Source organism: Lichenostomus cassidix, chromosome 20 (genome assembly GCF_008360975.1).
Source record: "Lichenostomus cassidix isolate B80296 chromosome 20, HeHo_3.0, whole genome shotgun sequence".
Taxonomy (NCBI): domain Eukaryota; kingdom Metazoa; phylum Chordata; class Aves; order Passeriformes; family Meliphagidae; genus Lichenostomus; species Lichenostomus cassidix.
Window position 1 is genome coordinate 11,853,175 of NC_139500.1, and position 123,518 is coordinate 11,976,692.

The following is a 123,518-nucleotide window of genomic DNA, read 5'->3' on the forward strand; positions in this document are numbered from 1 at the left end:
CTGAATGTTGGATTTTAAGCTTGAGGCTGAACTTGCTTGGGAGATTTGGCAGACATCTAGGGAGGGCTGGAGACAGCACTGCCTGTTGGCCTCTCTTCCTTTGCTGGACCCAGCTGAAGCTGAAATAAGAGCAGATCCACAGAGGCTCTCTCCAGCAGGGATCTCAGCCTGCAAAGATCTCAGGCTCTGATTGTCCTACATCAAACTTGAACCATAAGATGAGATCCTAGTTTAAAATAGGTGTTGAGGATTCCCTAATGGTGGAAGATCCCACACCCAGGAGGTGTTGCCCCTGACAGCTCCTCCTCTCTATTGATGGTGCAGGTACCTCACCAGGCTGGGTCTCCAGCCTGGACTGAGATCCCAACCCTGCCAAGCTCCTCACCTGCCTAATTTCAGGACAGATGGATTTGAGGGAAGTGTTTAACAGGCCAAGAAACCAGTAAATCCTTCCCCTCTACCAGGTTTTTCACAGGCACTTTATTTACACACCTGACTCAGAATTCATTTAGAAGTTCTACCTCAAATGAAATCCTTCCTTGTTTCTGTGAGTGCTGACAGTCTCCACTGCTGTTACTGGTTTTTTCATCACAGGAGTCCCTTGGAAGCTGTGGCTCCTGGAGCTGGGCACCAGCAGGGTCAGGCACCAATCAAAAAAAAAAAAAAAAAAAAAATCTTAACATTGAAGGGAAATGATTTAAAATATGGTCTTCAAAACTCAGGAAGAAAATCTTTTATTCACATTGAGATACAGATAAATATTCATGGATTGTTTCCATAAGGCAGAGACCCAGTTTGGGGAGATACAACTCCCAGTTTGAACCCTCAGGCTTGCAGTGGAAGGGAATTTTGCAGCAGCCTTTCCCTAACATTCACAGCGTGCTGGATTTATTATTTGGTTCTCATATTTCATTTTCTCCTCCTTGCCTCCTGCAGCAGGTCCAATGGGAGGCAGAGCAGTTCTGCAAGGGTGTGATCTTCAAACACACCTCTCTGATGGAGCTTTTATGGCAAACTGCTCTCAGGGATGGGGCTGAACATCAATGGAATCCCATGGAAGCTGTTCTCAGGGGGCAAAAAGGATCCCAGCTCCCAAGCTGGAATCTACCCTGGCCTGGAGAAGCTCCTCTTCTGCAGACAGCTCCTGCCCTGCCACTGCCTGTCTCTGCTTTCCATCAGAAATTCCTCACGTGCTGCAGCTGAACAGCCCGGTAGGCTCCTGTGGAAAAACCTTGATTTTGCCTAATCAGAATTTTCTGACATTTGCTGGAAGATTCCCAAAGAGCACTCAAACACTTGAGGAGCCTGGATTCTGGATATGATTCCTGTCCATAAATAGCCAGGCTGAAGTTCAGTTAAATAATTATGGCATTCCTGCCAGAGCCTGGCACGGGTTTGTCACCCTGGGCCAAGCACAGCAGGGTTGTGCTGGGGTGTCTCAGCCTTCCCTTGCCCCCTCTCACCACCATTTCTGCCCAGCTCCTCTTCCTCACTGTATCATTTGTCTCCTCTCTTGCTGGGCATGCTGTTGCCCCAGGAGGAGCTAAGGGAGGGCAGCCTGGCTTCCCACAGAGCTCCAGGGCTTGGTGAGGAGCTGTGGGGCTGCAGAGGAGGCTGGGGGGCACCAAGGTCTCCAGGGAGGTGGATGAAACATGGACAAGTGCCATGAAAGGCTGGTTCATCTTGCTGCAGGGCAGGAAGGAGATGCTGCTGGTGCACATCAGGCAGGATGGTATCTTGGCTCACAGGCTCTGCAGGAACCTTATGGCCTTTTCTCCAGTGCAGGTGAACACTCAGCAAAGCCCATCTCCCACAGACCCCCAAACCTTTTCCATGCAGTCCTTGGCAATGGATTTGCCCATGGTGAGTCCAGGTGAAGCTGCAGAACCACACAGAGAGACCTTGTCCATGAAAGCCTCTTTCAAATTCAGGTGTAACTTCTCCCCTCCTCATTTCAGGCTTCCCTTGCTCCCTGCCTTGGCACAGGTTGCACAGATTTCTGAGGGACCTGCTGGTGTCCCCAGGGCTCCGGGCACCTGTCCCAGCCTGGAGGCCACTTGCAGGAGCACCAGGAGCTCTCTGGAAGGACCACCCAGAAATGAGCCCAGGGACACTGCAGGGCACTTCTCATCCTCCCTCCTTGCTCCAACCCAAAGAGTGCAGAGGTCCTACTGACACTTCCCAAGGGATTGAGCTGCTCTCCCTCAGCTGTGGGAGACTCTTCCAGGTCCTCTTTAAGCACCTCCTCTCCCATCTGTCTCCTACTTATTCTGGATTAGGCAGAAGCTGAAAATCATAAGCAAACAAACAACACTTTAGAAGCATCATTCCTCCTCTTTCCCAGCTTCCAACAGCTGATTTTCCCAAGGAATCAGTCCAGCTCCATCACGGTGCTAAGGCATGGAGCACGAGGGATAAATCTGGAATGTTCCCTTCCCTGTACTGAGATGGATCAACCCAGCAAGACTTTATCTCTGTTTGTCACTGTTTTCTTCTGTGGCATCAGATTTTGGGACTCTTCCAGCAGTTCACTAATGGAAAAGATATAAATGCAAGGGAACATGGATAATTTACAGCTGTCTCTGCTTTCACCTGCCTCCCTAAACCCCTCCTGGGAGGGAGCTCATCAGAAACAGGGGATGCAGGTTCTTCTTCAGGCATTTTAGCAACAACATCCTCCTCTTCTGTAAGGACAGAGGTGTCTGATCTTGCAAAATGCTGAGAAGCCTCAATTCCTGCTGCACCAGGCAGGATGGGGAGCAACTTCTGCTGCCCAAGACAGGGCCCTGCATGAAGCCAAGTGCCTGTCATCACTTCACCTCTGATTTTTTTCAACAAGAGGGATGAGTGTTATCAGACAAGTTTTGCGTGAGCAGTTTGCCCAGTTCTGCCTGTGTCTGGCAGAGGTGGGGAGATCTTAGAGACACATGATGAGTTCTTCTTTCCATCTTCCTGATGCAGACCTGGCTTGAATCTGTACCCCATCCTTGGCTTCAGGGATTGCAGAGTGAAGGAAGGGTCACCTGTGTTTAAAAAGAAATAATTCTCTGCAAGTCTGGATGATGTGACATCTCCTTGTGGGCAGGGTTGGGTCCATGCACTTCTCCTTACATCCCTATGGAATTATTTTAACCTCGGTTTAATCTGAGGGTAGCAGGTTGGAAGGAGAAAACTTTGGTGCATGCAGTTATTGTTTCACAGAATCAGGAAATAATAACTGGAATCATAGAATAATAACTAGAATCATGGAATAATAATAATGGAATATCCTGAGTTGGAAGGGACCAACAAGAATCATCAAATCCAACTCCCAGCCCTGCACAGACACCCCAACAATCCCACCCTGTGCATCCCTGGCAGTGCTGTCCAAACGCTTCTGGAGCTCTGGCAGCCTCAGGCTGTGCCCATTCCCAGGGGAGGCTGTTCCAGGGCTCAAACACCCTCTTTTCCTTATATCCAATCTAAACCTGTGATACTTATCAATATGATAAATTGATAATTATCAAACCACTGTAGGAAAAGCTGTCAGGGCAATCAGGGCATGAGAAGCTGCTGCTCATTCCTGGGGGGCTGGAAAGAGCCTACAAAAGTATTTTATAGAGATTGGCTTTGCCAGTTCTCCCTATTCCCTGGGATGAAGCTTACAATGAGCTTCCCAACATCTGGGTTTGGCCCTGCTGCTGGAGTCCTACAAAAAGGCTGGACACATCTTCAGACTGCGCAGATGTGGTGGAAAGCCAGGGGAGGAATGTTTTTGGCAAAACCTGAGGCGTATCAGACAATCCATTTCTGAGACATGGGTCTTAGGGAAAAGAAGTGTAATTCAGAGTGTTTGAAGCATCTCCTAATGCTTTTTCATGTCATATCTCAGAAATGGCTTGGCCTAGAAACTTCAGATTTGTTTAATTCAAGAGCCCTTGACGTAATCTAGCACAGATGAGGGCTTCTGAGAGGCTGCAGTGCTTATTTGGAGTTATTCTCTTCTGAATTACAAATATATTAGTGTTTCACCAGCAGCTGTGACAGTGAAAAGTTAAGACAGGCTTTCCAGATTTTGTAAAGCAACCTTGGAGCCCTTTTCCAGGATGCCTGTGTCAGACCTGTTTCACCCACAACAATGCTGCAACAAGGACTGCTGAGATGCAGTGGAAAGCAAAGCCAGTCTGTCGCTGTTGAGCCGCTAGCAGAGAAGGAAACCCGGATTCTCAGCGTGGCATAGAAAAGGTGCTTTATTATTTTGAATCCAACATATATATAGACTTTTCAGAGGTCGCCCAGATTGGTCAGTCAGAAATCTCCCCCTAGGCCTGATTGGCCAGGCCTGAACTGTCCAAATCTCAAGACAGTGTTTCAAAAACATCCAAACTTTATCTTTGTTTATAAAACACAAAAGAATGTTCCCTTGGGAAAGACCTGTGCTAGCCACACCCGTCCTGGTGTCTACATCTGCCAGACCTCCTCAAACCTGCTTTTTTCCTCAACTCACAGGGAATTCCTTCCTTCTGACTTCAGTGCCTTGCTCTGGGGTCACTGCTCCCTTGCCAGGTGTATTCAGATCATGGTCCCAGAATGGTTTGGGTTGGAAGGGACCTTAAAAAATCATCCAGTGCCATCCCCTGCCATGGGCAGGGACACCTTCCACTAGCCCAGGTTGCTCCAAGCCCTGTCCAACCTGGCCTTGGACACTTACAGGGATCCAGGGGCAGCCACAGCTTCTCTGGGCACTCTGTGCCAGGGCCTCCCCACCCTCACAGGGAAGGATTTCTCCCCAATATCCCTTCTAACTCTGCCCTCTGGCAGTGGGAAGCCATTCCCCCTTATTCTGTCCCTGCTGGCCCTTGTCCAGGGAATGCTGTAATAGGTTTGATGCTCAGGCAGAACTTAATTTCCCTCCTCCGAAATGTCCTCAGGAGCTCTTCCCTGGGATCACCCACCAGCAGAACCACCTCTACTGTCCTGCCATGCCTGTGCCACCTTCTTTTTGTGGCCCAAGGGTGGGCTGAGCTTTCCACTCATCACCCACATCCCATTCCAGCCAAACCTAAATAAAACTAAAAAGTGTCAGACAACTCCTGGCAACAATTCATCTTAGAGAAGGAGGAGTGAGCCAGCATGAAGTTTGGGAAGAGATCTATTTGCAGTAATAAAACTGGGGGGAAAAAAAACCTACTGAAATTAATTTCCTCTCTAATGGCCAGGGTGACTGGGGAAGTGTGGATTTTTTTTTTTTTAAATAATTATGGGAGCTAAGGAGGGATGTTGCGGACAGGGTGTTAATTAGACCTGATATACTCGGGTATATTGCATTTCATTAGGAGAGTAAATAACCCCAGCAGATTCTAATCCTGCTGGCAATTGGCCAAGTGCTGCAGAGGGATTATCTCTGAGGGTTAAAAGTAGGCCAAAGAGCTGAAAGCAGCCTTTCACCAAAGAAGAAGGCCAAGGATCCAGGTTAGGAGTGGTAGGCCAAAGCTGAGGCATAATCAGATTGAATTCCTCAGCAGAAAGTACACTAAAAAAGGAGATAAATCCCAATTGCCTCATTTCTGTGGGTGAACAGGAGGGAGGCGAATCTGGGCACTTTCTCCAGCTGGAAGGGAAACGTAGCCTGATGCTGTTTGTCTTATCAGCCCCAGGGCTGCCAAGGAGTCCTGAGGCCACCAGAGAGCCCTTGGCTCAGCCACAGCAGAGGGGACAATGGTCTTGGGGTGCCACAATACCTCTGTGTAGAGAGGACAGATGTCCCCCCATGGAGAGATCACCCCAAAAGCTTTCTGGTGCCCCACAGCTCTCTCACCCACAACCTCCTCAGGGTGACAGTCGTTCACTGAGGAGGAGACTCTCAAGGGAGAGGAGCAGAGTGACCCTGGTCTGCTTTGGGTGGCATTTGGGGACAGCCTCAGCCACCAGCATTCGCTGTGCAGGGATTTAGTTACTGCTGGGATGAGCTTCTCTTGTGAAGGCACTCATGGAAAGGAAACCCAGAGGTGAGGTTTGAAACTGCTAGGAGATAGGGAACAGCTCCTATCAGTTTGCTGCCCTACCTGGTATCCTTGGTGCAATTGCTCAGAAATTGGGGGAGCTGGCCCTGTGCTCCCCCAGGATTTATCATGGAATCACGGAATGGTTTGGTGTGAAGGGACCTTAAAGGCCATCTAATTCCAACTTTCCACTAGACCAGCTTGCTCCAAGCCCCTTCCAGCCTGGCCTTGTTTACTGCAACTCCTGCTTCAGAGCTTCTTCTCAGTCAGATGTAAAGAAAATCAGTGTAGAAGGTGCAAATAAAAAGGTAAAGATAGGCTTGAGCTGTGACCTTCTCAGAGCCATCAGGAAGCAAAAAGAGTTGGAGGAAGAAGGTTTCCAATCCAAATGAATGGCCATGTCCCACCCTTCATCTGCCTCTTTACTGCTGGCAAGATTTGAGTATAGAAAATCGCTGCTGAAAAATTCAAGTTTCAAAACTTTTCAGCCTGGAAATGAGGGAGAAATTAATATTTGTCCTTTTAACTTGGGAGCACAAGTTGTAAATCACTCGGAGAGCTATTTCAGGGCAGGACTGGAGTTCGGTGATAGGATGGCTGGATGGCTGTGACAGAGCTAAATTCAATTAAAATGCGGTTGTATGCTGAGAGGGGACCCAGATTGCCTCCCCAGTGACTGCAGAGAATTGCACAGCAGTAGCCCAGGAGGGAATGACACCATTTTATGATCTCAGCTGTGAATAAAGCTGGTCTAACCCTGCTGCACCCACAAGTCATGACATCAGTGCTGGTCCTACAAGGATGCCTTGCAATCAGGGGATGTGTTTGGTTGGAGAAACCATGGGAAAACCAGTTTGCTGAACAAATCACAGAACTGGAGAAGAACATCAACATCTAAACATCTCCATCCGCTGCAGTGGGGACAAGAAGAGCTCACTGGAGAATGAGGCTCAGTGGCATCTTTGGTGTCTGTGATTCTTGCTGCCCTTAACTGGGCTGGAAATCCTGCTCTGGAAATCCTAGACTTTAATATGAAATAAATACTTCCAGTTTGGATCTCCTCCTACATCTCTGATGTAGTGATCCTTTGGAAATGAGAGGGGAATGAAGCCAACCCAAAGGGAGGAGTAGATACCAGCGATGAGTTTTGCATTTATTGAGGGATCAAGCCTAGGAAATTGTTTCCTTCCCACATGGCTGCTCATAATTCCCCTTTGGAGATGGTGCTCATTAATGCCTAAGAGGCTTCAGGGCTGTAGGTGGATGGGAAATAACGGCAGAGCATCTGTTAGGAGGTCTTAAAATACCTTATGCTTCCACATAATCATTACTTCTAAAGCTGAGCAGGGATTTGGAATGTTAAAATTTGGGAAAATAAATTAAATCTAGCTTCAGCTATGGGAAAGGCCAAACTTCAGTGGGAAAGGACTCCTACACTGTGCCTAAGGGCATGGCTGGATCAATTCAAGAGGTATTTGGTATTTAAACATAGGAAAGGTTTATTCTCAGAGTATTGCCAGAAACAAATTATTATTATTTATATATATTAATAGAATTTATTCTATATATTTATTTTACATTTATTCACATATATAGCTATTCGAACATATATTTATTTATAATATTGCTGGAAACAAAATCTCCTGTGTCATGCCTGTTACATCTCTTATTCAGGATAACAATCCTATACTTCGCCTGATTTTCACGATAGTTTTCTGAAATCACCACAATTTAATCTCAACCTTAAAATTAAGAATATTGAAGTGCTTTCCTGTGCCTGACTTTGATGCTGCCCCTGCCCAGCACTGCTCCCTCCAGCCAAAGGGAGCACCTGTTGGTGCTAAGTGGGGCTAAAAATGAGAAAGCAATACAATTAAATGACAACATCTCTTTAATTAGGTGCAAAGGACTAAACTATTCATCACTTAGAGCTGTTCCTAAAAGCCCCAAACTGAGGTGAAGAAGTGATGGAAGATGAAGCACAGAAAAGGATAGGAAGCAAACAGCAAGAAAGGGGTTCAGTGTTTTTTATCACTGAATTACTCAGAACTTTCTCCTGTGATCTCTGACTTATCTACTGCTGGGGAGCACTGGGTGGGTGTTTAACAGCCAGCCCTGGGCAGATTCTGGAAACAAGGATTTTAGCACAGTGCCAGCGTGGTGGTATAAGGTGTTTTATTGCCAGTGTTTTAAAAGACTCCATCCTCTAAAATATAAAGGAAGAATACAAAGGAAAATATATAAAGTATTAAAGGGATTAGTTCTCCAGCTTTGTCAGGTGTGATTCCCTCTCTTGGATATCAAGTGGGTGTAAACTACTGAATATCTGTTGTTTTGGGACTATTTTACATCTTCTGGGTTCAAGGTCAGGTGATACTGCCTGGTACAGAGAAGGGAAAATCAGGCTGCCATGTGCTTTTTAAAAAAGAAGAAGTTAGGAGATGGAAAAGTAAGTTTGGGAGCAGGGAGCTGAGGGGATAACTTTTTAAGTGGAAAGGCCAAACCCTTCCCTCGTGGAAGGGAAGAAGTCTCTGAAGACTATCAGGAATTTTTATTCCCTCAAGTGTATAGGTTGGAAGAATTCCTAGAGCCAGCATGCAAAGCTCTCTCTGCTATTACTATTAGTCATACAATTGGCTAATACTGAACAATTAGCATTGTTTGCGGGTAATCCAAGGGTGGAAAAAGTCCTTCTGATTAATTTGGGGCATCTAATTAGAGAGAAAAGTTCATGTGATTGAGGTGTCCAGTCATAAAGCTCTTAAAAATAGTCAGAAAAATACTACAGCTGAGGCTGGCTGTCTCTCCAGCCAAACCCTCCAGTTTGGTTCATGTCCAAATGGCTTCTGGCCACACCATGGTGACAGAAGTGACTTCAGACTCAGTGCCCACCTGATACCAACCAGGTTTGAAACTTTGCTCAGTGGCAGAAAACTCTTCTTCCCATGGTCTGGCTTGGGTTGGTACTTGGGGTACCCTGTGGCAGTTGGGGCTAAAATCAGGTTTTCCCACAATATTCTATTTGAAAAGGATGCTCAGGAGGAGATGCTCTGGGTGCAGGAGATGTGACAGGAATGGGATGGGACAGGAGCACAGGTACCAGGTCATTTAGAGCCCAGCTTTGCTTAGCAGGAAGCAATCCCACTTTGCCTCCATTAGTTTTAGGATGCAAATGAAGGAGAATGAAATCAGCTTTCAGGTTCCTGGGGATAGATGACGTTCATTCAAGCTTGCAGTCAGCTATTTCTGTTGTTTACATTTGATGCTTCTTATAAATACACTGTTTCTGATTAAGGAGAAATATTTTTTCTAAAGGTTTGCTTAATTTTTCACTTCAAAGTCAATCTTTAAAAACCTCTCTGCCATTATCAAGCCTGCAATGGTTTCATCCTAATCCCTCTTACTCTCTCCATTCTTATCCTTTGCTGAGGGGAAATGATAAAAATTTTTCTGACACAGAACTCGGATCCAGTGCTGAAAGATAAGCTGTTTCAAAATAAAATCATGGATTTCAATTTCAAGCATTGGTTAATATTGCCATTTTTATAGATCCTTTCCTACTGCAGATTGAACAAAGCATATTAGCTAAAAGGCCTTCTCCTGAAATAGGAGCTCATACTTTTCTAACCCTCCTCTTCATTCTAAGTTTCTACTTTTAAGAATTGTCTTTCTAAAGTAATGAACATCCAGAAATCAAACCCGGCTTTATAATTAAAAATTCAATCAAAAGTAGGTCTGGGAAACTTCCAGTGGGTGAGAAAGCTGTAGGTGAACTTGGTAGCTGGTTTTGTTAGAAGACTATTTTAAGATGCTTAAAACTTCACTGTTTTAAAAACTGGCATTTTGTCAGATATGCCGAGAAGAAGAGATTGAATTCACAAGGATTCACGAGTGGCCTTGAGCTCTTGTCTTTGTAAATTCCATGGTTTTTCAGTGCAGTTTGTGTTGGAGTAAAGGCTGTGAGTGCTTCCAGGTAACATCCAAAAAGGTCTGCCCAAGGGTTTGGAAGAAATTGCCTTGTCTAATGGAATGAACTGGCCTAGTGTGGTTTTGGGTCTTTTTCTTTTGGTTTTTTTTTTTGGTTTTTTTTTTTTTATGGGCAAGACCTGGAATAGTTTCACAAGAGTCAATAGCATCACCAGCTGGGGAATGCTGAACCAAAAATCACAGGAAAATGTAGGTTCATAACATGGATTTGGTTAAATATGCATGTTCTGATGGAAGCAGAAGGTGGAAGGTCTGCTCTGTTTATGCTCTGGCTGTTTCACTTAATTTTGGGGATGAAGCAAAGCCTCCCTGACAGTGTGTACACACACCAGCCATGAGCTGTGCCTACAGGCTAGGATACATGGATTAATATCAAATACTGAGTTTGCTGCATCCTTAATATCATCAGGGGAGTGTTAACCCGAGGAGAGAGTGATGATTCTGTGGGTTCAGCTTGCCCTCACCCTGTCACAAATGGACACTAATATGGAATTAGAGCCTGCAAACAGCCACCAGACAAACCCAGTGCCTTTGGGCTGCTTGTTCCTCAATCAACAGCCAAAAAACCACAGGAGCAGCTGGAGTTGTCCCTGGATTGCAGCAGGACCATGGCAAACCAGTGCCTGCCAATAATAGCTCCACTGATCACTGCCCAGCTAGAATCGGGGAATATCCTGACTTGGCAAGGACATAATTTTGAGCTCAACTCTTGGCTCTGCACAGGACAGTCCCAAGATTCTCACCCTGTGCCTGAGAGCATTTTCCAAACGCTTCTTGAGCTCTGGAACGCTCAAGACCACTTGCCTTGGCCACACCCATGGAAGCATTTAGTGGTTACTCTCCAGCTAAAAATTACAATTAGCAGCACCATATTCCAGACACTAGTGGTAAATAATCCTGGAACCTCTTTTCTTTAAATCAAAGCACAGCTGTGACCAAGACCAGGTGTGTAAAAAGCTGGCAAAGTTTTGCGTTTTTGGATCTTGTCCTGATGAACACTGTGCACCGAGAATATGGTGTAGCTCTGAGGAGCATCTCTGTCCCACAAAACCTTCTGACTTCCCCAAAATGTTCCTGCAGTGGGACAAGAGTGCCCATGCGGGTGTAATCAAACAGTGCATTCTACTCCCCTTTACACCATTTTCTAACGCACACCCCCGACCCCTCAGGCTACAGTCTGGGTGTTAACTGAGATAATGAAGAAGAGGCAAACCCTGCCGGCACCCTAATGTTTCTTTTTCTTCACACCAAGGACTCAGCTGTGATAATTCCCCTCTGGGGAAGCACCAACACAGTCCCACCCTAATGTGCCATGGCATCAGCAGGAGGGGCAGCTGTAGCACTTAAACCATCAAGGACTCCCAAAAATATCCTTTGACTCATAGGATTACATCATTCCACTGGGAACCCCCCACCCTCGGGCTCTAGGGGAGGTACTGAGCATTCCTGCCTGAATTTGAGTGTATATAATCTGGAGCTTTGGGAGTTGGGGACACCACCAGCACCACCGGATGGATGCAGAGGAGGACCAGAAATTCCACAGGATCACTGCTTTCAACTCGAACCGCCATTTCAACAGGACTGCAATCACCACCCTGACCAACAGGATAGTGCTCTGGATTTGTGGGTTCAAGCTAGTTTTTCTGTATCCTTGCATTTATTGTAATCTTTCTAGTATGTTGTAACTCTGAGCTGAAATCTCTCTCAGGGTAACTGTGTGGGGTTCATTTCTCCTGCTGGTTTACTTTCAAACCAGCACAGAGGGCTTTACCAGCATTTTGGGGTTTAGCAATGCTGAGGTAGGTAGAGACTAACCTTCAGACCCCAGAAAAATCATATATTCCCTTACAAACTATGGGACACCTTAGGTCAGATGTGTGACCAGGAACATGGACCCATGTGATGGACAGAGCAGATGCATGAAGAGCTGTGGGGTTGCTGGTGTAGGACCTGTGGCTGCAGCTTTTCCCATAGAATTTAATATTCAGGAGAGGTAAATCAATGAGGGTGGAATGCCAGGACTTTCAGCCACTGGTGTGAAAAATGAAGTGTAAATTCAGAGAGTCAATGAAGGGCTTATTTACCATTTGGAGGTGATTCCACAGGAGCTATGGGTGGAACTGTACATGCAGAGCCTCCATGTCCCATATTCCAATGCCTGTCTTTACCCAATGTAGTTTGTGCTGTACATTCCCAGTTTTTATCTGAATTTTCGCTGCTGATCAGAGCTACTTGTTCTCAAGTAAACTTTGTCAGAATCAATACATCCCCAACATTCAGATGTTTCCTGGTTTTTAGGAAGTGTCATCAAAACCCCCAAATCCAGGCCCAGCCTGATGTTAATGAGATCTGAATTGTTGCTTTCAAAGCGTGAAATTGGTGGTGGTATCTCAAGACGGAAAACAATACACAGGCAGCAAGCCCTGTTTATTTTGAGAGGGGGGTTTTGCGTCACAGCATTGACAGGTCTTATTTGTGGTGTTTATACATAAAACCTCTGTGCCCATTAATGACACCAGGAGGGGATTGTCCACATTGGTGACTTTTGGGTTTTTGGGTTTTAACCATCAGTTCATCTCTGCTTACGCCACGCTCCGTGTTTTCCAGTAACCTTTGGAAATTGTTCACTTCAATTTTATTCACCAGAGACAAAATGCTAATCTGCTGGCACTTCACATGGTGAGGGAGAGAAGGAGGGGAAGGAAGGAAGACCTACGTGATCTATTCATTCATTATTCCACGGCGCATGGGAAGTCATCTCTTTACATGATTGACCTGCCTGGATTTGATTACAACACACACAGCTAACCTTTTCCAAATCTGGTTGTGTCATACAAGAGAAGGGTTGAAGGCTGTTGCCATGGCATTAAGGTATCTCTTGAGAAAGAGGAAGGAAAAAAAAGAGAGAGAGAGAGAGGAAATGATGCTTCTTTACTTCCTAGCCAAGTATAAACAAGAAACACACGCACATGTTTTTGTTTTGGAAGAGCTTTCAGCTTCTTATCGAGTCTCATCTATCACTGCCTTTCCTTGGGAAGGGAAGGAGGAATTGTCTGCTTTGCAGATCAGTGTCTCTTCAGCGGCTGGGGAGGGGGGTGACAATTGGAGGGAGGGAAAAAAAAAGAATAAATCAGTCTTGCCACCATTCATGATTTATTCATGAGACACGTGAGTTTTGCATTTAAATGTGACATTCTCATGATCTCAATATTGTATATGCAAATCTAAAGATTTCTGCATCTCTCCACATGCCCAGCTTAAGTCTCGCCTCAGATCCACAGCTCTGCAAATGTAAAACCAGAGAGGTTCACGCAGCTTCTGCTTCTCTCCCTGTTTATTGCATGACTCAAAGACTCTGAAAAAACTCTGAAAAAACACTGAACTGCTCTTCAGAGCAGAGCTATAATTTAGATGTCATTTTATTTTAATTTTTTTTACTGATAGTGAACTTGCAGTCAGGAAATTACCTGTAGGTTCATGAATGGTTTAACTTTCTGAGGTCTTGCCTTGACTGAGCTTTCCAAGCCCTTTTCTCCTAAGGCAGATCACTTGGGATTAGCACAGAGCAGTCTGAGCAGCCCTGAACAAAGAACTTACACCTTGAGCAGTGCCTGCTTCAATGCTCCAACACAAACATGTCAGTTGTCACTCAATAAATAAGGGGGAGTGACCTTGTTTGCAGGTTTTTGGTTAAGATATGATTGACAGAGTAAAACAAAAGTATCAGCTCAAGGCCATGTTGGACGAGGCTTTGAGCAACCTGGAAGGTGTCTGTGGCAGGGGCTGGGAAGGAGATGAGCTTTGAGGTTCCTTCCAACCCAACCCAATCTGGGGCTCTGTGAAATGTGCTCAGTTTGGGACATAACCTTGGTGGCATCTGTCACTCTCTGTCCCTGGCCACTCAACAGCAGGAGAGCTGTGAAGGCAGGACCCTGCAAAGTCACACAAACCCTGCTTCCAGCTAGACCATGATGTCCCAACTCCCAGGAGAGACCTTTGTCTGGGGTTTGCAGGAGTGATTTGTGCAGTGAAAACCCTGCTCTGGGGGCTTTGCCTGATCTGTGTGGCTGGAATGCTGCTTTGTCATCTTGTTACCTAGTGAACCAACCAGAGCATAAATATTTTTATATGTTTTGGGATCAGCTCTGATGCAAATATTTCACAAATAGTTATTAATTAACAGCCACAACACTCACTGAAAACAATAAAATCTGTAGTTTTTATAGCACTTACCCACATTCCTGTTTTCTTGTCATGTTGAAGCCAGAGGTTGCTGAAGTTGATCATATATTCCTTCACTTTGTGTTCACTTTGAGGTCAGGGCCCATATCAGCAAAATTCTTCCTATTGGTTTCATTATTTTAAAGCCATAAATGTTTTCCAGTTATCCATATAGCCTAATATCCTATCTCCACCAATGACTGCTTAAGGAAAATGGAAAAGAGACAGAGCTTGTATTGAACGACATTTCACAAGGGTGTTATCTCAGCCTTAGGAAAATCTGAATATAGACACTTCCTGTTGTCATATCTAACCAATTGCTTTCAAGAACTTGTCCCTTTTAAACCCACCTGCACATTTGCTCCCCCAGCATGGCAGTGAATTCCACAATTTAATTTCCTATGGGGTGAACAACTACTTACTTTTGGACAATTTGATGCTGGTGATGGCTGTTTTTTCCACTACAAGAGTTAATAAAACAGTTGTTCCTGAGCATTTTCCTCTATGCTGCTTGTGGTTTTAGGACCATGTGTCAGAACTCCCTCAGCAGTCTCCTCTCCAAGCAAAAATTCTTACATATCTACCTATCCTATTAGGATACAACTCTGATGCTTCAAACCTGTCTTGATAAATTTTCCGGCTCTCCAATATCCTTTCTGAAAGGGGAACATTAGGGCTGCCTGCAATATTTACAAAGATGGTACAGCAGGAATTTAGGCACTGGCAAAATGACTTTTTTCTGCTCAGTGTCTCATCCCATGAACTCCAGCGTTCTTTTTCCAAATGTGACCATCCCTGACTGCTGAGCTGCTGATGGGTTTGGAGCACTGAGATCTGTCCCAAGCAGTGTCTGTGACATAACCAGCCATAGCCTGACTCAGGGCTGGTGCTGCTGTGCTCTCATTGCATTTCTTGCCTCTGAGTTCTCTCTGCTGCTGCATCTTCCCTGTTTTTTTGGGTGGCTGTCCCACAGCACTTCTCCTCCAGCAGAAAACTGGTCTAGGAAAATACCTGAATTCTCTGAATTGTGTGCAAACATCTTTGTTGTGTTAATTGCTCTCCTTTCCAGACTGGTGATGACCACACAGACCCCAGCCCAGGTCCCCATGGGGCTCCACTGGCCACCTCCTGCTCAGGTGAGACCATCCCTTTTTCCTGTCATTGTTTCCTATCTCCAAACAAATTATTTATCTCCTCAAGGCAACCTGCTTTTAGCCCATGACACTGGCCCAGAGCCCACAGTGTGACTGTGCTTTCCTCTCCCAGTGATCTCAAACTTGCATTCAGCTGAAAGACAGGGAAAGATTAGTAGGGGGGGAAAAATCTCTGGGATTAAATATTAGAAAAATAATGTATAGAGGGTTTTTTCCATCATTCTCACATCCTCTTAAGCCATGTCTTCAGTACTGATACAAGCACCTGAAATAGCACAATTCATAGCTGGTCAGACAGGGAGCTCTGTTTTACCAGGCAGGGAAAAGAAACTCGTGCAGGGATTCCATTGTTATTTAAAGATATGTTATCAGTTTTAGCCCCTATTTAAAAACTGAGAGAAAAACTGCAATGAAAAAGCCCCAAATGTTGTCCTAAATTCTGAGTTTCTTCATTTACTAGTGCTTAGCCTGGATTTAGTGCCCAGGGTCTGCAGTTATGCTCAGCCTTGCTGAAACAAAGTGGTTTATCCCTGCAAATGCCCCAGTGATGCATTTTCTCCTGCCCAGGGCTCTCTGGCCCTGAGGAATGTGAGGCCCTGCGTGCTGAGGGTAGTGCTGGAACACCTCTGGACATCATTTGGGGCTGCATTTGGGAAGAATCATGAAATCCCAGGATGCTTTGGGTTGGAAGGGATATTAGAGACCATCTCATTGCAATCCTCTGCCATGGGCAGGGACACCTTAAACTCCACCAGAACAAGGGTGAAAGGGACAGGGGGAATAAGCAGAGCTGTTGCACAGCCTCAGACTTGATTTAATCCATGCAGGTGGGATTCACCTTGCCAAATCTGCTCATGCTTGCATTCACAGGGAGCAGGGCTGTGTTCTTCCCACAAGTGAAGAATGCACTGCCTTGCAGACCTTGGTTTCTGCAAACGTGGCCCCTGTGAATGTAATCAATGTTGTGCAGAGCTGCTGAAAGCGAAAACAAAGCCAGAATGATCATTGTGCTAAGTTTGGGTTCCTCATTGTTCATTGAATTACATCAGTGTTTTCTTTAGTTGCACAGTCAGCTGGCAAAGGTTTGTTTGAAATCTCGAGACTCTCCCCTTTCAGGGGAAAACATGAATTTCCAGAGATGTGGGCTCTGCTCTGCATCACCGTGCTGGGGCTGCTGTGGCTCAGGACATGACAGGACAGCCTACAGCCCCTCAGCCAGGGCTGGAAATGCAGCCACAGGAAAAAGTGTCCTTTTTTTTCTTTTTTCTTTTTATTTAACTCCCAGGAACTATTTAATCTGCCTGAAAATAAATAAATAAATCCTTCAAACTTACTTTGTGGAGGATAACTCTCCCCATCTCACAACCAATGTTTTGTTAAGGTGATCCCATGGGGTAAAAATCTTGCTTTCTTCAGACTCCATGGGATGGAGTGAGCAGGGGCTGCACAGCTTCTGCTCCCAGGGCACTTCCCCCTGGAGCCTTGATGCCCTGCCTGGTGACATGGTGAGTGGCAGTTGTGTCAGTGTAATGTGGAAAGCCCTGAAGTTCCCCCAGGAATATCAGAATGGGAATCAGAGAGTGGTTTGGGTTGAAAGAGACCTCAAAGATTATTCAGTTTCACCCCCTGCCATGGCAGGGACACCTTCCACTAGCCCAGGTTGCTCCAATCCCTATCCAGCCTGGCCTTGGACACATCCAGGGATCCAGGGGCAGCCACAGCTTCTCTGGACACCCTGTGCCAGGGCCTCCCCACCCTCATAGCCAGGAATTTCTTCCCAAAATCCCACATATCCCTGCCCTCTGGCAGTGGGAAGCCATTCCCTGTGTCCTGTCCCTCCATCCCTTGTCCCAAATCCCTCTCCAGCTGGAAGCTGAAGTGGTCAGAGCAGGAGCTATGGAGTGATGGGGTTTGGCTTTCTGAAAGTTATATTTTTGTTTGATCCAAAGGATGTGCTGAGGGGCTCAACCTGCACAGCCCAGCTGATTCCAGGCTGTTTGCCTTGCTCAGGGACTGGTTTTTGCCTTTTTTAACTGTGTAAAGGAAGCTAGTGATAAAATGGCAGAATTTGGAATGAAGTTTATTAAGACTCAAAGCAAAAAGCCAGCTTGGAGGAATCTGTATAACATCCATGTTATATAGTTTCCTAACAAGCCTGGAGAATTTAGGAAACGAAGAAAGAAACTTTGTGAGGTGTTGTGATGCTGCATGTATTTCGGGAGGAGATCCAGAGAAGCTGGACAAGGTGGAATTCCAGCCCAGAAGATCAAGGAGGGGAGGCAGGAGTAAAAGGTAGGATGGTGAACAGAGCACTTAGAGCATCAACAGCAAGTAGGGGAGGAAGAAGAGGGGCAGAGACTAAAAGGAGGAAGAGTGTTGGTTGTATTTCACCAGGGTGCTCAGAGCTGTCTCTTCAGCTGGGCCTGAACAAGACAAAGCTCATCCTGCAACACTGATGAGAGGAGGAACCTTCTTAGTGAAAAATGAACTTATTAAGGTTAACCAGCTTGTGATTTGTATTAATTTTGCGACTTCTTTCTGCAGAGAAAGTGAGGTGGGGGAGACAAATTGAAAAGATTCAAAATATCTCATTTCACATTTTAAAAATGAGCCATTTTCAGTTTTCACTCGGAAAGAAGGCCTCTGGCTCCTCACAAATGTAATTATCTCATGATAGAGAGGCCAGGAAGTAACCTGACACTGAGCTGAAAGTTTTATTTCAGACAGAGAACATTTGGGGTTAACTTGTGATAATTCCCTGCACCCTCCCTGGCATTGCTGGAGTCTTTAGTTCTGCCATTGAAATGAAAATCCATTATTTGTCCGGCTCAGCTAATAACACCAACCAGCATTTCCACGGGCAGCAGAAGCCCTGGAGGAAGGCTGCCAAAAGCCCGGGGAGTCAGAGTTCCTTTTCATGTTCAAAGCTTCAGCCTCTGAAACGCTTTAGCAATGCCATTACAAATGGCTAATGTCAGACCTGTGTCGAGCCTCTCCTCTCCCTCACTCCATTAGCCCTGCAAGGATGATGACAAACCATCTGAGGAAGCAGGAGTCATCCCAGGTCAGGCTGAAAGAGCTAAAAACCTCTGATCATCTCCAGGTTCATTACCATTTTTGTTTTTAAAAAGGTAACTTTCTGTCACTGGGGATGTATAATATGTATATATAGCAAGTGGAAGCTGGGATGTAATTTTTAGCCTTGATTCTTGAGGAGATGTATTTTGGGTTGTCAAGCAGAGGTGCTGCCTGCCTTCATGTGTGGGAATACATGCAAAAACATTTTTAAAGTGTAGTACATATGCTGCACCTCAGCTCAGAGGCTACCCTGGGAAATTCCCACCCTGCCCCTAAATGCCCAGCAATGATTTGTTGGGTGAAAGCAAAAGTGGAGACTTGGAAATGCAAGAAAAAACCACAGCGATGAAACTAAACTAAAATGAATTTTGACATTTAATCCTAGATCAATTGGCAAATCTCACAATAGATATTTTTTTTCTTGTCACCTTGGCAAAGCAGAGCCATGGGAAACTAGCCTAAAAAAAAAAAAAGGAATTAATTTTGAAGATCAGCTGCCAATCTTCTCCCTGGGCTGAGGGTTAGCACAGGAGCTCCCCTGCACTGTCAAAATATTGAATAAGTTTCGAGAAAACCCAACTATTGCAAGCTCAGGAGATAATTTATAAAACAAAAGTCACTCTTTTCTGCATTGAGGAGCCTGAGAGCTGCTCTGAGAAAGATTAATTTTCTGGGTAGAGGAGGGGAGCATTGGCTTCACCCCTCCAAATGAACTGACGAGATGATTCAATTGCTTCACTTTGCAAGCATGAGCCCCAGACACTCACTCACAGCGTGGTTATAAGGAATGACTCCTTTACTTTAGGAGGAAGAAACTGAAGAAACTGTTAAACTTGGTCACAGTATGTGACATCCTTGAAATCAAAAGCAATACTTCTTCTTGGCGACTGCACAGTAAAATTAAAGATACGAAGCCAAATTCATCTCTGGTGTAATTCTCTTGCCAGCGGCTGGGGAGGCACCTGGGATTAATTTCCTCTATTCTACAAGTGGCACGAGACCCTGACAAATTGTTTCGAGGGTTTTTTGGAACACTCAGTGAATAAGGATTCTGTTAACTAAGTGTCCCACACCTGGGAAATGCAGTGGCTCCGAATTTGCCTGGCTGAGGATGAGATTTGGGGCTGACCAGCTGGGGCTCACTCTCTCTTCTCATGGGCTAAAAGTGGGAAGCCCATGTGAATTTACTGATTTCTCATGGTGAAAAAATGCCTCCACTGGGGAGCAGGTGGCTAAGGAGGGAATGTGGACCTTGGCATGTTGTTCTTGGTGAAGGGAGAGGTTTTTGACTGGATCTGCAGGGCTGGATTGTTGCCCTTGCCCCAAACTCCTGGGTTATCCCATGACTCCTTCCCCTAAGGGCGACAGAGCTCACTCACCTCTATTCGTGAGTCGTGGGTTTGAGACAGGACCCTTGCCAGGAGGACGCACGAAAAAGGGCAAACAGGCTTCAAGCTTAAAGTTGCAAAAAGTGTTTAATTACCTAACAGAATTGGAGGATAAATGCAAGGCAAAAATATACTTTTCATACATGATTTTGTTCACTCCCCCCCCTCCCTCTTACGAATCTATAGTATTCACCCCCTTTCCTCCTTTACAATCCACAAGCCAGGTGGGGGGGGCAGGGTGTGGGGTCTCTTTTCAGTCCACAGAGCAGATTCTCAAATTTACTCATCACCACAATTCTTCTACTACAAATACTCTTTATCTCTACTTGTTTCTCTCTCTCTTCAGACAGTTTTCTGCTCTCACCCCCACCCTCTTAAGAAGCAGTCTCTGCACTCACCCCCCCCCCTTTTTCCCTCTTTGCAAACTAGCAACACAGACAGGGGGCAGGTTGAGGGTCTTCTGGTCAGTCCAATCAGGAAAAGAGGTTCTCTACTTAGCCAGGGGTCCTTCCCACGAGAGACAGTCCTCTAGGAACTTCTTTGGCGTGGGTCCAATCTCATGAGCAACATCCCGCCCAAATTCTGCTGCAACATGAGTTCTCTTGTCCATAAGGTGCTGTGCAGACTCTCCCGAGCTGAGGCCAGGCTGCTTCCATGCCAGGAGCAAGGCCTATCTCTCTCAGTCAAGGCCTTTTGCAGTTTTAACTCTTAGATGAGACTCCCACTGGTTCACAGTCTTTTCCAGGCATCCACCTCCTCCTCTGGAGAGAGCTGTGGGTGTATTTCTGCATCCTTATGGACTCCATGGGCTGCAGGAGGAATTTCTGGCTCCCCCATAGCTTCCACCACGGCTAGCAGAAAGTTTCAGCTCTGGTGCGGAAGCACTGAAGCACCTCTTTCTCCCCCCTTCTTCACTGACCTTGGCACTCTCCATGCTGTTCTCCCTCACATATTTTCACCTGCACCTCCTCCTCCTCCAACTACAAAGTGAAAGAAGTGCGCGCCTGCTTTGTTTTGACTTTTTCTTAAATATGTTTTCACAGAGGCGTAACCAGCACCTCCAATTGGCCCAAACTTGGCCGGCAGCATGTCCATCACCTTCAGAGCCATCAGAGATTGGCTCTGCTGGACTTGATGTAAAAACTTCCAGAACTTGCACTCAGGACACACAGGAGCCATCTTTGTGCCACACCCCACCCTTCAGACACCTCCCTAGGCCTACTAGAACAGCTTCTGAGGGGCCCAAATTTCTCCTAGATGTTAAAAACACTTCGCTGATGTTTTGGGCCAATCAAAACCACCACACTGCAAGCCTCCTGTTTGGCTTTGGGGCAAAGTTTGCAAACTCTGTGTGAAATATATTTCTGCTCCTGGATGTACACTCCCATTCTTTGCTTACAGTTTACCTGTGGAAAGCTTACATTTTCCTGGAGGAATTCTAAATGGCAGCGCTGTTCCAAACTCCCCCAGACAGATCCAGCCTTCATCTACAAACAGCACTGCGTCCTCCTTCCTCCTCCCCAGAGCACAAGCTCCTCTCCTGTGCAGCCACCCTTACCTTGCTGCCCCAAATTTGCAGGAACATCCTCGGCTAGGTCAGGTTTAAGCAAGCACAAAACATTCGGAGTGTTTTCTTCCCACGGAGCAGCAGGAGGAAAGGGGATCCCAGAGCAAACAGGCAAATAACAACCAAAGTCAAATGCAAACTCAGGACAGATGTGAGTACAGAGCCCATGGTGAGGATTCCCAAGGAAGCCACCTACAGCTGCCTCTTAAGTCTGCTGCTGTCAAGCAAATTCATTTTCCACCCATCCTGGAGGATAGGATCTGCTTTGATGCTTTATAAAATCAGAAGTGGCTTTGGGTATGGCTTTAAGGAGGTGAGGTTAAGGACAAGGTTCTTCTTGCCTTAATTAGTGAAATTATTTCTCCTCAAGTGCTGAAACCTTTGGCCAACAGAAACAAATATGTGTGGCCTTTGAAAGAATCCTGCAGATTAGCAGGAAAAAGCCCAGAGAAGCTGTGGCTGCCCCTGGATCCCTGGCAGTGTCCAAGGTCAGGATGGACAGGGCTTGGAGCAACCTGGGACAGTGGAAGGTGTCCCTGCCATGGGACAAACCAGGTGATTTTTAAGGTCTTTTCCAGCCCAAACCATTCCATGATTCTCTGAAGAACAGCTCCAAGGTTCAAGGCATCAAAGTATCCAAGCACTTTCACCATCTTGAACATGAAAAGAAACTTGCTGATATATTTTACAGTATTGGGACCTTTTGTCTTTAGCATATTCATATTAATGGAGATTTTTTTTTTGAAAATTATTTGCTTGTATGCCTCAGCCAGGTTGGTATTTGACCAAAGGTGAGATGTTTTCACTCGGGCAGAAGAAAATTATAAGTCGATGTTGTGAGCATCCTGTGTCATGTTTGAGCTTGTTTTGTTTTGTTATATTTGGGTTTCTGGAATGTTTTATCCTATCAATGACATTAATTATGGAGTAATTGCCTTAGTAGCAAGTAACAACTCTCTTCTTTTTTTTAAAGAGATTTTCACACAATGTGTAAACTTTGCTGTATATGTGCTACGTTTCTTGTGTCATGCAATAACGTGTAGACAAAATAATGTTTTTCCTGTCAGAAATTCAATGGGCATCTAAAGCAAAGTGACAGGTGGTTAAATAGCTGCATTTAAAGGATGTCAAGAAGATTTTTTGGACAGGTACCAAAACCCAATGCCAAAAAGAAGGCCTAATACCATCTGTTTTGTTAGCAGAGAGATGCGATTTTACATTAGATTTTAAATGACATGAAATGCCAAATTCATAACCTTGATTTGTGGGTCAAATCTAGCTTATGTAGATGGGCAATGTTTCTATTTACCAGCACAGTTCCTGACCCAGAGTTCACACAGGTAAACGAAGATGTTTTCAATCAGCCCCATTTTAAAGTCACAGGAAGCTCTTGAGCTGCATTTAATTTTGTTTTGTATTACATGTAAATCCAGATGCAATGTGGATTTAATTAATCCAATTTCACTGCATTTAAATGTACACATTTGCATTGTGTTTATTGGCAATTGGCTTTATCCATTTGTTCAGCATTTTTTATGACCACTGAAACTACTGAATATTTAGAGATCCCTCTACTTCCAAGTGGGAACGAGCAGAGAAGCTCTGAATTAAATCATTCTCAGACATAAACTGGGGATAAGACTAAAATGTCAAAATATAGCTGCATAATACAGTGGGGGAAATTATATCAGTATTTTAAAGCAATAAACTGCACTGTGCTAAATTATCTTAAAAATCATTTCAGCAGGCTGTTTAGATGGTTTGTTGAGAGGAGGAGGACTACTTTGAAACAAATAATGAAACTGATAGATTCGGAGACTTTTCCCTGCTTCTGAAAGGTGCCTTTGAAATGATGATTGTTCAGGTTTAGCCTAATATTTAGAAATACTCACTGCAGAGTTTTCCCTTCTTTGTGAGGAGTCTGTGTGGCTTAAATGGGATTGCTGAGATAATCACACTCTGCTGTTTCTGTTCCAGGGCTAACGTTAGGCATGAAATGTGAGTTGTCATGTTGGGAGCTCCTCTTTCAGCCGCTCGGCCAAAGCAGCTGCAGACCTTCTGGGGTTTGGGGGGACTCAGCTGGGAAAAGGAAGGAAAGGATCTGGTGTTTGCAGTCTTTATGGCTGCTGGGGATGCTGCAGCTCCAGTGGTATTGCTGGTTCCCTTCAGCCATCCCAGACCATTCCTGTCACCTGTGCACACTGGGGAAAAACCCAAAGCCTTGACTTTTTGTCAGATCACAACAAGCTCTGACAACAAGTCTGTCCCATCTTTCCTATAGGGTTCATTCAGCACTGCAAGAGGCTCTGAGGTCTCTCTGGAGCCTTCTCTTCCCCCAGTTGGACACCCCCAGCTCTCCCAGGGGGGCTCCAGCCCTGGGACCATTTACATGGTGCACTGTTGATCCTACATGGAGAAGTGCTAGAGGAGAGCAGCAGTTCAGACAAATCTGCAGCTCCTGTGAGAACCCCATTTGCTCAACAACAAAGTGCCACAGGGGCAAAACACATCGAAACACAGTGAGAAACAGGCTGGAGGAGGATTTAGAAGCAGGTTTAGGAGCAGGTTGGAGTCTTCCTGGGCACATGGAGAGGCTGGGCAGGGGCAGGAGCTGCTGGTGCATGGGCAGAGAACTGTGGGTGGAGGCTGGAGGCACCTGTGGCTCCCCAGGCCCTGGCCAGGGGTGATGTTCAGCTCCTCTGGGTTGTCTTCTTCTTGACAATCTGAGGAGAAGCACTGGAGACACGAGGTGAGCTGTGAGAACATTCCATTGATGAGGAGCATTCCCTCTGCCAGCTTCCCTTGGCGCATATGTATATATATATATATATATATATATATATATATTTATATATATATAAAAGCATTCTGGCTATTAATAGCAATATCACTTTGTGACGCCGGGTGTTTCAGATCACTCTCTGTTCGAGGTCTGACGGAGGCAGATGAACGTGCAAAGTTTGACAGGGCTGAGCATTGTCAATCAGAGTAAAAGGGGTTTCATTGGGAAAAAAAAGCTTTGAAATGGTCTGAAAGGGACTGCTGGGGTGTCTGGGGCACGGCAAATAAATTGGGTTGTACCTGCTGGGGAGATGCTGCACGTTTGGTGACGAAATGTGTTCATTTTTGTAGGAAACAACAGAATTAAATCCTGGTTTTAGTGGGAAAGTCAATTCTGCCTTAACTGCAAAGCTGCTAGCAATGACTCCACAATATAAGAAATATAATAATTATGATAATTAATAAAGATAATAATACAGTCAAACCCTACTAATGACTCAGAGGCTGCTTACTAATTACTGAATTTTGTGTATAAACAAGCCAGAATAATGCATCATAAAATACACTTTGTTCCATTATTTTGACATCTCTCGTTTAGTTTTAATTATTTATACTTCGTAATATACCAGTCACTCTACTTGGGAAGGTTTTACAAAAATAATGAAGCTCTAATAATGTGACATGTCAGTTCAGTATTTGCTGAAACAGGGAGAGAGGAAAACCAGTCCTTTCGGGGGGGGTGTAAATCAGGAAAGGCACAGAGCGGTGGAGCTCAGATACTAAAAGTTTTAATGCAAAATATTAGACATCTCTATTATGCCTTTGACTGGGAGCCCTCGGAGCAGCTTCCCTGGTGGAGAACTCCTGAAACCAACCTGCTTCACTGCTAAATGCAGAAGGATCAATGCTGATTCTCCAGAAAAATCACACCGTTTGGAAAATAATAATAAATGTGAAGAAGATTTTGTGCCCAAGTCAATTTTTATCCTTAAATCAATTTTTTCCACCTTCACGAGGGCTGAAAGCTTGTTTTTAATTTAAATGAGAGCTACGAATTTTACATAATCACTTGATTCCTGGAGCTGGCATTCCCTCGAAACCACAGCCCGCCTTCCTCCTCCCTGAATTTGGCAGGAATTGGCTCTGCTCTTGCAATGAAAGACGCTGGAGGAAGAACTCAGCATTTATTTAGCTCAGTTTTCCAGCTCCAGAGAGTCCTGAAGGGTGCATGTTGGAAATGAGCCTTCGGAGTCATGAGGGTTTTTTCTTAAAAAAAAAAAAAAAAAAAAGGCAATTTCTCTTGGAGATTTGCCAGCAAACTGACTCTACCAGCCCTGTCCCAGCGCTCTGCCAGCATATGGATCGGTTGTTGCAACTTTCAAGCGTTTCCCTCTATCTGGGGATGGGATAACGTGCCGCAAAAACACTCTGTATATAATATTCTCTCCCACCGGGCCGATTTTCCAGAGGGATCTGTTGTGAGCCGCTGGCAGGGAGCGGGAGAGCGTGGAGCCTGCGGCAGGGGGCAGGAAGGGGGAATCCTGCACGGCCAGCCTGCTCACCTCCGAGCATCCTCCCTCCCCACAGGCACATTTGGGTTTTCCATGCTGCTGTGCCCTCAAAGTCCCGTGCGAGTCGGAGGGGGATGGCAGGGAGGGTGGCCATGGATGGAGCTGCCTTCCCGCAGCGGGATCTGTAAACACAGCGAGGTGCGGAGAGCCAGGGAGGGGGAGAATGGGGCTCTGTGTGCCCTGGGGAGCAGCAAGCCAACGCCAGGTGCAGGGCTTGAGCCCGGCTGTTCTCTCCAGGCTGGGAGAGAGGGGAGGCGCAGGCCTTCCAGAGATAGGGTTTACTTAGGGGCTCTACATGGGGGACCTCTTTGAGGTACCTACTGGGGTCCTACTTGGGGTGGATCAGCGCGATGGAGAGCATCCCTCACCGGCGGGCGGGCACCAGGTGCAGAGGGAAAGAAGCCGCTGGGCACCGTCCCGTGTCGGGAGAGGGCACACCGGGCACGGTGCGGGCCGTGGGGCACGGAAGATGCGACAGGCTCCCCACCAGGCAGCGGGACCCGCCGGGGATGGGGGCCGGGGAGCGCTCGGGGCTGCTCCGAGGGGCTCCGGCGGCGCTGCCCGCGGTGCCCGAGCCCCCGGCGGGAGGAGCCGCCCGGCCCCGCCGCGAACAATAGCGGCCCCGGCGCGGGGCGGTGCGGAGCGGGGCGGGCCGGGGGCCACCGCCCGCCCCCCCGCGCCGCCGCCCGCCCTCTCCCCGCCCTCTCCCCGCGCCAGAGGCACCGCCGCCGCCGCAGCCGGGTCCATGCCCGCTGGAGCCCCCGCCTGCCGCCGCCCGCAGCCCCGGCATGGACGTTCGGTTCTACCCCTCCGCCCCCCCCGCCGTGGGCTCGCTGCCCGGCGCGGACCCCACTTGCCTCGGGCCGCTGGATTATTATCACTGCAACAAGGTACGGGGGCGCGGGGGTTCTCGGGCGGGTGCGCTCGGCGCGTCTGTCCCGCGCGGCTCCGCGGGCGGCGGGCAGGGAAAGTGCCGGCGGCGCCCGGCCGCTGCGGGAGGGAATTTTGAAAGTGCTCTGGAAGCGGAGCGGGGGGAGCCGTCGGGTGCCCCGCAGCGGGCGGGGGGAGCCCGAGGCGGGCGCTGCTCGGCGGGGCGAGCGCGGTGTGGTGTGTCCGTGCCGAGCTGCTTTCACCTGCTCGGCCCGGGCCGGTGCGCGGGGCGGGCGGGCTGTTGCCGCGGTTGTTGTCGGGCACTTTTTCTTGTTGTTCTTCGCCGTGCCGTTGTTTTGCACCTTCTTCCCGAGCTGCGGAGCTGCCAGGCCGGGTGGCGGCTCCTCCCGAGCGGGTCCGGCGCCGTCCCTCGCCTCCGTCCCCACCTGCCTGCGCACCCCGGCGCTGCGCTCCCGCGGAGGGGTGCCGAGCTCCGGGCTGGGGGTGTCCGTGTGCCCCCAGACCCCCAGCGCTCAGGGGAGACCTCCCTCACCCACATTGTCCCCGCTCGCTGCAGCTGCGGGGCGAAGCACCCTGCTCCTGTAACGGGAGAGGGATGCGCAGGGGATATTTGAGAGCGCGGAGTGCTGTAGGAAATTTCCTTCATCCTAGAGGAGGCGAAGCGAAGGGGAAGGATGCTACTTCAGGGCTAAGGAGTTCTCTGCGAGTATCGCTGTGGGTAAACAGCGCTGATGTTTCAGCTACGAAGCCGTGGGGTACAGATCCCTTTGGAGGGAGTGGGATCATCCCAGACGTAATCCTGGCTGCCTTCCGGGCCAAATTCGGGTAATTGCTTTGAAAAACAAGTTAATAAAGGGAGAAAATGCTCTCCTGCTTCGGTACAGCAGCTCAGGATGCTCTCGGCTCACCTCACTGTTGTGATACTTTGTGATCAAACTCTTAAGACACGAGAGGAGGGAACGTGTGAGGTTTCCCAGACGCGGCAAATTAATCTTTATGTATCAAGACATGTATTTAACTGTTCTCTGTCATTTGGGTTATCTATCTTTTTTAAAGTTGTTGCAAACCTAATAGTTCTCGTTTATTCTGAGATGCCGGATTACACTGAAAGGAAACAACTTTCGTTGTTTTCGCCTGTGTCTGCGTGCTGCGGGCTTCAAAGCGTTTTATTATCATTGCCGTTGCTCTTAAAACGCTAAATACGCTCTTAAAACACTACCGACAGCTGGGTCACCTGGGAGCAGGACATTTGTCCTGCCGAAACATCAGCCCACAGTGCGTGCAAGCAGAAATCTGGGATCACGTCAGCGTGTGCCACTGGCAACTGCGGCTGCCCCCAAATCCTGACAGCTTCGGGAACTCGGTTTTACCAAGAAGTTGTCGGATGCCAGCACGACTGACTTCGCCTTCCAGCGTTTGGTGCGGGACTGGGGCCGTGCTGGCCGTGTCTCGGGGGGCTGCGCGGTCCCCTGTCCCCCCGGCAGTGCCCGCCCGAGCCCTGGGGCGCGGGGCCCCTCGTCGGCAGCTCATCCGTGGCCTGAATCCCTGAGATTAGTCCCGGATTAGGCGCTCGCAATTGATCCGCGGGTCCTCGCTGCCGGCAGGCTGCGGGAAATCGCCTCCTGTGGGTGCGCAGCGAGCTGAGCCCCGGCGGCGAGCGGAGCGATGGTGCCCGTGCTGGCCGGGGTGATGGGACACCCGAGAGGAGCACCCCAGGTACTGACCACTGCCACCAGATGCTGCTGTTGTCACTGCTACGGAGGAGCTGAAAGCAGCGGCAGAAGAAAGGAAGTGACTTACCCTTTGCTGATATTCAGGGCGCTTCCCCCCCTTCTTTTCTTTTCTGAGTTATCAAGTGACATTTGCTGGTGCACAGCCGTGCACGTTTGTCTGTGGCATGAGGCCGCTGCAATGAAGCCAGGGATGCAATGGGCTGACTCTGTTTCCCTGGCAGACTGCAGGTATAATGGTTGTAACTTCAGCATCAAACCGTGGCCCGGAGCGGAGCGAGCAGAGGTGTCTCATGCTGCTTTTCCTTCGGATAACTCCGGCAGGTGTGGGGTGGGAGCCAGCCGAGGATCACCAGCAGTTCTCGTGTGCCTGCCATGGAGAGCACTGCCTGAGCACTTCTGGAACCACATGGGATTCTCTGAAACTCCAGAACCTCACACCCATCTCAGCCCCATTGCTCCTGCCGGGTGCTGGCGGCACAGCTCAGGGCTGGGCTGAGACAGTGTTTGCCTCAAAGCGTTTCCACTTAAAAAAGCTACAGAGGAGGATAGGGTGGACTGGAAAAATCAGAATTCTCCCACTATCGTGTGCAGATATCCCGGATAAAATCCATCTCTAGGAAGGACCTGGGCAAGGAACACTTACAGCTCTTTGCCGTCCTCTTGCTTTGCCGAGTTTATGGAGCTCTAAAGCCCTTTGATTTAAAAGGCTTGTTTTGTACAGGGTTTTTTTTTTTGTTTTGTTTTGTTTTTCCCCTTTGTTTATTTCTTTCTTTCAGGGGAGGCAGCAAAGCTGGGCTGTGCAGTGTCACTGTGCATAAATAACTCGCTGGGAGCACGGCGCAGCTCTGCCATTGCCGTGAGCTGCCTTAGCCCAAAGCAGCCTGAAATGTTAATGGAATTGTTTTGTGCACTTACTGGACATGATATTGTTACCGGGAGGTCTCCACTCTCGCCTGCATGCTGCAGTCAGCCGCAATTGCTCTTTGCAGCTACGCAGGGGCCTAGTGCATAGCAGCATTTCCATTTCTGAAAGGACAAGGCACGTTTCAAGGGACAATGAAATGGGAGTGTGTGTTCAGCCGAGGCCTCCCCAGAAGGCAGGCATTTGTACCCTTTCTTTCACTGCTTCCACAGTGTCCCTGTTTCCCCTGGAAAGGCTTCCCGCTGGGAGGGATGGAGAAGGTAGTGAGGGGCTGGACACCCACAAGTGGATAGTGAGAGCCCTCCTGGCACATCAGACAGGGTGAGACGAGCCCTCCCTGCTGCTGGCTGTGCTTGGTAAGGAGTTCTCTTCATCAGGAATATTGGTGGCATTGAGGCAGGGGAAAAGAGCTCCCCAGGTAAAGCAGTCCCTGTCACCGGTGATGCTGCACAGGGCAGCCTGCCATGGCAGCTGGGACACTGACCCCAAACTTCCCAGTGCCCAGGGAGCTGCTGCTTGCAGCCTGCTGCTCCTCGGCAGGATTTTTAGGGCTGCAGAGTGCTCAGCCCAAGGTGTGGGGCTGATAAGAAGCCACCTGAAAGGACACGCTGCAAGGAGCATTTCCCACACCAGAGTGCCAACTCCCCACCTCCATCCTGTGGGCTGGATCCAGGAGCTGCTCCATCCCTGGGACTGCACTGCAGAAACACCTCTGGTGTCTACACAGTGGCCACGAGGGACTGGGGAGGTTCAGCTGAAAGTGGTGCCATCTCTGCGAGGAACCCCTGTCCAAACTGGGACACCGTCCCTGTCATCAGTCACCTGAGCCCTGCTGAAGGAAAAACCTACCTCTGTTTTGGATTCCTCCTATAAATTTGAGTCAAAACCTGCTTCTTCTGTCCCCTCTGGCCTTTTTCTTGGAGCACTGGTACCTGCTGCTGACCCTTTCCTGCTCCTTTGCCGGGAAAGCTTTCACAGGGTTTTGAGCTGCTTGTGCATGGTGCTGGTGTTTGCAGTGAGAGCAGCGTGTTCCTGCACCACCTAGGGGGGTTGTTAGTCCCTGCTGGGGCATTTTCTCATCCCTCCAATTGCTTGGAGAAAATGTGGGGATTTTGCCCACTTGAGCTCTAGGGGAAATTCTGCAGCTGTATAAGTAAACCACAGGAAAAACTGTGCATTTTACTAACACCGAGGCTCGTTCTGCTCTTAGCAGAGCTTTAGTGACAAGATCTGGTGTGCTGGCTGCTGCACCAGCACGGAAGGATTTTTCCTATATCCTAAATTGTGTATGGGGGTCCACGAAGTTCAGGAGGGAGTTTTTCCTTCTCAGCCCAGGCAAAATTGCCTTGGCAAGGGAGGCCTGTGACAGGAAACCTGCCCAATTCTGTGCTTTCTCACAGGGTGTGCAGGGATGCTGTGATGCAGGAGGAGTGATCCTGCTCCCTGCTCCCCAGGGGCATCTTTGGGGAGTGAATTATCATCTCTCTATTCTTCCTGCAGAACTAAATTGCAATAGAAATTCTTTCTGGTTGCTGTTGGTGTTACAACGATCAGACCAGGTTAGCATGATGCCCAATTCCCAGCCACTGGAATTGATGGGGATCAATGGGGAGGAGGAGGAGAAGGACCCAGCCTGGGAACACCAAATCCACACTGCTGTGACCCTGGGAGCGCCTGTGCTCCTTGGGAACACCCTGTGATTAACCCTGCAGCATTTCTGTAGGATTCATCAGCACCATCAGACCTTTTCCCGAATTTTCCTAGTGGGATCCTGCAGCTTTGCCTCTCCAAACACACCCTCTGTCTTGCCTTTTAGGCTGATAAATTGACAGGAACTATTTTGCCAATACACCATCATAAATTATGGATAATTAAAATCTCCTAGTCATGTGGTGTGTATTAATCTCCAACCAATGCTCTTTTCTTCTTTTAAGAACCCTTCAGAAATGGGATCTGAGCTGGAACGAGCCTGAGTCGATGTAGCAAATGCATTTCTGTGAAATGTTCTGTTTTGACTTTTACAATAAATTGTACACTGCAGTGATAAACATGGTCCCTTTTTCCTTGTTCCAGAACTGCTTTGCCATTCTGGAAGATAAAATATATTCTTCCCCTTCCTACTTTCGAAGCCAACTCTGTTTTGAAGTAGCATAAATCTTTCTTTGGAGATGGAGGATTTTGGATGGAGAACAAAGTCCAGCAGATTTTTAATTTGAGGCCCATTTCATTCTCATTTGGCAGGCAGCTCCTGTTGATTTGCAAATGCAGGTTTTTTTTTTAAAATTTATTTCTTTTCTTTTAGGCCCTGAATATGGGCAAGGGCTTCCTCTGAAAAGTGGTTGAGCTACTCAGTGGGACAATCCTACATTCTCTGGAGTGGTCTTTGATGGGTTGCACAGCAAAAACTGTATGAAGCTCCACTTTTTTTTTGCCTTGGGCTTTAAGTCAGGGATTGGGAGCTAAATAATAAATGTCCATCCATTCAAGGAAATTGTTGTTCTCTCTGCGTGCACAGAGGGAAGGCTTTAATCTGGTTGTTTTGGGAACAATGGGAGATGTTTTGAAGGCCAGGCTGACTTGTGTATAACAACATGTTTGTTTGGTCTGCTTCTGAATAACCTTGTCAAGGGCCTGATCCATGCAAGTCCTTGTAGCAGAGGAGGCAGCGAGAGACAAAAAAATCGGGATCAAAACGGTACAAGTTTCTCTGATTTATTTATGGGTCTTTGAATCAATGATAAACACTGTCTCCTGAATCAGTGGTCCAAAGCCTGAGGGTGTTACACCATCATAACCGCGGGGTAAATCCATGAACAGCTCTGGACTTGGACCTCACAGCCTGCAGCAGGCACCAGGATCAGTCTGTGCATCCATAATAGAGAAAATGTTCTGTAAATAAATTGTATTTTGCCTGTAACAGACCAGAGCATCCTATAGCTTGGAGAGTGCCTGACTGATCCTCATGCCAGGGCAGTGGGAAAGCACCTGGACCCTTGCAAAGCTCTTTGGCTTTTCTCTGTTGTTAGGATGAGCACTGCCAGCTCCTTCCCTGGGGGTTGTTGTCACCATCATGATATTTCTGCAGCATTTGCAGAAAAATCTCTATTTTCACTCTGCCTTCCCTTTGCATCCCTTTCCTGCTGGATACAAGGAGAGGGAGGTGAGGATGCTCCACCACCATGGACTGGCCCCACTGGGAGGGGGGAGGTGTCATCCCCTCGAGGTGCAATTTTTCCCTATTACCTTTGTACTCCTCTGGTTTTTCTACAAAACGAGCTCTAAATGCTTTTACCATAAGTTGGGTTATATCTTGCAGTATAAATGAAGCATATAATTGTGTTTTCCTAACAGCTCTGCATTAAAAAGAAGTTATTGTGTTGCTAACGTGTTTTTCCTGACAATTTTCCATCCGGTGAGTGTGAGGCTTCTGTCTGAACTGTCGTGTAGCAGCACCTCTGCCTCCTCTTGAGATCTTATTCAGTATTCCTCGAGTCAGGCTGAAGTGTTAGTGTGATTAGAGCTTTCATACTATTAATTCCTAATTGGAGGCTTGAGCTTTAATGTTCCACCTTTGTGATTTTACACTCGTTTTAATATAATTAAATAATGCATAATGTATGTTCTGTAGTATTACACATACATTATATATGACATATACTATGTTATATGGTGTATAGAAATGATCTATTATATCATATAATGTATTATAAATTATATATAATATAGAATTGTAGTGTATATTTGGGGATCCATAGCTCATCTTCAGCAGGGAGAACTCTCCCAGCAAAACTTACTGGAACAAGCACTGATCAAACCACTCTTAAAAAAAATAACAAGTGATAAAAACCAGCATTGCCTTGCCTGATTTTGCACCTATACGGCCAGATTTAAACATATTAATTATCTGCCTCCCCCCACACCTTTTCCTATTGTTTCCCTCCGGAGGTTTTGTTCTGACAGATGCCATTTCTTCTCTGAAAAATGGCCCTGACTGCCGCCGTGCTGCAGGCGAAATCCTCGTGTTGCGCCACAGAATCTCTCTCCGCCGCCGTCATCTTTTGCATGGATTGCTTGACCTCTGCAGATATAATTAAATCTCCTCCTGACGACTGTGAGATTGCAGCTCGGCTCGGTGGCGAAGGGAGCCGGGAGGGAAGTGTTAAAGGAGGGCTCTGGGCCAGGAATTGTTCTGATGGAGAGATGGATGGAGCGCTGGTTTGTGTTGGTCGCTGCACGTGGCTTTGGAGGAACCTGATCTGCAGGAATCAGGCCAGCCTTGCTCCAAGGCAGCTTCCTGACCTCTAACTCCAGCCTGGACTTGGACACAGGAGCTGGAGTGCATCAGTGTTTAAAGTGTAGCTGGTTTAATTTTTTCTGTTGGTTTGAGGATGCAGCCCATTGCTCTCATGCTGCCTTTTTTTCCTGTGTTTCTAAGGATCTCATGACTTAGCTGGAGCCAGAAGAGGGGGGTGACAGTGGGGGACCTGTGGGGTGGTTGGCACAACTTGCTGCAGTTCAGCCCTGAGCCTCTTCACCCCATTCCCAATGAGCATCTTCCCAAGGCAGCAGAGACCCCCAGCCTGGAGGAGAAGGTCTGGGACAGCCCTGTGGTGCTCAGGGGAGCTGGAGGATGAGCCTGGCATGTGCCACCCTGCCCTCTGGTGACACAGTGCCACCATCCTCACTGTCACCAGAGGGGCACAGTGACATCCTCACTGTCACCAGGCTGTGTTTTCCCCAGGACCCCACGGATCCTGTTCCACCCTGGTGGCGGCAGAGAGCACTTTTTTATCGGATTAGCTGGATCACATTAGCAGGTTTCTCTTCCCACAAAACCTCCCGATGAGTCAGAGTTTCCATCCCCGTCAGGGAGGCTCCATCCCAATTTTTCCCGGCTGTCTGCCTGTGCACAATGCTTCTCCTCTCCTCTTTAGAAAAAACAGTCCTCTTCATCTTCCTCTCCATCTCTGTTCCTGCCAGTGGCCCAGGTTAGGAGGTAAGAATTGTGTCATGGTTCTGCCTTATATCCTCTCCATGGACTGGCAGGTCTCCCTTTCCAGAAGCAGCAGCTCAGTTCAGGGCTCCCCAGACATTTTGGGGGTTATTTTAGGAATAATTTGAGCCACCCCAAGCACTGAGCATCCATTGCAGGGCCATGGAGAAGAGCCCAGGGCATCTGAAAGACTTCTCTCTTCCAAAGATGTGAATCTCCACATTCATACCCATGGAAGAGTTTCACCTTTCCAGCCAGGCTTACCCAGATCCATTCCCTATTTCTTATTTTTCACGGGTGTTTCTTTGAACAGAGGGGTTTTATACACTGAGCCATCTCAGAACATTGTGCCTGCAATGGAAGAATGATGTATTTTTAGGGAATTAGATCTCTTGTGCCTACTGTCAGAAGAGGGGGCATTGTGCCCTGGAGTCCTCAACAAAAAGAAAAGAAACTTTTGACAACATGGAAATAAAATGTATGAAAACTTTAGTGAATTCTAACTGAATTATCTTGGTTTGTTCTCAGCTTATGCAATGGCCAAAAAAAGCATTAGGATATTATGTGAGGAAGAAAAAGCAGAAATCCTGGGAGAGGGGAAACATAAAGCACAGCAACTGGGGCTTGTAGCCCTGGAAAATATTCCCCCCCAACAGGATCCTGCTCTGTTTGTCCATGTTCAGCCCAGGGAGGCAACTTTTCCCCTGCTGCATTATCTTGTCTCTAAATAGCATTCAAAGGAGAAGAAGAATGTGCTGTTAAAAATATCAAACTTTTGGGAATGGCTGGCAGACTGTAGCACTGATAAGCATTGTTGATTGAAGATCAAACAGCCCTTGAAGAAAAACCTTCCAGCGTGGGTCCAGCCCTGCAGCCAGACAGTGAGGTCAGCCTTCAATCCAGGGATATTTAGGGACCAACACTGGAATTATGGTCTGGGCTCCTCCATCCCAGAAGGATGTTGGCGACACGGTGGTTTCACCTTGATAAATCTGTTAAAGCTGAGAACAGCATTTATTACGTGCCAAGAGTTTGCATTAGTAGGTGGTAGTTTTATATATATCTATTTTTCCTACTTAAGATAAAGAGAAAAGGCTGCAGGTCAGAATGTGAACTGAAGACTGCTGGCATTTGTTTTTTAATTAATTGACAACCTGCATTTCTGTGTCAAGGTGGCAAATTAATAGGGGGTGGCCATCTGTTTGCAAAGCAGATAGTTCTGGCTGTGCCAAACATGTGGAGTATTTAACCATTCGATTTAAATCGGACCAGAGTGTCGCTGTTGAGCAGCTAGCAGAGTAATGAATGCATCAGTTCTCAGTGGCAAGAAGGAATGACCTTTATTGTTTTGATTTCATCACATATATAGAGTTCTCAAAAGTCACCCAGATTGGTCAGTCAGAAGCCTTCCCCCAGGCCTGATTGGCCAGGCCTGCACTGCCCAAGTTCTGGGACACTGTTCCAACAACATCCAAACTTTATCTTTATTTACAAAAACACAAGAAAACTTCTCATGGGAAAAACCTGTGCTAGCCACACCAGAGTGGTGGGATTTTGAACACTGTATTAAGCTGGTTTTTCAGTTTTAGAGTTGGGCTTTGAAAAGATGAAAAATACTGAAATGGTCTTTTTAGCTTCATAAAGTTGCTGCCCTTTAAGTGAGTTGGTTGGCATATTTGGCCTTCTTTTTGGGAGAGGCCAAATCTTGGTGGGAATAACAATATGGAGCTTCAGTCACCTGTGGAAGTGCTGTACCAAGTTTGCGTGAGAGCACCAAAGAAACAAATGGTAAAAATCATAAAGTAGCTCGGGCTGGAAAGGACCTCTGGAAGTGCATTTAAACTAATTTCAATAGCACCTTCTGGGATTGAGATGGCAGGAAAGAAAAATATCAATAGATTTTCTGCTCTAATACAGTGAGAGTCTCGGTGGTGGCTGCAATCAAATGCTAAATAGAAAGTTTGCAATAAAAAGGGCTTTAGTTAGAATTAATAAAATGTGAAATGCCTCGTTCCTTGGAAAACATGTGGTATTGACTGAGATTTAGAAATACGTCCTGGGAGCAGGGATCTGGATTGCAGGCTCCAGAGCTGGCTCTGGCTTCCTTTCCCTGCATGCATTACTATCATTTATTTATTTATATATTTATTTATTCTATTTTTTAAATTTTATTTTGTGCCTGGAAAGGTCATAAATGTGCACGTTTGAGTGGAAATTAATGAAGAACTGGAAACAAGGGGAGCCTCACACAAAATTCTCATCCTCTTTTCCCACTCCTGCACCTCCCTGTGCTGTGCATGGCAGGGTGATGATCTTTAAGGTCCCTTTCCACCCAAACTGGGTTCTAAAATAGGATCCTTGTGTTGCAGGCAAATCCAATTTTTTCATGGGAACTTTTCGGATTGAGTTTGATTTTAAGTCCTGTGAACACAGTTGTCCTCCACAAACAGCACGTGAAGCCACAGATACAGTTCCCATTTTCAGGAAAGCTCCTGAAGGCTTGAATTCCCTGGAAAATGTAGATTTCAACATCCTCTTCTTTTGAGGAATTGTCTAACAATGTTCTTAAGCTCAACTGGAGCTTCTCATTGGCTGCCAGAGCTGGAAATCTTGTCTAGCTGGGAGGCAGGAAGAGCCTGCTGCTGGATCTGGGGCTTTAGCTTGTGTCACTGTCACCGTGCCATCAGCGTGGGGACAGTGCCAGCTTGGAAGGGATGCTCTGCTTGGCACTGAAAGGTCTCGAGCACAGGCTGCCTCACTGCTCAGCACAGGCAGGATCCAGAGGCTCCTGGAGAGCTGCTGGGGCTCTTCCCATCACTGGGACACTGGGCTGGAGTGCCGAGGGACCAGATGGCCTCAGGAGCTGTGAAATAGGGCTGGTGGCTGCTGTCCTGCTCCCTGGGTGTGGGCATGAGCTCCCAAAAATGTGGAGATGTGGTGCTTGGGGACATGGTTTAGCGCTGGCCTGGGCAGTGCTGAGTTGATGATCTTGGAGGTCTTTTCCCACCTTTGTGATTCTCTGGTGGCAGTGTGGGACATGCAGCAGGACAGGGGCCAGCTGGGCCACTTGAAAGTGGTGGCTTCATCCCTTTGGCCATTGTGGAGCCGCTAATGAGGCCAGTGAGGCCATCCTGCCTTCTTTGGGGCTTTTTCTGGGTTGGGTTTGGGATCCTTGGGGCTGTCCTGTGCTGGGTCAGGCGTTGCACTTTGATGATCCTCATGGGTCATTTCCAACTCAGAATATTGTGTGATAAATGTAACCTGCTAGAGTGAAACCTCAGCAACAGCAGGCTGAGCTGAGTTCAAAATGAAGAAGTTTGTGTTGCTGAAGGTTTGTGAGCGTGGTGCTTTGCTGGGTGACAGAACCTGGCTCTGCAGGGCTGGCTGGCCGGTGAGCTCCATGCCAGGAAGGAATAGGATGGATGAATTTTTCAGCTTTGATGATTTTGGTAAAACCAAAGCCACGTGCCTCAGAATGCTTCAGGAACTCGCTCCACAAATTAATCGACCACAGTGCCCAGGGAATTCAGAGGTGGAGTTGATTCTTTGATGTCTGAAGTCACAATTTTTTGCAACCCACCAGGGATGTCTGACCAATGTCTGATCAGGGTCCTGTTCAGGCTCTGCTGAGCCCCACAATTAGTGAGGATTGCTCATCCCTGCCAGCCCTGGAGCCCCGCGGGGCTCAGCTTTCCCTCGGTCCTGTGTGAGTGTGGCTGGAGCGCTTTGGTGAAGCGCAAAGCTCAGTCCGACAGGGGTGGGAAGGAGGTGACAACGGGAAGTTTAATTCCCTGCTCATCTCAGCCACGATCTAGGCTGGTTTGATTCAGCTTTGCCTTCCCTCTGCGGAGGCTTCCCCTCTCCCTCTCTGCTGTCCAAGTGTTGCTTCTGTTGCGTTTGTTATTTATTTTCTCCCTAGCCCGGGGGCTGCTGCGAGAGGTGTCTCTTTGCTCTGCCGGCTGTTCCTGATGCTTCCTTTCGCTCGCTAATACCGATTGTCTGTGCCAAAAGCGCTCGCTGGTGTGATGTAAACCTCGAATCTCACGCTATCGCTGCGATCCGGGGCTCCCGAAGGCGCCGCAGCCCCCGCGCCAGCTCCGCTGCCACCAGCACGCCGTGCCAGGGTCCCCTGGGTGCTGAGCCAACGCTGCGGTGGCACTGGCCACGACAACCCCGGCCATCTGAGCCAGCATCGCTGCTGTCACCGCCAGTTTCAGTGGGAGGCAGGGGAAACAGCCCGGGAGGCGCTCAGGCTGGGATTGGAGCTGTTTACAGAGCGGGAAGCTGTGATTTTGTAGCGGTGTTGGTGGGGCTGTGGGAGGGCTCTGCCACCCCTCGGTGCCTCTGCACCCCATCCCTGCCCTCATCCCACCTCGGACTGACAGTGCCTGAGCAGTCCCTGCGCTCCCTGATGGAATTGGAGCTCCTGGAGCATCTTCATGGAGATACCACGTTCCTCCAAGACACCTCTTCTCCTCAGCCAGCCAGTGTTCTAGCCGACCCAGGAGTTTACCTGGAAAGTGATATTGGCAAAATCCGAATGAATTTCCAAGCGCTGCTTCATGTTGTTTGGCAGCCAGAAGTATCTAAAAAAAAGAAAAAAAGAGAGATCCACCATTGCTGTGTGCCCAACCTCTTCCCCATCCACTCCACTGCTTTTGAGAGATTAAAAAGAGATTAAATCCTGCTGAGCTGGCAGGTGATGTTGATGAATGTTTGGAGGGGATTAGGGTAAATCCATTCCTCCTTCTGATTTAGCTCGATTTGAACTCATTGATAAAATTTGTCCAGGTTTTACCTCTGAAACCTCTTTGAGCCGGTGAAGGTGTAAGTGAAGGCAGAGCTTGTTTGTGGAGCAGAAAGGATAATAAATTAGCCTTTGTAAGGCTGATGAAGGCTTAAGATTGCTGTGCATCTACAACTATTGCAGTGTCCAGTTAATCCTGACTGCCACAGAATTAAAGGATGCCCAGGCTGGTTCCTTGGCTGGGGGAATGTAGCCTGATGCTCCTGCTGCAATGCAGCACAGCTGGGAGATGCTCTGCAGCAACCAGCCTGCCTGTGCAGGACACTGTTCCCATGTGGCACTCCAGTTTTCCACTAAAAAATGCCATTTCTCAGACTAGGGATGACGTGGAATGGGCACTGCTGTGAATTTGGGCTCAGGGGTTGCATCCAGGCTGTGTCCTGGCTGCTGTTTGGGTTCTGGGGTGGCACTGCAGTGGGACTGGAGGTTAAAGAGGATGTTCTGCCAGCTTCCAGCAGCTGTTGGACCTTCTGATCCTCCATGCATCCTACAGCATGGGAACAGGGATGGTGGGACTCCAGAGGGTGTTCCTATAAGGTGTCCCCATCCCCAAAACTTGTCCTCAGAGGAGCATGGGAACCTGCAGTGTTGCCATTTGGACTGAGAACCAGTGCTGGGACTGGCAGGGGCAGCATGTGCTGGATGTGGTGCTGGGGCTGCAGGAATGGATTCTGATCCCAAGGATATGTTAGGAACAAGGCTCAGTATCAGCACGGAGCAAATGTCCTGCTGGTGGCAGAAATAATCTTCACTTCTCTGTGTTGCTCATGGTCAAATGATGTCCTTGAGGAGCAAGAGGACCTGCTGGGAGGGCAGAGGTGCAGTGGTGGAGCCTCCACCCTGGAAGAGCTTTATAAACCAGGGCAGGGCACTGCTGCCAGGGCTCTGCACTGCCCGTGGCATCCATGGCAAGGCAGAGAGGGGAAAAAGCTCAGTGCAAAGCCACTTGGGTGGTTTTGGTGAAGAGATCCCACCTGCTGCCCTGCTTGGAGTCCTTCCCTTGGGACTGCTCTTGCAGAGGGCTGCAGCATGGCTTGGCCATCTCAGCATTTCATCCCACCTGTGCCCACCTCAGCTCTCAGTGTCCCTGAATGAAACAGGGTGACAGTGACAGCTTTGGGACAGCAGCTTTGCAGGGATCTCAGCAAAGCTGACATTTAGCAATCACCTGGATCCAGGTAAAGCTGCCCAGAGGCTGATGCTGAGGGTGAGCTGGAGTTCCTGGCTCTGTAAAGCAGGCCTCAATTCAGAGATGCTCTGAACAAGCAGTATTGTGGTGTGGAGGATGCCAGGATCAGGCTTGTTCCCTGGGCAGCAAATCTGCTTCTTCTGAGCTGCTTTGGATTTATCCAGCGATAGCAGCAAACACAGCACCCCACCCCCAGTCCTTATAGATGCTGGTGGGGTGGGTAGGAAGCCTGAAAATGTCACAGACAACTGGGAATACTTTCAAGAACATAACTGGGAACAATTTAGAAATCATTTGGAAAGAAAGAATAATTTTTTTTCAGTGTGTCATTGGAATATATGCTTTTCTAGAAAGTAGGAGGAAAGAGAGCTTGAAATTAAATATATTAATAAGCAGACCTTTCTTAACTCTCATTAACGGAGAGGATTTGGAGGGAAGTGTTTTCCAGTTTCTTTATCATCTTGCTGCACAAACTGGTGTTTGCCAAGCTGGTGTTCTTGTTTCCTTCAAGAAGAGCAAAAATGAAAGTTAAATTCCCTGTATATTGGAAAAGAATATTTGGTATCCATTTTTTGTGATGATGGTAGTTTGTTTAAAATAAAGTTACCTCTGTATTTGCTTAGTTTGACTCTAAACAGGAAAATAATGGCTTTTATAATGTCTCTATTAGAGGAATATTGTTTGAAAGCACTTTGGGCTTACATTAGTTGAGTGCAAAATGAATTCCTGCTCTGGAGCAAATAAACCCCAGTGGGGCTGGATTCTGGGAGCTGCCAGTGTGATGTGGGGATGTGCATCACACAGGTCTCTGGGGACCAGTTCTTGATGTAATTCTTCATGCCTCTCATCCTCCCTCCTCCCTTCACTCGCCTCAGTGATGCATCATCTCCCCCCAGCAAATTGGTTTCACATTTGCATGTGAACTGGGGGGCTTTGGGCAGCGTGAGGAGGGAGCCCAAGAAGCTTTTCAATGCTTTAAATCAAGCACACGACCAAATAGACTTTGCTGAAATATCTTTTATTTTCTCACCTGAACACCAACAAGCATTTGCAGGTTGGGGGTGTTTCTTGTTTTCCTCTTTTCCTAACTGCGATGGGAAGATGGGAAGCAGTGGGAAAGGGCTGGGTGTGTCAGGAATTGCACAAGCAGCTCTGGGGTGTGTGAGGTGCCCTGCATGAGCACCTGAGGCTCCTGTGCATGCAGAGCTGCAGATGCACACGTGGAGTGTGAGCTGAGGCTGCTGAAAACTCAGGGCAAGTTGTTTTTCCAGCAGGATCCAATGGTGTGGCTGCCCCTGGATCCCTGGAAGTGTTCCAGGAAAGGTTGGATGGGACTTGGAGCAATCTGGCATAGGGGAAGGTGTCCCTGCCCATGGCAGGGGGTGGAATGAGATGAGCTTTAAAGTCCTTTCCAACCCAAACTGTTCCATAATTCTATGTAACACACAGAATTCCAGGCAGTGGGAGAACAGCACCTGAGGGCTCTGCTGTCCCCATGCCCACTGCAGACCTGTGTAAATGCTCAATTTAGTCACATAGCAGCCTGGCAGGGGACACATGACACATGCAGTGCAGGCAGGACCACCTGCTTGCCTCTTTTCCTTTCACATAAAGTAATGAGGACGTTTTCTTAAAAAGCAGCTAAAAGCATTCAACAGAGAAGTCAAGATCTCTTTGTGCAAAGGTGTCAATGCTTTTATTTTAAACTAAATGTTGCAGTTAGTTGTCTACAAATTATAAAACCTGGGTGGGGATGACTTGGGTATCCTGCTGGAGGGATTAGTCCCCCAGTGTGAGCAGGAGGTGTTTCTGTGCAGGGCTGGGTGGGCTGTGCTGCTGGGGCAGGGCTGGAGCTCTGGAGCTCTGTTCCACAGCTTCCCCCAGCATTCAGCATTCTGCATTCCCGTGTTGGTTGTGGCAATGTCCCTTTTCTGTCCCAGAGTGAAACAGGGCTCATAGCTGCTGTGAAACCATGAAATTATGGGTGGTAAAATGCTGTACAAGCTCCAGGTCTTGTGTATTCAGTACTTAAAGAGCGCTGCTAAAGATGGGGACAAACCTTTTAGGCAGGGCCTATTGCTACAGAACAAGGGGTGATGTGTGGCTAGCACAGGTTTTTCCCATGAGAATTTTTCTTGTGTTTTATAAATAAAGATAACGTTTGGATGTTATTGGAACAGTGTCCTAGAACTTGGGCAGTGCAGGCCTGGCCAATCAGGCCTGGGGGAAGGCTTCTGACTGACCAATCTGGGTGACTTTTGAAAACTCTATATATGTGATGAAATCAAAACAATAAAGGTCATTCCTTCTTGCCACTGAGAACTGGTGCCTTCGTTACTCTGCTAGCTGCTCAACAGCGACAGTGATGGTTTTAAATAGAGGGTCAATTTAAACCGGATCAAAAGAAGGAATTTTTTTCTTTTTACAATGACAGTGATAAAACACTGGCACAGAGTGCCCAGAGAAGCTGTGGCTGCTCCATCCCTGGATGTGTTCAAGGCCAGGCTGGGGTTTGGAGCAACCTGGGATAGTGGAAGGTGTCCCTGCCCATGGCAGAGGGTGAAACTGGTTGGGCTTTAAGGTCCCTTGCAACCCAAACCCTTTTTTCTGGCAAGGATGTGTCCATAGGATGCAAACCTCCCTGGCTGCTTTGCAGGCAGATGTGCAGAGGTGGCTGTGGAGACTCCCAGCTGTGCATGAGCAGAGGATACAGATGAGCTCTGCTGGCTTCCTTTGTGGCTGCTGTGGGCACAAAGCTCTGTCTAAACTTGTTGGGTATTACTGCAATGACGTGTGGCCCAGCAGAGTTTTGGGGCTGCAGCTGAAAAAAGACCTGCTGGGCACTTAAGAAAGGATGGTTGCTAAAAGAAATAGCTAGGATGGGCAAAGGGTGGATATGTGGGTGTATAAGGGAGAGAGAAATCATACTGCTACCAGGGAATTTCTTTCCAGGGTTATTTCTTAGAAGAATCTCAGTGCTGTGAGTGTGTGTGGCACTGGTGCTCAGAGCAGAGCAGGGTCCTGCCCTGTGTGACACCAGACTGCTCCTCCCTGTCCTTCTGCCAGGGAAATCTGTGTTCCTGTAAGCCATGGGCTCAGTGAGATTGCAGCTGGGCTGTGGCCTCTGTCTGCTCCATGGGGAGTTTGCACTCAAGGCAATCCTTAGGTGATGTGAAGAAAGCACAGGTGTGATGCAAGTGAGAAAGTGTGGTTTAAGCTGAGCTTTGGTTGCAGAAGACCTCAGAAAGCATTGATGCCATCAGCATCCTACAGCTCTGTTCCACAGGGGCTGATGCTCACAGCAGGCTGCTGCATCAGCAGCACTGAGCTTGGAAGAGGCTCTGCAACAAATGGGATTGGTCAGACATCCCTGGTGGGTTGCAAAAAATTGTGACTTCAGACATCAAAGAATCAACTCCACCTCTGAATTCCCTGGGCACTGTGGTTGATTAATTTGTGGAGCGAGTTCCTGAAGCATTCTGAGGCACGTGGCTTTGGTTTTACCAAAATCATCAAAGCTGAAAAATTAATCCATCCTATTCCTTCCTCCCAGTGACCACACTATTGGCGAAATTCCCACATTCTTCCTTCCTCATTCTCTGAGTGTGAAGTGTCCCACCTTCTCCTGTGAAAGGCTGCAGGGAATTTGTGCTGTGGGAGCTCTGGACACTGCTCTGAGCCACGGTGGAATGCACCTCCAGCTCTCCAGGCTTGCAGGATGCTCCCTGTTTAGCATGTTGACAGATTCTTTTCCTTTTGGAAAACTGGGGGAAAAAAATAGTAAAGAGGAGCTTACCCATTTTCAGGCTCCTTGCCTTGCTCCAGGGTGGGAGAGGTGGCCTCTAGACTGGTGACCACTGTCCCCATGGGTTTTGCTGAGTTGCTAAGCAATGAACTTCAGAGCTGGAAGAATATCGTGGATCCCATGTCTGCCCTGTGGTTCTTCAGGGAAGGATGGTGCTGATAGAGAGAATTTCCCCAGTGAGTGGCCAAGTGACTGCTGAGCAGTGGCATCACAGGAGGGTCCCTGGAGCCCCCACAGGGTGGGTGTTGGCTTGGACTGGTGTGTCTGCATCTGCCTGGGGATGAGGGAGCTGTGGAGGGGAGGAAGGGGTTAAAATCACTGCAGGTTGTCCAACAGGAGTGAATGCCTGGCTGTGCAGAAAGACTTTTCTGCTGCATTCTGCTCTTTCCTTGCAAAGAATTGCAAAGATCAACCATGGACCAGAGCAGAGACCCCATTCCTGTGCCCCTGGGATGGCTGAGGTGCCCAGATCCACCCCAGGGCTGTGTTTTGTCCATAAAGCCTTCTCTGATGCTTCATGGCTCCAGCTTGTGTTAGCACCTTCATTGATCCTGAGCCCCAAGGAATGTGTGAATGGGAAAGGAAGCAGTTCCAGTTTACCCACATTTGTTACATTTGATATGAGCAGATTTTAATAGCGAAAAAAAAAAGAAAGGAAATCTTCTAGCATGAAGCCCAGGAGAGAGGTGGATTTAAGTGCTATTAAGAGATTACTGGTAATGCCCAGCTGTGTGTGTTGGTTCAGCTGCAAGGCAGCAGAAGCACAGTCTCATTCCTCCTGCAAGTGCAGCTCATCCCTGAGCTGTGGAGCCCCAGCTCTTCTTGGCAAGAGCTCTCTGGTGTTCATCTCCTCAACTTTCACCTCTCTGCTTGCCCCACCAGGCTCCATGAGCCCTGCCAGCAGCATCCATGGGGATGGGAGAGAAGGTTTTCCCAGGATGTCCATTCTTTCGTCAGGATGCCTCTTGCTGTTGGACAGGGACCTGGAGCCCCAAAGCTCCTGGTTTGGAGGGGTGAAGCAGCTCCTGGCACCTCCTGCCAGGGTGAGGTGCCTCAGCTGGAGTCTTTGTGTTCAATCCCTTCACATTTCCTACCACAGCTCCATGATAATGATGATGATGATGAGTGCTTCTCTCCACCAAGTCACTTTTGCTGGTGAATTAAATCATTGCATTTTCCCCCCCTTTTCCAGTATTCAGCGCTCTGAGCTAAATTAGAATAGGAACCTTTTCAAACCATTCCCTTAATAAAAGTATTTAGTTAATAGATGATGCATAGCTCACAAAGCTTGCAAGAATCTGACATGGGGTATCATAATATTGTGATATTTAACAGCAAAACCTACTGCATTATCAACTTACCTCTCTAGCATGGAGGAGGCAACAGCTGAGGCATAAAAACTAATGCTTCAGTGTGACAGAGCTAAAATTGAACTTGGCAATTACCGCGTGCCTGATTCGCAGTATTGTGAAGTGAAGCTACTATATAAATCAGCTCCAGTAATCACAGGGTTTAAAATTAGTCAGTTACTATTAACTCTGCCAGTGTTAGCATATGCTGAAGAATTATAAAAGTGAAAGGTATGGAATATCTAAAGTACAGGTTTAAAGTAAACCACTTGAACAAGCTCCCAGTGGGAGGATTTGAAGTTCATGCAGAAGTAAGGTTTTGGATACTCTGACAAAGGGTTGTGGAACACATTTAATTGCACATTGCTGTCTAATCTTTTGAATGCTTAACATCCTTTCGAAAGCACCTTTTCATGTTCCCAAGACTTTCACAGTTCACAGAGGGTAGAGTGATGATTGAATTTAATTTTTCCTCCCCTACAGGATTTTTTTTTCAGAGCAGCGCAATTCAAATAGTTTGCAGAGCTCTTCAATGCCAGCCATAGAAAAAAGGAAACAGCAGGATAATGTTTTAAAATCATTATGGGGAAGTGAAAGGCTGCTCTGAGCACAGCACAGAAATTAGCAACTGCTATGATTGCTAAATTTTTATTCCATGCAAAATTCATGGAATTTGCTGCTGTGAAAAATAAGGGAGTCAAGTTATTTAATAGGATTCTAAATTATGTAGGATGCACAAATATTTTATATGGGGCAGGGAGCTGTGTGTTCCTGTAGGAGAGCCTGAGCTGGGAGCAGCTCTGCTGCCCTGTCCAGTCCTATTCCCTCATTCCTCTGCTTCATCCCAACGTTTTCAACTCCATTTTGAAGTGAGCACTGTTTTGGTCTCGGTGACACCTGACTGTGATGACTGTGCTCGAGTTGTGACCTCTGACAGCTCTCCAGGAGGGGTGAGGACAGGCAGCTGCCTTGCAGCAGGGTCTGTGCCCCTTGCTCTGGGCTCGCTGTGTCACCACGTGGGACCTTTCTGATCACAGGCACCTCGTGCTCCTCGTGGCTTTTGTTGTGCTGTCCCTGGGTGATTCTGAACGAGCTGCATGCAGTGTCAGGGTGATGGAGGGGATGGCACAGTCCCCTCAGGTCTGTCAGCCTGCCCTGGGCTGCTCCCAAAGGATGCTATGGCACTTGGTCTCATTGCAAACACTTCAGTCCCTGGTTTCTCCCTCGTCCATCCCCTCCGGGGAAGGTGAGCTGGTGGAATTTCCTAGCTGGATGCTTTTCCTGCCAGGGGATCTAACCTCATGTTTCCTTACCCTCCCCACAGCTCAGGTAGGGCTCCCACACCCCACAGGATTCCTGGTGCTCCTGCAAGGCAGCTCCACCCCTAGCTTTGCTATTTCCATTCTGACCTTCAGATTCTAACATAAGTCACAATGACTTTTGTGGGTTTTCTTTCCCTGCCTGCCTCCTGTCCATACTGTTTTGTTCAGTCACAGCCACATCTGGTTTTCCAGAATAGGCACCTTGTGTCTTGTTTCTGACTCCAGTGAAGTGGAAACGTTGCAGCAAATCTGTGCTTTAGTCTTTCTTTACTTTTAGTCCCCCCATGTGTCCTAATTATTTAGTGCAACTTGTTCAGCCAGTGGTTTTGAAGATGCTCCTGCTCTGGAAGGGATAAGGATCAGATAAGACTATTTTTTCTCTCTTTCCCTCTTTTTTTTCCCCTTTCTTGCTTTTTAAAATAGAGAAACCAGAGGAGTGGCAGCAGCTGGACCATGCCATGCTCCTGGCAAAGAGCACACAGAAAATGTTTTGTTCATCAAAGTGCAGCCTGATCAGATGGAATCACAGAATCTCGGGATGGTTCGGGTTGGAAAGGACATTAAGACTCCTGTCATTCCACCCCCTGCCATGGGCAGGGACACCTTCCTCTATCCCATGTTTTGGAAGGTCCAGCATGGCCTTGGACACTTGCAGGGATCCAGGGGCAGCCACAGCTTCTCTGGGCACCCTGTGCCAGGGCCTCCCCACCCTCACAGGGAGGAATTCCTTCCCAATATCCCATCCATCCCTGCCCTCTGGCAGTGGGAATCCATTCCCTGTGTCCTGTCACTCCATCCCTTGTCCCAAATCCCTCTCCAGCTCTCCTGGAGCCCCTTTAGGTGGGATATCACAAGAGAGGAATAAACAGGCAGAATCCCCATTCCCTCCCTCTCACTGCTCTCCCGCTGTGGGATGAACACCAAGGGCTGTTTGGGTGCTGCTCTGCACGTGATCACTGAGCTTGTGCTCTGTGATAAAGACTGAGGACTGTGAAGGTCACTGTGCACTGATGAGCCTGTTTGCCATCACGCTGGGGACTTTGCATTTTGGAAATAGGTTCTGTTATTTGCTTCATCCTCAGGAAGGCGTTACTTTATCAGTCAGAGTTAAACCTTGCTGCGTTCCATTAGAGGATTCTGAAATATATAATTTTCAATTGACTGGTACAGGGTAAATTGCCCCCATTCTCTCTGCCAATAACTTTGAGATTCATGAAGAATTTATCAGTACATTTAACACTTCCACTGAAACTCTATTTCGGAGGTTATGGAAATGAGCTACAAATGAAAGTCACAATTCAGAAAGCAGGAAACATGCCTCTGAGTGAGGAAAAAGCTGTCACTGGCATTGTGAAGAAAGAGAGGTATAAATAGGGCACTGGGTTAGAAAGCAGGAAATCTGTGTGCTGTGGGTTTTACTTGGAATTTCTTCTGGTGACCCCAGATAAGATTGTTAACCCTTGTCTCTGCAGGCAGTTGTACGTGCTCACTCTGGGCTCGGGTCTGCCTTTTGGGATTGTCTGCATGAGCTGCCTGTTTGGAAGGGGAGCCACTCCATCAATCATGGCAGTGTGGTTTTCCGGCTTAGGAAGGATCACTTTACCAAAGAGACTGGATTTCTCAATATTTCCTGTGGAGTAATATTGAGTTTTGTCCTCACGCTGCACAGCCTGGGAGAGTGAGCTCAGGGAGAAGGGTCTGTCCTTGCAAGCAGCCAGGGGAGGGTGGGTGTCACAGATTTGGGGACAATTCCTGCTGTGGGTGAACTTGGTACAGCCAATGACCACAGCCTCATGGTTGGTTTTATTTTGATAGAGAAGGTGACATAAACAGTGTAAATCAGGAGGGACTTTCCTTATCTCCATGATGGAGCCAAGAAGAGCCTCTGGTGTGAGCCAGGGGTGTCCCTGTGTGTCATTCCTGCTGCAGCCTCCTCAGAACCCAGCAGAAATGGCTCCAGGTACAAGGCTGTGTCCTGGGAGATACACAATTCCAATTTCCAGGAAAGGACAGCCCAAAACATTTTGTGGTCTTGCAGCCCCCTGCAGCACTGCTGAGTGTGTAGTGTACCCACAGAACGTGATCTGGTGTTTGTCACATCCTTTGATACAACTTGGCCACCTTCCACTAGACCAGACTGCTCAGAGCTCCATCCAGCCTGGCCTTGAACACTTCCAAAGGTTGGGGCATCTTCCTCTTCTCTAGCTAACCTGTGCCAGTGTTTCACCACCCTTATTGTAAAAAACTTTTCTAATATCTCATCTAAATTGACCCTCTGGCAGTTTGAAGCCATTCCCTTGTCCTGTCCCTCCATCCCTTGTCCCAGGTCCCTCTCCAGCTCTTCTGGAGCCCCTTTAGGCACTGGCAGGAGCTCTGAGGTATCCCTGGATCTTCTCCTCTCCAGGCGAGCACTCTCAGCTCTCCCAGCCTGGCTCCAGAGCAGAGGAGCTCCATCCTGGGAGCATCTTTGTGTTCCCTTCATGGGAGATGTGACTGTGAGAAGAGCCATTCCACTGTGTTGTTTAATGCCTTAAAATCCATACTGAGCCCAAACTAATCCTGTGAGAAGAGACCTGGCCTCTGACAGTGCTGCTTTCAGTTCCTGGGCTGGCAGCTCCAGAGCCTGTGCAGGTCAGGGGGTCACACAGGCCTTTAATAAAATGACAAGTGACTGTGATAGTTCTGCCTGTTACCAGTTGTAAATTTGGCCTAGGGAGTTATTTCAGGCTTGTGCAGCCTAAAATTTTCTCACAGCCTGAAATCACATCTCCAATGGAAATAATAACCTCCAATTTCTCCATCCCTGCATGCTCTGTAATAAACAAATGATGCTTCCCTGGAGGTGTCATCCCAGCAGCACTGGCATCAAGGAGTGCCTGTGTCATGGATGGAATTCAGGAGGCAGGATGTTTCCCATGCAGCTCCTGACTCTGTAGAAGTTGGTAGCAGTAGGTGTATTTTGGACTTGGCTCTGTTCTCTGAAGGTTAAAGCAAAAAGAAAAGGTGATGATTGCTTTGTACCTGGGCAGGGGGCCTGATCAGCTCTTGCAAGCTGAGTCTGAATCCTTCAGAGGCAAACATGAAGGTTTGCCTGTGTTTCTCATTCTTTGATGTCCCTTGTCCCCGTGCACCATCCTGCTCTGAGTCCCAGTGCTTTCACAGGGACACTCCTAGTGCCAAGCCTCTGAGCTGGTGACTCCATGCAGGGAATCACTTTCCTGCCTTTGACTACAGTGAAACTCCCCAAACTGAGCATATTTGGAAAAGGTTTTGCATTGCCTGCATGGCCCTTTGCAGAAGCTGTAGCTGAAAGTGATGGGGACAGAGCAGTCCCACCCCCGTGTCAGCAAAAGCAGAATTTGTCCTGTCCCTGGAGCACACAAACATTTGCTCTGTGGGCTCTGCTCTTCTCTGTGCACAGGTTGTTTTGTTTCCTGTGGTGTCTGTGCTGCTGTTGAGGCAGTTCCACGAACCTCCTGTTTCTCCCAGGGCTTGTTTTGGTGGCAGGTGTTTGCTGTGATAAAACATTGATGGGGAGGAGGAAGGAAGGCTCTGCTCTGGCTGGCCCTGCCTCTCGTTCTTTTTCAGGTGGGAGGTGCAAAAAGGGCCACATGGTGATTTTGAAATCAACCAAGGCCACGATGGAGAATCTGAATTTGTGGAATTTGAATATAGCTGGGTTTTGGTGCAGCTCAGGATAACTCTGTTAAATTCCTGCCTTTGCCAGAGGTTGGAGTTGGATGCTGGCAGGTTTGATTAGACGAGGATAGAGGGGCAGGGAGGAAGATGCAGCAATGTGTCCTGGGATGATTTGGGGTGTTCAGCAGCATCTGCCAACCTGTGCCACCACACTGGATGTCCCAGCAGCTGAGGTCACCATCCAGGACTTCAAATGCCCCAAAATGCAGCGTGTTCCAGCTCTTGATGTCTTTGTTGATGTCATCAAACTGTAAGAAAAACTGAAAAAGCATCCTGAAAACCAATGGGCTCTTTGAGCAGAGCAGCTCACTGACCTCAGGCCTGCCTGGATCCTTCCAGGAGGAGACCCCAGTGTGATGCCAGCCCCTGGCACGTGGTGGGCACAGGCTGAGCCCCAGTGTGGGCACCTCCCGTGGCAGAGGGGTTGGCACAGGTGGCTGGTGTTGGAGATCACCTGTTTGGCAGCTGGGCTGGGGGAATGAGCTGCTTTGCACCCCTGCAGGACCCACTGCTGATGCTGAAGGGAGACTTGTGGGGCTGGAAGCTGCATTAATTTCCTTTCTCACTCACTACATTGCTGCCTTTGTGCTCTTGCCCAGCCCTCTCCTGCCTTTTCTTCCTGCCTGCTCTTCCTGCCAGTTCTGATTTTCTGCCCCAGCAGGCTGAGGCTTCCCCAGCTGTAACTGAAGGTGCAGCACAATGAATGTAAAGTGATTCTTTACTGGACAGAGATGCTGAGTGTTTAATGACCAACTTCTAATCTGCACACAGGAGTTTCTCCCCTACCTGGTGTGTCACATGTTGGGCATGTAGGACTTTGCTCCATCACATTTCTCTGTTTCTTCCTGTAAATAAATATGTTGGATTATCCTTCTTCCTTCCCAAGAAAGAATAAACCCTGATGCCTCTGCACCTGCCTTGTGGGGTATTGAGAAACATCAATGTGAACATGGTGAAATCAGGAATGAAGGGAAGAAAACCAGAGGAGACAAGCGTGAAGGTGGAGAGTTTCCTCTCGCAGTGGAAATGGGACTTTGCTGCAACAAACGTAGGATTGAATGGGGGATTGAGGAGCTGTGGAAGAGTTGCACACAGCAGGGTGGCCTCCAGTGAGACCAGTAAAGCTCACTGGTGGCTGCTCCCTGCAGGCTCCTGCTCCCTGCTGGCTTCCCACCCAGTGCAGGGCTCAGCAGCTTGGCCTTTGGTATTTTATTTTTATTACAGATCTGAAAATAAACCCTGCTTTTGTCTTAATTGAAACAAAACCAGGAGGTGAGTGCCCCAGAACTTCACTGTGCACAAGCTTTAAGTGGCTGTGGTTTTTGTTTCTAGCTACTTATAACTATCTGATGAACCATTTCTGGTCTTTTCTCTTTTCTTTTCTTTTCTTTTCTTTTCTTTTCTTTTCTTTTCTTTTCTTTTCTTTTCTTTTCTTTTCTTTTCTTTTTTTTTCTTTTTTCTTTTCTTTTTTCTTCTTCCCTTCCCTTCCCTTCCCCTCCCCTTCCCTCTTCTCTTCTCTTCTCTTCTCTTCTCTTCTCTTCTCTTCTCTTCTCTTCTCTTCTCTTCTCTTCTCTTCTCTTCTCTTCTCTTCTCTTCTCTTCTCTTCTCTTCTCTTCTCTCTTTCCCCTTTTCATGAAGAAACACTGAAATCCTTTCTGGCCAGCTTGTAACTTCATCATTCCCAGCGTTAGCCATTGGCAGCTGTGTTCATGCTGGCTGTGAGTGAGTGTGCCCCAAATCCGTGTGCACGTGCCAGGTGTGAATGTGACCTCCAGGCAGGATATGAAATGACTGTAAAGCCTTCCTGCAGCAGTGCAGGTGTGACTCACTGTGGGTTTGCTGTTAGCATTGCCTGATGGCAGCAGCATGAGTGCAGTGAGGGCTGCAGGTCGCAGTGCCTGCTCAGCTGGGCTGGAATTTCCAAGTGCCAGTGCGAGTCAAGGACCTCCATATGGGCATAAGGTACTGTGCACTCCTCTGGTTTTGCCTGGGACAGGGGTGATTTTCTTCCTAGTAGCACAAAACAGTGCTGTGTTTTGGGTTTAGTGTGCCTGTAATGTTGATAACACACTGATGTTTGGGTTGTTGCTAAGCAGTGCTTACTGTAAATCAAGGACTTTGCAGTTTCCCAATCTCTGCCAGCCAGCAGGAGAAGCCAGGAGGGAGCATGGCCAGGATGAGTGACCCAAACTGGCCAGGGGGATATTCCATACCATAGACCATCATGTCCAGTATAGAAACTGGGAGGGAGTTGGCCAGGAGGGACCAGTTCCTCCTGGGCAATTGACTGCAGGGGACAAGTGACTGTATTGGGCATCACTTGTCTTTCTTGGGCTTCATTCCTTTCTCTCTCTCTCTCTCACTCCCCCATTCACTAAAATTATTTTTATTATTGCTATTAATTTTTGCTTTATTTCGGTGTTAAACTGTTCTTATCTCACCCCATGGGTTTTCTTTCTTTCTAATTCTCCTCCCCCTCCCCCTGGGAAGGTACAGGGAGCAGGTGGCTTCATGGTGCTGAGTTCTTCTCTGGGGTTAAACCACCCCATACCTGCCAAGGGTTGAGTAATCTGCTAAGAGTTAAATAAATGTTCACTCTTAATATAAAGTCAAACATACCTGTGCTCAACTCAAAAGGACAACCAGTAACTGACACATGGGTTTGGGAGTTATTTTTTTCATACATCTTTTTATCCCTCATTTCTGTGTTCCTTTGGACTTGTTGTTCCTGTTCCTTGTCACTCATGGGCTCTGCTGCACTGCTAAAACCCAGCAAGGGCTTGTCAGAGCTGATCCCCGGAGTTGTTTCAGCCCTTTGCAGTTCTAGGCAATATGTGGATTTAATTTGTCATTATCCATACATCTTCTCCGATACAATGCTTTGGTTTTTTTGAAGCTTCCCAATCATTATTTCCAAAGAAAAGCTGTTGAACTAATTGGCCTGACCAGCTGCAGCAGATCCTACAGTGCAGGATTACTTGGAACTAGAATGATGTGACTGCTTGATTAAGTTGGCATGTGGGTATTGAGAGTAAATCCTGGAGCAGGGAGGAAGATGGAATTCAAAGTCTGCTCTGGTTGGAAGATGGGAGATGCTCTCTTCAACATTCTGCTATTAAATTATGGTAACAAGATGATGCCCTTTCCTGGAAGCAAAGGAAATGCAACAAATGTTTGCCTGTTTGCAAACCTAGGTCTGGTTGAGAAAGGAGATTAGCAGCTTTTTTGGGGAGTGATATCCCAGCTGGGGTTGTCCTGGTTTTTATTTCTCTCTTCCTGGCACAGTCTTAAAGCCACAATACCCAACTACCAGCTTAATAAACCATAGATTAAAATCACCTAAGTCCTGTCTAAACCTTTTGAATCTGGTAATCAGAGAATCACAGAATGGCTTGGGCTGCAAGCAACCTGAAAGACCATCTGGTGGCACCCACACTGTCATGGCAGGGACACCTTCCTCTATCCCAGGTTGCTCCAAGCCCTGTCCAGCCTGGCCTTGGGCATTGCCCGGGATCCAGGGGCAGCCACAGCTTCTCTGGGCACCTTGTGCCAGGGCCTCCCCACCCTCTGAGTACAGAATTTCTTCCTTTTATCTAATCTAAATCTCTCCTCTTTTAATTTAAAACCATATTTCCTGCAACTGATGGAGCACTGATGCTTAGTTTAATATTTCTACCGCTTGGTTGTGGTTTCTGCATTGTTCTGCTGGCGACACGCTCAGTGTTGATCATTATTCGTGGCTGGCATTGAAACAGGCTCAGGGAGGAGCTGCTGGTTGCCTTGGTGGCAGTGAGCAGAGCCAGGGAGCCACCTCTGCAGGTGGCCATGTATGTCCCCACAGCACGGGGACCTCTCTGTCCTGCCCTCTGCCCAAGGCCAGGTCACCCCTGGGGCAGCGAGCTGTGCTCTGCTCTTGCCCAAAGAAATGCCAGCCCCTGCCGTCATTGGCATCTCCTTACAGCTCCGCCTTATCAGATAAGCAGGAGAACATTTCTGATAAAGATACAAAGACAAAGTCCTTTAGATAAGATTCGTGAGAATTACGAGGCCTCTGAAAATAGCTTGTTCTTAGAGGTTTGCACCCACTCGGTGATGCAAGGCAGAGTCCTTGTGCGTCAGCCCGGTGGCAGATGTCAGCTGAAGGACGTGCTGAGTGACACCTGGTCCGTGTGCCAGCAGGGCTGGCCAAGCCTGTGATCCCGAGTGAGGTTCCTGTGATTCTCCTGTCTGTTCCCAAACTGGGTGTCGATGCCATTGTGTTCTACTGAACGCGACGCCCTGCAGGTAACTGTTGACAGAGCTGCTCTGCTGGCTGACTCGCAGCCTGGTGGATGTTTGCAGGAGTTTGGTGAGGTTATTTATTGGTTTTTGTGGGGTTTGTGCACAGCTGAGCAAACGAACCCTCGTTCCTTCGAGGGTTTGCACGGAGCACCTCCAGCCAGCTTGAATGAGCAGCCTCAGGCTTGCTCTGCATCCTCTCAGCTGTCCTGGGCTGCAGCAGGAGAGGGAAAGAAAAGTCCTTCCTGCAAACGAGAGTGGAGAAAAAATAGTTATCTCGTTAATAAGTCAATTGGTAATTGCATGTAATTTTTAAACTTTATTTGAAGGCTCCTGACACTTGTAGTCCAGCCTGTAGTGGTCAGAAGTATGTTCATGGCTATTCCCCCTGGCCAGATCAGGGTGTGGGGACAGCCCTGACAGCTGTGGCAGGTCCCATTTGGGGCATCCCACTACTCCTGGAAGCAATGGCTGCATGTGCTGGCTGCATGACTTTCTCTTACTGGAAATAATTTTTATTATAAAAAGAAAAAAAAAAAGACATTTAGCAGGAATTAGGCCATTACATTATGTGCATACCCATCCTTGTCTTGCCCACCAAGTATTTGACCTGTGGTGACTCCCACCTTCCTCACAGCCACAGAGATCTGTGTCTGGCTGACACACCTCTGATCCCCTCACTCACAACCAACTCATCCTCCTCGTTCAAAGCCACCTCTCCTGGTCCTTCCCCTCTTCCTGGGGCACTCTGTGGTTCCCTGCTCCCTGCTGGGGTGTCCAGGTGACAGCCCTGGCAGGAGCTCTGTGTCCTTGCAGCTCGTGGTGCAGAACTACATTGTCACCATGCGGTTACGTTCTGATGTTCTGTCTCTCTCTGTGGGAAGGATGCACCCTGTGAGAGGGGCCAGGGTGCAGCACCTTCATTGTTTTGGCCACCACACTCCCCAACCACCTGAAGTCATCACTTGCAGATCGTTATCCTGCACTTCTGTCACATCCTCTCACCTTCCTCTTCCGTACAAGGGCACAGTGAGAGAGAGCTGGTGGGGAAGGGCAGTGACTTCCCAAAGAGAGAGGCTTTGAGGGTTTAAAGACAATTAGCTTGGATGTTTCTCTGTGTGGCACATGGCTCTGAAGCAGCATGGGGCTCAGAGGGCAGCAGCCCCCCAGCTGGGCAGCATTTCATTGTTGATTTAAGCCTTTCCATCAGCATGAGGCGTTTGCCATGATCCTGTTAATTTAACAAACCTCTGGAGTGATTGCTGCTGTGTTAGGATAACTACATCCCCTTGGGCAGGCAGATCAGCATCCACCCCGAGGAGGGACAGCAGAAGGAGGGCATCCCTGTGTGAGCACAGATGAATGAAATGATGCTAAAATCCATTTTAGGGGGAGCCTGGTGAGTGTGCTGGATCCTCCCTGGGCTGGGCCTCAGGTGAGCTCATGACACGATGAGCAGGGCTCTGTCTCGGTTAGCAAAGCCTACAAAGAGCACATGCATTACTTATTTATGCAGCCCAGCTCCTGGAGTGTGCAGCACAAAAGCTAAAATGACAGTAATTAGAATGGATCTGCACTCGGTGACCCAGGGAAAAGTGAAAACCCAGGAAGATAATCATGAGCAAAAGAGGCAACGCACACCAGAAAACGATGATGGTTACAATTTGAATGAGGAAACGAGCTCCTAAAGCAAACTAGCTCCTGGAAATCCCATTAACGCTGACAAATATCCAGCTCCAGGATTCGGGAAGTATCACAGTGAACATCTGTTCGGGTAAATAACGAGGACAAATCCAGTTGCTGTTTGGAAACGCTGCTTGCTCCCCTGCTTGAGGTGAGCCTGGTAATGTTCTCTGCCTGCTGAAAGCGCCTGTGCTTGTTGCAGTGCTAAGAGTTAGAATATTCTCTGTGGTGGGGGATTAGGGAACACCTGGCTCCCACATTAACTGCAGTGCAGCTCCGAGGATAACCCCCACCCCTCGTATCAGGGATGATGGATTGCCAGAGGAGAGCTGGGGAAGGGTTTTTAACTAAAAGAGGAGAGATTTAGATTAGATGTTAGCCCTGGCACAGGTAGCCCAGAGCAGCTGTGGCTCCCCATTTCTGGAATTGTTCAAAACCAGCTTGGACAGGGCTTGGAGCAACCTGGGACAGTGGAAGGTGTCCCTGCCCATGGCAGGGGTGGAATGGGATGAGCTTTAAGGTCTCTTCCAGCCCAAACCATTCCATGATTCTGTGATTCTATGAAAATGGGTGAGATTCCAGTAAATTCAAGTCTGGATTCTTTTCTGATTTGCTCACTGCTCCATCCGACTGTTTCAGGTCAGGTTTTAAATCTGAACAAATTTTGTCCTCTAATGTTTCTTGAATTTTTCTTGGGTTTGTTTATTTTTCACAAGGAGGCTCAGCTCACAAGCTGAAGAAATCCTGAAAGATCCCTTCTGAAGACAACTTTGCACTCAGTTGGCTGGACTGACTCCTTCAGCATCACCATTTTGCAGGCACAAATAATAATTTATAGCCATGAAAACAACCCTGCAAAAGAGCCCTTCTCATCAGCCAGGACTGCTGGAAGCATTGCACTGGCTTTGGACATGGCAGTCCTGGGGACTCTCTGAGGTTTTCTGGTTGGCTTTGGGTTTTGTGAAGATAACTGGAGGTGGATCAGACTCAAGACTCCACCAGAACGTGTGTGCCTTTGGAGAACAGCCTTTCCTCCTGCATCCTTGGTGACACTCCATGTGGCACTGTCTTGGCTCCTTTGGTACAGGAAAACAAGGACAATTTGGTCCAAGTTGCCTCTTGGCCAGAGAACAAAGCTGTAGCTGGATGGGGAGAATGTTCCAGGCTGCTCCACATGCACGGGCAGTTGATCAGGGCTGGGTCAGATGTTTTTCCAGGGCTTTATTCATGTGTGAGGCCCATTCATGTGTAAAGGGAATTGGCAGCTCTGTGTGTGAGTCCTGCCCTCCACCCCCATGAGAAACATGAACATTTTTGGGACAAAAACTGCTGCTTTTCATGGTGCCAGTGAGAGCAAGATCACCCAGAAGCTGACTCCTGTTTGATTTTCTCTGTCATTAATCCTGATTCTGAGGGGCTAATGGTCCATCCTTGTCCATCCCTGGCATGGTGGTTTGAACCCAGGGAATGCCAGTGTGGCTTGGAGCAAGCTGGATGGTGGAAGGTGTCCCTGCAGGTGGCAGGAGGTGGAACAAGATGATCTTTTAGGTCCCTTCTAACCCAAACCACTCCACAATTCTGTGATAAACTGTGAGTGAAGAAGGGGCACAGCTAAAAGGGGAAGGGTTTTTCCTGGGTTGAGGTATTTTGGCTGGAGTGTGGTGTGCAGAAACCAGCCCAGAGTGAGCAAGTTGGGACCACTTTGATCCCCAGAGCTTACTGAGCTGCATTTCCAGGTCCTGATGCCATCACTGCCATCCTCCATGGGGTTCTTTGCCTACAACAAGACACCAGAATTTCTTGGCTCTATCTGCTCACCAAAGGCAGTGCTGCAGTGGGAAAAACTGCAGGAAGGAAGAGTTGGACGAGATCCTACTTATTTTCTATTGTTTTATGCTTGTAGTAGGATTTTTTTTCTACTTTTTTTTCATGGAAAGTGTGTTAAATGTCTCAGAAGTGACAGGGCTGGGCTGGGACCCAGCACATGCTGCAGAACAAAGCGTGTCAGCGAGTCCCTTGTCCCTGGGCTGGCTGACAACCCTCTGTTCTGGCTAATTTTTGGTGTCATCAATCACAAGTAGCAAGACAGCAGCCTCGGTGTGCCCTGTGTGCACCGTGGAGCTCATTGAGTGACCTATTAGTGCTTCCAGTTAATTCTGGTGACATATTTATAGCAGGGAGATCTACAGCGCCGATTTCCTACAGGACACATCAGCGTTTGACATCAGATTAAGTTATAGAGTCCCTTTTCCTGGCTGGATCAATAGGCAGAGTCAAACAGAGCCTCGTCTATATGCAGATGAGGAGGATTAGATTTAAATCGGCAAATGTCAGTAATGGCTGTTTTTCCCACCAAGGGGAGAATAGGCAAGGAAAAATTTCCATCATTAATAATTGAAGTTTGTGGAGGGGGGGGGAAGAAATGAACATATCATATACCACTCCTGCAGATAACAGGGCCCCTCTTTTGCTGATAATTCTGTCTGGCAGACAAGTGCTAAAAAATTATTATGATTATCACTGGGCTTCTGAATCTGTTATGAGTCTTCTGCAGCCATGGAATATTTTAACAAATGCCCTTTTGTAGCAGAGCTGAAAGTACTATCAGTGTCATGAAAGCGTCTGTAGAAAAATGCAGATAAAACTGCTGGAAATGAGAGTTGGTTTAATTTGCCAAAATGAGGAGTATAACAAATTTTGGTGGAAAGCAGCATGGCTGGAGTGGATGGCTGTGTCCCTCACCAGCTCCCAGCATGGTGGGCACTGGCTAGCAATCCTTCCCTGATCCCATGGGAGAGCACTGGGGCTTGCTGGGTGTCATGGTGCTACTCTGAAAGGCTGCCCAGGGGTGAGGAGAAACCTCCAGAGGCAGTTAAAAAAGAGCTGTATGTCTTTGCAGCACAATGTGTGAAAATGCAGAATTCTGCAGGCTTGAGGAAGAGTTTTCTGCTCTTTTTTTGTGTTTTCAGGGAAGGCTCCCAGTGGTAGCCCAAGGTTTACATGTGTAAGCCATACCTGTTGATTTTACTGGCAGGGACCCACTTTCCCATCAAATGTCCATAAAAATTTTTGGTTACTCTTCCTGCTGCCAGTAATTTCTCCAAGCTGCACAGCACTAGAGGTCGTGGTGCTCTGCAGCAAAGATCTCTGCTCCCTTGGCTTCCCAGAGCCTTAATCCCAGCAAGCATTCCAACAACAGCCCATGCAAATCATGCAGGAAATAATAATACATGGGAAGGAGTCAGCATGAATTTCTAATTAAATAAATTTGCAACTGGTGCACACAAGTTAAAGGGCATGTGATTTATCACCTGTCAGTAAAAATATTGGTTGTAGCTTGTGTTTCCAGTGCTGTGGTGTGTGCAGAGCTCAGCCAGGGAGTTAAAGAGCATCTGATTTATCACCTGACAGCAGCTATAGTGGTTAGAGACATCACAGCTGGGGTGGCACAGGCACCACGTTCACATTGTCACCACATGGCCATTGGCTTGGGTACTGTGCCAAAGTACTGCTGGGTACTATTTATTTGTTTCAATAAATAGGTGAGGAAAAGAAAGAGAAAAGCTGCTTTACCCAGTGAAAGGGAGCACTGGGGTGCAGTCAGTGCAAGGTGAGGCACAATGGGCCTGCTGGTTCCTCAAGGATGTTGGTTCCATCCTTGGAAATGTCCAAGGCCAGGTCAGATGGGGCTTGGAGCAACCTGGGATAGCCAAAGTGTCTCTGTCCATGGCATGGTTGGAATGAGATGATATTTGATGTCCCTTCCAGCCCAAACCATTCTGTGAAAATTCTGTAAATTAACTCCTTTTTGTGTGCAGGTTTAAGTGAGTTTGTTGAGACCAGACTTCAGGAAACCCCTTTAATTCCAAGCTCTTTCTCAGATATTAGGAGCTCTGATTGTGCTTCCTGGCCTGGGCAGAGCTTAAACTTTTAAGCCTTTCAAAAACTAGATCCTTCCTATTCCTAGCAAAAAGATGAAGGAGCTCAAGCTGTGTGTTGTAGTGTGTAGCCTGTTCCCTGTTGGATTCCAGTGCCCTGGCTTTAGATGCAGGAAGTTGTGGGCAATTTTAGCATGACCAAATCAGCCCAGCTATCTCCTTATTCCAGATGCCAGCTTCCAGGGGTTTGTGCAGAGATCTGTGGGAACCAAGTGTTCCCTGTGCATGGAAGGTTGGCCAAACTGGATTCCAGACTCTGCCATCAACAGATACATGCAAATGTCACTCTGCATTTTTGTGTCTGTGGTCTCCTCTGTTGTCACCAGGTAGACTTGAGGGAAGTTTTGAGTTTTACAGGCTTTCCTCGAGTATTAGATGGTCTCTGAGAAGAAGCAGCTGTAGCTTGAAGTGGAATAGATAAGTTCCTGTTCTTCCTTTTGGGTCCCTACTGAAGGCATGGTCCTGTCAGGCACAGGAGCTGTGCTGCTGAAGAGGGCTAGACATGAAACTCTTCTTCCCAGCTCCTTGTGACCTTCAACAGGCACTTTGAGTAACCCATCCCCTCCCTGGGTTTGGTGGGATCTGCCACAACATCTCTGTCAGATTTAGTGATTAGTGGTGAGAGAAATAGTGCCAACACAGTTCACACAACTGGGGTCCACCAGAGCATCAACCTCTTGTGCCTGGATCATTCTAACCTGAGGTGTTAAGATAGACTGGGCTAAGGTTTGTGTGTGAAATGACAGGTTTTGGAGTATTTAACGTAAAATCTGAAAACTTTTCTCTCACTGTTGGTGTGTGTAGTCATTGCTGTTGGCTGCAAACTCAGAGGATCAGTGAGAAAGCTCTGTGGACCACAAAAACCTCATTACATAATGTCTGGAAATACAAGACATGTATGAGTTCAAGTAGGAGCTACAGTAAATCATGAGGCTCCTGAGGATGGAGGAAACTCTTTCAAGTGAGCTTTAATTACCAAGCTCAAAATCTCCCAACCCAATGCTGAGCAAGAGTCAGTGCTGACTGGAAGGGTTGGGTGCTGAACCTGATGTTTTCAACTGAATCAGTTCCTGGATGAGGCTCCCAAAAAGCTCTCAGACAATGAGCAGAAGCTCAGAGTGGTGGGAAACTGTGTTTCTCACTTGGCTGCTCCCCATCCTGCAGGTGAGTTAGAGCAGCTCCTGTGAGGAGCAGGGAGTGATGCCTCCAGCTCATCACCCAGCTCCTCTCCTAGGCTCTCTGCTGTAGTCTTGCCCTAGCTCCACTTTTTTTTTTTGTGTCCATCTCATTTTTTGTGTCATCTTTAAGTTTGCCCCTTGTGCTCCCTGTGACCCACATGCCAAGATTTAGTTGCTATGGTGTTTGTTTTTTTAAAGTTTTTAATCTTCTTCTTGCTTTGTGCTCCGAGCGTTTTGCAAATCTGGGCAATTATTTATCAGCACAACTAAAGCACCCTACTAGCAGGGGAAATATTCCATCAGCGTTGTGTCTCCTACATAAAATAAAAGTCTGGTGGGGTCTTCCACATTCCAGGGTCACAGAAGGAGTGCAGGAATGAAAAATGGGCAATGCAACAGCATTTTGCTGCTCCCTCAGCTGAAGGATGGAAGGAATCAAAGTAACACGTTTATCTGACAGGGAATACTTTGTGTACTTGTGTAATCCGTTGATCTGAAAATTAGATCACTTTCTTCTTCATCTTCTGTGCCATTGATCTTGGAGTCATTAGAGGAGGTACAAGGTGTCACAGTGACACGTCCCCTGCCTCTCACAGCCCTCAGAGCACAGCCTGCACCAGCAGGTGCTCTATTCCTGTGAGTCAAATACAGCCTGGGCTTGTCCCAAACCACCATAAGGGGAAAAAAGAGTTGGAAGACTCTTCCAAATGTAGTTTATTTTCCCAAATAGTTCCCTTTTCCCTGGTTTTTGGAGCTGAGTCCCAGTCTCTGCTCTGCTGCCTTGGAGCTGGGGTTTGTGGTTTTACAGTTGGGTGGGAGTGGGGAGTGGGAGTGGGGCTGCTGTGGGGTGCAGGAGCTGCAGAGCACCACCCCCCTGGTCCCACAGCTCCTGGTTGCCCAACCCTGTGCCAGCCAGCCTGGTACAGCAGCAAGGGAGCCAACTGAGCCCCTAGTCTCAATATTCATACACATACACATACATGGTTAGATATGTGGGGCTCTGGTGTTATCTCTATGTGTGGATATAAATATATAAGTATGTAATAACAAGTCTCTGTGTGTGAATTTGCATGTGTGTACAACATATGTATAATTTCCACAATATTTTAGCTTAACCTCACAGTGTTCTCTAATTGTCGGAATGTAATCCTTTTGTGCTTTACAGATGCAGGCAAAATTGAAAATTTCAGAAAGTCCACTGGAAGATTTGAGCAATTTGCTTTATTTAAATAGTTGCTCTGTAAACAGGATTCAAGGTGACCTTATATTTAGATTATATTCTATTTAGATATTTAGATTTAAAATGGGGGAGATTTAGATTAGATATAAGAAAGTTTTTTATTCAGAGGGTAGTGAGGCCCTGGCACAGGTTTCCCAGAGAAACTGTAGATGCCCCTGGATCCCTGGAAGTGTTCCAGACCAGGTTGGATGGGGCTTCGAGCAACCAGATTTAATGGAAGATGTCCCTGCCTTGAGAAGGACAAAGGATGTTTTTGGACAAAGCATCCCAGCCTTGCCATCCATCATGGCAGGAGTGGCCATGGGCACCTTGCCACCACCCTCTCCTGGGGCTGGCACCCTCTCCCAGAGTACCCAGAGGTACTCAGCTTTCCAGACAGAAGTCTTTCTGCTGCTAAAGCTGTTATTTAAAACCCTCTTCTGCTGGTTTATTCCAGCTGTGAGTGATCCCTTAAAAACCACAAGCTGCTTGCCTGTGAGTGCTTTTGGGATGGAGGCAGCGTGAGACCTGAGTGTGGCCAGAGAATGATGTGCCTTAGCTGGGAATAGATTGAAGGAAGGTGGTATTGAAAACATTGGGCACAATAACACAGCACGTGGCATTTAGGATTGAATCCTCCAGCTGCCTTCTGGCTGTTCTATTGTATTTAATCACTGTCCCACAGGGATGGACACAACCAAAAGGAGCAGGCTCACTCCCCACCATGCTGCTTCCCCTACACCTTTCCCTACAGCCTCCTCCTGAGCTCCCAGCTGGATTTCCTCTGTCAAGCAGGGTGCCAGGTAACCAGGGACAGGTGCCAAAAAATCAGCCACGTGTCCCTGCCAGTACAGAGTATTGTCCTGGAAAGCAGAGCATGGGGCTCGGTGTCTCCCACCGCTGGGAGGGATAAAGAGAAGGAGAAGGGAAGATGAAAGAAACAATAATATTTTCACACTTACTGTAACTCGGGTTCAGTTTCATATTTCATTAATTATTGTTTTGTCATGTTAGGAGCCTAGGGAGGAAAATATTAATCACAGGTTTTGCTGAGTGCTGTTTCAGTAAGTAAATTAATTTCAGACAGGAAACTTGTTTGTGGATATTTGGCTCCTTCTCACTGTCGGCAGGAGAGCTCGCCGTGCTTCCCGACACCCTGCCGAGCCCCAGCCACCCCCTGCCCGACTTCTTGGCACATTTGTGTTTCAGGATTCACTACCACCACTGCAAGAAGAGCTTGCAGGTCCCCTTAGGTTTTCTTTTCTTGTTTTTGTTTGGGTTTTGTTCTTTAATAACTTCTGGCAGCAGCCAAGGAGAAGAGAGGCCGAGTGTGGCTGGGGCAGGAGGTGGCAGCAGCCATGGGATGCTGCAAAAATCCAAACTGGTCATATCAAAACTCCTCTGGCCTGAGGCAGCTGTGTGAGAGGAATGCAACAGGCAGGACAGAGCATGGCCCATTGCTCCTGTCCCCTCTCCATCCCAAAACTCTGCTCGCCCTGCCTGTATCCCACATCCCTCTTCCGTCACAGGGCTCTTTCCTTCTGTGCATCATCATCTTTATTTGCCCACTTATGGCACTGGGGATATTCCAAAGGCACATTTCCATCCTTTTTTGATAAATCAAAGCCAGCATTTCTTTGTCAAGGCAGAGAGCCCTGAGGTAGATCTGACTGATGGCACGCAGCACGTTCCCCCCACCCCGTCCCTGTCTTAGAAGTGAGCAGGGAGCAGTGTTGGCTGAGCGTGGATCAGAGCAGTTACACCTCAGCTCCTCAAAGCAAACCTCCCAGGTGCTTATTTTGGGAGAGGGCTTTGCATCCTTTCTCACTTCTGGAGTTTGTGACCCCAGACAAAAATAAATAGCATCTAACTGCTCCTGCTCTGGGTTATTTCTGGCAACACCGCCAAGTAACTGAATTTCAGAGGGCTGTGAGTGTGTGTGTGTGTGTATAAACCAGTAGATCTCAGTAAGATAATCAATTATATGCAAGAGGAAACCAGAACTTTTTCCATTGGTTTTATCAGATATTGTGGTCAGTCGAGGCAATTCAGAGCAAATCGGAACCCGATTACATTCATTCTTCCTATAATCACTCCATCTCTGTTTACCATATTCAGTTAAAGTGGCTTGTTTGCTACATCCGCTCTGCTGCCAAAATAACCTCATTTACTCTTGCAAACGGCTTCTGCTGCTGCTGCTGTAGTGTTCCTGCATTGCAAATACATTCTTGGCCGCAGCCCTGAGGTTTGGATATGCTGTTCTTTGAATCCTGACAGGGAGTTGATTGGTTGGCATCTCATTCACTTTCAAATACCATTTGAGTGACAGGAGGCTGGTTTGGGTTTTTTTGGAAACATGGGCTTTGCTTTCACCTGCTGTGGAGCTGAGCAGTCTCTGAGCTCCAAGCTGCTTCCTTGAGGTGTTGGTGCTTTGTTGTTTTTTCTTTTTTGTGGTTGCCGTTGTTTTTGTTGGGTTTTGCAAATTTAGAAGAGTCTGTTAAAAATGCTCAGGTTGCTGCAGGATGGAAAGTTGGACGTGGAGCTGGCAGGAGCCTGCTGCAACTGCAGGGTGCAGGGGAAGGGTTTGCCTGCACAGCCTGTAATCAGCAACAACCAGCAGAAGCCAGGACAATTTCCACTATCCCAGGCTGCTCCAAACCCTGTCCAACCTGGCCTTGGACACTTCCAGGGATCCAGGGGCAGCCACAGCTTCTCTGGGCACCCTGTGCCAGGGCCTGCCCACCCTCACAGGGAAGGATTTCTCCCCAATATCCCATCTATCCCTGCCCTCTGGCAGTGGGAAGCCATTCCCTGTGTCCTCTCCCACCATCCCTTGTCCCCAGTCCCTCTCCAGCTCTCCTGCAGTCCCTTTAGTCTCTGGAAGGAGCTCTGAGGTCTCTCCGAAGCCTTCTCAAGGCTGAGCAACCTCAACTCTCATCCTATATTCATGGGAAGGAGGGCAAGGAAACCTGGCCAAACCATTTAGAACCTGAATTTTTGCCCTGCATTCTCTCTCTTCGCCATGGCCCAACCTTGACATGTTGAGTGAACCTGCATGAGCATCCTTGGTGCACCACAATTACCTTGGCCTGGTCTTCAAGGACCATTGGGCAGGTTGGACAGGGCTTGGAGCAACCTGGGATACTGGAAGGTGTCCCTGCCCATGGCAGGGGTGGAATGAGATGAGCTTTAAAGTCCTTCCAGCTCAAACCATTCTCGATTTCTGTGATATCACCACATGTGCTCTGTTTTCTATCACCTCACCTGGGACAGGGGAAGCAGACGGTGCTGAGCACCAGGATCTCATGGTGGCATTCCATGTCTCCCTGCTGGGCACCTGGATTTTCTCCTCCCCTCCTGGTTAGGCTTTGCTCCCCTGTGTGAGGTGCAACCATCAGTTGGTGGGAAGAAAGGGCTCTGTCTCCTTGAAGCTCAGGAAACCGCTGTGGAAACAAAGCCCCCAGAGCAACCCCAAGCAGGGATGGTTTTATGGTGCTTATGAGTTTCTCACGCTTCTTGGCTCAGAATGTGATTTTAGTGCTCTGAAATGAAACTGTCTTGAAAACATTGTGGGGTTTTTTTGGTTGTTTGGGTGGGTGTAGCGAAACTGCTCGTAGAGAGAAATCTAAAGCTAGAGGTGAATTTGTCCCCTTTTGTTTTCCTATAAGTATTACCTCCTGCTTCAAAACAAATAACTATTTTTTTAACCTGAAATTCTGCTTTCAGTGTACAGAGCCCTGATTTGTTTCACTCTGAATGGTGGCTTTGACCCAGCCCCAAGTGGGAGCTGAATCTGCATTACAAAACTGAAGATATGAGGCTGAAGTGGCAGGACAGGGGGATTCTCCTTTCAGTGAACTCATGGCTTTGCTCCTCACAGGAGCATCGTGAAGTGATTCATTGCTGTGCTGGAGATAAACACGGTTATCTGGACTTTACACTTGGGGACATCCATAGGCTCTAAATGAGCCCATTTGGGGTGAGATTAGAGCAGCTTTTTCCAGGACTCTGGGAGTCCCACCAGCTCCTCATGCTACCCTTTCCCCTGTGCTGAGGACTTGCATCCCTGCATGGAATGATTTGCCAAAATTAATGGTTTTACACATTGTCCTAGGTCTCTGCCACCTCCTTTTTTGACAAAACAAGGCCTTTTTCTTTCTTCTCCCATAAAACACCTCTGTGTTTCAAATGTCCTCTTTTGCCTCAGGGCTTTGGTTTCCCATCTTTCCTCCCTTCTTTTCTCATCTCTCTCTGCTAAGAAGCAGGGGGAGTGGAACTGAATTCAGCACCTGGAGCAAGAGTGTGCTGACAGTTGGGATTACAATGTTACAGGATTTTCTGTGTTCTCTTCTGACCTGTTATTTTTGCTCTCTATCATTTTGATATTACTGTGCTTTCAGTGGAGGTTTGCATGGGGCAGCTGACATGATAGTTGGTCTTATCACTTAATTCTCAGTTAATGTACCTCCTGCTAAAGTCTAGAAGGATTTCAAACCTTTCCTTCCTGCATGGACTGTTCTGGATTTTCCAGCACAGGATTTCTCCTGCTCTGATGTTCCCTTCTGCTTGGTTAGGTGGCTCAGAAATTCCCAAGACTTCGTCATTTGTAATTAACCTAAATAATGTTCTTTTCATCTGCAAACTTTGTTTCAGTCTGCAGCCTAGTTTTCAGGTCATTAATAAAGATCTTGAGCAACAGGAGACTTGGTTAAATACTTCTGCTGGTGTGTTGTTAATTATTTCCCTCTTGAAAAACGAGTCCCTTAGTCTTGCCAAGGCCCTCAGCAGCATCAGGTCTGTGTTCAGTGTCAGCCACATCTAAAGCCCAGTTTGGTTAAACCAAAGCTCAGCTTAGTATGGGAGCTCTTCACACAGTTGAGATCAGTCTGGTAATAATTTAGGCCTGAGTCAGTTCCTCACAGAGCAGCTGTATTGAAATGAAATTTCAGTTGAGAGCATCCACAGCAGTGAGGTTGGTGCAACGAAAGTGAACCTTTATTGAAAGGGGCTGAAACTCGACTTGAGGTGGGTTCAAAGCTTTGCATTTGCTTTGTAGAGAGCTCTGAGAAGAAACCTTGGAAAGCATCAACTCTCTCAGAGCCCTCAGTGGCTCAGGGTGAGCCCCAGGTTGCTCTGTGGGACCATCGTGATCTCTCACACCTCCTCTGGCTCTCTTTATTGTCCCCAGTCTTCCTCACCCTACCACAGTTGTCCCTATTTTCAGGTTTGCTTCCAGGTCTCTCTTAGGGACAGATGTGGCATTTGCCAGCCCTGAGCTCTTTTGCAGAGCAGCTGATTTTGCTGGTGATTTTGTGCCTGTCACATTTTACAGACTCCTTTGGGACTCTTGTGCTTGGAGAGGCAAAGCTAAAAATGCTCTTGCTGTGACATAAGCTGGAGTTTAAGGTGGTGATAAAATCCTGTCCTAATAGGATGTTTGGGGCAGGTGGTCTGCATCCCTATTCCCCAACACCATTGGAAAACGTGGCTGGGAAGCCTTGGAGAAGGGCAGAGGGATGTGATTGATGCTCTTCTAATGGGACCATGGCTTAGGAGTGGTGGGAGAGCAGAAACTCCCCCGAGTGGGGCATGAGGAGCCTAATTTCTGAATTCAGTGGAAAATAATTAAATGCACTCAGCTGTTGTGCTGGGACTGTTGGGTGCCATGTCCCAGGCTGCTCTGACAGCCAGTGGATGGATGGATGGATGGATGGATGGATGGATGGATGGAAATGATGTACCCAAACAATGTTTTCTGGGCTGCCTGCAGTAAATATCTCCACACAGGCTGAATCTACAGCCCTGACAGGCAGCAAAAGTAAATGTGATCTGCACAGAAGGTGTTTGCTGGGGGCTCATCTGCATCAGCACTCGCAGCTCCTTCAGAGCCAGCCACGTTTTCTCTTGTTTCCGCTCTGACTTGCAAAGATTTATAGATGTATTTTTAGACTTAATATATTAATACACTCTTTTCCAAGAAATATAAACTATGAGCTTCCTGCTCTCTGGGAGATTCATTATGTTTTGCTTAAAGGAACCAAAGTTGTTTTCCTTTCCAATGAGCACACGAGTGCCTGGTCCCACTTACAGGCTGGAGAAGGTGATTAATTCCTCTGGTTTTGGAGGCAGCAGCGAAACACAGGCTGGAGATGCAGAACCACCCTGCAGCCTCGCTGGGGCTGAATTATCTGGCACAATGGAGCCTGTAATTAGCAGGTGGAGAAGATGCTGCACGTGGAGCATTAGAGGATCACAGAGGGACAGGTTGCAGGGCAACCAAGGGAAACAAAAGATTAGGCCCAGGCGGTAACAAATTAAGTGTTTTCATCTCTCCAGGATGCTTAAATCTCTATAATACAAACGCGAATAAAGAAAAGCTTCATTGATATAAAAGAGTTCAACCGAAACAGAGTCTGTGGCTTGTGGTTCCACATAACATGTAGCAGTGGCGTAATTCCTGCTGCTCCCTATTGGAACAAGGAGGAGTCTTTCTCTTAACAGTTACGAAAATTTTGGAAGTGGGGAAAAGAAGGTATTTTTTATAGAGGTGTGGCTGAAATAGAAAATGGAACATATTCACTGGAGGGCCTGAAATCTCAGCATCACTTCCTGAATCAGGATGCACAGTGTTGGTGGAAATCTCATTCCCCCACTAAATGGTTTTGGAGAAAGTGTAGGATACTAATCTTGTTGGGTAGTAAATGGGATTTTTTTTAAGGCATCTAACTTAGGCATGGTAGAAACCTGAGCAGAGAGTCCTTTTCTCTGGAAATACAGGGCTCAAAATGATCTCAGAAGATGTCAAAGCTGAGCTCAAGTATCTCATTAAACCTTGGGTTTGGGGGTGTTGTGTCTTCATCTGTTTTTACAGCACATCCTTCTGTGCTGCAGAAGGACCAGGAAACCCCTCTGAATGTTTTGAGCAATCCAGCTGTGGGGTGGTACCCATCCCATGATGTGGTACCTGTCCCATGAGGTGGCACCTGTCCCCTGTGTGCTCTTGGGTGGCATCACACTAGTTTAGGAAGCAGCAGGACTGGGTGCAACTCAGCTGGTTGTCCCTATTGCCACAGTCCTACCTCTACATCTACATGCTTGTGGGGTGACACATAAGGAGGTCCCTTGTCTCCACTCTGCTGTGGTGAGGAAGGAAAAATGGGTTTTCTCACCTGTGCCTTGACCTTGTAAGCAACTCCTTGCCCAAGGCCACACTTCCTGGTGGCACTGTGCAGATAACTGCTGCTTTGTGAGCTCTTTGGTCAGTGCATCCACCCTTCCTGAGCTGGATGTGCCTTTGGAAATCCTGGGGTTTGGGAAGGAATTGCAGCCAAGGAAGAGGGAAAAGCTGCTGGTTTGGTCCTGTGCCAGCCTGCCTGGTCACCTGGGCTCTCCTGGGTTGAGCCAGCAGGATAAGTTTCCAAACCAAGAGCGTGAGCTGTGTGCAGCAGGGTTTGTGCCTTTGTGCAGTGCCTGGTAAAGTCTTCCTGGTGCCTGGCTGGAGTGGGGCAGTCCATGGACACAGCAGTTAGGGGACAGTGGGGCAGTGCCGTGGACACAGCAGTTAGGGGACAGAGGGGCAATGCATGGACACTCCTGTTACGGGACAGTGGGCAGTCCATGGACACAGCAGTTAGGGGACAGTGGGGCAGTGTCATGGACACAGCAGTTAGGGGACAGTCCCACTGGTGCAAATGGGATGGACATCCTGGGAGGTGGCAGTGGGGCTGGGCATCTGTCTCCTCAGGCTTTCCATGGCACCTGGCCTTCAACCCCTGTTTGGAGGTGTTGGCTACAAGCATGTTCGGGGCCAGGATCCATCCCAGGGCCAAAACTGTGCTTTTGTGGATAAAAACCCCATCCAGCAAATCCATACACAACACTCCTCACGTGTGCCAGTGGGAAGTGGCCCATGGTGCGGAGGGCTGCTTGCAAGGACTTGGCCCTGGAGTCCCTTTGGTTCTTCAGGTGATGTTTTCCCCTCTGGAAGGGATGAAGCCCATGCAGGTGATTGCTGTGACAGCCCAGCCCACATGGTCATGGACAGCAATATTCCATAATACCCCTCACAATTGTTCCTTTAACAGGCGTTGCTTGGATTATGTAGTGGAATTAATAAATATTAGAGTGGATTTAAGAAAGTGGATTTGAGAAAACCCTTTGGTGTTGGGAATTGCAACTGGCAGCCAGCACCACTGAGCACAGCTCCTCTGTGTGTCCTGGCAGGCTGAGCTTGAGCTTCTTTTCTTGTAAAGCCCATGTTGGACTCCTCAGGGCCACGCTGGTGGCAGCTCCAGTGTCACCTCTGTGGTTCCTCAGCTGGGATGCAGTGTGCTGGAGCACAAGGATTTCAGCAGGGGTTAATGTTTCTTCATTAGTGTGGCTGTGCTGATTAGTGCCTGCACCCACTCGAGAGACAACAGCCAGGCCTTAGTGTTCCCTCCCTGTGGCAAATCCACAGCAGGCCAGTCTGGAGAGTTTCACCAGCCCTGGAAGGGTGGCACAGCCATAAATCCTGCGTTATCCAAGGGTGAGCGCTGAGGGAGAAAGAAGGGAGCTCAGCTTGTCAGGGCAGCTTTTACATTTTCCCTTTGTCAGCGTGAGCTGATGTTGAACAGGGCAAATCCTTCCCCCTAGAAGGAGCCTGGCAAGACCTTCCCTGTGAATATATGAATAGCAGTTGGGTAAACAGTGCATCTGAATTTATGAATGATTTGACACCGACAGGCTGGAACGAGCTCTGTAATTTTATTGTGGTAGATTTAGTAGGTCAGACATATACATGCCAAGTCAAAATGACCCAGAAAACCTTTCTAGGTCAAATTATTGCTTGAAAACTTCTCTTTTTCAAAGGCAAGGCCATAAGTTTTCATGCTTACTCTGAAACATTTGCCTTCTAACAGGGCAACATGAGTCTTCAGGACAGGATTTGTCATGTCCTACACTGAGAAGAAAGAAAGAAACCTGAAGGAGTAGGATATTACTTTTTTTAAGAAGCAAGGTGTTTCCTTGGCACCTCTGTTGTCCTGAGATAGAAGGTTGGATGCCTGGCTGGCAGGAATTTAGGGCAGAAGTTGCAACACCAACTGTATTCACACTGGTGTTTCCAGTGGTCCTAAAACCTGTCAAACTGCTGGGTCCAGCAGCAACCAGCATCTCCAGCCTACCTTTGGAGCTCCAACACTTTGTAAGACAGGAAATTATTTATCAGGAGCTTTTTCTTCCCTGAAGAGCTCCGAGGGAGGCTGGTGAGGTTTGCATTTGATGGCTCCTCAGCAGAGCATTGGGATGGGGCACAGCCACTCTCTGCTGACCTGGGCGCTCCAGCCCCAGAGTCACAGGGGTGGGTGAGCTTGGAAGGACCTTGGAAGGACCTTGACCTCCTGCAGCTCCTGCCTGCTCTGGTAACTCCTGAGTGTGAGCAAATGCAGCTTTCGTGCTGTTAGGAGGAAGCCTGAGCTGCTAATAAAAGCTCAGCTGTTTTTGTGGGTTACCTAGGTCAGAGTGCAAACGTAACATAACTAGAGCTCCAACCAGGAGTGCAGAGGGCTCCCCACCACCCTCACTTGGTTTTGGGTGGGCTGAACTGGTTTTGTCCTGTGGTGCTTGTGGCCATGCTGTGAGATGTGGCTGGATGAGGAGCTGGGGTTGGGCTGGAGCCCAGCTGTTGGCAGATGTTGGGCTGAGCTGGCAGTATCCTCAGGGGTGCCTGAACCGTGGAATTATTAATATTGGAAAAGACATCCAAGATCATCAAATGCAACCTTCCACTGAGGACCACCGTGCCCATGAAGCCTGGAAGTGCCACATCCCTTGTTTTTTTAACACTTCCAAGGATGGTGATCCACCACTGCTCTGGGCAGCCTGTTCCCAGCAGGAACTCCCAAGCAGAAGTCCTGATTCCTCAGTGTAGCCAAAGGCAAGCTGTTGGCATATCACCCCCACTGGCTTTACTCCCCATGAAGAGCATCCATCCCATTCCCCATCCCTGCCCTCCCTGCTCCCCTCCACCTGCCCAAGGTGGGGTGTTGGAAATAAATGATCTTTTAAGGCCTCCCAAGCCCAGCCATTCCATGAATTTGCAGTTTACCCCACAACAACAGGGCTGGGTGCAGGTGGGTGCCACCACCATGGTCATCCCAACATTCCCACCAGAGCAGCACAACCTAAACTCCACAGGTCCCACATGGGATTTTCAGCCCAGCCCTGACCTACTTGAAAGTAGCTTTTGCCATCCCAGGGAAGTGGGTAATGGGAGGCTGCAGTGCCTTCGGAACAATTACAGCTCACAGCAGTCCAAATGAAAATGTTTGTTGAAAACAACATGTGCATAATTAAGGCTTAATGAGCCCTTGTCTGTTTGGAATCTGCAATTAGATTTATAATAGAAAATACCAGCAAATGCCAAATAGCTTTAAAAGAAGACGAGATAAAAGATAATTTTGCTGCAAAATCTATAGTAATACTGTAATTTAATGAGCTGGAAGTGGTGCAGAGAAAGATTGTAAAAGCTTTGGACAAGTTTGTATTGTGCGTGTTTATCTTATCTGCCCATTTCCCTATCTATAAAGCTGTCAGTCTTGCTTTTAACTGCTTGGAAAAAGGCAGGACTTTCCTAAAATTGGGAAGACTCCCTTTGTTTATTTTTATTTAAGTCATTAATTAGTCAGGCAAAGCTGCTGTTTTCTCTTTCTCATCAACATGCTTTAAACTTCTTGTTAGGGTTAATAATAGTAATAATAATAATAATAATAGTCATAATAATATCTTTATTCAATTATTTACAGTGAGGCAGGGGCATAATAATAATAATCAGAGGTGCTTCTTTCTGATTAGTTTCATTAATTTTAATGAGTTTTTAACTGTCTTTCTAACATGTTGGCAATTTTCAGCACCAAGGGAGATATTTAACAAGTAAACCTGAGGCCAGCTTGGCTCCAGTAAGCACAGAACACCTTTAGCCCTAATGAAAATACTAGAGGACAGTAAATCTGGTGGAAAGATTGATACAGTGAACAGAGAGGTAGCAAAACAAGGAAGAAAAGCTGAAATTAGACTTGAGGGAAATGGCTGGGGGGGAGGTTTCATATTTAATAGTTGAGGTTGGGAATGAAGCTGCAGGTGCAACACGTGGCCCAAGGGGATCGAGGCCAGGGTGATGGGGTGGTGGGGCTGGAAACACAACTCAGCAGCTTCGTGTGACCAACCTAACTCAGCACTTCATGAGGCAGGGCCACAAGGATGTGGTGACGCTGCCTGGGGAGGCACCTTTCCCATGTGATGCTGTGGCCCGTGGGAAATGCTGCTGAGCTTCAGCTTCTGTCAAACCTTGCGTTTGCATGGCTTGGCTCCCCGGCGTGTGAAGCTCCAGCCCTGCTGCTGGGTTTGCAGCTTGGGCTGTGCAGCTCCAGCCTCAGCCTTGAGGAGCCTTTACTCCCCATGAAAAGCATCCATCCCATTCCCCCTCCCATCCCAGGGCTCCTCCCTGCTCCCCTCCACCTGCCCAAGGTGGGCTGTTGGAAATAAATGATATTTTAAGGCCTCCTGAGCCAAACCATTCTGTGGATTTGCAGTTAACCCCGAAACAAATGGAGTTAACAACCTCCCCAAAAGTGATGGGATCCTGTTCAGCTTTGCAACTTCCCACCCTGCTCCTGAGCTGCTCCATCCACTGCTTCTCAGGGTTTTGCCCCTCTCAGGGACAAGAAGCCACATGGTTCCTCTGGATCAGCTTGCTCCATCCAACCTGACCTTATGATTTCAGAAATTATTTTCCTCTCATCCTTGTTTGGGGGTTGGGTTTTATTTTGTCTTTCAAGATCTCACTCCATTTCATTGGTTTTATTCTTTTTGAGTCAGGAACATGTCCAAACATTGTGAAATGGGTTGTACTTTGTCAGCTTTTTTTTTTTTTTGCAAGTCATTCTATGTACCACTGCTAGAGTAAATTTGCATACAAAGTGGAGTGCAGAACCACAGAAAGCAGGTTTTTGCTGGTGCCAAATATCTGTGTGTTGGAAACTATTTTCTAAATGACTGGCATGGAAGATCTCTGATTTATTTATTTTTTTCCCTCCCAACTAGCTGGTTTTGCATAATGTTCCCCATGGTCTCAAAAAATCGATTATTCTTTTCCCTTTTTCTTTGCAAGAGAAGAAAACAGACAAGATCTTGAATTCTGGGGGGCAAAAATGTACTTTTGCTTGGAAAAAGGTTTAGGTTCGAAGGGACCCTAAAGCTCATCTTGTTCACCCCCTGCCATGGGAAGGGACACCTTCCACTATCACAGACTGCTCCAGCCTGGCCATGGACACTTCCAGGGATCCAGGGGAAACCACAGCTTCTCTGGGCAACCTGTGCCAGGGGCTCCCCATGCCAGGGGCTCCCCACCCTCTTGAGTAAGGAATTTCCTTGTAATATTTAATCTGTGCTGAAAGAACAGGGGCTGGGGTGTGAATTAAAGCTACTGTTTTTCTTTGTGAATATCAATTGAGTAGCACATGTGATTTTATGAATTATTGGAGTGGATTAGGAGATATTTGGGATGTCTACCTGTACAGCTGCCAGCAAGGCATTGGGATGGGAAGCAAAATACATGGCCTTAGAAAAAGGGCACAGCTTTCAGGCATCTCCTCCCTGCTCCCCTCACAGCTCTGTCCCTCACTTCGTTATTCACTCTCTGTGCAGTCAAGAAAAGATAAATAGAGGTTTCCAAACCCATTCCTGCTCTGTGCACGTCAAACCCAGCGTCACCCAGCCACTGGCAGCTGCCACCTTCACTCCCCAAGGAATTGCTTTGATTCCACCCAGGAATTCACTTTGGGAGTGTGGCTGAGCATTGCTGTCCATGCTGCACGCTCCCTGGGCAAAGGGGACCAAATTATAGGGAGGGTAAACCTCCCTGCTCAAGGTTTCTTCATTCCCAGCTGCTCCCTGGGCTCCTTGGCCATCCCAGTGGCTGTGGAGTTCCTCTGCATTGGTACCCTGGCTGCAGCCAGGGCTGATGTTCTGCTGTCCAAATCAGCATCTCCAGAAAAGACTCCCAGAGCAAAGCCAGGCTGGTAGCTGCGTCCCAGGCAGACAGGTATCAGCTCTATTTTTATCTCAGCCCTGAGGTTTTATCTTGCAGAAAACAATGTTCCTTGGTGCCTTTGACGCTGGCACTGTTCTAGCACAGAGTCTCCACGGCTTCTTTTAGATCTTTGCGTGTTTTCTGCCTCTCTCAGTTTCCTGTGAATTACAAGTGTTGCTGGAGGAGCAGGAAGCACCGTTATTGCTCATTGTCACTTGTTGTATTTATTTAATACACCCCAGGCCAGTGCCAGGATTGATTTGCATCCCTGTACCCTCCTTCCTCCCCTCACTAGGTTCCTTCAGCTCTCCTGCTCCTTCAGCTGCTGGTGGCTGAAGAATCTGCTCATGAAGGGCCTGATATTTATATTTTTCTGCAGATAAACTCCTCGAGCACCTGTGATAAACAGCTCCGGATGTGCTTGTTGTTTGGTTTCGAGAAGGAAGTGATGTACATGCCTGAGCCTTGCAGCGATATTGCTGCAGAATAAACAGCATTGAGCTGGTCAGCATCGGGCTGGGGAGGTCCTGGGTGAGAGCAGGGGTGCTGCTCACCTCCCTCTTTTCCTTATCCATGCCCAGACTGGGAGAGAAATCAGGAGGGATTTGGTTCTTGGCTGCAGCTCTGGTGAGCTCTTGGTGCCACGGGAAAGGATGGAGATCTCCCAGTGCATCAGGGCAGCTGGGAGCACCAGCAGCAGCAGCTTTACACCAGGCTAAAACCTAAACACAATCATCTGAACACAGTCAAAATGTATTAGCTCAACATCTGCCCTCAGGGGCAAAACCTGCTAAGCTGAAACCCCAACCCCTCCACACACAGCAAGGTGTAACCGTGAGCGACTTTGGCCTTTAAATTAATCACCTTTTTTCTGAGCATCTTTCCCCTCAGTGCAGCTGGGAGAAGAGGAGGAGGCTGGCTGGAGGATTAGCTGCTCTGTGCTTCTTTTTGAAATCGCACGAGAAAGGGTTAAGCAGAATTTTGATCTCTGCAATATTTTCATGCTTATACATTCCGTTTCTCATTTCCATGACAAAGATGGTAGGAAGAGAAGAATAAGGTACAGAATTTGCAGAGCAATTTTAAGACTGTAATGAGAACAGAAAATAGTAGGGGGAGAAGAATTGTAATTAGAATATGAAATGGGAAAAAAAAATTAATCTATTTCCATGTCAGTCTTAAGACTAAATTCTGCTGCTCCCTGTAGCTTTCAGTGGACAGGGTTTTTGTGTGTGCATGTGAAGAGCTTGAACTCCTTTGCAAGGCTCTGAAAGATCCAGGTAAATGAGTTTAAGGCCTCATTCCCCCCGAAATAATGTAATAACAATAATTTTGTGTGCAGTGTTGACAGAAAGCCAGCCAGTCTCCTAGATAAATGAATGCTGTCACTCGAATAGTGGTGGCATTTCAGACTTCTCCAGTCTCGAGCTCAGGAGAATAAAAGGGGATGCTGGAGATGTTTTTGGGGTGGAGGGCTGTGTGACTATCACATGATCACGTGCCACAGAAGCCCCCAAACACCAGCTATTGCCAGTCCTGAGGGACAGCGGCATGGCCTGAGCCCCCCAGGCAAAGCTGGCCTGCCCACATGGGGTTGTGCAGTGCCTGGACCAGCTGAGCTCTGAGTATCTCCAGGGATGGAGATCTCACAATGACATTTGACCACCCACGTGCTAAGAAATGGGATTGTGTTTGCCCACAGGTCTCCCAGGACCCCACAGGTTGGGATTTATTATTCCATTTGTCCAGTTGCTGTTCTGGATCCTTCTAGGCCACAGAGTCCTGCAGCAAGAGGCTTTGTTGTTGGCCCCAGTATGAAGAACTTCTGTGGAAGAGTTAAATTTCACTTGCTAATAATTTCAGTGCCTTGATTTTAGGCTGTTAGAACCCCACTCTCATTTCATTTTTTCATGTACATCTTTGCTGAGTCCATCTAACACCCTCCTAGCCCTTCATCACCCCCTTTTCCTCATCCACCTCTGCCATTCCACAACTTGGATCCCCTTGCAGTTGCCCTCTTTCCTTCTGACAGTACAGATGGCAAAATAATTCTTGATCTTCCATTCTTTGCTCTTTTCCTGATTGCTTCTAAAACTTGAATGGCATTTTTGGCAGCTGCTGAGGACTGAGCAAAAGTTGGAAGTGAATTCTCCAGAACAGTTTCTCTTCTGGACAGCAGCAGCTATTTTAAGGCCCATTGTCATGTCTGTCATTGGGACTGCTTTTCTTCAGTGCATTACTTTGCATTTATTGACATTAAATTTAATCTTCCATTTCCTCAGTGCCACTTAGTGCAGCGAGAGTCCTAATGCAGAGCTATTCAAAGTCGCTTTTAGTTTTGGCTGGCCTGAATAATTTCTGTCTCATTAATAAACTGAGCCCTTCCAGATCAGTTACATTATGAGCAGGATAGATTTTAGTGCAGATGGATCATGGGCCATGATCCTCTGCTTGCTAAAACCTGCTGAGTGTCTTGTTGTGAGCAAGAGAACTTTTCCTGTGGGTCCCATGTGTGTTGGGTTTTGGGGTTTAGAGCTGGTTTTTGAGGAACCTTGGGGGAAGTTCAACCAGAGAGATCAGTTCACCTTTCCTAGGGACTTGTTGACCATTCAGCAAGCTCTGAGTGGGCTGTGAGGTACAAGGTCCCTCATTTCAGCTCCTTTGGAGTGTGTTGGAGTGGGATGGGTCTGCACTGAGGGAGTTGGATGTGCTGGTGTGGAACCTTCCCCTTCCCACTCCTGTTTGGGAGCAGAGACAGAAGGCCAGACATTGGAAATCATTGAATCATTCAGGTTGGAAAAGAGCTGTGGGCCCAGCCATTGACCCAGCACTGCCAAGGCCACCACTAAGCCATGTCCCCCAGTGTCACATCTTTTAAATCTCTCCAGGGATGGGGACTCCACCCCTGCCCTGGGCAGCTGTGCTAGAGCTGGACAAGCCTTTCAGTGAAGAAACTTTGCCTCATCTCCAAACTCAACCTGCCCTAATACAACTTGAGGCCATTTCCCCTCATCCTGTTGCTTATTCCCTGGGAGCACAGCCTGACCCCCCTGGTGTCCCCTCCTGTCAGGAGTTGTGCAGAGCCACAAGGCCCCCCTGAGCCTCCTTTGCTCCAGGCTGAGCTCTTTTCCCAGCTCCCTCAGCCACTCCTGGTGCTCCAGGCCCTTCCCAGCTCCGTTGTCATGAGAGGCCCAAGCTTCCCTTGCATTGCTTTAGAGCACTGGGTCAATGTCACTTGGCCATGGGGGTTCCTTAGGATTTCCTTGGTTGGTTTTATGTGTTTTCCTTCTGGCCAGCCCAGTGTGAGAGCTTCTCAAATGGGTCTTTCCAAGGGAGTCTGGGCATTTCTGAATACTCACTCCATCAGTGTCCAGGCTACTGCAGGTCATTCCTTTCTTTCCCACCTGGTTGTAGCCTCTTGACAGCCTCTACCAAACCTGGGCCTCACCTGCTCCTGCTGTATTTGAGAAATAACTGCTACCATTTATCCTACTTGTAAATTGCTCTTAAAACAAACAAATCAACGAAACAAACCACTTTTTACTGTAAGGCTTTAAGACTCAAGATTTCAGCTCTATCAATCTGAATTTCCTCTGGGATAATGTATGAGAATATTGACTGTAGAAAACTCAGCCCCTCAAAGCCCCGGTGGCTCCTGTGGATGCTGCGTTTGTGTTCTGCCTTTGACACCTGCTGAGGGGTTGTGCTCCCTGTTAATGCCATTTGTCCCCAAACAAATCACAGTGCACGGCCAGGCTGGAGACACTGAGCTTCCCTCGCAGGGCACTCCTGGGGGGAGCTGTAAATCTCGTGCTGAACTCCTGACCCTCCCTGACAGGATCAACCGAGGGGCTAGCCAAGCATTTCAGAGCACAAATAAATAATGCTAAGTAGATCACTCCGGGCCAGAGGTTGTGTAAAGACCTTAATGGGGGAAATGCAGTTAAAGAGATTAAGCTAACCTCAGCCATGTATTCCCTGAAGAGGTGGGATGCTAAATTGCTCCTGCAGGAATTTGCAGTGGTGGCTCAGCCAGCAGCAGCGCTGGCAGGGGCAGGGCTGAAGTGAATATTCCACATCCCAGAGATGTATACAGAGAGGATCCTTGCCTGCACCAGCATCCTTGGGTCTGGATCCCTCAAAGGGCTGAGCCTGATGTGCAGCAGCAGCATTGCAGGGCTGGAAGTACCAAAATGCACTTACAGCAGAATGTGCCACTGAAATAATGCTGATAAAAATGAATTGTGGATAACACTACTTCTGTAACTCTCTCTAAAGAAGAGTTCTGTTTCCCTATGGTGGGCATGGTGCCATCGGAGGCAGCTGAATGAACCCCAGCAACACATGGGCTGCTATTATTATTATTATTATTATTATTAGGTCCTAACTTTTATTTACTAAAAACCTAAAGGCGTTTCTTGCATGGCATTATTTTGGGTCACTCTGTCTTGGTGCTAGTTGCAGCTGAGGTGTAGCTTGCTGGGAAACAAACCCAGCTGCATTCCAAGAATCTGCAGTGAAAGGTGACATCCCCAGTACACCCAGTTTGGAAATGAGGTTGTCATGAGGGGGAATCTGCTGCCCATCCTGTGTCAAAGGAGGCAAAACATGCAAGGGTTCACAGCTCTGAGCAGTAGGAACCACTGGAGGCATCCAATTCCTTCTTAACTGGTCATTTAGTAGCTCCTTGATGATGATGGCTCTTAATTAGAGCTGGATTTGCATTCACAGGCCACATTTTCAAGCCCTAGAACCTCAGTGGGCTTCCAGTTAAGGTGCTCTGGTCTAGTATTGCCAGCAATGAGTGCCAGAATTTAGGTAAGACCCCGCCAAAAAAAACCCCAAAAAAACCCAACCAACATATTCTGGTCTAGTGGAAGGTGGCCTTACTCATGTCAGGGGAGTTGAACTGGGTGATCTTTAAGGTTCCTTCCAACCCAAACCAATCTGTGATTCCATGATTTCTCACACAGCTGAAGTTTCCATCTCAGTTTGTGGCTCTCAGGAAATAAAAAGGATCTGATGGGATTCATAATAAAATTGCACAAGCTGGCAGTGCCATCCAGGAAAAAGTAACACCTTCTTGGAATCTTGGCAGGAGGTTGTGTTTCTTTCCACTGGGCCCTTCCCAGTTAGCAAACATTTGTTCTCCATGTTTGCACAGAGCTGGAGATCCCACAGCTGCTGCACTTTGGGGTCTGTCCCAGCCTGCTGCCTGCATTTGTTTTTCTTATTCATATTCATCTTGCTAACACAGGACCTGTGTGACCTCTGGGCACATTTGCAGGTTTGAAAATAATACTGTGGAGCAAAAATAACAAACCAAAGTGAGTCTAGAAAAGCAATAAAAATATTAAAAGCGCTTTGTTCAACAACATCTGAGTCGAGCTCCGTGTATGGGCTGATAGAGCAGCAGTGCCAGCTGCAGCTCCCCTCAAAGAGCTGTAGTAAAAGAATTACATTTTTAATTAAATTCTCCATGAAAAACTACATTGCAGAGGTTGTTTTCTCACAGAATAAAACCTTTTTTTTTATCTTTTGCTTGGGCCCATAATATACAGTATCACATCCCACGGAGGGGGGCAGTTGGTGTCCATCAGCCTTGATGCCCTTGGCACTCCTGCTCTGAATGGGGTTGGCAGCATCCATGTCCTTATCCATCCGTGCCAGGCAAAGTCACCTCCTGTGGCATGAGATGGAGTCTTGCCTGTCCTTTGGCTTGGAGTTCCTGTCACCTCCAGACCAAGGCAGTTCGATGGTGTTCATTTGGCTTGCTTGCCAAAATTGGTAGAATTTGGGGCACTTTCTCTTCTCTTTTTCCTTCTCTCCCACCCTTTCCCTTCCCCCTTTTTCTTCCCCTTCCCTTTTTCTTTCCCTCTTTTCCCTTCCCTCCTCATCTTCGTGCTCATTTCATGCAGGAGAGGGTGAGAATCAGCCACAGCCACTGATTTGTTTAATAGGCTGCTCCTATTAGCCAAAGAATAATAAAATTAAGTAATTGCAACAGAGCAAAAGGGTGATTAAGACAACTGCACAAGAGGATGTTCCTTTTGAATTAGGACTGGAAAATTATCCCTGCCACATCCTTCAGTGCAGGTTGGATTGAGCTGGGGGTAAGGAGGGTGATGAATGGCTGTGTCCAGGTCTAGAACAGGAGCTAGAGTGAACGAAAAAAAGGAGGAAGCATATACAACCAAAGGGAAATATTAAAATCTCTGTTTCTACCATAAATCTACCTGGAATGATGGGCTTGATTGTTTTGAAGTGCATTCCATAGCAAAACAATAATGAGAAGAGGGAGAGCACATTACTTATCTGCTCTACCTGGCTGCTGCATAACTGGCAAACATCTAATTGAAAAAATATCCTGATGGGAGAATTTCTAATAAATTTGTTTGCACCCTCATAGCCTGGAGGAGAGGCAAAAAAATCCAATCAGCAGTGGGGAAGTTCCAAAGTTTCCATTGCATTTTGAGTCTTGATTTTCAGGCTCGCTGCTCAGCCTGGCAATCAGAGGAACAGTAATTTTGAAGGCAGGATTCATTACAGTTGTTATGAAGGCATCAAGGGCAGAAGGAATTGCAGAATGGAGGTAGAGAAACAGTAGAAAGCCATAAAGAAATAGATTCTGACAAACAGAAGGATATGGAGAGAGTGTTTGTCCTGCCCTGGGCCTTCCCAGTGAAGTATGCCAAATGTAACTTTCAAGGTAATTTTTTTTTCTGGGGAAAAAGGTTGTAGCAAGTGTGGGTTGGTCTCTTCTCATGGGTGACAAGGGGTAGAATGAGAGGAATCAGCTTCATGGGCACCAGGGCAGATTTAAATTGGATATTGGGGAAAATGTCTTCACTGAAAGGGTTGTCAGGTACTGAAACAGCTGGCCCAGGGCAGTGGTGGAGTCACCCAGAGAGATTTTAAAAATATGTGGCTGTGGCACTTGGGGACATCATTTAGTGGTGGCCTTGGCAGTGCTGGGAGAATGTTGGACTCAATGGTCTTAGAGGCCTTTTCCAACCTGAGTGATTCTGTGATTCTGCACCATCCTCTGGCACCTGTGCTGCCCATTCAGGTGGGCCTGCTGGGGCTGGCTGGGTTGTCAGAGGGTGTTCAGGCTGCAGAGCTGGTTGGATCTCCATGCCTGGAAGCACAGCAGCTCCAGCTGGAACTGTGCTGTGCCAGTCATCATCTAACAGGTGGAGGAAAATCAACTTTCAAGTGGATGGTGCTGCCTTCTGTGAGAGTTGTTTGTCCCACAGCTCCCGCCCCACGGATGGATTTCACTGAGTCCAGCAGTTGCACAGGAATCCTCTCCCACCCTGCTGCAGCTGGTGTCCCTTAATGAGTGTCACAATACCTGCTCCAATTTTGCAGCTTTTAATTGGTTTGCTCTGCTGTGCCAGAGGATGGTTTGGCAATTAGAGGGTGTCTGAGGCCAAGCAGAGCTGTGTTACCCACACTTGGCTTTACTAACTCTGCTGCCTTTAATAGCTAATCCTGAGAAATGGGAGTGTAATTAATTGTCTAGGCTGAAAATCTTCACCTGGTTTTATTTAGATTTCGCTTTTATTGCTCTTAATATGGCCAATTTCTGTTAAGGCATAACTGGAATCAGCTTCATATCAGAGAGTGAGAGAACAGGCAAGGGGTGAGTGATCTCCAATTCATCATCCTGCTGGTAAGGGCAGGAGGGTTGGCTCTTCCCCTTGTTAAGTGCAAGGTGTCACTCACAGCTGGCACCTCCATCCTCGTCTGGGGAGTGTTTTATGGCACAGCCCGTTTTTATTGCTGTAATTAATTTGTGAACTCAGCCTCGCCGCCTGCCCCAGCCCTACTTCGAGCCGGAGACAATACTGGAGGGCTTTTTTCCTTCCTTTGGAATGGGAGTGAGTGAAAAGCTCCCGTTGTAGCTAATTAGTGAGAAGGGTTGTAGCTCTCCATGGGGGTTTTGTAGGCTGTAAGTGGATTAGCAGCTGGGAGCTGGGTGTGTGGTGGAGCTGCGGGGACAGAGGTGGAGGGGCTGTGCTGTGCTCAGCCTATGGAGCAGTCCTGGCAAGGCAGGCAGGAGAGCAGGAGATGAGGGGATGGATGTGGCAGGATGGCAGGAATCAGCCTGTGCACAGAGACCCCTCCTGAATGCTCCACAGGGATTCTGCATTGCTGCAGGAGCTTTGCTTTGGTGTTGAGGGGTGTGCAGAGGTCTGTAAGAGAATTGAGTGGGACCTGCCTGTCCTGGACATTTCCATTGACAGAAGTTGGCTTTTTACGTCTGATTGATGGTCCAGTAGGGATTTTAGCAACAGCTTCCTTTGGATGATCTTTGCTGAGGGGTTACATCTGTGGGTTCACACACCTTTGGGTTATTTGTTTAAATTGGAGCCATTCATTCCTAATTTCCCTGAAAAAATCCCATTCCCATGCTATATTAGCATCTCCCACTGCAATAACCAGGACAAAGGTGTGCTCATACACGCTCCAAAGTGTTAAAACAGCAGCTCAGCATTTTTTTCTGGGAATTCTGGCTCTTGATGTGGAGAGCCAGGAAGGCATTTGGGATGCACAGGAGCATGGTGTGCAGATGGCACTTCATTAACTCTTTCTTTTGCCTTTCTAGTTTGATGGGGAGAACATGTACATGGGGATGAACGACAACGCCCAGGATTTTCTATCAGCCAACCAGGTAAGCCTTGTTATGCTGGGGTGAGATTTTTAGGGGATTTAGGCTATGGCCAAGCACAGATTCTAGGAGCTCTCTGTGAATCTGCCCTCCTGGGACATCAGGAGTGCCCATGGAGGAGGTCAGAGCCAAGCTGCTGCTGAGGAGCAGTGGATGCACGTGGTAGAGGGAGTTGGATGCAATTCCAGCCTGGCCCTGCCAGGACAGATGCTGCAAAGCTTTGCCTCAGCATCCCTCACTCAAAATGAAGGTGCATTTGGTGTTTCTGGACGCAGTGAAGTTTCCAAGTATTGTGTGCAGTTCAGGTGTCTCCTTCCCTCATGTGGAGTATTTCCTGTAGCTAAATAGATTTAACAGTCAGGGGAGAAAAAGGAATCAAAGGTTTCCTGTTTTGGAGCTAGAAACCCATATGTGGGGGACCAGAATAGAAGTGTTCATGTCTTGCAGGTGCCTGAGCTTTCTCTGGGCTTGGATACACATGGAAAAGACATGGAGTGGGGCCCTAAACCTGTGTATGGGTTGGAACAAGATTATCTTTAAGATGATCCTCCAACCCAAACAATTCCATATAAAATTAAGCCAATGTTTAGGTCCTGCTGGGAGGGGAGGACTTCAGCACATGCTTTTCTGTCCTCCTGACCTGGAGATGAGAGGTTGTCCCTTAAACATCCCTCTGTGGTGGCCTGGCACGGTGAGAGGTGCTGCACCCTCAGCACATGCAGCCTTGCTAGGGAAGGTGGCAGCTCCTTGCTGGCATGTTCCAGCAGCCCATTTTTGGTTGTGTTGGGCTATTTTGTTGGCTACAGACACAGCCCTGTGGGCCACAGAGTCTGGGGGCCCAAACCCTGGATGTCCCAGTCTGGATGTCCCAAACCCTAGGGTTTGGGACATCACTATGGATTACAAGGCTGCTGCATCATCCCTGGTGCTCCAATAGCAGCAGGGATTAAACTCTGTGCAGATGGCACTGGAAATGGGATGAAATCCTATCGTTTGCCTCCTTGGAACATTGCTTGGGAGAGTTATTCCTGCCTTGGCTCTGGAAGTTGGCACTGGAAGCTGTCACCATTCCTCGTGGGGAGAGGTTGTTCTTGCAAGAGGAGGATTTCCAGGGTGGGGAAGGAACAGCAAACTTTGTGCTGTTGAGTGATTCAGCAGAAACAAATATGTGTTCAATCAACAATGGCGTGGGGTTGATCATTAGAGCCAGGAATTGCCAGAGGGTGAGTAAATAGGGGAAGGAAGGGGGTGACCCCGAGGTGCCCCAGCCAAGCACAAGTAGTGGATGCCCATGGGGCAGTTGTAGATATTCTGCCTTTAAAAACCCCCAAGGGACAAAGATTTCACAGCCTCATCAGACTAGACTTGGGCAGAGCCAAAATTTGAACTATTTGTGTTTCCTTCTTGCCACCTCTCTCATCCCACTTTCCCCATGGGTGGGCATGGGAGGGAAGGCAGAAGGGATGCTGTGGGGTTGGGAATGCTTTGCTGCACCTCAAGGAGGAGGGCTGTGTTCCAAAGGAAAGCAGGGAATATCCTGTGCTGGAGGATTCATGTACTTGACAAGAATCAACCAGTTTAGATCCCTGTAACCTGGGCAATAGGAGTTTACTCTTCATTTGATCTCTGTTTCCTTGCTGACCTCTATTTCCCATTTTGGGGTAGCAATTAAGGATGGAAATTGAGGAAGGCTCTTTCCCTTGGCAGAGGAGGGTAGGTTCCCCCTATTGCAGGTTTTGTGCACAGAGGCTGTGCTGCTGTTTTCTCCATCAGAAAAAGCACTGTAGGGAGTAACATGGAAAATTACTGGGGAAGTTTGCCTTGTCTGTCATCCCCAGTTCCCTGTGCTAGTGTGGGACAGTCAGAGAGGAGCTGGCAGTGGGACCAAGGAGTGCAGGGTGGCACCTGGGGCTCTGTGGGATGCTGCAGTGACACCCAATAATCTCATCTGGGGTAGCAGGAGGGTAACTGGGAGGGAAGGTGAGGATCCCAGTTCATGCCCTGCAGGAGTGTCAGTGGTGGTTCACACCCAGCATGAGCTTTGGCCAAGGAGAATGGGGAGCAGCTTCCTCCTCAGTGCATCACCTCCATTTATTTATCTGCACATCAGCACTTGTTTGCTGCTTTTACAGCCCCAGCCATGACTTCAGGAATAATGACTAATGACTAAATAACTCTGTTATTTAAGTGGGGGTTCCAGATGGCTTTTTATTGTTTGCTAAACCTGTTGTAAGCTGAAGGAGTACATTAAACAGCAGGAGGGAGGTTTCACAATCTCACCTCAGAGGCTGCTGAACCACCAGCCCTGAGATACCTTTACAGCACACATGGGACATCCAGCAGCCCTTGGGATCCCTTGGGAGAAAGGCAAATCATGCAGACTCAGGACTGGAACCTGACACTGCAATAGATGGGCCTGGTGGGTTGGGTTTTTTCTCCATCGTGATCCTACAGCTCCCTGACAGCAGCTTTATCCCAGCCCCTTGTCTGGTTTTTGATCTTAAGTTCAGCGTGGAGAAGAGAAAGCTCCAGGGAGAGCTTAGAGCCACTTCCAGGGCCTAAAGGGGCTCCAAGAGAGCTGGAGAGGGACTTGGGACAAGGGATGGAGGGACAGGACAAGAGGGAATGGCTTCCCACTGCCAGAGGGCAGGGATAGATGGGATATTGGGAAGGAATTCCTGGCTATGAGGGTGGGCAGGCCCTGGCACAGGGTGCCCAGAGAAGCTGTGGCTGCCCCTGGATCCCTGGAAGTGTCCAAGGCCAGATTGGACAGAGCTTGGAGCAACCTGGGACAGAGGAAGGTGACCCTGCCCATGGCTGGGGTGGGATGAGATGAGCTTTAATATCCCTTCCAACCCAAACTTTTCTAGGTTTCTGCAGTTTCACATGGCAAGACTGTGGTAAAATCAGGATCAGGGTCCACTTGCCTCTTCTTCATTATTGCCTGCCCTCTACAGCTGCCAACTTGGGGGAAGAAGGAACAAAAACCCACAAAAAACCTTTATAAAACCCCCACAAAACACCATCCAAGACATGTGGAACCAGGTGAATTCTTCCTTCCCTTCATCTTCCTTGCTGGGATGGCTTTTGTGCCATTGCTGCAGCTCTTGTCATCCCAGAAGGGTTGGACTCAGCAAGGACAAAATGCAGAAATAAAGGAGCCTAAAGCATAATGAGAGCACTGACAGCTCACGCCAGCACAACCTGCTTGGGGAAAATAATTCCTCTTGTTCCATCAAATAGGAGGGACATTTGACCCCAGAAGTGAGTCAAATGTGAAATGTAATTCAACCTCCAGCAGAGGCCAGAGTATAAATGCAGGTTGACATCTGATCAAGCCATGGCAGACATTTGACCCCCGAGATGAGTGAGGTATCTCTTGTGTCTCACGGAGTCAGCAGAGCATCATTCCTCACCCCTTTCAATTTTCCTTCTTTCTTTACCCCCCTCCTCCCCAGACAAAGACAAGGAATTAGGTAATGCAAAAAATCCCAAGAAATGGACAGATTCCCAACCATACAAAGTGCTCCGAAAGATGAGCAAAAATGCAATGGTGCTGGTAAAAGAAATAAAAACACCTGCAAAATCAGTAGGAAAAGACATTTATTAAGGTCTTTGTGAGAAGCAGAGTAACACCAGGAAAGGGAAATGTTGGGAAATTCCAGGACAGGAATGAGGTTGGTTTTATTTGGCATCAAGACTTCAGCACTCACAGGAAGAGTCCATGGGTGCTTTATAGACAGGGATTAACTGGGAATACCTTCTGAGAAGATATCATCATCCCATGTTCTGGGTGAATAAATGCCTCATCAGGGAGCTGGGGGTGATGTGATGAGGTTGTGGGAATATCTCTGGCTGCTGGCAGGGCAACAGGCAGCTTGAAGGAGGAAAGAGCTGGTTATTTATCACGGGATAGTTTGGATCCTGTGCTCTGCCTAATCCCAGGAGATTTCAGGGCATGGCTTATTCCAGCTGAGCAACCTGTTTCTGTCCCAAGTTAATTTATGTGACTTCTCATGTAAAGGCTGTTCAACACCAGTGTGGTTTATTCAGGCCAGGGAGAGCTGCTTAAGTAGCTCTTGGCTTTTGGAAGTGAGGGCACAGACAAGACCCACTGCTGTAAATTGTTGAAAATTTGAGAGTTAAATTGAAAACAGGAAAGTTAAATTGGCAAAATTATTTGCATATTATTTCCTCCTTCTGATGCCATTCTTCAAAGGAATATGAGGAGCTCATGCTGCCTGTCTGTGTATCGAAAGCATCAGGTCTTGGCTGACAGGAACCAAATCTGTCCTGTGATGTGCTGGGGGCTGCAGGTTTGCACAGCAGCATTGAGCAACCTGGGACAGTGGAAGATGTCCCTGCCCATGGCAGGGGTGGGATGAGATGACCTTCAAGGTCCCTTCCAACCCAAACCATTCTGGGATTCTATGACTGAAAAAGGCAGGATTTCACCCAGCCCTGGTGAGACACCTGATGCTGATGACATCTCACCTGATGTGTAGAGCAGCACAGAGGGGTTTAATTTGGGCTCTGGGCATTAGGTTGACACTGGGTGACTTGTGGGTGGGAAAAGGGGGTTAATTTGGGCTCTGGGCATTAGGTTGACACTGGGTGACTTGTGGGTGGGATTGCTCACACTTACACTGCCAAGAGAGCAGTCCATGGCATCATGTCTGTGAAACAGAAGGTGGCTTTTCCCTGGCTGTGAGAGGAAAATCAGGGAGCCCCACCGGGTGCAGAGGTTTTGCTGACACCCCAAGGGAGAGGCAGCTAAGAGAGGTTATATTTATCATGTGCACACCCATCCACAGCATCTGTGTTCAGCTGTACAAATGTTAGTGTGGCTTGGCCACACCTGCCCCTTGCCACACACGTGGGATCCATCTGCGGATGTACCCTGGATGTGTATAAATCAACATTTATCTACTGCATCTCTTGCCCTTTATCTCTCTGCCTCCATATATCTCCGAGCTGGGGTGTGTATTAGCCATAATAGATACAGTGAGTCGCTGATCTGGTGGGTCAAATGGTCAGGGCTCTTTGATCAGCCGTCAGGATCCATTACCACCAGGGCCTCCGGTGGGGCTGGAATTACAACTTACATTTGACTCATTTCTGGGGTCAAAACGTCCCTCTTATTTGATCGAATGACAGAAATTGTATAATTTGTATATATCCCTGAGCCATATGTGCTCTGAGTGCCACTCTAATGTGTTTTATAAAGGCACAGCTGTCTTGGTGACTTATTTAAAATGGGATTTTGAAGTAGTGTTCTTGCCGTTTAATGTCCTCATTCAGGGTTACACAAGGTTTATCAAATAATAAATAACATTTAGAACATCGTTTTTAACATAACAATGGCTTTGCTGGTTATAAGGAACTGGGCGGTCCAATAGAGCAGTGTTTGGTAAATAAGTGATAATGCAGAAAGCAAGGATAGGATAATTAGAAATTAATGATCTGTGAGAAGCAATGGATACCTTCCTCATGTTCTGCTAACGCTCCAGACGAGACAGAGCTCATCTTGGCAGCCTCTGCTATAAAATATGCCTTCAAACCTTGTCACAATACTGGCAGACGTGTTGTCCTCCCACCAATCTTGAGTGAATCGCAGCAAAATGTCAACACTTGATAAAATAAACCTGGGGCTGGGGCAGATCCACGTGTGAGGGCTTCCCCATCCCTGCTGGGGACCACGGGGCCACACAATGACTGGAGTGGCCTGGGCAGAGTGAGGGTGATTGGGTGCTGCTAATGAGGGTGTGGGTCACCCTCCCCTCGTTCTGGCTCCTTCCTCCAGAGTAGGAAGCTGTAAAATGGAGCCAAGGTGGATTTTGGTTTTCCCTCCATCAGTGGTGGTGCTGTTCTGTCGCTGGCAGTGAAGCAGCAACGTGAGATTGCTCAGGTGTGAGATGTTCTTACAGCAGGTGCTCCCTGACCTACCAGATGATTGAATCTGGAGGAGTTCCCAGCACTTTCTTTGTCCCATAAAATGCAGAAGGTTGCTCATGGTCACCACAGCCACTGCCTCGAACCCAGGATTGCTCCAGGCAAAAGGCAGGAAGAACCCAGGAGATCACGCATGTGGCTGAGCAATTCTTAAGGGTGATTCTCCTCTTGAGTCTCATAGTAAGGTCTGCACAGAAAATCAGAGCTTATGGTGAGGTTATTTGTGCAATTCCCGCTCAAGTCTCCTGATGAACTTTGGTGTTTCTAATTAATCCTTTGCACATGGAAAAAACTTAAGTTTCATAGAATCACAGAATGAATGGTTTGGGATGGAAGGCACCCTTAAAATCATCTAGTTCAAACCCTCTGCAATGAGCAGGGACATCCCCAAGTAGATCAGGTTGCTCAGGGCACTGTCCAAGCTGACCTTGGATGTTCCCATGGATGGGACATCCACAGTTTCTCTGGGCAACATGTGTTTCACCACCCTCTGAGTGAATAACTGAGGAGACAAGTTTTGGGGTCACCGTATTCTGTTGACTTTTGGCTTGATCTGTTGATCACAGGAACAGATGATAGAGCAACATCAGAGAAAATCACTTATATAAGTGAAGGCTTTAAAAAGGGGGGAATAAATCCCCCTTTTTAAGGGGGACATGGAGAACTCTGGTGCTCTTGAATCTCCAGCAATCTTGTGCTCTCTGGACTTTACTCTCTTGTGCCTGTGCAGCATCTTGGTCTCTTCCAATCTGCAAATACTCTCTATTTTTGAAGTCTAAAATTAGCCCCAACAGGGGCAGAGCACACCTGAAAGTAAATAACTGATGACTCCCCAGTCCCTTCACAATGATAAATTGCAAATACTGCAGGAACATACAGATATCTGTGTATAAAAGACCCCTAGTGAAGAGAAGAGAAAGGTTTGTATAGACTCAGGATTGAAAGAGGATTACACAGAGTTTGGGAGTGTGCACTGCAGGCCCCCATGCTAAGATACAGATTTTGCTCTCTCCCTGCTGTTCTTTGAGTAATACTGTATAATTTCATATGTTGTGCTGGAGAATAAAAAATAGAAGGGAGACATTGATAGATACTAAATGCCTTTCTCAGAAGACGATTCAGGAAGAATCTCATGTACTATTTTAGAATGAACAATAGAGTGTTACATGTCATTTATTATAATCAGCAGCTAATGGAAACCCTTCCAGGCGGGGTTTGGGAGTTGAGCACAACTACAGCTGATGATCCAGGCTTGTGAATTTTGCATGAACTCCTGTGTGACAGTGAAATTTTTGAAAGGTGCAGTCAGGAAGCAATTCCTGTAGCTTAGTCATAGCAAGAGAAGGTTTTACTGCTGGTGCAAGGCCAGCTGTAGTGCTTAAATAAAATGATAATAATAAATCCCTTGGCATTACAAGCAGAATGAACATCAGTTTCAACCCTTGCTCTCAAGGGACTCCCAAGCTTTTAGCAATAGAGTGTTTGAAAAACAACCACCTAGCATCCCAGAATGAAAAACTAATGTAACTGAGCAGTTCCTAGACCAAAATGGATGTTCTCTGCTTCTACTGCACTCACTCTGGGGAAAAAAGGGAGAAAGAATTAGTACCTTAAGCAGCTGAAGGCACCTCTCAGGTGCCACAGAGCATCTGCTAGGGATGGGAAACACTGAAACTGTTGTGGTGGCTGAATTTCATCTATTTCATCAATTCCTGAATAGGTTTAGATTTAGGGGCCAAGGCAGGAGGGGGAAGGCGATCCTCAGGTGCAGTGGAGGACACACACCACACTTGACAGCCTGAGGGAGGGCACAGCATCCACCACCCTCCAGGGTCTCTCTGGAGACCACAGCCAGCTCTGGCAGTCCCAGCAGTTCCCTTTCCTTGTCTTTCCCAAGACTTTCCGAGGTTTTCTGGGATACCAGTCAGCTCAGAGACTGTTTTAGACCCAATGCTAAAGGGTGTATGTATTAAGCAGCACATCTGGCTGTAGCCTTTGGTCTGTGAGGTGTGTGATCAAAATGTGCCTGAGGACCTTCAGCCAGAGCTGGGACTTCTTTAGCAGTGAAGTGTGGCTAGCACAGCTTTTCCCATGAGAATTCTTTTTGTGTTTTATGATTAAAGATAAAGTTTGGATGTTATTAAAAACAGTGTCCCAAGATCTGGACGGTGCAGGCCTGGCCAATCAGGCCTAGGGGGAGGTTTCTGGCTGACCAATCTGGGTGACTTTTGAAAACTCTATATATATGATGAAATCAAAACAATAAAGGTCTTTCCTTCTTGCCACTGAGAACAGAGTTCTTTACTCTGCTAGCTGCTCAACAGCGACAGTGAAGAAGTCTGTAAGCAGTGAAACATTTAAAAATTAATAACGAAAATCCAGTCTGTGCAGGAGAGTGGCCCAGGGCTTGAGGCAGCAGAGCTGCAGTGATGGGAGCCCAGGGGCTGGCAGAGAGGGCAGGAACAGGATCATGTCCACCACCCTGAGAAACTGCAGCATCCTGATCTGAAGGTTTCCATACAGAAAATGCTGATACCAAGATGAGTTCTGCTAGAGGATTGGACATGGGTGGTTCTTGGTGCCAAAATGCTGCCATGCCCACCCGTGGGGCTGAAGGAGAAGTGTACCCCAGATCCCAGAAATGCACCCTGTGTACTGGAGGGTGAAGGAGATGGAGTAACTGGGACTGCTTCAGAGCACTGTGGGGCACAGCTGAGGTCCAGTCAGACTGACCAGCGTCTGGTGCTCTTCAGGGTGACTCCTGTGGCATGAGGACATATGGGCTGGCTGTCCAGCAATGCTGCTGGGCTTGTAAAACCACTGACTCATAAAAGAGCAGCTAATGGTAGAGGAAGGTGGTGTGCTTTAGCTAAGAAAGCGTCACTTTATCAAGGATTTCCCATGTGCTCAACACTGCTGCAAAGGGAGTGCAAATGGTGTCACCAGAGCCACTGTCTTTGACGGCAATATGGCCCAGGGCAAGGTGGACACCTGCATGGGGAGAACCTGGAGCAGCTCTGGAGGGAGCAGATCCCCTTTAAAGCACAGCTTTCAGGTGAATGTGGTGCTACTGTGTGCTTTAAACCTCACCAGGGCCCCTCTGCTCAGCTCCTGGGCTGGCCTTGAGTGGTGACTGTCAGCCAAAGGCAATCCTGGAGCTTTTATCCACAAGCTGTTCCTGCCCTCAGATCCTCCAGCTCCTTGTGCTGAGCTAATTCCTCACCACATGTGTCCCGAATTCCCACTGTGACACTGTGACAGGGAGCCAGGGCTGTGCATGGCAGGGATTGATGCTGAGCTCTGACAGTGCAGCCCCATGGCTCCCAGGGAGCTGTGATGAGCAAGGATTTCCTCCTGTCCTGTTGGGGAGGTTGGGTTTGGCTCCTGCAGGGGATGGTTTGCTCCTCTAATGGACCTCTGGGGAGTCACTCAGCAAAACTCTGTTTATTTGTGGAAATGCAGCTCCGTGGGCCACAGCAGTGTGGAAGAAAATACCCAGCCTGTTGCTCCTGGGATTTCCTTTCCCAACTGATTGATTACTCCTTCCTTTCTCATCGGAGACCCAGCCCGAGCTGGTGTTTGGGCCTGCTGTCACAACACAGTGATTAACTGAGGAGCCACTTACTGCCAGCAGGAAAATGTTATTTTCCACTTCAGCATTTGGATGCAGGCCTGGGCAGAAAGGAAAGCCCCTCTGTAGCCTTGGCTGGTGGCCGAATGAGCCCTTCTCTCGTGTCAGCCCTGGGGCTGCCATGGCACATGCAGGGTTGGGCTCCATTCCAGCCAACGAGGGCAGAACCATCAGCAGAGCAGCTGGATCCAAACCAGAGTGGCCAGCAGGACTGGGGAGGTGATTGTCCCTTGTGCTGGCACTGCTGGGGCACCTCGAGTGCTGTGCCCAGTTTTGGGCTCCTCACAAGGCAGGCATTGAGGGGCTGGACTGTCCAGGGAATGGAATGGAGCACCAGGAGCAGCTGAGGAAGCTGGGAGAGCTCAGCCTGGGGAGAAGGAGGTTCAGGGGGACCTTGTGGCTCTGCACAACTCCTGACAGGAGGGACAGCCAGGTGTGGGTTGGGCTCTTCTTCCAGGCAAATATCGATAGAACAAAGGAAACAGCCTCAAGCTGTGCCAAGGGAGAATTAGATTGGATATCAGGAGGAATTTCTTCACTGGAAGAGTTGTCAGGCATTGGCAGGGGCTGCTCAGGGAGGTTTGGAGTCCCCATCCCTTGAGGTGTCCAAGGAACAACTGGGCATGGCACTCAGTGCTCTGGGCTGGTGACACAGTGGAGATTCAATGGCTGCACTTGATGATCTTGGAGGTGTTTTCCAGCCTGAACAACTCCACGATCTCAGGGCTCTGGAGGATGATGAGGGCTGTGCATCCCACGTGCAACTATCCAGCTCCTTTTGCTCAGAGTCAGGTGTTCACTGCAACCTCTCTTTGCTCCAGAGGTTGGGCACAGCAGGGCCCTGAGCTGGCTGGGAAGAGAATTCCACCAGCCCCTTGTGGTTCTGCTCCTTTGGGGAAGGTTCAGATCCTTCCTTCTCAGGTGCCACATGAGGCCAGGCTGCTCAGAGCCATGGTGGGAACCAAAAAATGCAGTCAGGCAGGGATCTTCCTCAGGGAGGTGAGCTGTGACACAGCAGCCAGCTGGAGGATGGTTGTCACAGCAGCTCCATCCGTGCTCCCATCACCTGTTTGGCACTTCTGCCAAGGGTCTCACCCATCACTGACACCAGTGATCAGCAGCCTCGGAGCCAGCCTGAGTTAAATTTATCTCACACTAGCAAATCCATCAGCTGCCATCAAAAGTGCCAGATCTGGTGCTGTCTAGCTCAGGTCTATACATCTGTGTACACTGTAAAGGGCAAAATATGACTTGGCTTTTATTACTTTAATTAAAACATGAGTGAAGAGTATGAGACTCATATTAAATTGTATTTTCCTGGCTGCTGTGGGAAGGAGCTAACTGGTCTGATTACCATGAAGATTACAAACTATCAAAGTGAAAAAGAGCCTTTTGCAAGTATTTCATATTAAACCTTCAAACATAACACTTTAAGAATAATTATAGTTGTATTACTGGAAAATGATTCATGAGTTCTGAATAAATATAAGACCCTTAAAGGGAAATTTTCCAGGACCACAGTTTTCATTCCAATCTGATGAAATTTAGTATCATTTTGCAGCTGTAGAATAGAATGAAAAAAATATGTACATAGACTGTATTGAATATATGTCAGACTAAACTAATGAGATTTTTTACATCAACTCTGAGCACGAACACAGACAAATGGAATAGCCATCCTCATTTTCTATAATAGAAAGCATAGAAAGAGAAGGCAGAAAGGATCTTACTGCTCACAAGTCTTTATTCCACCCTTGATTGTTAAATAATATATTTTAAGTTCTCAAATCTTGCCTGCAGAATGTTTGAACTGACACTAATGGGTATATAAGAGAAAAGAGTGAGCTCTAAAAAAAAAAAAGTGAGGAAGGGACAGGATTGGGAATTTTATTAGTATTCCCAGTGGGCTGTAATAAAGATACTTTTCACACAATACAGTGAATGTTTACAGCAGACAGTTCAGTTTCCTTCCAACAATTATGAGAGAAATTGAATCTCAGGAAATGTTCGTTTTGGCTAAAATTAGACATAACAATAAAGATACCCCTGAAAGTTTATTAAAGAGGGGAAAAAAAACCCCATCAGTCTCTGGAAGACAATTTAGCAAATTTATTTTAAGAATTCCAGATGACTTCTAAACAAAACCACACACCTACGTGGCACTGAGGGCTCTGTCTCCCCATGGGAGCTGCTTTTCTCTTGAGGAGCCTTTTTTCCCAGGCTTCATGAATTCCTAGTGCAGTTTGGAAGTTAATATCCAAAAAGCTGCTTTTTTCCAGCCTCTGGACCTGGCTGGAGGAGGATGCCCATCACTTCTGCAAGCAGTTGGGGCACCAGATAGCAGCAGCTCATGTTCTGTGTGCAGATCAGGGTGCTGCAAGCCTGGAATGAATCACACAGAGATGCTGGAGATCCAAAAAAAAAAATAAAGGTGGGGGGGAAGCTTCTCTGTAAAGCACAGGAAACTCTGGAGTGCACTGAGCAGCTCATGCGATGGTGTTTAATTTTTGAAGCACCGCGAGTGGAATTCTGCTTGTCCTGATTTCCAGACTTCTGCACTGAGTGCTGCTGCTATATCCCTGTTAGAGACACTTGCTTTCCTCTCCTTTTGTCCATGCAGTCCTTGATTTTTGACTTCTTCCTCACACTGCTTCAGTCTGGAAAGAGATTCCTGATATTTGATATCAAGAATTGGGATGGGAGGAGAAGTGGTGAAAGCTGATGCAGCTTAGCTTGCACACAGACTTCTCCAGTAATCTCCCTTGAAAAGGTTTATCCCATTTTGATTGTATTTGGGGTCAGACTGAGCTGATGGTTTTTTGGTAACTCCAAGTGGGACTTGAGGTACCCAGTTTGGTGCTAGAATTGGCAATAGAAGCACTTGGCTCTGAGTCATCAGATTTATGGAAATATCTAGGCCTTGTGTGGGCTTGGATTTGACAGATAGCAGCTGCAGCCCTTGAGTACACTGGGAAAATGTGAATTTTTACCACGGAGTTGATGTTTTGGCTTTGTTACGTGCAGCCCTGTTGTGCTCAGAGCTTCCCCCTCCTCTCCATCAGCATCTCCCTCTCATTTTGACTCTTCCACTTCTGCCCCTTTTTCTTGGAACAGTTCAGGTTCCGCCTGGTGTATCTAAAGCAGTGAAAATAACAGGAAAACCTCTCCAGCTGCTCAATGGATGGAGGGTTTCAGTTGCTTTGGCCTCTGGAGAGCTGGGTCTGGGTTTCTCTTCCCACCTCATGCCTTGTGTGTTGGTTTGGCCTTGTGGTCGTGTGATGAAGGTTGTGCTGGTGTTGATGTGAGCCCTCTTGGACCTTCATTTCCTCTGCAAAGCCATTCCCTGTGTCCACAAATGTAGTCCATGGCATCTAGAGCTGCCAGTGCCAGTGTTGGAGTTCATCCCTGACACAGGCTCCTGGCTGTGAGCAGCAGAATGATGTCCTGCTGTCCTTCTAGATGGACAGTGTTCATTACTTTAGGGGAACACTGCTATTTTGATTGTTAATGTGGTGGTTTTCCCTTTTGCCTTCCTCCTGAAAGGATGGTTCCTAGTCTCACTGCTCATTTTGTCCAGGTTGCTTAATGCTTCAGAAAGAATTTGATGAGTGTCTTGATTTAGGACATGGATGAGCCTCTCACAGCCATGTGTGAGTTCCTGCCTTTTTTTAGATACCATATATAAGCCTGGTTTTATTAAAGAAAAAAAAAGTTGTTAAAATTGTTAAAGATAAAATCTGTTTGTTTCCCAAAATTCACATATTGGAGGCTCAAGGCTGAGATTTTCACGCCTACACTGGGGAGTTGGATATTGGCCATGCACCATGTTCCAGTTCTCACAGTTCTGTCACGAGTCCCTTGGTGCTTCCTGCTTTCCCTAACAGCCCCAGCACCTTTGTGCTCCTGTGACATGACAGCTTCTGCTTTGGATAAGTGAGGAGAAGAACAAAATTCTCAGAGCTGGGGTTGTGGAGGAAGAGTCACAATTGTGGTGCTTGGCAGCTCAGTAAATGTGAAGGAGGCAGAGAGAGATCCTGTGTGATTATCATGGAATGCTTTGGGTTGAAGGGACCTTGAAGCTCATTTTCCTGAAAGCCCCTGCTGTGGGCACCTTCCACTGTCCTAGGTTGCTCCAAGCCCCTGTCCAGTCTGTCCTTGGACACTTCCAGGGATCCAGGGGCAGCCACAGCTTCTGTTACCTTGACATGCCATGGCCTGGGAGCACTGAATTCAGGGGGCATGGTCAGTAGAAGGTTGGGCTCGGTGATCATGGAGGTCTTTTCCAATCTCAGTGATTCTATAGTTCTGTGATTCTGGGACTGGCACATTGCTGAGTTCTGCCTATTTAGGATCTGCAAGGAGTGAGACATCCCAGTCCCATGGGTAATCTGTCATTGACCTCCCTGGGCAACCAAACCCCATCACTGACACTGGAATTGGGTTAATGCTCTTCCCATCCCACCTCAGGGTTAGCTTTGGCAGAGCTGACTCAGAGGAATCTGCCTTTGGCACTTTTTCCACATGCCAGAGCCAGATTCAGGGGCTGAGGGTCTTTGGGATAATGTGGGAAACTGATTTATCACCCTGGTGATTTCAGTTCATTTCCTTTCCCCATTTCGGCAACTTCCTGGCAGCCTGAAATATTTGGCAGAGGATGGATGAGTGAAGAATTTCAAGCTGCTCTTGGGGATGAAGAGTGGAGAAGGGAGGGAAGAAGGTGGCCTTTTACAAAGCGTTGGTACATTCTTAATTTTAATAAAATAAATATAAAAAAGAGGTAAGCAGCACCTCAGCTGCTGAGGCGACAGGCGCTTAAGAAGCATTGAATAAATACATAAACCATATTTGCTGAAGGCATTTGTTGTTGGAAGTTTAAACATTAAACATGCCTTCTTCGTCTGATACCATAATAAAGCAGGGATGTTCAAAGAGCCATTAGTGGTGCTCTGACTACAGCTTTACATCTTCACTCATGTACCAAAGAACCTGCATTACATCAGCAATGCCTCAGTGAGTTTTGCCCCCAGAAGGGAAAGTAAGTGAATTCTGGGAGGGATTTCAGCGTGGGCTTGGGTTTATTTTGTGGTGCATTTCCCTTTTCCTATTTTCAATGTGGTTATTTTGGTATTGTTCCCTCGTGAAGTGCTGGGGCAGGTCCAGGGGAGGCAGCAGCTCTGCCTTTGTCCTGCTGTCCCCAGGCTCAGCAAGTGCTGGCTCAGGGCCTGATGAGACAAATAAACAGGTTTGTGTATTTAGGTTTTTAAATTACAGGCTAAGGAGGAACACAGATACTCAATCCATTAAGAAATAACTAGGTGGGTGATTCAGTACCATTTGTGTAAATGGCACTAACTCTGGTCTGCCTGCACAATTTATTAATACTTCACGGGAGGAAAAAAAAATTATTTTAATCTCATAATGGATGATGAGCTGTGAAATTGCTTCTGCAGCAGCTGGGCACCCTGGGGGAGGTGCTAGATTGCACCACATTATGCAAGCCATCCCCACATCCCAGCCTTCCTCGTGCTAATCACACACATCAAATCTGGGTGATGGGGAGGGGGACACTGCTTCTGCTGGGCTTTATTACTTTTTGATTTTTTAGTATCTACAGTTTTTCTGTCAATTTGATTTGGGGTCCCAAGCCTGGCTTGGGAATCGTGAGGGTTCAAATCCTAGTGGATTTGTGGTGATGCTTTGTGCTTCAGAGGTGCTGGCAACAGGAAATAATGAGAAATTTAGCTCAAGTACAGGGTCTGACCCAGCTGGTGATGATTTAATCTGGCTGATAGCTACACTTTGAAGGAAAGGGTCCCAAGAGCTGCTAGGGCTCTTTGCCTTTATAGGGCTGGGGCCATGAGCAGGAAAATGCTCTGAATGCTGTGGAGTTCCCAGACTAAAAGCACACTAAGTGCTTTGGGTCCATGTGGAAAGATGGTGCAAGAGGAGCAAATTGGGGATAGTGAGGGGAATTTAGGAAAAAATTGTGATTGTCCCTTTAGCTCCAGCATGGGATTCTCAGTGTTGGCTTCACAGGCTCTTGGTTGTGCTCTGTGCTTTGCCCACAGCACTCCTGGTGTGCCCTGGGTGGTGAAGGCCATGCAGGACTTCTGAGGAAAATTCCTCTTTGCTGATGAGAAGGGAAAAAAAACCCAAGCAGGATACATTTGGGCCAAAAATCTCTGGGTCAAAGGTGCTGCCATTGTGGCTTTGCTGGGGGATCTTGCTGCAGACCACAACAGTCCAGGGCAGAGGGTGGCTGTGACAGCCATGTGCCACGAGCAGGACACGTATTTTGAGATGAAACTCTGAAAAACGTGGTGCAAACGAATCATCCATGCAAAGCGTGGCACAAAGGCTTTGTTTAATCCTTAACTCCCCAGTTTGGAGCACAAGGGAAATACTCTCAAGCAAAATCTGAAAGGGAATGAGTGTGGTACAGTCTAGTACTTCCTGCTCTGGGTCCTTCTGGCTCAGCTGAAGGCAGGTTGAATTAATTTCTTAGAGTGCTTTTTGCTAATTCTTCCTTGCCTGTGCGTGTTTTTGGGCTGCCTTACCTCCTGACCTGCTTACAGTGCATTATCCAGCATTGTGTAACATACCCTGGGCTCAACACACCCCACAAATCCATCCAGCCCAACAATGGATTGCTGTGAGTGCACTGAGCTCATTATGCAAGTTCAGTATGCCATGAGACAAAAAAGGCAATTATGTAAAACCTGTACTCAAATAATTCCCTGAAATGCATGATGTTCTTGAGTAGAATATGATATTCCTTGTATTCACTTCCAGGCGAGATCCTAGGAAAGAAGAGAAATGGATTTATATTTGTCTGGCCTAGTCAGTCTAATTTTAGATCCCATTGGCTGCTGTCTCACTGGATGTACAATGCCTTTAATACATTTTAAAACCAGGCAAAAATCATTATAAACAATTTTAAGGAGGCTGATTGTGAGGCAGATGACAGAGGCTGCTCTCTGCCAACGTGGAGCAGAGCTTGCACATCTCCTGGATTTCCCTGGAGCACTGCCACGATTGCTGTGAGAGGCTGGGGGAGAACAGCCACAAAAACACTCAGAGAGAGGAAACAGTTCCCTTGTCAGTGTGGGTAAGTAAGGAAAAAATAGGTGAGGTGAGCTGCTATTGTGGGTCATCCAGGAGCTACTGTGCATCCAATGTGTCCCACAGCCCTGGCCCTGCATGGGGAGATGCAACAAAGGATTTTCAGGAGCCCTGGTTGTTGCTGATGCTTGTGTAAACCAATATTGAATTCTCCTGAAAATGCTGCCAGCAGGAACTGAGCCTTAATATCCCATCTGGGCAGGGCTTTGAGCAGCCTGGTCTAGTGGAAGGTGTCCCTGCTTGTGGCAGGGAGTGGAACTGGATGAGCTTTAGGGTTGCTCCCAACCCCAACCATTCTGGGACTCCATGATCCAGTTATTTGGGATTTGAAGGTGTTTGTTACAGGACCATGCAGAGGGGGTTCTTGGTGGCACAAGGAGCTGGGTCTGGAGGGACATTTGTCCCAGCAGCTCTCGTGGAGCTCCCTGTGGCACATGTGGGGCTCTGGCACAGCCCTGCCCTGCCCTACAAGGCAGCTGCTGCCTTGCCAGGAAAGCAAGAAAGGCTGAGATATCTGATCACATTTTTCTTCCTCTTTATTCCTGGGGGTATCTTCTTCCAAAACTCATTTTTGTCTGTGTCACCAGGGAATTAGAGGTCTGTCTGTCTCTCTTTCCTCAGAAGGATAAACACAGCATTCCTAATCCTTTCTATCCCACAGCCTGCTGCACTGCTGCCCCTTCCATGTCTATCTGCCTTTATGGAAACCGTAACCTTTGCTTGAACCAGAGATTTTCCTGAGCAAGGGCCCTTTGGGATCTGAGTGGGCTTTCCTGGATACATTTTTAATAAACACAATAATTTGACTGCAAACCCATTACCTATCCCCTGTTTGTTCTATGGGATAGTCATTTCCATGCCTGCAAAAGCCACTAACTCACAGGGCAATCAAAGGGGGAATGACAAGCAGGATAAAATTGGTCTGTGTTGTGATAAACCAGTCCATCTTCACGTCGTGCTCTGGAGCTTTATGTATTGCCTATAAATAATGGCCTCGAAAAGATATTAAATCTTTAGAAAAAATCAAGCCTAATTGTAACTATATTTTTGTTTTCCATTTTGGTTTATGTACAGTGCATGACTTCTGCAGAGACATTTTTATTCCAGGAAAATGACAGGCCAACAAGAAGCCATAATTGCACTGATTTTTAGAAGTGCCTGCATTACTACAGATCTGATGTACTGCAAGACATGAATCAGAAAAATTCTATTAAAAAATCTCTTGAATGGCTGACACAGGAGTATTATCCACGATGATTAATTTGACTTGGTCATTATGAACACAGACAAGTCTGACAAAATTGCATTTCATTCCCCACTGAATTCATAAAATCACTATACACATAATAAGAAGTTATAGTTCTCTGCTATCCACTATTCTTGACAGGATTCCAGTTCTGGATAAGATACTGATTAAAAAAAAATAAAAATAGAGGGGGAGAGAGAGAGTCAGGAGCCTTTTTAAAAGCCTACAATAAGGCTGATTTCTTTTGCTATAAATTGTTCATGGAACTCCATTATTTTTAGCTTTTTGGTTTTTTTGTGAAGTGGTGATGCAGGTCAAGAGCAGCTTGGACAATATCAAACCAGACTGTGAGCTTGTGGTGCCCAGGAGGATGGCATGCAGCAGAATGCTCAGGTTGAATCCCAGGTATTTTCCATCCTTCAGGTGACTGGTAAAAATTAAAATATTAATGATTGGTAGCTTGTTCTTCATTTGCCACCCACACAACAGACAGGCTGAGGCCAAAGAGGCACAAGAATGTCATTTCTGGCTTTGGTAGCATGGAAAAGAACCCCCCAAAGTGCAGAATTGGGTGCATGCCTCTCAAAAGATGATTATTTCAGAGTGAACAGAGATTTCCTGTTCGCTGTGGATGTTGTTTCCTCCCCAGCCCCATCCTGCTGAGCACCACAGCTCCACATCCCAGCTTTCCCTTTGCCACTGTGGCAACTTCCCAAGGACACCAAAGGTTATTAGGGCAAGCAAGGGTGTTTAGGACCCTCTGTGCACAAATGGTTTTATGAAACACATATTTTTGTAAAATTTGTAGAAAAGAGGCCTTTTTTGAGCTGTCAGATTTGGTTGAAACCATCCAGCAGGCTGGATTTGGGAAGAGCTCTGGCTCCAGGACTGCATGGGATCTGTAGGAGATGGGAGAAGGTCAACTCATGGAAAGTTTAAAGGCAGAAACATCCATCAAATTCAAAGGTGAAGCCATGCAGAAGTGCTGGGGTTGAGCTGAGGGTTGGCTTTGTGCTGCAGTTGTTACACTGTGCAGAGTCTGCATCAGAGCAGTGCCCACAGTGGGAGAAATGGAGAGAAAAAGGGAGTGTGGAGGAGTGGGTGTGGTCTTTGGGACAACCAATGCTAGTTTGGGATTTTTAAACACAATAATCTCTGCTCTGGAGCCAGGCTGGGAGAGCTGGGGTTGTTCAGGGAGAAAAGAAGGCTCTGGGGAGACCTTAGAGCAGCTTCCAGTGCCTAAAGGGGTTCTGAGACAGCTGGAGAGGGACTTTGGACAAGAGATGGAGGGACAGGACACAGGGAATGGCTTCCCACTGCCAGAGGGCAGGGAAAGATGGGATATTGGGAAGAAATCCTTCCCTGTGAGGGTGGTGAGGCCCTGGCACAGAGTGCCCAGAGAAGCTGTGGCTGCCCCTGGATCCCTGGCAGTGTCCAAGGCCAAGTTGGACAGGGCTTGGAGCAACCTGGGATAGTGGAAGGTGTCCCTGCCCATGGCAGGGGGCTTGGAATAAGAGGATCTTTAAGGTCCCTTCCAACCCAACCTATTCTGGGATTCTATGGTTTTAAACCCCACTACTCTTGGTATGAAAGAGGAACACACACAGAGGTAGGAAGAGTTCACTTTCCCACAGGTTTCCTGCTGCTCTGCTGAGCTCCCAACCTCTTGCTGAATATTGTGCAGACACTTCCAGGGCGCATTTCTGTTAATGCAAGAACTCCTTTTTCCCTTTTCCACAGTGTTCCCCTAGTAAAAAACCTGAGCATGTGAAAATTAATGTAGCAGGGGCTGGGAACACTTCAAAGACAATTTGTAGATTGTATGTGACTGGCTGTTAATAAATACTTCTTTCCAGTATTTATCCACCTCTCCCCACATAATTCATTGGCCCTGGTATTCACACAGATCTCCGTGTGCAGGGATGAGGCAAATCAATTTCCATTCCCAAGACCCAGAGCTGCTGACGCAGAAAATCAGCACTGCTTCACTTCTTGGCACAGGGCTTTGGGAATCCCAGGTGTGAATATCTCTGCCATCCCTGCCTGGAGAAGGGGTGAGGAAAGGGACAGCCCCTGGGCCACCCAACAGTGAGCACCCATCCATTGCCCTTCCTGGCCTCAGCATCTCTCTGGAGTTCGCAATGGCCAAATGACTGCCACTTTCTCCTGCCACCTCAACTGATGTTTCTGTCACTGTGGCTTCAGTTCCTGGAGGTGAGCAGAAAACCCCCCTGGTTCATGTGCTGGAGAAACATATCAAAATCCCCTTCTTGCAAATAGGGTTGTGCCTGTGAGTAATGGGTGTGGCAGGAGAGGAGTTCAGAGGCTTTTGGGGAAATATGGACAGTTGGTCTTCAGGAAGCTTCAATTTTACCTTTTCCATTGCATTTGGACCAGGATATTCTCTCAGCCCAGCATTCCCTGTAGTTGGTGTGACCAGTGGCACATGGTGAATCCTTTAGACTTGTGTAAGAGAAAAATAGGGAATGTGGCAGCATGACAAAGCCATCCATGTGCTTCTCTGCCTCCTGACTCAATCTGACACCTCATCCAGCTTTGGAAAAATCGAGACACCCCCAAAAGCACCTGGCTGGCTCTCTGCAGGTCCTTCCCTGGGTGATGCTGGTGGGAGAGTGCTCTCCCTGGGACACTGCCCTCAGCCCTGGGATTGGGGTCCTGATGGGATTGGGGGGATCATCTCTTGTGGGATGGTGTGGGCACCCCATAACCTCCATGTGCTCCTCATGCACACCAGGAGTTCAAGCTGTAGCACCTCTCAGCCTCACAAATGTCAATGTTTTTCTCACTTTGCTGAGTTGCCAGGCTAGTTTGGGTCTCTTTAGACCCATCTTGTCTCTGAAGTGTCAGGAGGGTCACTGGGCTTTTGCATTAGCCTCAGGAAAAACCCAGTCAGATGAGGGATGGCACAGGGTCTGTGGTGGTTTGTGTCACCAGGATAGATTGCAGCAGCCTCTGTATTTCCTTGTACCTTCCCAAGAACAAATGTTCTCTCTCAGGCTCGTATTTACTGTTGAATGCTTTTTGACAGGGCAAATATTTACCTGCAATAATACCACAAATCTTTATCCTTCTCACTGTGAACAATATTTCTCTGAATCAATGCTTGGCTGCAACTCCTGGATCCTCATGGATAATCACACAGAACATGACTCAGTGGAGAATTGGGGTCACTGGACATTTGCCATGCTGCTGAGGAGGAGAATGGTTTCCCAGGTCCTTGGTCAAGTCATGTCCTCTGTGATTAATACCAACATGCAGTGCAGGGATGGTGCTGCCTGGCTGTGGAGTGTTCTGTAAAGGAAGACAGTGCTTTCCTCCCCTTCCAGGAGGGAAAAGGCAGGAGAAAGCCAGAGGCATCATTTATAGACGTGCTCAGCACTTGTCATTCCCTCTGGGTCACCTGCATGAGGATTTGTGGTGTCCTTTAGAACACAGCTGGGTCATGGCTTTGGCTGAGTCACAGCTGGGCACTGAGAGCTGCATGGCATTTACACATCTGGATGTCCCTTGCTCCATCCTCCTCTTTTCTGCTGGTCTGGGAATGCTCCCCGAGGCTCAGGAGGGTCTGTTCTGGGGTGGTTGTGGGAGCTTGCCAGGGCTTGGCTTTTTTTGCAGTCCAGGAGGAGGTGCAGCCCAGGAGCAAAAGGTGAAGCAGCAGCAGCATCAAGGGTGGTTTTGGGTGCCATGGCAGAGGGTGACAGGGTCTGTACCCATCAGGCCATCTTGCAGTGCAGGGGTGAGGGACACCTGGTCCTGAGTATGGCCTGGCTGTCATCTTGCCAGGACCAGACCCTTTCTCCCCATTACAATCCCCCCACATCACCTCCCCTCCACTCCACTCTTCTGACCCAGAATCTGCAGCTGGATGGAGATGGTGCTTGGACCCCTCATCCAACTTGGATTTCAAGATGGAAGAATAGTTTTACATCATGCTTTTGCTGCTGTTGGAGGTTATTTTTACAATGCAATGCCATCCTGTGCCATCACTGTGCAAGCATGGGGCATAATTGTTTTTATGAGGGTGGGGAGCCCCTGGCACAGGGTGCCCAGAGAAGCTGTGGCTGCCCCTGGATCCCTGGCAGTGTCCAAGGCCAGGTTGGACAGGGCTTGGAGCAGGCTGGTCTGGTGAAATGTGTCCCTGCATGCAGCAGGAGGGCTGGAACAAGATGATCCTTAAGGTCTCTTCCAACCCAAGCTATTTGATGATTCTGCAATAACCCTGGGGCTGTGCTCAGGGCAGTTAGATCCCATATAATCCCAAGGCTGGTTCACAGGGGTACCTGGGGGGCTGAGGGCAGGGAGGGATGCAGAGAAGGGTCTCTGTGCCCTCTCTGACAGGGCCTGGCTCCATCCTGTGTCCATCCCCCTGCAGGCAGGGCTTCCCTGCTCCAAGCAGCACCAGCCACGAGAGGGTTTGCAAGAAGAGGCTTCCTGTTTCAGCTGATTTCAGTGTTTTAATTTGAAGAGGAATAATGTGTAATCACAACAACTGTCATCTGTTTGACAGTGGAAAATCCTAGAGCTTTTTTTGTGCGCTGTAAATGGGCAGCCATTCAGCAGCACGAGCTGCTCGCCGCTCGGAGTCCTGGTGGGATGAATGGCTTCAGACCAGCCCGCTAATCTAATTTGTAATGTATCCTCAGAACGTATAATTGGCTGTTTAATTTAATTCAAATTAACATAAGAATAGGAAATATAATCTGCCACAGAGTCCACATGGTGGTGGAGAGGAGCGTGGGGTGTTTCTGCAGAGGGGTTGAGGGCACAGCGCTGTGCACTTGATGTGACACCACTCCTTGTGGGGACAGAGGTGTCATCGTGGGCATGTCAACAGGCACCGTGTGTGTGACAATAAATCACCGCTTTCCCCAGCTTTCTGAGTGTCTGGGTGCCTCATTTCTCTTCCTTATCTTTCTGGCCATCTATTTAAAACACACATAGAGTGAGGGAGGCTCGCTTTGGAAAGCTCGGTAGCGACAGGGTGTGAAAGCTGGCAGGCGCCGAGTCTGATTATGTTGATTGGATATTGTCTAATCTGATTTTGATTGTGTACAGCTTTGATTGTAATTTTGATACGTCTGCAAAATGCTGTAGCTGTTCGGAAAGCTTTGTGATTTAAACAGGTCTTTTTTTCTTTTCTCTTTTTTTTTTCCCCCTGGGTTGAATAGAACAGAGGCAGAAACGTGCCTGGGGGTGAGCAGGGCGCTGGGGCTTTGGCACTCTGTACAAAACCACCTCAAAGCCCTTGGGTGAGCTGCTCTGCAGCAACACAGGGGACTTGTAGTTTTGAAGAGAGCTTTAGGAAACTTTGAGTGGGTTTTACATAATTTAGTTAAGTACAGCAAAGCCACTTGCTTATATACCTGATACCAAAATAAACCAGTTGGAGGAACAAGTTTGCTGTGCGATGATTTATTTAAATCCCTTTCTGTAAAGCATGGAGTGAAATCCTCTTAAATAACTGGGAAAGAATCAGTGTACCTCGAGGAGCATAGCCCAAAAGGAAACCTAGCTACGAGATGTATTAAATGGGATCTCTCTGTCTGCCTTGTGTACATCCCCTCAGCCCGCTGCCTTCCCTGTATAATAACAATGTTAGGCAGAAGCTGACTGGAAAAAGAGCTGGGTTTGAATTTCCCCTGAACTGTAACAGTTGGCACAGAGCTGTCAGGGCCCAGGCTCTGTCTCGTGTTTCTGTCATGCTCCTGTTTCCCTACAGCCTGTGGGAATCTCAGGCAGACTCGAAGGTTTGGGTCAGGTATGCAGAACCTGCTCTGGAATCATGGAATGACTGAATGGTTTGGGTTGGAAGAAACCTTAAAGCTCATCTCCTTCCATCCCCAGCTATGGGCAGGGACACCTTCCACTATCCCAGGTTGCTCCAAGCCTTGTCCAGCTTGGCCTTGGACACTGCCAGGGATCCAGGGGCAGCCACAGCTTCTCTGGGCACCCTGTGCCAGGGCCTGCCCACCCTCACAGGGAGGAATTCCTTCCCAATATCCCATCTAACCCTGCCCTCTGGCAATGGGAAGCCATTCCCCTTGTCCTGTTTCTTCAGGCCCTTGTCCTCAGTCCCTCTGCAGCTCTCTTGGATCCCCTTTAGGCACTGGAAGTGGCTCTAAACTCTCCCTGGAGCCTTCTCTTCTCCAGGTTGAACACCCCCAGCTCTCCCAGCCTGGCTCCAGAGCAGAGGTGCCCCAGCCCTTGAACATCTCCATTGCCTCCTCTGGACTTGCTCCAGCAGTTCCATGTCCTTCTCTTTGGGCCCCCAGCCCTGCAGGTTTGGTGTCCTGATGGGAGGAGAGGAGAGGATCCCCTGGCTGCCCTGCTGCCCACGCTGTGGGCTGAGCCTGGCACAGGGGGTGTCCGGGCTAACAGGGCACAGGGCTGGGTCAGTCCAGCCTTTCCTCCACCAGAATCCCCAAGTCTCCTCTCACAGAGCTGTTCTCAATGCTTACCTCTCCCAGTCTGTGCTCCTGCCTGGATCACCCTCACACAGGAGCAGCATCTTGAGCCTGAATTTGTTGAACCTCATTAAGTTCCTGTTGACCACCTTCTCCAGCTTGTCCTGGGTGACATCCTGTCCTTCTGTTATGTCAGCACTTCTTTTCTTTGTCTTTTTCTGCAGTGGGGTGAGGGAAGGTGAGAGGTGAGGGTTCAGATTAGCAGAGGATGAGTCTCTTCCAGCCCCAGTTTTGGGGTGAGGCAGGAGTGACCGCCTGCTCTGCCACCCCACAGAGCCATGGTTCTCGCTGGCAGTGCCCTTTCACAGATCCCTCCTTGCTCCCTGCTGCCTCTCCCACTGACTCCTGTGCTCAGTTAAATACAGGCTTTATTTTATTTTATTAAGGACTTTCTCCCCACAGTCTGTGGTGATGAAGAGCATGAATCCGGGGGTGAGCTCTGGGACAATGGATTATTAAAGCCTACAGTGCTTAACTGGTTTTTTAACATCTGGGGTTTTGCTCTTAAATCAAGAGTATTAAGTCCAAATCCAACCATGAAACTAGGTGATCTGGGAAATTTAGCTTTAGCATGTGTATAATACTATAGCTAATCAGAATTTCATATGCTGTAATAATATGTGAAACAGTAGATGTTTAGAATAAACCTCCTCTGCCAGAGACTCATTATATTCTGCGTTGGTAATTAATAATTTTGGATAGATTCACACATTATAAAGAAAAAATGGTTTTGTCTGAAGTGAAAATGATTGCACAGGTGCAATGACATTTTTTATACAAATGGGAATGCTTAGAAGTAAACAAGACATGAGGAAACATGGGGAGCAGACAGAGCACTGACATCTCTGTGTGTTCGTGTCACCTCAAGGCAGCTTTGGTAGGGAGGTGAGGAAATGCTTTTCCAGATGAAATTTGGGAAAGCATACAAGCAAGGACAAATCTCCATGTGTGGTGAAGTCATGCAGGCTTTCTTTAAAGGATTTTCTAAAACTGATGACTGTGTTTCCAAATCTCCCTCCCTGGTTGTAGCTTCTGTGCTGGAGTTTTTGAGGATTCAGCAGGAGTTAGGACAAAAGGAAATGGCTTTAACCTGACAGAGGGCAGGGTTTGATTAGATATTAGGGGATAATGCTTTACTGGGAGGGTGGTGAGGCTCTGGCACAGGTTGCCCAGAGGAGATGTGATTCCCCCATCCCCTGGGTCAGGGACAGGGCTTGGAGCAACCTGGGATAGTGGAAGGTGTCCCTGCCCATGGCTAGGGAACTGGATGGGCTTTAAGGTTCCTTGCAACCCAAACTGTTCCATAGTTTTATGAATTTTGATGCCAAGTAATTGTTATTTCTACAGCCGTAATTCTCTCAAAAACTCTTAAAAATACCAACTGCAGGTTGAGAGATGAGCTGGGTGGCCAAAGAGGGACTTTGACTCAGGAAGGCCACAGCTAGTTGGGAAGCAGCTGTGCCCTTCCATGGCTGTGGTCCAGGTATGGAAGTTTCTGCTGAGGTTTTGGGGAGTTGAAGGTGAGCAGGAATGCAGCATGGGAGAGAGGATGCCCTGAGTGGATCCAAGGTGTGTGAGGAGCTGTGGTGTCCCTGAGGGATGGTGCAGCTCTGCCACCCTCACACCCTGGCTCCTACCTCAGCCTGATGTGGAGGACTGGAAATGCCTTTTTTATTACAACCAGCCCATTTCCACTGGAATCTGTGTTTCTTGGAGAAATAATCCTTTCTCGTTGATGAAGCAGCAAAGTAGTGACACGTTGCAAAATGTCTCTTTCGTGTTTCAGACGTACAACAGCCAGAGTGAGAACAACGAGGACTACGAGATCCCTCCCATCACACCTCCCAATCTCCCAGACCCATCCCTCCTGCACCTGGTGGACCACGAGACTGGATACCACTCCTTGTGCCACAGCCTCCCTCCGAACAGCCTGATCCCAGCCTACCCCTACCAGAACATGGACCTGCCAGCCATCATGGTCTCCAACATGTTGAGTCAGGATGGGCACCTCCTTTCCAGCCAGCTCCCCACGGTCAGTGCCTTTCCCCTCTCTCTCCCTTTCCTCAGAGCTGCTCTGTATTTCCAGTCAGCAGCTAAGCAGAGAAGGTGTTGGTGATGAGCTGTTGGCCATGAGGGTTGGGATGAGCGGGTGCTGCCACCAAGCACAGGGTGTGCTGGCAGAGACTGCAGTCACCATGCTCGTGGTGGCAGTTTTATGTTTAGTTGGGTGTCCTCCTGAGCCCCATTAACCTCTCAGGATCAGGGGATGGCTGTTTTCCTCCATCCAGGCAAAGTGCCTGTGCTCCATCCCAAGGTGACCAGCCAAAGCCCCAACGCCCTGTGTCCTTCCCCTTCCTCCCTGTCACCCCTGTCCCACCGCCCGGGTGGCACCAGCAGGAGGAGCAGGGATGCTCCCTGGAGGGAAAGCTGCCCTATTGATTTCAGGGGGAACAGGATCCCTCCCTGCACTCACAAACTCAAATTGCCTCCTGGCTCATGCCGTGGGAAGGGGATACCTCGTGGAGTTTCAAATTACTGATATACAGGGATAAACAGGGCAGGGATAATAAAGTAAAGTGAAGCTCTGGGAAGAAACTCCAGGGCTAATTAGACCTTATAATTCCTCTGCATCAGCAGCACCGAGGAAGGGTTGTGGCTTGATTTTGACAGTGATATTGAATTAATACTGTTGCTGTTTAATGCCATTTTCCTCTTTAGCAGATTCAGCCCCATCGTTGGTTTTCCACATTGTTTCTCTCTGAGATCATTGATTTTGAATGGCATTGATATCAAACAGAGTTAATTTTACTTAAAGAGCATGGCTGGGAGCCTGGCCCTGCCTAGCTGGGGAAGGCTTGGTGTCGATTGCTTGAATAGATAAGGGTCTGAAAGGTAGTGATATTTAAATATTTAAATGGGATATTATCTCTTAGTCTAGGAAAATCCCAAGGCTTTCTGAAGTCCTGATGAGTCTCTGAGTTTCATTGTTAGTGTGTTTAAGAGAAATATCATGTTCTGCCCATCAATATTGAACAGAGGCATATTTCTATGGAATTAAATATTACTTAGAGCTCTGTGTTACCTTTTAGGTTCTTAGGTGATTAAAACATTCATTTCTGAGACAAAAAGAGTCAATTTCAGATGAAATATTTTTCCGTGGTTTAATTTAAAGCACAGCCCCTTTGCCTGACCCCTATTTTCATAACATGATAATTTTATCCTGTGTTGATTGTCTCATTTTTGAGAGGTGATATTGCACTTATAAATCACTTTCTAAAATACCTAAAGAAAAAAAGAAGGGGATTTATTAAGCAGCTTCTCTGCGTCTGAAATAATTTATTTTGGAGTAGTCCTTGGGAAATGTTCTCTTTCTTACTTTATGGTACTGTTTTACAAATTCAGCGCGGTGATGATAAATCAGGGCTGAGCCAGAGAAGATAAGAAGGGGACTTAGTGGGCTGTAAACATAGAATAGAGAGATTAAGATTTGTTTGCCCCTTACCATGAAAATAAAAAGAGTCCAGCGAACCCTGAATTTCCCAGCTGAGAGTGAATTGAAACTGTTGAGTTGTGGAAACCCTCAGAGCTGTGATACATCTTCAGAGGTCCTGGCAGCAAAGGGATCAGGGAGGGACCTGTGGGGCAGCTTTAGGTCAGAATTAAATCCTGCCTCACCCTCCCATCACAGCTTGTTTTCCACTGAAAAGGAGCACCTTCTGTCCCTTTTGGTGGGGAGTTGAGTCTCCCTTTCCTCCAGCGTCAGCCCACGATGGCAGTGTTGGCTCCAAAGCACACCCAGAGCTCCCGTTAGTGCTGAGGGCAGCAGAACATTCATGTGAGGGCACAGAAAAATCCTGCTGAGAAAGCACATTTTAAACTCCTCTGGTTGATACCTCATAACATCTTCCAGTGCCTCAAGGAGCTCCAGGAGAGCTGGAGAGGGACTTTGGACAAAGGATGGAGGGACAGGATACAGGGAATGGCTTCCCACTGCCAGAGGGCAGGGAGAGATGGAATAGTGAGAAGGAATTGTTCCCTGTGAGGGTGGAGGATGCCAGAGAAGCTGTGGCTGCCCCTGGATCCCTGGAAGTGTCCAAGGCCAGGCTGGACAGGGCTTGGAGCAGCCTGGGATAGTGGAAGGTGTCCCTGCCCGTGGCAGGGGTGGAATGAGATGATCTTGAAGGTCCTTCCAACCCAACCCACTCTGGGGCTTGTTTGCCAGTGTTTCCAGAAAAGAGAGGGTTTATTTCACCCAGGCACTCTGGGACTGAGCCCTGCATGTGCAGGGCGTGGAGGAGGTGGCTCAGTGTGCAGAGGTTTTGGTTTTGTTCCAGGAGCCACACTGCTCATGCAAATGCTGGAGCCTCTCTCCTCCCTGCTGCTCTTTGCTGTACTTCCTACAGGTTTCTGCACACACAGCTATTTCCTGCCTTGGTTGCCATGTCTGTAGGTCTGAATACAGTGACAGACAACAAGCAATTGGGGGTAAAATCTTTAGACATTGGTCAGACTTTTGCTCTAAAAATTCAACTTGAGGCTTGAGATTTTGTTAAATCAGAAAGAAAAGAAAATGAACAAATTTCTAAGTGCTGATCAGACATGAGCCAGGACCCACTGAGAGCCATGGGATTGATATTTTTTCTTGAAAGCTCAGAAGTGAATAAAGAAAATCCAGGTGCAGGTTGCTGTCCCCTGAGCAGAGATGGCACAAGAGGTGATGTGTGGAGAACTCCTGGAAAGGGGAAGGTGGGGAGGAGGCAGAGCTGGCTCGTTTGGGGAAGGTTTGTTATTTTTTGTGTTGGTAAGAAGAAACAAACAGAAAATTCTTACTACTGTGGATTTTTTTTCCACCTATACTGATCTCTCTTTTCCTATGGGAAAAAAAGGAAGGAAAGAGAAGGGAAAGAGGATGAATGGCAGGAGGGAAGGAAAATAGGAGAGATGTGACTGTCACTGAGAAATGGGAGTAATCAGGGAAAATTAATCAAAGAGGAAAAAACATTTTTTCCTTGGGAAGAGAATAACTTTGCTTGCTGTGAACATCCCAGCAGTGATACAGTGTGGACAAACAGCAGCTGAGCTTTCCAGGGATCCACAGGGAGTCCTGCCGGGCTGGGATCACTCTGGACTGGGATTTGGGGATGTGGGGAAAGCAGGGGAGGGGGCAGAGATGAGCTGTGGATCGCTGGTGAGGTGGGCGCCTGCTGGGCTAAAGAGCTGCTGGGAATAAATGAGATTTCAGAGTGGATTTGGCAGAACATTTTTGACAGAAACAAAGGGCGACCAAGGTCAGAGCCCACGAATCTCCAACGCTGAACAAAGGTATTACCATAAATACTGAATAGCAGCCAAGAGGGCTGGGGGTGCCTCTGCTCATGGGGTGGGACAGTGCCGGGTGAGGAGAACAAGGAGCCCCTGACAGGGGTCCAGCACTGCTCCAGGACCCCAAAGCTGTGCTCCCCCAAGCCTGCTCACAGGATGCAGATACACATTCTGAAAAATCAACCACCCTGCTCTGCTGTGGCCAGGGGAACGTGGGCATAGCCGTGGATTTCTGCATCACTTTGGCTGCTGTTAGGAGCCAACACAGCCTCTGTAGATGTACAGGGTTGGCTGGACAGACTGACACCTCTCCCTGTGTCTGCATCTTCCCCTTGCTTCTCACCATGAGAGATCCTTGTGACTCCTTTAAAGCCACTCACATTTCCTTCAGCCCACTGGGGTGACTTCTTCCTGCTCACAGCAAGCTGCTGCAAGGGCAAAAAGGCTTTGACCACAGCCTGGAAGGTCTTCATGTCAGTTTGTTGAGTGGAACGAGATATTTCAAATCCTCAGTTGCAAAGAGGACATTTGTGGTGTAAAAGATCGAATTTCCAGGGAGCTATGGAACCTGTTTAGGTAGAGGTGAGAGAGTAAAACAGTAAATGGGGGTGAATTGCAGTAGCAAGACAAGTGCCACCCTGCAATTCCTGGAGTTTCCAGTTGCCATTGAATAGCTGCTTCCCAACATGATGGGGCTTTGGTGTGGAACAGAGAGGAGACCAGTAAAACAAATCAGCTGTAACCCAGCTGTCTGTGTCCCATGTGAGGAACTGAGAGGAAAAAAGCCCCTTCCCAGAGCTGGGATGTACATGCCTGGGGTGCTGTAGGGCTCCAAGGACAAGCATTTGGTGCTCATCAGACCTTCAGTGAGGTTGTCCTGCAGGCAGGTTGCAAGGCCAGACACAGATTGCTCCAAAACCCATCCAACCTGGGGCATTTTTTACCACCTTCATTATAAAAACACTCCTTTATGTCGATTAAATATTGTCACAAAAGCCAAGTAAGATGTGCCAGTCTTTCCTCCAGGCCTTTGGAAATCCATGATCCCTGCAGGCAGAGCAGTGTACATGCTGTGGGCAAATACTTCCAATGCATCAATATTTCAATAATTTTGAATCACTGCCTGTTAAAATAAGTTATTTTAAATAACCCATATCCCAGTGCAGTGTACAGGCAGCAGTGCCCTTCAAAGCAAGTTCATGCTCTTCAGAAGAGACTTTATAAATAAATAAACCAGCAAGGGCGCTGGTCAGGTCACCAGCAGCAAAAACTTCCCTGAATTCCCCTTGTTTCAGTCCTGGATAAGTTTTCACTGGCAATTTTGTGGTGTGTGCTTTAAGATTTTGACTAATTCAGCTTTCTGCTTATTAATGGGTCAGTATTTAAAAACTAAACTCCCAAACATGAGGTGGAAAATAGTAATAACACAACCCTACATGAAGGGCTCTTTGTATTAAGCAGAGCCCTGTTTGCAATTCCCTGCTAGTGTTTTTCTCAGAGGCAATAAATGAAAGAAATATGTCTTTTTAAATTTTATAAAACTCAGAAAAATGGTTTTAAACAGCTTTTCTTCACCTCCTATAATTATTTATTTTCAAACAGTCCTTCAGGGTAATGTTCCGTTTTCTTATTTCACACTCCTTTTTCTCATAAATGAACCATCACTTCAATAAATCATTATGAAAACAGAGACTAACACAAACCCTGAAAGGTTGAAAGATTTATGTAACACATTTATGTTTTCCATTTTCTCATTCTGGTACTCCACTGCTAAAGCTAAGCTAATAAAAGCTGCTATTAATATTTCTTGTTGCCTGGCAACCACAGAGAGGGAGTAATAGCTTTAGCTAGAAAAATAGATGACCGATAAGGAAAAATTCAATTCTTTTATTATCTCAAGGGAAAATGGGCTTTTACTGGAACATTATGATGTACGAGTGTGAAGTTGAATACAAAGGATATTTTTTCAGTTGTTTTTCTATTTTTAATGAACATTATTTTACCTTCACAAACTCGTTTAATGCCTTTGCCCCACCTACTTGCGAGCTTAATTTAGCAACACCCACACACGCTTCTGGCTTTAAGTATCTGTTGGCATTTTCACTTGGAAGCCCCTTCCTTCCCTCCACACCTCCCCCCGAGCTGCAGGGCTTGGGCATAAAATTTCGCTCCAGGTCGGAACTTGGGAGACAAGATTCCCAATCAAAGAGTAAATTGTTCTCGTGTGTGTTCAAAGCTTGCTTTCTCAGAGGAAGGGGTTTGTGTGGAGAGGTGTTTTCTGAACTTTGAGCAATCGTGGCTGGGCTGTCTGTGCTCAGGGGGAGCAGAGCAGCTGCTGGTGCTGGAGGTACAGGGGTAGAGCTGCTGCCTGTGGGCAGGATGGATGGAGAATCTGGGAGTGCCAAGGCTGGGATGAACAGACCAGAAACTGCTCTGGGAGAGAGACTTTGGGGTGCTGGTGGGTGAGACTGGACATGCCCCAGCTGTGTGTGCCCAGAAACCCCCCAAGTTTGGCAGCAGGGAAGGGGGGATTCTGCACCTCTGCCCTGCTCAGGTGAGACCCCACCTGCAGAGCTGCCTCCAGCTCAGGGGAACAACAACACTCCTCTGGAGCAAGTCCAGAAGAGGCCACAAAGATGATCCAAGGACTGGAGCTATGGAGACAGGCTGGGAGAGCTGGGGGTGTTCAGCTGGAAGAGAGAAGGTTCTGGAGAAACCTTTCCCCCATCTAGGGCCTGAAGGGCAAAAAGAAAAATGGGGACAGACCTTTATCAGGGCTTGTAGCAATAGGACAAGGGGGAATGGTTTTAAAGAGAATTAGTTTAAATTAGATATAAGGGAGAAGTTTTTCACAGTGAGGCTGGTGAGGCCCTGGCACAGGGTGCCCAGAGAAGCTGAATGCCCTGGATCCCTGGAAGTGTCTAAGGCCAGTCTGGACAGGGCTTGGAGCCACCTGGGATAGTGGAAGGTGTCCCTGCCCATGGCAGGGAGTTGGACTAGATGACCTTTAAAGGTCCATCCAACCCAAACAATTCTACCATTCTATGAAGACAGGCCCTCTTCTGTGGGAGAGATCCTTCCTGAACTTCCCAGTCACCCTGAACACCATTCCAAGTTCTCTGTGCAGCAGCAGCCCCTCTTTCCACATGACTGAGGCACCTTCTGCGTGGTGCCTAGCCAAGTGCTGCAGGGACAGAGCTGGGGTGATGTGGGTCCCTGTCAGGACCTGGCTCTGAGAGTGCTCAGAAAGCAGCAGAGCTCATGAGGACTGAGCTGTGCAGGAGAACAGTGAACCAGAGGAACCAGTGTGGTTGTGTGGTTGGTGTTTAGGTTCACCCATGGGTATCCCATTTCTGAGATATGAGTAACCAGGGCATCATGATACACTTTTCACAAGTTGCACAAGATACAAAGGAACTGTTGTGACAGCTGAGAAGCAAAGCAGATGTGGATTTTGGTTGGTAATGAAAGAACTCCCTGAAAAAGATAAAGGAAGAAGACAAGGTGTCACTTGAGCTGGCAGAGAGTGACTGCCACCTGCCAGGGTGGGAATCTCACATGGGAATCTGCGTTTTTCCCTGAAAACCTCTCAGAGCCACTTCCCTGCAGGAGAATGCTTCTCAGCAGGAGATCCCTTCCAACCCAAACCATTCCAGGAGTCCATGTCCCAGAGCAAGGGGATGCAGGAGAGCATTCAGGTGTGAATTACCCACAGCACCACATTGTACCGTAGTGGAAGGGCCCTGCACAGTGACCCAATGGGTGGGTATGTGTGTGGCTGCAGAAGTGTCTCTTCTGCCTGTGCCTCTTGATTTTAGGCTGCAAAATGGGTCTTTTTTCTGCCTACTCATGACTTGCCCTGAAGCCAGCAGGTCCCATCCCGAGGTGGTGCAATTGCTGCTCTCAATGAACCAGCATCTCTGCATCACTGTTTGCATTCTGCCTTTTAATTGTTCCATGGAAATTCACCCTCCTTCTCCTTCTCCTCCTTTCTCCTTCTCCTCCTCCTCCTTTCTCCTTTTCCTCCTCCTCCTTCTTTCTCCTTCTCCTCCTCCTCCTTCTTTCTCCTTCTCCTTTCCTCTTCTTCCTTCTCCTTCTCCTTCTCCTTCTCCTTCTCCTTCTCCTTCTCCTTCTCCTACTCCTTCTCCTTCTCCTTCTCCTTCTCCTTCTCCTTCTCCTTCTCCTTCTCCTTCTCCTCCTCCTCCTCCTCCTCCTCCCTCTCCCTCTCCCTCTCCCTCTCCCTCTCCCTCTCCTTCTCCCTCTCCTTCTCCTTCTCCTTCTCCTTCTCCTTCTCCTTCTCCTTCTCCTCCAGTTGGTCACTCTCTGACAGTCCCAGCAGTGAAAGTCTCCTTATCAGCCATAAAATCCTCGGCGTTATCCCGTATCAGATGCCAAGTGAGACGATCCCTCTCCTTTGCGCTGTGCCTGCCTGAGCTGCCACCACTGAGCGCTGGTGACACAATTTGCTTTGCATTTACAGCACTTTCAGAGAGCACTGACTGCGCTTAAGCCGCGCTTAAGCAAACTGGTTCGGAGCTGTAATCAGCGCGGTTCGCGCATCGCTGGGGAGGAGGAGGCTCGCTGTGAGCAGCGTGTGTGTATTAGTGGGGTAATTAAAATATCAATTACGCCGTGTTGACAGCGTGCCAAAGACCTGCCTCGCGTGTGCACTAAACTGAATCGCTCCAAAGTCTCCTCACAAGGCCTGACGCACCGCGGTGCCAAACACAGCACGAACCCGGCGCTGGCTAAACCACGGCTTAGATGTTGCGTTGTGTAACGGTATCATGTTCTGGAAATTATCTTTTAATGTACAATTTGTATTGCTGAGCAATGTCACTTACTTTGCAGAGCATCTCGCCGGCGTAAAACTGGAGATTTATTCCTGTCATTTTTTTGTCTCCTCTGCCATGTTGATAATAAGAAGTCTACTTTATGTGCGTAATGCCTGTGTCAGTTTTGAAATTTGGGGTTTCATAAAAGGCAGTGGTATAAATAAAACATGATATAAATTAAAAATATAGTGGAAAATAAAATCTCTGAATTATGGGAGCAGATGAGATGAATGCAGCGTGCAGGAGGTTTTCAGAACAATATCTAATAACTGCAGTAAATGTGTTCAAGGAATGGGATGGATCCTTTTAAAGACCCGATTGTGATCTCAAATGTGTTTGTCTCTGGTGTGCAGACCTGCAGGTGGATGCCTGTTCTTAGCTCAGTTTTAACCCTTTAGATTTAGGTTGTGTCCATCTGCAGGACAACATTTTTTCCCGTTCTAAGCTAAAAACCCCACTTCAGCGATTTTCCTGGGTAAGGTTAAAAGTCCATTTTGCCCCCATCAAAAAAATCTTCAATGAGAATGTGCTTTGGAAAATGATCTAGTGGTTTGGAAGAGAGTTTCTTTGGAGTCTGGGATGTGGCTTTGGGAAAAAACTGTTCCAGCATGAGCAATTCCCCATTTCCTGGTGGAGGATTTGTCACTTTGGCCCCAGGAGATGGGGTTGGTGCATGGATGGGCTTTCCCCAGCTGCTTGGGCTCTGGTGTACTGTGGGACTATCTCTGCCATCTTCTTCCTCCCTATCATAATTTGTAACAATAACAGGGAATTATGTCAAAAGTTCGTGTGAGAAAAGATTAAAAAATTGAACAGATAGCATTCAGAGAGTGTTGGGGTTACCCTTGTCCATGCTGACTAATTTGGGGCACTGTGACATGCCTTGCCTTTAGTTGCAGCATGAGATAAATGATGCCAGATCATCTCTGCCTAAAGATCGATTGTCTTTGGTGCGGTGGTTTTAGGTGTCATTGAACCTGGGGGATCCCAGTCCCCTTGGGAACAGGAGGTAAAGGAAACAGGGATGTTCCAGGGTCTCTCTGCTAACAGGACGTGGCTTTCACCGGCAGCCAGGGCTCTGTGTGTACCAGCACTGCAAAAGGTTTGTGTAAGAGCTGCAAACAGATCTTCCTCCTTCCTTGAGGTGTTGGACAGGGCTTAGAGCAACCTGGTCTAGTGGAAGGTGTCCCTGCCCATGGCTGGAGAGTGCAACTAGATGAGATTTAAGGTCCTTTCAAAACCTAACCATTCTGTGATTTCCTTGCCTCTTGCTGAATGTACTCAGCCCTCTCATAGCCGATTAACCAGAAGCTGCTTCACCCTCCCCAAAATGCTGCCTTTGTGCCTTATTTAGTGCATGTGACCCAACAGTGCAGGTCATCTGAGGACTCATTTCTGTCTGGGTCACACACAGGAAAACAGAGACGTTTCCAAGCAGGAATAATCCCCAAGGCACATGTCTCTGCACCTTCTCCTGCATCCCATTCCTGCTCCCTGACTCTGCAAACCAAGCTGAGCTTTCATTGCCACCTCTGAGCTGACAGCAAGGGTCTAATGTGAGGAAAGGAAAGTGGTTTTGCCAAAGAGATGACATCCTCCATGGGGCTGGCACCATATGCCCACCTTGTCTGCTGTCCCTTCTGTCCTGGGCCTCTCCTCTTTTTTCTCATTTCCATGGGAATAACAAGGAGATGTGGTGGCTGTGGGTCAGTGGCAGTGCAAAGAGCCTCCAGAAGACAAGTGAAGGGTTTTAATTTCAATCAAAACCTTTGCCACACCATCAAGTGTTCACGTTCCCATGTGTGTTCACACCCCACATCAGAATGTGACATGAAGTCTTCTTTGAAGTGCATCAGGCAGCTGAAAATAGAACAATTTTTTTGCCACTTTTTAACCAGAAGCACCTCTGATACAAGCAAAACCAAAGTAGCATGTCTGGCAACCCTTTGCCATCCATCTTGGGCATTTTGATCAATGTTGCAGCCCATCTTTAATTGCCCTTATCCCTTAGATCAATCATATTTATCTCACAGCTGTCACTGGCCTCCCCTTTGCATGTTTCCAGGGTGCATTAACTTGCTCCAGCAATTACTCACTGCCCGGGACAAGGAGGGGCTGGGTAACTCTGAGATTCATTCCCAATCACACACGTGATTGGCTTTCCATCACTTTTCCAGAAGTTTCAGCCCCAAATGGCCTTGCAGTGAGTGGTGTTGGTGCTGTTCCCATCCCGCCCGGGGCAGGAGAGCACAAAAGGATGGAAATTTCCACAGCTTTTGTTTCAGCTGTAGAAGTTATGATGACTGTTCGCTGCTGTAGGTGTGTGCACGTTGAGTGAGTCTTTTTGTATTATTTAAACGGGAGCCGTTTTTAGAGGCAAATAACAGAAAGTGCTTACAATAAAAATAATGGGCTGTAACAGGCTTTGTTATGCAATGAGGAGATCAAAGAGCCACATCAGCCACTCGGCTGAGCGCTGAGCGACAGGAGGAATGGGCTCTAATTGGTAGGTAAGATTTCCTCAGCTGGTAAATAGAAATGGTAATCCCAGCCCTTTCAGAGGAGATTTCCCCTGCCAGTGGCCTCGGTGGGGTTTGCTGTGAGTGTGAGTGATGGTGCAGAGCAAGGGGGAACACAAACAGTGATCTTAAGGCAGATTTCCCTTTCTTCAACAAACACCCCTAGTCTCTACCTGCATTTTGGGTGTGGATCTGGGAAGGTCCAGCTGCTGAATTCAGACCCCAGCCCAGAAGACTGAAAGCTCTGAATGTGGGAAGCACACCCTAGAAAAAGCTCCAGCAGCCCCTGCTTCTGAGTGGTACAGGCTGAACCACTTCACATCCCTGTAGCCCCGAGAAATCAAAGTTACCATTTAAATGAAGAGTGCTACTTGAGTCCTGCCTCTGTGAAGAGGTGTGGGATGCAATGTCAAGAGAAATTATAATGATTGCTACAGATGCAGCTTGTCACAGAAAGAGAAAAATGTTTCTGCATCTGATGCATGGCAGCGAGCCAGTTGGTAATGTTATATGTCCGAGTGTTCCACTCGAGCTCTGCTGGCTGGAAAGCATTCCTTAATGCTCTGCCTGGCTGTTCCATTTGTCTCCCAGCTCTGCAGAATCCCATTAGGAGCCGTTGGTTTACACCATGGAAATTGTTTGGTCTCTCTGAGGGTATTGCTGCAATCCTTCAACATCCACGGGAATCGCCGCCGTTATATTTCTCACTTATCTCTGCTGCGGTGGGCATTGCTTCTCAGCAATCCACATGTGCTGGAACCTGTAGGACACCAGGGTGCTGTAGGACACCAGGGTGCTGCTGGAGGGAGTGGGGTCTGCTCCCTTTCCCAGGGCAGGTCCCAATGGCCTTTGGTGCGAAGCTTGGGTGCTAATTTGGAGTTAAAAGAGGCCAAAAGTAGGTATGTAGTGGCCAACATGAGCAGTCCCATCCCACCCGGGCTGTGTTGGACATGATTCCCTCCATGGATACCTGTCTGGTCCCTGTGGAAATGGGCAGCAGGGCAGGCAGAGCTGGTGGGAGTGGCAAAGTGGGAGGAACATTGCTTCTCCTTGAGCTGACAGAGGCAGAAGTGGATGAAATCAGGGCAATTGGAGGTGTTGCCACAGAAAAAGAGATTATCAAAGAGTCAGAGAGTTGCTGCCCTGACCCAGGACATTTTTCTTAGAGGAAAAGCGTTTTTTGCCAATCTCTTCCATTCTTTATGTTATTTGGCAAACACTAGAAAAAGCAGTGAAGGTTTATTATTATTATTATTATTATTATTATTATTATTATTAAAGACTCATGCACCTCATGATTTGGGGGAGGGTCTCTCAAGGTTTTGTCATTACCCTGGATGCTCTGTTGTTTATGCTTTTGTATTAACGATGCTGATTGCAGGCAGTGAGGGATAAAACTGGAGGGTGACATGAAGAACTTGGACATATTTGGGACAGGAGAAAGGAAATTCATAGAGATGTAAACATAGGAGGGGAATGGACTGCAAGATTGCAAAGGCAGTTTGTTCAGCATCGATAAATGTGGAATTAATGCATGTTGAGGAGAAAAATATTCACTGTTTGTAAAGCTTGCAGTGCTCTGGTTTGACTGCCAGAAAGCACCTCAAAAAAACTTGTGGAGGGATAATGAGTTAGAATACAGGAGAAACTTATGGAGGGGGGTGGTCTAGAGAGTTGTACACTGTTCTGTGTTGGTCATCCCATCTCAAGCAAGGGGAAGGAAAAAAAGAGGCTTAAAGAATAAGAACAGAAATGATCATTGGTCTGAAAAGATCCTCTGCGATGGCAGATGCACAGTTTAAGAAGGAGGCAAATAAAAGAATTGAAAGTATAAAAGTGCATGGAATACACAAGTGAGAACAGCTCCATCAGGAAATTTCATGGGAATTGAGATTTGGAATTTCAGAGCAATAAAAGGGTATACTTTTG

General features: G+C 47.7%; 1 protein-coding gene across 3 annotated transcripts; it reads left to right on the forward strand.

Annotated features, from left to right (window-relative positions):
* Window positions 1–26,410: 26,410 nt before the first annotated feature.
* On the forward strand, window positions 26,411–111,071 carry LOC146428837 (TOX high mobility group box family member 2-like). 3 transcript variants are annotated; one of them, XM_085079676.1, is made up of 3 exons: window positions 26,411–26,618; window positions 84,415–84,480; window positions 110,700–111,071. In XM_085079676.1, exons 1-3 carry the CDS (start codon window positions 26,517–26,519, stop codon window positions 111,027–111,029), a joined length of 498 nt encoding a protein of 165 aa, XP_084935802.1. In that variant the 5' UTR covers window positions 26,411–26,516; the 3' UTR covers window positions 111,030–111,071. The 3 variants fall into 3 exon arrangements, with proteins under 3 accessions (XP_084935802.1, XP_084935803.1, XP_084935804.1); XM_085079677.1 differs by lacking the exon at window positions 26,411–26,618 and adding an exon at window positions 52,249–52,400; XM_085079678.1 differs by lacking the exon at window positions 26,411–26,618 and adding an exon at window positions 83,507–83,686.
* The last annotated feature ends 12,447 nt before the right edge of the window (window positions 111,072–123,518 follow it).

Excerpts from the sequence above, each read along its gene's own strand:
- LOC146428837 (XM_085079676.1), top strand. The coding sequence starts at position 26,517 with ATGGACGTTCGGTTCTACCCCTCCGCCCCCCCCGCCGTGGGCTCGCTG. Across the intron at positions 26,619-84,414 it reads ATTATTATCACTGCAACAAG|TTTGATGGGGAGAACATGTA; the intron begins GTACGGGGGCGC and ends TTGCCTTTCTAG. Across the intron at positions 84,481-110,699 it reads ATTTTCTATCAGCCAACCAG|ACGTACAACAGCCAGAGTGA; the intron begins GTAAGCCTTGTT and ends TTCGTGTTTCAG.